This window comes from Thermothelomyces heterothallicus (genome assembly GCF_042370625.1).
Source record: "Thermothelomyces heterothallicus CBS 202.75 unplaced genomic scaffold P884_scaffold_20, whole genome shotgun sequence".
Lineage (NCBI taxonomy): Eukaryota > Fungi > Ascomycota > Sordariomycetes > Sordariales > Chaetomiaceae > Thermothelomyces > Thermothelomyces heterothallicus.
In genome coordinates this window covers 54,094-190,165 of record NW_027192581.1, presented here as the reverse complement: position 1 = coordinate 190,165, position 136,072 = coordinate 54,094, and the positions used below count along the sequence as shown (strand labels likewise).

The following is a 136,072-nucleotide window of genomic DNA, read 5'->3' as shown; positions in this document are numbered from 1 at the left end:
CTTTATCACGAGGACGAAAAGAAATCGCGAATTCGGGAGCTTTAGATGAAGTTATAGCGCGTATGATAGAAAGTAGAACGGACCTAATAGTAGGAAGCTATAAGCACTTAATGGCTCGTGGAAATAAGTACGATTGACGAAGCTACCATTAGCCGAACAATCGAAGAGGTTAGTACTAACCTAGGAAACAGGTTAGGGCCCTTTAAGAGGCCCGAAAACCATTAACGCCTATATAGCGGCAAGTAGTAGTGTAGTATAGGAGGAACTAGCGTAAGAGACTACTATATCGAGACCTCCTAGTAGAAATATAGGAAATCGTTACAATCTTTAGATGACGACGGCAAGATAAGTAACTATAGATAACGGTATAATGGAAGCAATACAAAATACTCGTACTAATAGATAGTAGAGTAGAGATAAACCTAATTTTGCCGACACTTATAAATTAGCTATAGATACCCTAAAGAATGAAATAGAAGTATAGTATAGTCAAAGGGCTATTCCTAATACAATAGGTATATAGGGAGACCAAACCGATTAATATCACTATAGTAGGGAAGACTATAGTAGTCATATTTAGCATTATAGACATAGGCGACGACAAAGATATAATACTAGGACTACTATAGCATGAAGACTACGACCTAGACATTAGCTAGAAGAATAGTAGCTACCTATAACCCTAAACGGAGTCGTATTTAACTAGTAAGATAGGGAGCACACAAGGATCACGAAAGGACAATATCTAGGGAAAGATATATCCTACAGATCTACCATAAGAGATAGGCAATAGCAGATAGACTACTATAGACTCTAGAAGAAGCAGTATAATGACATCGACATTACGATAGGAGGAACGAGCTAAACCGCCGATCGCTGTTTTCTCTATTGACAAATGCAGAGCATTGTAATTAGAGTAGTAGGTTAAGACAGGAGAAATCGCTAGCATCGCTATAGACAGAACCAAGTTCGTATACTATTAGAAAACCGAGAAACGAGATAGGACTAGGGAAGTCCCGAAGGAGTACAAGGGATACTTAGCATTCGAACCGAAACATCTAGAAGGATTACTAGAACACAGCCTATAGGATCACGAGATCAAGCTCAAGGAAGGAGTATAACTAAAGTTCTTTAAAATTTACTATATAAGCTAGACGTAGAACGAAGAACTTAAGCGATATCTAGAGGAGAACCTTCGAAGAGGATATATCCGCCTGTTAACATCGCTAATAGGCTACCTAATCCTGTTTATACCTAAGAAAGACAGAAAGCTACGGTTATATGTTAACTATTGGTAACTTAACGAACAGACCGTAAAGAATCGATACATATTACTACTAATCTTATGGCTCCGAGATCAGTTAATAGGAGCCTAATATTTTATACGTCTTGACTTACCATCGGCCTATAACTATATATAGATTAAAGAAGGTAACAAGTAGAAAATAGCCTTTAGGATACCCTATAGCTATTATAAATACCTCGTTATGTTATTTAGACTTACAAACGCGCTAGTAACATTCTAAGCCCTAATTAATCAAGCTATCCGACCCTTTCTTGACAAAATTACGGTATATTATCTCGACAATATACTTATCTTCTCTAAGATGATAGACAAACACCGGAAGTATATAAGAGTAGTGCTAGATACGTTACATATATATAAGCTATTAGTTAACAAGGAAAAGAGCAAATTCCACGTTAGGAAGATAGTATTTCTAGGATATAAGATATCCCTAGGACAAATTTGGATAGAACCCTCAAAGGTTAAAGCTATCAAGAATTGGCCACGACCGATATTAGTCATAGAAGTACGAAGTTTTATTAGGTTTACAAACTTCTACTAGATATTTATTAGGAACTTTAGAGCGATCGCGCGACTATTATACGAACTTACCAAGAAGGGCGCTAAGTTCTAATAGGAAGAGCAATATAAGTAAGTATTTACGTAGATTTGCGACGCCATTACCAAGGATCTAATACTGGTATTACTAGACCCTAAGAAGCCATTCGAGGTAGAAATAGACGCTTTAGACTACGCTATCGGAGGATAGTTAGGATAATAGGACGAACAAGGGAAGCTATATCCTATAGCCTTCTTTTTAAAAAAGCTCGATAGACCATATCTTAACTATCTAATCTATAATAAGGAACTACTTATAATTATTAAAGCTTTTAAGAAATAGTAACTATACCTTAGTGGTATAATCAAACTAGTATAAGTATATATAGATTATAAGAATTTATAGTACTTTATAACGACGAAAGAGCTTAATAGATAACAAATATAATAGGTAGAATTCCTTATAGAATTTAACTTCGAGATCCGCTATAAGAAAGGCAAAGAAAATATACAAGCAGACGCTTTAAGCCGACGAACGGATCATATAGAAGGACAAATAGAAACAACACCACTATTGTTTAAGGAACGAATAGACAGAACGCTATATCACGAAATACAGACACCTATAGAAGATAATCTACTCGACTCGTTCCTAGAATGTTATATAATCTTTCGAGAAGAAAGGATCAACGAGGCATAGTATCAAGCAGCACCTAGACTAGTGGTACCTAGCAGAGTAGAAGAAAAAGATAGAAAACTCTAGTACCAAGGTAAAGTATATATCTATGACGAGGATCAGTAGCTACGAATGATTCGAGAGCTTTACGAGTCGAAACTCGGAGGATACAAAGGGGTTATAAAGACTATCATACAAGTCAAGAAATACTACGACTTTCTACAGTTAACAGCACGAGTCAAGGAAGTCGTACGGAGCTATAATATCTACAATCGAAGTAAGATAGTACGATATAAGCTATATAGGCTACTTTAGCCATTGCCAACAGCTGACAAACTATAGAGTTTAGTTATAATAGACTTTATTATAAAGCTACTAGAATCCAAGGACACGGCTATAGGAGTAATCTACGATAATATTCTTACTATAGTAGATCGCCTAACTAAATAGGTATACTTCTTTCCCTATAAGGAGTCCTAGATAGCTAAATAGCTAGCAGACGTAATCTATTAGCAAGTTACATTAGTATACGCTTAGCTATAAGAATAGATCACCGATAGAGACACTAAGTTCGTATCAAAGTTCTAGTAAGCGTTAATGTAACGATTAGGCGTTAATAGCAAACTGTCAACGACATATTACCTATAGACTAATAGACAAACGGAGTAATTAAACCAAGTTATTAAGTAGTACCTCCGTTCTTACATTAACTACTAGCAAGACAACTAGGTCATGCTATTACTAATAGTATAACTCGCTTATAATATAACGCCAATAGAAACGACCAAAGCTATACCGTTCTTTACGAACTATAGATACGAAGCGGACCTTAGGCAAGGACCAGAGGTCATAGTACTAAGAGTAGTAGTCAAAGCGGAACAAATATACGTATTATACGAAAAGCTTAAAAAGGAACTCGAGTTTGTTAGAACTAGAATAAAGAATTACTACGACAAACACAGGCTCAAGGGACCTCGCCTAGAGAGGGGAGACAAAGTCTACCTAATCATACGAAACTTATAAACTAAACGACTAAGCACAAAGCTAGACTTTAAGAAGGTCAGACCCTTTATTATCAAAGAACGAATCTCGATATCTAACTATTAACTATTATTACCATCATCTATATAACTATAGATAGACATTTTTTATATTTTACTTCTCAAACTAGCACCGAAAAACGCTAAGATCGCTATAAACATTGAAGCAGAGGACGAAGAGGAAGAATAGAACGTCAAAGAAATCCTAGATTCATGTATTATCAATAGGGAACTATAGTACCTAGTTAAATAGCTTAATTTTAGACTAGAAGATAACTTATAGGAGCTGGTCAAGAACCTAAACTGCCCTAAGAAGCTAGAATAGTTCTACCAGAGGAACCCTAACCGACTATAGGGGCTGACTTAGGAACCTAACCAGTGTCTAAGAAGGAAGAAGTACCAATAGGAGCCGACCCTAGGGACAAGCCAACTACTTCCTAGTCAATCACGCCGAAGGCGCCTAACGCCTACGCCTAACCTATCAAATCCTATTCTCTTGATATCAGAGCCACTACCCCGTCCTCCTCATCTAAACCTTATATACCTTGATAAACGAACTTATCACTCTAGTCATGTAACATTTGTTTTTAACGATACAAACGTATAAGGCAACTTAAAGTTTGCTAAAACAGATCCTCTGCCGCCAAAATTTCCTCCTCTAGCCTGTCTTGCTTATACTAGTTATATAATACTACGATAAGTTAGAACGGAAGCAAGAAGATAAATAGAAGCTACTTATAGGAATCCGCTACGTTTGGCCTGTCGTAAGATTTTCCCTTACACGTATAATTCAAACACCTCTTAGAATTTCCCAACATAATATAACGCTTCTTAGGCGTTACGTGCCAATAGTTAGAACACGGCATAGTTTCAGAACCATCTTGCTTAATTATAGCGACTAAGACACGACGTTTACACGTTATATTACGACGGCGTTTCTTTATACGGTTAGCCATGGTAAACGGCAGAAGGGAGCAAGAGGGGGGGAACTCATAGGAGCAAGTTATAAGAGGGTATTAGCGTTATTTAAAACGGCCTAAGAGGGCTTTCGGGTCGAAAGCCTCGGAGGGGGGGCATCGTGTCATAGAAATATATATATAGATACTACCTAGGCTACTAGCACAGATAGGCCAATCAAGCTAAAAGGACGGAAGGAACTAATCATAACGTAGGAAGCACTATAAGCCCTACTACACGCTAGCTTACGATCACCAAGATCAGTGTAAAGTTACTAATCGCGATAAGCAGCTTACTAGGATCACTGACCAAGGACTAATCAAGGTAATCCGGGAAGGTTATATATATATATAGATAGTCACTCGTTACGGTAGACTCTGGAGTTCACTAGTGATAGTAACTTATAATCATAGTACTCCTAATAGTATCGCACTACTGTAAGAGACAACTCTATTGTTGTGAACCCTTTGGCTTTACCGAATCCCTTAGACGACCTATATACCTGTCCTACGCCACTTACCTTTGTCTGAACCCTTTTAGAAGAAGTCTGAGTTAGGTTTGTCATACTAACTTAGTTATATCTAGAGAAGAGGTCTAAGAGAGAGATAATCTTATAACCCGTAAAGTCTTTACTAAATTCCTCTATAGCCGGTGGTATAAATATGTCCTATATAGTTATAGCATTAGCTTTCTAGGTATCATTAATTAACCTAAGACTACTGTCCTTCTTAAGCACTAGGAACTAGTTATTCTAGTAGCTCCTATAGCTAGGCTTAATAATCCTATACTAAATTCTCTACTTTAGGAGGTTAATAACCTTTAGTATTAATAACTTTAGAATAGGGATACTCTTTAATTACTATATTATATGGGGAATAGTCTAGATAACCTAAAGAGGAATAATGTCAAGGTAAATCTATCTATATTTAGTAAAATCCTATACTAGAGCTGCTTCCTAGTTCTATAGGATATATACGAAGAGTTTCTTCTCCTAGTTAGAGAGAAAACTATCCGTAGCTATAAGAATTTTCTCGAGACGCTTGTCCGTTAGCCTAGTTCTAGGCTTTAGGTCCGAAAACCGTAGCATAATAAGGCTATCTTACTCTAATTCGAATTTTATTTTCTTAGTAGCTTCTTCTAGGTATCGCTCCCTCTAATTAGGGTTACTATTAGGCACTAAGCTATTGCTAATAGCTATATCTATAGGATAAACTTTCCTAGCTATAGATTTTTATATAGTAAATGTCTATATTTCTTATAGGCCTTTCTTAACGTCTAATATAAGTTTCCTAAGCCCTTTCTATCTATCTAGATAGCTAGTGTCCTCTATTTCTATCTCTATCTTCTAATATACTTATATTAAGGTATCCTGTCTAGTAAGATAAAACGTTAAAATTTTAGTAAGTATATTAATAAGAGGTAAGTAAGAAATCCTTAGTACTATATTAAAAATAGCTTCTCTAGCCTAATTATCAAGAAATCTAAGTAGAATTTTACTATCCTAAATGTTAATAAAGGCTAGGGCAGTGGTAATAATTATTACTAGGCCCTAAAACTCCTCCCTTAAGAGTTAATATTTTCTTTTAAATATTATATAGGCTATAGCGTCTAAGATAACCGATACCCTAATTAATTTATCCCTAATAATAATATTCGCTATAACTAGATAGCTAGTATTATAGCTAAACATTAGACTTATATTATAGATAAATAGTATACCTAGTAAGATTTAATAGCTACTAGTATCCCTATCTAGGACAAAGAAATACTCCTAGATTAAAATCGCTCCTAGAATAATTATACTAACAGTTTCCCTAGTAAACGGCCTACCATTATAAAGGCCTCTCGAAATCATTACTATTAACTAGATAGAGAGATAGTATTTCTAGGCTAAGCTAAGGGTAATTATATTATATTTAGATCTAATATCAATAAGGGTAAGCACCTTCTTACCCCTAGGGTCCTTAAAGTTATAGTATAGTATTAGTAGGGCATATATCTATATAAGTATACCTATCTAGATCTTCTAGCTAGCCGAAAGTATATAAATCGGCGCCTTAAAGCTGGTTTCGATCTCCTCTAAGTCTAGCTAGTCTCGCTATCTAGTAAGGTATTTACTCTAGAATCTATCGGTAGCTACCGCTTACTAGCTATTACTAGTAACCCCTAGAAATGCTAGAACTATAATTATAGACTCTTCCCCCTTATCATTACTCTATCTATCTAGATAGCTAAGATTAGTCTTAACCTCCTAAAGATACTCGTTCCTTACTAGCTTTGTTACTATCGGATTATCTAAGTAAGGGATAGCCGAGCCCTTATACTTAATAACCTCCTATAGATTCTTATAGTCTTATTTTAGAAAAGCGATCAAGGCGTTTCTAAACACTAGAGAGATTCCTAATACCTTATCGATAGTAAGGGTCTTAGCTTATAAAGCTTTATTAACTAATATTATTATATCATTAGCTATATTCTCCTAGTTTAATTTCGCTTTCTCCTTAAATCAGATAGCTTATTTCTATCTAACTAAAGGGATAGTATCCCTATTTATAGGTTAATTTACCCCCTTAGTAGCTAGTATACCTCCTTAGCTAATAGGGTTAGACTTTAGTAGCCCTTCTAATGGTAACGTTCCTAGATTCCTCTTTATCGTCAGGATAGTCTTATACTCACTCCCTTCCTTTAGTCGGATAGCATCCTATATAGGTTTGTCCTCTGTTTCTACGAAAAGCCGCTTCGCGGGCGGTACTCCCTAGACTATCATTATAGCCTCCCCTTTACCGTCAGACACGTCTTTACTATCTATTTCTAACTTGATAGTACTAAATGCTTCTATTACCGTCTAGCTAGAAGGAGATATACTTGCCGATGACTCTTTATAGTCTGTAGAGAAGCTAGGGGTATCCTTCTAAGATGCTATCTACTTTACTTACTAGATAAGTATCTATCCTCCCTACTTACGATCTATCTAGAAATTGATTTCTCTAACCTTAGTATAGTTATAAATAGACTCTAAAGAGGACCGTTTAGAGTTAGTAAGGCGGTTAAGAGAGGTTCTAACCACTTCTAGTAGCTATAGGCCCTTTGCTTATTAGAGGAAGGTAATATCTATAATAAGGTTTAAATCTAGATAGTACTCCTAACTACATTCCTTCTAATAAGCCTCTATAAACCTCTAGTATAGCTCCTAGCTAGGAAGGTCTAGCCGAAGAGATATATAGGTATAGATAATATACTACTAAGTTCCTTGATTAGCTATAGTAGCTATATCTTCCCTAAGGATTTTAACTTTCTAGCTCTTAAGGAGACTTAGATCTCTCCTCCCTAATATCTACTTAAAACTAAGCTAGTAGATAAGCCTATTATAGATATCCTCTATAAGGATAGGATAACTATAGGTAAAGTACGTCCGGTTACTATAGTAATAGTACCTTTAAGGACTTATAAAGGTCGGACCTAGCTAGTATCTACTCTTCTTTCTTTACTAAGACTCTTATATAATAGATAGGAAGGTCTAAATTTCCTTAACCTTATCGTCGCTTAGGTTGCCTATCTAGTTATAGGTATACCTAGCTCTATTAGAGCCCCTTTAGCTAACTTTCCCCCTATTAATCTAAAGCTTATATAGCACGTCTATAAGCCTATTAACAATCTCATCAAATACGTTATCCCTCTAGATAGATAGTATTAAAGAACTTTCCTAAGTCTAGGGAGTAATCAAGCCCTTCTCGACAGGTAAGCTTACCTATAGCTTTACCTCTCTACCCTTTAGATCTAGTTTATAATAGACTAACCTAGTGTTAATACCCTTATATAGGCACTCCTATATAAAGTTATAGAACTCCTCCCATTCTATATCATTAATCTATATATCTCCTCTCTTATAAACCCGAAGACTAGTCTAGAGAGTAGGTAGGAATCGGTCCTATACTTTCTAGACTATAGATAACTAATAGACTACTTTCTTCTTCTTAGGCACTCTAGTAAGTAAGATGTCGACGTACTCTAGGTAGTTATAGATAGACTTAGCTAAATCCGTATACTAGGAATCTAAAAGATACTCTAACTCCTAAGTAGAAGTCTCCTATTAGGAATTATTCTACTTCTAGCACTCCTTAATAGTAGCCTTAAATGTAGCCTAGTCCTTCTTCTTTGCCTCTAGCCACTAATCTAGAATCTCTTAAAGGTTATCTATATACTACTACTTAAAGTAGGAGATCTTATCTATATTATCTCCTCTAAAGATCTTATATACCTTTATAAAGTACTCTAGGTACTTAGTAGCATTATAATTAGAGAAGAGTCTAGGTAATCCCTTATCTATAAATAAAGGGAATATAACCCAAATAACCTTAGTAAGTCTATCTACTATAATATCTACCTAGCTATAATACTAGACTTCTATATTAAAAGTAAGGTTTCTAAACTTAGCTAACTATAGCGATTCTAATAGCGTTCTCCCTAAGGAGTTCTTAATATATCTAGATATAAGAGGTATAAGAAGTAGTATTTCAGGTTATAAAGTCTATTAAACTAATAAGAAGAGAGGTTATAATAGTTACTATCCTTAATTACGCCTTCCTATTTAGGTTACCTCCTTAAAGGTAATTTCGCTCTCTAAATAGCTAATCTAGGAAGTCCTCCTTCCTTCCTTTAAGTCTTCTTACTATAGTCGTAACTAAAGCCTAAGTTAATCTACTATCTTTAACCCTTCTAAGTATACTTAGCGAAGCTATTCTTAACCTTTCTAGTAAGGAACACTCTATAGTGCCCTAGCCCCTATAGCTAGAGATCCTAAAGTAATAAGACAAATCTATACTAACCTACTAAAGAGTAGCGGTATATAGGTAGAGATAGACCTACTAATAAGGGCTAGTACCAAGGTAACTAGGGTTAAGATAGCTATAAGACTCTCCTCTAATATCCTCGTAACTCTAGAAGCTTATTCCTTAACTCTAAGTAGCTCTAACTATACCGATCGATCTTCCAAAATCTCTGTCCCTCTAGACAGATAGCAAAGTCGCCTAGTCTTAACATTTTGTCACTTCTCCTACTACCGCTAGCGGTATTACTATATTAGGGCAAGAGTAGCCTCCTAGCCTACTACCAGATATACCGATCTCTTGGTACCTATATTTGCCTTTCTTAGTTTCCTAATAGATTTACTATACGCGCCTCTATACGTATATCCTTACTCCTCTATCGTAAACGTTACTATCTACTATTCTCGAGGTCTAGTAGTCCAATTTAGACCTAGAGCTAAGCTCCTTCCCAATTAAGCCCCTAAAAATATATAAACTAGTGCTAGCCTCTCCTAGTAGTAGTTATATACCCCTCAGACTAAACCTCTATCTAGTTAGATAAAGAGGAGTATTAGCTTAAAGCATCTAGTACATTTAAGTACTTATAGTTATAATAGATAAGTCTAGTCTTCTAGATAGCGGTTATAATAGATACAGGGATAGCAATAACAATGCCCCTCCAGGCAGATATAAAAGAGCCTACCTATATAGGAAAAGATAACCAAACTTATAAGTGAAAGAATGTAATATACTAGCCTTATAGCAACTATAGATAAGCGTATAATGTTTTATTTAACTACCTTAAGGGAAGAAAGAGGAGAAAGTAAGTACAGGTACCAGAAGGGGTTCCGTTTCCTAATATAGGGGGTACGTATATACTCCGGTTAGGGTCCGGTTAGGCATCAGGTTAGAGCCTAACCAGGTACTAAGCGTATACCCTACGAACGCCCTACGAACGTATATAGGTCTGGTCCGAAACCGGGTATAGCCCGTTATCGATTAGCCTAGGTAGAGCCCGGGCCTATAATATACCCCCCCTCTTTTTCTAGTCAGATACTTGGGTAGGTCTGCCTGGTGTCACCGTGGTGACGGGTCCTACATGTACTAGCAGTCTATATATACAGTCTGGCTTTATTTAGGTCCTATATAGGTCCTGGTCTTTATTTTAATGCTATATAGGTCCTAGCCTTTATTTAAGTTCGAAGTAGGGCCCGGTCTTTGTTCGGGTCCTATATATACTCCCCTAGCCTTACTCCCCGAATGTATATAAATTCCTCCTCTCCCTCCCTCTAACTCCTACTTCTTCTCTTTTCGTAACCTACAAATCCCTTCCCGCCTACGCTTAACTATATACTATCCTACTACCTATACCCGTATCGCGCCCCTAAATTTTTTTTCTTTTTTTTTATTTAGAATGTCTACCGCCGTTGGCTTGCTTGGTAGTAGTAGTGGTAGCTGCCGTCCTAGTAGCGATAAGAACGAAGATTATAGCGTAAGTTTTCCCTTTTATTTTCCTGACTATAGCTACTATACGCGTGTACTAGGTCCCTACTAACCGCCTAAATTTTAGTATAAGAACTAGAACATTTCCCTTAGCGGGTTCGCTATCGAGGGCGACTCCTCTAATAAGGAGTTTAAACTCCTACCTAAGAAGATATAGTATTATCTTAATTATATTCGCTATATTCTAAGTAGTAATAATGTTATATATGTCCCTGGTTATAGTATATCCTATATAACGTGCCGTTCTGCCTATAATCCTTATATTTAGGACCTGTAATTATAGGCAAATAATCTATATTTATATATAGGTATCTATAAGATTATATACTATTATAACGAGGGTATAGCCTTAGAGACCCCCCCCTAGCTGAAGACCGTGACCTATGGTACGTATAAGGCAGTCCTTATACCTATGTTTGCCACCTTGGTATATTCCTTTACTATGATTATAGAGGCTATATAGGCTAACTATTCCCCTGCCTAGCTCGCTTTCTCCCCTACCTAGGCTACCTCCCCCTACTGCTATAGTAACGATTAGGCCTTAGTCGCCTACCCCCGTACTCCCTCCTACTATAGTAACGCCCTCCCTGCCGCCTCCGACCCCGCCCCTACCTTATAAGCTACCAAGTAGCTTATATACCGCGCTATAGCGTAAAATAATACTATACTACGCTAGATATAGTATACGAATAAGAATATATCGACTTTAGTTAATACTAACGCTACCCTCGTTACTTATATTTTAGGCATGCCTTTACCTGCCTCCTAGGCCTGCTATACTACCACCGTACGCCTCGTACCTATTCCTATCGACTTCGGCCGGGCCTATGCCTAACGTTCTAGCTCCCCGGCCAAGTATACGCCACGCCTGGTCCGCGACCGTAAAGAGCCTACCCCTATAGCTCCTAAAGATATAATAGAAGAAGAGGAGGAGGTAGAGTACTTAGAGGAGGAAGAGGAGTAAGTATATAGCGTGTTATCATTATATATATTTGTTTTGTAATTAGTTAGGTTAGTACGTCTATAACGCGGCCGCCGCCTGTTTGCCCTAGGTTTGCCTATATATATAGAAATTTCAGACCGTTTACTTATATATTCCCTTACGTTTCCTCTTCGTAACCGGCCTATTATTTAGATATATGTCCCCCTATTCCTATTCGAAGGCGTTAAGCGCTTTAGTATTCTCTAAGTTTTCTAGTAGTTCCTAGGTTAGGGTGTTATATCCCTTCTATTTTACTAGTATATCGCGGCAATTCCCTCTCCCCCTTATGTTCCTAGCTACGAGGATCGCTTCTACCTTATATTCTTCTTATAGTAGTCTTGTGACGAACCCGACTCAGACTTCTTCTAAAAGGGTTCAGACGAAGGTGAACGATACGGGACAAGTGTGCAAGTCGTCTGAGGGATTCGGTAAAGCCAAAAGGTTCACAACAATAGAGTTGTCTCTTCACAGTAGTGCGATGCTGTTAGGAGTACTGTGATGTGAGGAATACGTGTTGCGTTGCTATCACTGGTGAACTCCAGAGTCCACCAGAACGAGTGACTATCTACATGTATATATAACCTTGGTGATCACTCCCGATTACGGTGATCGTGAGTGATCGTATAGTGGTGATCACCCTGATCACTGGTGAGCACAGTGATCATAGCGCTTCTCTTGTTGTGATTGGCCCTTCCGTTCCTTCGGCTTGATTGGTCTGTCTGTGCCGGTGGCCTAGGCGGTATCTGTATGCATATTTCCGTGACACGATGCCCCTCCTTCAAGGCTTTCGACCCGAAAGCCCTCTTTTGGCCGTTTCAAATAGCGCTAACATCCCTCGCGGTCCTTGTACGTGTTTTTCTCCTTAGTTCCTTGTTGTCCTTTGCGCTGTTAACCATGCCGTCTAATGTGCGCAGGTCCCAAGCATCTATTCGTCGTGAGCGTCTAGCTCAGTTTATTTCCGATCACGGGTTCGTAGTGATGGCGTATTCCTATTGCGTAGAGCACAACCGAGTGTGCAAAATGATTGAAAAATCTCGTCGCTACGAGGCTTGCGTGCGTCGGGGTCGTGCTTACGATGGTTCCGGCGTTCCAGTTTCTTCTTGTAGGTTCTCGTTCCCTCACGGAGGTACGTTGCTGATCGTAGCGCAGTAGATCGTATTATGCGTGAGCAACGTCGTTTGAAGGCTGAAGAAAAAGAGGCCGAAGCCTTGCTGCGAGAATACCAACGTAAAGCTTCTGAGGCGTTGGCCCGTTTGACTCGGGTTCGTAAGCAACGAGAGTTTTTGGTAGAGAAGGGGGCAGATATGGTTGCGCGGGGTTTGTCGAATCTAGACGAATTAGAGGCGGTAGAGCAACAGGAATCGGAGGCCGTTCTAGACGTGTAGCTTAACGGTGGCGTCGACGTTGTTGACTGGGGTGCTATCTTCGATTTTGCCCTAGGTTTGTCTTTGGCCGATCCGGGTTCTGCCGATGGAACCGCTCGAGTTTCTTAGGGTAGTTCAGGTTCTTAACTAGTTCCTATGAGTTATCTTCTAGTCTAAAATCAAGCCATTTGACTAAGTACTATAGTTCCCTGTTGATAATATGTGAATCTAGAATTTCTTCGACGTCCTATTCTTCCTCTTCGTCTTCCGCTTCGATGTTCGTAGCGATTTTGGCGTTCTTCGGCGCTGGTTCGAGAAGTGAAATATGAAAAACGTTCGTCCGTAGTCGTATAGATGACGGTAACGATAGTCGGTAGTTAGATGTCGAAATTCGTTCTTTGATAACGAAGGGTCCGACCTTCTTGAAGTCTAGCTTCGTACTTGGTCGTTTGGTTCGCAGGTTTTGTGTGATCAGATAGACTTTGTCTCCCCTCTCTAGGCGAGGTCCCTCAAGCCTGTGCTTGTCGTAGTGGTTCTTCATTCTGGTTCTGACAAACTCGAGTTCCTTTTTGAGTTTCTCATATAGTGCGTGTATCTGCTCTACTTTGACTGCCGCTCTTGGCACTGTGACCTCTGGTCCTTGCCTAAGGTCTGCTTTGTATCTGTAGTTCGTAAAGAACGGTATAACTTTGGTCGTTTCTATCGGCGTTATGTTATAAGCGAGTTGTGTTGTTAGTAATAGTATGACCTAGTCGTCTTGTTGGTAGTTGACGTAGGAACGGAGGTATTGCTCGACAACTTGGTTTAGTCGTTCCGTTTATCCGTCGGTCTGCGGGTGATATGCCGTTGATAGCTTGCTGTTAACGCCTAATCGTTGCATTAACGCTTGCCAGAACTTCGATACGAACTTGGTGTCTCTATCGGTGATCTATTCTTATAGCCAAGCGTGCACTGATGTAACTTGCCGATAGATCACGTCTGCTAGCTGTTTAGCTATCTAGGACTCCTTGTAAGGAAAGAAGTATGCCCATTTAGTTAGGCGATCTACTATAGTGAGGATACTGTCGTAGATTACTCCTGTGGCCGTGTCCTTGGATTCCGGCAGTTTCGTGATGAAGTCTATCGTAACTGAACTCTATGGTTTATCAGCTGTTAGCAGTGGCTGAAGTAGCCCGTACGGCTTATGTCGTACTGTCTTGCTTCGATTGTAGATATTGTAGCTCCGTACGACTTCCTTGACTCGTACCGTTAACTATAGAAAGCCGTAATGTTTCTTGACTTGTACGATAGTCTTCGTGACTCCTTTGTATCCTCCGAGTTTCGACTCATGGAGTTCTCGAATCATTCGTAGCTATTGGTCTTTGTCATGGATATACGCTTTGCCTCGGTACCAGAGTTTCCCATCTTTTTCTTCCACTTCGCTAGGTACCACTGGTCCAGGTGCTACTTAATATTATGCCTCGTTGATCCTTTCTTCTCGCAAGATTGCGTAACATTCTAGGAACGAGTCGAGTGGATCATCTTCCACAGGTGTCTGCGTTTCGTGATGCAGCGTTCCGTCTATTCGTTCCTTGAACAACGGTGGCGTTGTTTCCGTTTGTCCTTCTATATGATCCGTTCGTCGACTTAAAGCGTCCGCTTGTACGTTTTCTTTGCCTTTCTTATAGCGGATCTCGAAGTTGAATTCCGCGAGGAATTCTGCCTATCGTATTTGTTGTCCGTTGAGCTCCTTCGTCGTCGTGAAGTACCGTAGATTCTTATGATCCGTGTATACTTGTACTGGTTCGATCGTGCCGCTAAGATATAGTCGCCATTCCTTGAAAGCTTCGACAATCGCAAGTAGTTCCTTATCGTGGATTGGATAGTTAAGACGTGGTCCGTCGAGCTTCTTTGAAAAGAAGGCTATAGGGTATAGCTTCCCTTGCTCGTCTCGTTGTCCTAACTGTCCTCCGATAGCGTAGTCTGAAGCGTCCGTTTCCACCTCGAATAGCTTCTTAGGGTCTGGCAGTACTAGCACTAGATCCTTGGTAATAGCGTCGCGAATCTGCGTAAATGCTTGCTCGTGTCGCTCTTCCCATTGAAACTTAGCGTTCTTCTTAGTAAGCTCGTATAATAGTTGTACGATCGCTCCAAAATTCCTGATGAACATCCGGTAGAAGTTTGTAAACCCGATGAAACTTCGTACTTCTGTGACTAATGTCGGTCATAGCTAATCTTTGATAGCTTTAACCTTCGAGGGTTCTATCCGAATTTGTCCTGGGGATATCTTGTATCCCAAAAACACCGTCTTCCTGACGTGGAATTCGCTCTTTTCCTTATTGACTAATAGCTTGTACGCGTGTAATGCATCTAGCACTGCTCTTACGTGCTTCCGGTGTTCGTCTATCGTCTTAGAGAAGATAAGTATGTCGTCGAGATAATATACCGCAAATTTGTCAAGAAAGGGTCAGATAGCTTGATTAATCAGGGCTTGGAACGTTGCCAGCGCGTTCGTAAGTCTAAATGGCATGACGAGGTACTTGTAGTGGCCATAGGGTGTCCTAAAGGCCGTTTTCCACTTGTCGCCTTCTTTGATCTGTATATGGTTATAGGCCGATGGCAAGTCAAGACGCGTGAAATATTAGGCTCCTGCCAACTAATCTCGGAGCCGTGAGATCAGCGGTAACGGGTATCGATTCTTTACGGTCTGTTCGTTAAGTTACCGATAGTCGACGTATAACCGTAGCTTTCCGTCTTTCTTAGGTATAAACAGGATTAGGTAGCCTGCTAGCGATGTCGACAGGCGGATATGTCCTCTTCGAAGGTTCTCCTCTAGATATCGCTTGAGTTCTTCGTTCTACGTCTGGCTTATATGGTAAATCTTGAAGAACTTTAGTCGTGCTCCTTCCTTGAGCTTGATCTCGTGATCCTATGGGCCGTGTTCCGGTAATCCTTCCAGATGCTTCGGTTCGAATGCTAGGTGTCCTTCGTACTCCCTCGGTACTTCCCTAGTCTTGTCTCGTTTCTCGGTTTTCTGATAGTATACGAATTTGGTTCCGTCTATGGCGATACTAGCGATTTCTCCTGTCTCAACCTATTGTTCTAATTGCAGTGCTCCGCATTTGTCAATGGAGAGAATAGCTATCGGCGGTTCAGCTCGTTCCTCCTGTCGTAACGTCGGTGTCGTTATGCCGCTTCTTCTAGAGTCCGTAGTGGTCTGTCTACCACTGCCCGTCTCTTGCGATGGATCTGTAGGACATGCCTCCCCTTAAGTATCGTCCATTCGCGATCCTTGCGCGCTCCCTATCTTGCTAGTCGAATACGACTCTATTCGGGGTCGTAGGTGGCCACCATTCTTCTAGCTGATGTCCGGGTTATAGTCTTTATGCCATGGTAGTCCTAGTATCATGTCCTTGTCGTCGCCTATGTCTATAATGCTAAATACGACTGCTATAGTCTTTCTTACTATAGTGATGTCGATTGGTTCGGTCTCCCTATATACCTATTGTATTAGGAATGGCCCTTTGACTATGCTATACTTCCGTTTCATCCTCTAGGGTATCTGTAGCTGATTTACAAGTGTCGGCGAAATCAGGTTTATCTCTGCTCTACTATCTACTAGTATGAGCATTTCATGCTACTTCCATTGTACCATTATCTATAGTCGCTTGTCTTGCCGTCGTCGTCCAAAGATTGCGGCGATTTCCTATGTTTCTGCCGGGAGGTCTCGATATAGTGGTCTCTTACGCTAGTTCCTCCTATACTACGCTACCACTCGCCATTATATAGGCGTTAATGGTTTTCGGGCCCCTCGAAGGGCCCTGACCCGTTTCCCAGGTCAGTGCTAACCTCTTCGATTATTTGGCTAATAGCGGCTTCGTCGATCGTTCTTATTTCTGTAAGCCATTGAGTGCTTGCAGCTTCCTACTATTAGGTCCGTTCTGCTTTTCGTCGTGTAGTCCATAGCTTTATCTGAAGCTCCCGAATTCGCGATTTCTTTTCGTCCGCGTGATAGAGATAATCGTTGCTCCAGTATAAGTCCTATATGTCTCGTCCTGTTCTACAGTGCCTAGGCCAGGCTCGTCTTGGAACTACCGTAATGCCTTCTAGACTCCGGGTTTCGATCTTCTAGAGTAATTCGGCCGCTCTGTTTCCCGCGTCGTAGACCTATTCTATAGGGCGTAAACTTCCGTCCCCGTTTTCCTGTCGGGTCGGCCAGTGATTGTTTTCGAATTTGTCGCGGAAGTGGTATCGGCATTTGTGTGCTATATACTAGAACCAGGGCACTTGTATGTGTACCTTATATCGAGGGTATAGTCGCGTGGTGTTGCCTGGAAGATATTAGAATTCTTTTCCGAATCCTTCCCACTGTACATAGATCGTAGGTGCCCCAATGCTGAGGTAGGAATGTTTCTTCCAGTAGCTTTCCCACGTACGTTCGTCTTTTCCGCGGTTCGCGCGTATAAACTGGTACTCCGGGTTCCATACGTCATGGCTAAGTTGCTGATCGTCAAAGTGCATGGTGTAACTATCGGGTCCATCGTACGTCACGGGCTGTTCCCCTTTGATAGTTTCCACGATACGTCGGAGTTCCCTTATTTCGTCCCTTATCTCGTCGCTCTGCTAGGCGAGTCGAGTCAGGCGTCTATCTCGTTCGCGTAACTCTATATTAAGCCGGAAGACTTCGTTATGGTACCATTCGATCCGTTTCTGAAGGAACAAGATGTTCGGTCCGGGTCGGTCGACTCCTTGGGTGTCGGTCGTCTACGATCCATCCTGTCTCTGCGTGACCGTAAAACCCTACTGCCTCAAGGCTAGGAGAATCGAAATCGGTGGCGTATACTCCCCTGCCGTATCCTATTTGGTAATGCCTGTCTCGGGGTCTATAGTGACTAGTTCGGAGTACGGCGTCTATTCGTCTTTGCCGTTATTATTGTATTCGAGACTATCCGTGTCACTGTCCCTGTCTTCGTAGCTCGTAGCTACTACTTCGACGACGTCCTTAGTTTTGTCGATGACCGTAGTCTCCTTTCCCGGGACTGGTTTCTAATCTTTCTTCGGGCTTCGACATTCCTGCTTATAGTGTCCTTTCTTTCCGTAGTTATAGTAGGTGACATTGGACTTATCTTTGGCTGTCTTCTTCTTGTCCTGCTTTTATACTACGTCTATATCTATAGCTCCGGGATGTATCCCGTACGAGGTACTGACGTACGCTCGCTTTTTCTTGTCGTTAGCCTTAACCGTGGTTCCGTTCATTCGACCTCGTTTCTACTGTTCTCGTATATAGAGCCGATTGTCGATTCTAATAGCCTATATAATATATTCGTCTAGCGTTTTAGGCCGGTCGTACTTATATAGCTCGTCTTTGACCTTTTCCTTTAAGCCGTTGTAAAATAGTTATATTAACGCCTCGTCGTTAAGCTGAGACTTGAGTATGTCCTGTCTGAACTATACGGCGTAGGAGGCTGCTAACTTGGTCTATCGGAGATTGGCGAGCCTTTCTTACGCGTGAATCTTCTCGTCTTTGTCGCTAAAGACCTTCCGAAGCTCTTCTTCGAAACGGTCATAGGATCGAAAGACTGCCTGTGTAAAGGCGTCTCGGTCGTCCTCGTCTTCCTTAGTGAGGTAGTCGTTCTATATAGGTTCGAACCATCTGAGCGCCTTGCCCTCTAGTCTCGTAGCTACATAGAGGACTTTGGCTTTGTTATCCGGAAACTTGTCGTCATTAAGCCGGAAGTAGGATCAGAGGTTTGTCAAAAACCTTGTAAGATCCTCCTTGGTTCCTCCGTATTTGCCAGGTGGTTCGATCTTGATACGGCTTGCTTTGGCAGTCTCGAGCGCCTTGATTTTGGCATAGGCCTCGTTGACCAGTTTCTGCGAGTGCTTTTCGCCGTTCTCGAGTTCCTTAATTCGAGCTTAAGCAGCCTTGTCTCTCTGGTCTAACTCCTGGATTCGCTACTGGAGTTGACCAAGCTAGGCGAGCAGCTGTTCGGCCGTAACGTTGGTAGCCATATCGATGTCGAGGTCGAAGTCACCTCCGTTCTGAACCATGACAGAACAAAGGGAGTGATAGCAACATGTAACGAACCCGACTCAGACTTCTTCTGAAAGGGTTCAGACGAAGGTGAACGATGCGGGACAAGTGTGCAAGTCGTCTGAGGGATTCGGTGAAGCCAAAAGGTTCACAACAATAGAGTTGTCTCTTCACAGTAGTGCGATGCTGTTAGGAGTACTATGATGTGAGGAATGCGTGTTACGTTGCTATTACTGGTGAACTCTAGAGTCTACCAGAACGAGTGACTATCTATATATATATATAACCTTGGTGATCACTCCCGATTACGGTGATCGTGAGTGATTGTATAGTGGTGATCACCCTGATCACTGGTAAGCGCAGTGATCATAGCGCTTCTCTTGTTGTGATTGGCCCTTCTGTTCCTTCGGCTTGATTGGTCTGTCTGTGCCGGTGGCCTAGGCGGCATCTGTATGTATATTTCCGTGACAAGTCTATCCTACGAGAATTCTAATACTAGGCTAGGGTAAGTCTCTAATATACGTTATAAGGGGAGTAGGTCGGATATAATACGCTTAACTAGATCAATATAGAAGGTAGGGTATAGGCCTTAGGGAATATCTAAAGTGATAGTTAGTGGTGTTAGTACTACTACTACCTTATATTTGGTGTTAACCTAGTCAAGTTTCTAGCTTAGGCGGTTAATTTTAATATTATATAAGGATAGCTATACTTTATCCCCTACCTTAAACCTTTTAGCTAGATATCGAGATCGATTAGTATTCTCTTGCTAGCGCTACTATATATATACGATAGTAGCCTGGGTCTACTCTATACCTTCTTTTAGGTGGTATAGGAAGTTAATAGCCCTCCCCTATGGGGTCAAAGTAGGAGTGTCTAGGAGGTTAGCAAACTAGATAGGACTTATATTGTAGCTATAGAGGAGGTAACTTACACTCGTTCTAGTTACCGTTAAGTTACGGTTATTAATTATAAGCTAGTATATCGGAAGATATTCGGGCTAGTCGTACTAGGTAAAGGAAATAATAGTCTATAGGATAGTCTATACCTCCTAGTTTATATATTCCGTGCCTCTATCTATTTAGGGGTAATAGGCTATTAATAGCAACTGTTCGATCCCGACGATCTTATAGAGAGAAGTCTAAAATTGGCTAAGCTAGTCTAAGCCATGGTTAGTAATAATCTATATTAGAAACCTATAAAACCGCTACTATATATCCTAGAACTAGAGCGTATACGCTTCGGCCCCTATCGAAGATATAGCCTCAAGTTAGACGTATTTCGATAGCCAATCGGTAATCACTATAAGGTAACGGGGTAAGTTCTTCTCTCGCGCTAGGAGGTTAACTATAAAGTCGATAGAAATCTATTTCTAGAAGTGATTGGTAATAGGTAGGGGTTAGAGGAGTCCTTATCGTAGTTACCGTGATACCTTGGCCCTTCGGTATATATAATAGTTCCTCGCGAACCGCTTTGTATCGGAGGATATAAGATCTTAATAATAGTCCTATTAGAGTATCTTAAATAACCTATTTCTCTCCGGGTGACCTGATATAGGGGAGTTATAAACTTGTTAGAGGATAGTAGTAGTAAGGGGTTCCTACGTAAGGAGCTAAAGTCTCCCCTGAAACTAAAGAGTACCTTATATACTTGAAGAATAGTCTATAATCTAGGTTTATACTATATTTGCCTCTTTAGGGAACTTCCGGGCCCTATCTTAGATAGCCTAGAGTTGGTATATATAGTATTTGTCCTTAAGAACTCCCTTATCCTAGAGGGACGTAAGCAAGCTATCTATAAAAATGTTACTCCCCTTAGGTAGGTAAGATATTTCTAGTAACTCTAAGGTAGCGGAGGTATCTAATTAGATGGTAGGAAGAAGTTATATAGTACGCTATATATCTTTAGGGAAGTCTTATTTATAATAGGATAGGGCGTTAGGATAAGATGCCTATAATCTAGGATAGTATCAGAGTTTAAAGTTAAAGTAAGAGAGTATCTTAGCCTATTAAGCTTGTCATTCGCTAATCGGACAGGGCTAGGTAAAATATTCGAGGTTCTTATAGTTAGTTAGGATTTAGAAAGAGGCTATAATACTACAAAGCTTTACTAACCAAGCCTTTAAGTAGGAGATAATTATAAGTAATTCCTTATTATAGATTATATAATTCCTTTTAGCTAGAGTTAACTTTATAAAATGATAGGCTATAGGATATAGAACCTTATCTTCTCCCTATTAAGAAAGGCATCCGCTAAGGGCTATCCCGAAATAGTCTACCTCGAGAACTATCTCCCTCTTAGGGTCCTATTATACTAGGATTAGCTCCGAGATAAAGGCCGTCTTAAGGGCTTCGAAGGCCTCTTGCTCCTCCTTTCCCTACCGAAATAGGGTATTTTTACAGGTTAACCATATTAAGGACGCGGTTATCTCAGAGAAGTTAGGGATAAAGTTATAGTAGAAGTTAGCGAACCCTAAGAAACTCTATACTCCTCGAACTTTCTATAGCGCCTCCTAATCACGGATAGTAGCGAGCTTCTTAGGGTTAGGACAGACTCGGGCACCGGCCTTAATAATATAGCTAAGGTATTTAACTTCTTTTATAGTAAATATATACTTCTTAAGGTTAAGAGTTAACCCTATTACTTATAGTCTCTAGAGAACTTCCTTAACTTATTTTATATAATCCTTTCTACTACCTACTATATATATTAAGATATTATTAAGATATACTATTATAAAGTCTCTAAGTATTAGACTAAGGGTATTATTAATATATTACTAGAAAGTTATAAGTATACCTACTAATCTAAAAGGGTAGACTAGCTACTTAAAGAGTCTAAACTAGGTTCGAAATACTATTAAATACTTATCTCCCTCTATAATCTAGATATAATAAAAGGCCGCCCTAATATTAAGCTTCATAAACTACCAAGTCTTAGCTAAGGAGTAGAGAGTCTCCTTAATTAGTAGAAGTAGGTATCGATCCTACTTTATAATCTTATTTAAGGCCTAATTATAACGAACCCAACTTAGACTTCTTCTGAAAGGGTTCAGACAAAGGTAAGTAGCATAGAACGAGTATACAGGTCGTCTAAGGGATTCGGTAAAGCCAAAGGGTTTACAATAACAGAGTTATCTCTTATAGTAATACGATACTATTAGGAGTACTATAATTATAAGTTACTATCACTAGTAAACTCTAGAGTCCACTAGAACGAGTGACTATCTACATATATATATAACCTTCCCAGATCACCTTGATCAGTCCTTGGTCAGTGATCCTAGTAAGCCGCTCATCGCGATCAGTGACTTTATACTAATCTTGGTGATCGTAAGCCAGCGTACAGTAGGGCTCGTAGTGCTTCCTACGTTATAATTGGTTCTTCCCGTCCTTTCGGCTTGATTAGCCTATCCGTGCCGGTAGCCTAGGCGGCATCTATATACATATTTCTATGACACGATGCCCTCCCTCCGAGGCTTTCGACCTAAAAGCCCTCTTAGGCCGTTTCAAATAGCGCTAACACCCTCTCGTAACTTGCTCCTATAAGTTCTCCCCCCTTGCTCCCTTCCGCCGTTTACCATGGCTAACCGTATAAAGAAATGCCATCGTGATATAACATATAAACGTTATATCTTAGTCGCTATAATTAAGTAAGATGGTTCCGAAACTATACTATATTCTAACTATTAGCGTGTAACATCTAAGAAGTGTTATATTATATCGGGAAATTCTAAGAGGTATTTAAATTATATATATAAGGGAAAGTCTTATAACAGGCCGAATATAGTAGATTCCTATAAGTAGCTTCTATTTGTCCTCTTGTTTCCGTTCTAACTTATTATAGTATTATATAACTAATATAAGTAAGATAGGCTAGAGGAGGAAATTTTAGCGGTAAGGGATCTACTTTAGCAAACTTTAAGCTGCCTTACGTGTTTACGTCATTAAAAACGAATATTATATAACTAGAGTGATAAATTCATTCGTTAAGGTATATAGGGTTTAGATAAGGAGGATAGGGTAGTGGCTCTAATGTCAGACAAATAGGATTTGACAGGTTAGGCGTAGGCGTTAGGCGCCTTTAGTATAATTAACTAGGAAGTAGTTAGCTTGTCCCTAGGGTCGGCTCCTACCGGTACTTCTTCCTTCTTAGACGCTAGTTAGGTTCCTAAGTCGGCCCCTATAGTTAGTTAGGGTTCCTCTAATAGAATTGTTCCAGTTTCTTAGGGCAGTTTAGGTTCTTAATCGGCTCTTATAAGTTGTCTTCTATTTTAAAATCAAGCTATTTAACTAGATACTACAGTTCCCCATTAATAATATATAAATCTAGGATTTCTTCGACGTCCTATTCTTCCTCTTCGTCCTCTACTTCGATGTTTATAGCAATTTTGGCGTTTTTCGGTGCTAATTCGAGAAGTGAAATATAAAAAATATCTATCTGTAGTCGTATAGATGACGGTAACGATAGTTAGTAGTTAGATGTCGAAATTCGTTCTTTGATAATAAAGGGTCCGACCTTCTTAAAGTCTAGCTTTATACTTAGTCGTTTAGTTTGTAGATTTCATACGATCAGATAGACTTTGTCTCCCCTCTCTAGGCAAGGTCCCTCGAGCCTATATTTGTTGTAGTAGTTCTTTATTCTAGTTCTAATAAACTCAAGTTCCTTTTTAAGCTTCTTATATAGTATGTATATCTGTTTTGCTTTGACTGTTGCTCTTGGCACTATAACCTCTAGTCCTTGCCTAAGGTCTACTTTATATCTGTAATTTGTAAAGAACGGTATGACTTTAGTCGTTTCTATTGGCGTTATATTATAAGCAAGTTATACTATTAGCAATAGTATGACCTAGTCGTCTTACTAGTAGTTAACGTAAGAACGGAGGTACTACTTAATAACTTAGTTTAGTTGCTCCGTTTGTCTGTCAGTCTATAGGTAATATACCGTTAATAGTTTACTATTAATACCTAATCGTTACATTAACGCTTACTAGAACTTTGATGCAAACTTGGTATCTCTGTCGGTAATCTATTCTTGTAGCTAAGTATATACTAATATAACTTGCCGATAGATCACGTCTACCAGCTATTTAGCTATCTAGGACTCCTTATAGGGAAAGAAGTATACCTATTTAGTTAGGCAATCTACTATAGTAAGAATACTATTATAGATTACTCCTATAGCCGTATCCTTAGATTCTAGCAGTTTCGTAATAAAGTCCATCGTAACTAAACTCTATAGTTTGTTAGCTATTAGTAGTAGCTAAAGTAGCCTGTACAGCTTATATCGTACCGTCTTGCTTCGATTATAGATGTCATAGCTCCATATAACTTCCTTAACTCGTACTGTTAACTATAGAAAGTCGTAGTGTTTCTTGACTTGTATGACAGTCTTCGTAACTCCTTTATATCCTCCAAGTTTCGACTCGTAAAGCTCTCGAATCATTCGTAACTGCTAATCCTTGTTATAGATATATGCTTTACCTTAGTACTAGAGTTTTCCATCTTTTTCTTCTATTCTACTAGGTACTACTAGTCTAGGTACTACTTGATACTATGCCTCGTTAATCCTTTCTTCTCGAAAGATTGTATAACATTCCAGGAACGAGTCGAGTAGATTATCTTCTATAGGTGTTTGTATTTCGTAATGTAGCATTCTATCTATTTATTCTTTAAACAACAGTAGCGTTGTTTCCGTTCGTCCTTCTGTATGCTCCGTTCGTCGGCTTAAAGCGTCTGCTTATACGTTCTCTTTACCTTTCTTATAGCGGATCTCAAAGTTAAATTCTATAAGGAATTCTACCTACTATATTTGTCGTCCGTTAAACTCCTTTATTATCGTAAAGTACCGTAAATTCTTATAATCTATATACACTTATACTAGTTTAATTATACTACTAAGGTATAGTCGCTATTCCTTAAAAGCTTTAACAATTATAAGTAGTTCCTTATCGTAGATTAGATAGTTAAGACGTAGTCCGTCGAGCTTCTTTAAAAAGAAAGCTATAGGATATAGCTTCTCTTGTTCGTCTCGTTATCCTAACTATCCTCTAATGGTATAGTCTAAAGCGTCCGTTTCTACCTCGAATAGCTTCTTAGGGTCTAGTAATACTAGTACTAGATCCTCGGTAATAGCGTCGCGAATCTACGTAAGTGCTTGCTTATGTCGCTCTTCCTATTAGAATTTAGTGTTCTTCTTGGTAAGTTCGTATAATAGTCGTGCGATCACTCTAAAGTTCCTAATGAACATCCGGTAGAAGTTCGTAAATCTGATAAAACTTCGTACTTCCGTGACTAATGTTAGTCGTAGCTAATTCTTGATAGCTTTAACCTTTAAGGGTTCTATCCAAATTTGTCCTAGGGATATCTCGTATCCTAAAAACACCGTCTTCCTAATATAGAATTTACTCTTTTCCTTATTAACTAATAGCTTGTATACGTATAATATATCTAGTACTACTCTTATATACTTCCGGTGTTCGTCTATCGTCTTAGAGAAGATAAGTATGTCGTCAAGATAACATACCGTAAATTTGTCGAGAAAGGGGTAGATAGCTTGATTAATTAGGGCTTAGAACATTACTAGCGCGTTTATAAGTCCGAATAGTATAACGAGGTACTTATAGTAGCTATAGGGTATCCTAAAGGCCGTTTTCTACTTATCGCCTTCTTTGATCTATATATAGTTATAGGCCGATAGCAAGTCAAGATATATAAAATATTAGGCTCCTACTAACTAATCTTAGAGCTATAAGATTAGCGGTAATAGGTATCGATTTTTCACAGTCTATTCGTTAAGTTACTAATAGTCAACGTATAACCATAGCTTTCCATCTTTCTTAGGCATAAATAGGATTAGGTAACCTACTAGTAATGTCGACAGGCGGATATATCCTCTTCGAAGGTTCTCCTCTAAATATCACTTAAGTTCTTCGTTCTACGTCTAGCTCGTATAGTAAATTTTAAAGAACTTTAGTCACGCTCTTTCCTTAAGCTTAATCTCGTGATCCTATAGGCTGTGTTCTAGCAATCCTTCTAGATACTTCGGTTCGAATGCTAGGTATCCCTTATACTCCTTTGGTACTTCCCTAGTCTTGTCTCGTTTCTCGGTTTTCTGATAGTATACGAACTTGGTTCTGTCTATGGCGATACTAGCGATTTCTCCTATCTCGATCTACTATTTTAGTTATAGTGTTCCGTATACGTTAATGGAGAGAATAGCTATTAGCGGTTCGGCTCGTTCCTCCTGTTGTAGTGTTAATGTCATTATACCGCTTCTTCTAGAGTCTATAGTAGTCTGTCTGCCATTGCCTATCTCTTACGGTAGATCCGTAGAATGTGCCTCTCCTTAGGTACCTGTCTGTCGTGATCCTTATATACTTCTTATTATACTAGTCAAATACGACTCTATTCGGGGTTATAGGTGGCTACTATTCTTCTAGCTAATGTCCGGGTTATAGTCTTTATGCTATGGTAGTCCTAGTATTATGTCTTTGTTATCGCCTATGTCTATAATACTAAATACGACTGTTATAGTCTTCCTTACTATAGTAATGTCGATTGGTTCGGTCTCTCTATATACCTATTGCGTTAGGAATAGCCCTTTGACTATACTATGCTTCCGTTTTATTCTCTAGGGTATCTATAGCTAATTTATAAGTATTGGTGAGATTAGGTTTATCTCTACTCTATTGTCTACTAGTATAAGCATTTCGTACTATTTCTATTATACTGTTATCTATAGTTGCTTGTCTTGTCGCTGTCGTCCTAAAATTATAGCGATTTCCTATATTTCTACTAGGAGGTCTCGATATAGTGGTTTCTTATACTAGTCCCTCCTATACTATACTACCACTTGCTGCTATACTGGCGTCAATGGTTTTCGGGCCCCTCGAAGGGCCTTAACCTGTTTCCTAGGTTAGTATTAACCTCTTTAATTATTCGGCTAATAGCGGCTTTGTTAATCATGCTTATTTCCGTAAGCTATTAAGTACTTGTAACTTCCTACTATTAGGTCCGTTCTACTTTCCGTCGTACGTGCTATAGCTTTATCTAAAGCTCCCAAATTCGCGATTTCTTTTTGTCCTTGTAATAAAGATAATCGTTACTCTAGTATAAGTCCTATATATCTTGTCCTATTCCGTAGTACCTAGGCTAGGCTTGTCTTAGAACTACTGTAATGCCTTCTAGACTCCGGGTTTCGATCTTCCAGAGTAATTCGGCCGCTCTATTTCCTATGTTATAGACCTATTCCATAGGGCGTAAACTTCCGTCCCTATTTTCCTATTAGGTCGGCTAGTAATTGTTTTCGAATTTGTTATAGAAGTAGTATCAGCATTTATATACTATATACTAGAACCAGGGCACTTATATATATACCTTATATCGAGGGTGTAGTCGCGTAGCGTTACCTAGAAGATATTAGAATTCTCTTCTAAATCCTTCCTACTATATATAGACTATAGGTACCTTAATGCTAAGGTAGGAATGTTTCTTCTAGTAACTTTCCTACGTATATTTGTCTTTTCCGCGGTTCGTGTGTATAAACTAGTACTCTAGGTTCTATACGTTATAGCTAAGTTGCTAATCGTCAAAGTACTTAGTATAACTATTAGGTCTATTGTACGTTATAGGCTATTCCCCTTTAATGGTTTCTACGATATATTAGAGTTCTCTCATTTCGTCCCTTATCTCATCGCTCTACTAGGCAAGTCGAGTTAGGCGTCTATCTTGTTTATATAACTCTATATTAAGCCGGAAAACTTCGTTATAGTACCATTCGATCCGTTCCTAAAGGAACAAGATATTCGGTCTAGGTCTTTCAATTCCTTAGGTGTCAGTTATCTACGATCTATCCTGTCTCTATATAACTATAAAGCCTTACTAGCTTAGGGCTAGGATGATCGAGATCGGTAGTATATACTCTCCTACTATATCCTATTTGGCAATACCTGTTTCTAGGTCTATAGTGACTAGTTCGGAGTACGGTGTTTATTTGTCTTCACCGTCGCTATCACGTCCGAGACTATCTATATTACTATCCCTATCTTCGTAGCTCGTGGCTACTACTTCGATAACGTCCTTAGTTTCGTCGATAACCATAGTTTCCTTTCCTAGGACTAGTTTCTAGTCTTTCTTTAGGCTTTGACATTCTCGCTTATAGTATCCTTTCTTTCTATAGTTATAGCAGATAGCGTTAGACTTGTCTTTAGCCGTCTTCTTCTTATCCTACTTCTATATTACGTCTATATCTATAGCTCTAGGATACGTCCTATACAAGATACTAACGTATACTCGCTTTTTCTTGTCATTAGCCTTAACTATAGTTCTATTCATTCGACCTCGTTTCTACTATTCCTATATATAGAGCCGATCATCGATTCTAATAGCCTATACGATATATTCGTCTAGGGTTTTAGGCCAGTTATACTTATATAGCTTATCTTTAACCTTTTCCTTTAGGCTATAATAAAATAGTTATATTAACGCCTTATCGTTAAGCTAAGACTTAAGTATATCCTATCTAAACTATATAATATAGGAGGCTACTAACTTAGTCTATCGGAGATTAATAAGCCTTTCTTAGGCGTAAATCTTCTTATCTTTATTACTAAAGACCTTCTAAAGCTCTTCTTCGAAACGGTCATAGGACCGAAAGACTACCTATATAAATATATCTTGGTCGTCTTTATCCTCTTTAGTAAGATAGTCGTTCTATATAGGCTCGAACTATCTAAGTGCCTTGCCCTCTAGTCTTATAGCTACGTAGAGGACTTTAGCTTTATTATCCGGAAACTTATTATCATTAAGCTAGAAGTAGGATCGGAGGTTAGTCAAAAACCCTATAAGGTCCTCCTTAGTTCCTCTATACTTACCAGGTAGTTCGATCTTAATACGGCTTACTTTGGCAGTCTCGAGCGCCTTGATTTTGGCGTAGGCCTCGTTAACTAGTCTCTACGAGTGCTTTTCGCCATTCTCGAGTTCCTTGATTTAAGCTTAAGTAGCCTTGTCTCTCTAATCTAACTCCTAGATTCGCTACTAGAGTTAACTAAGCTAGGCAAGTAACTATTCGGCTGTAACGCTAGTAGCTATATCGATATCGAGGTCGAAGTTACCTCCGTTCTGAACCATAATAGAACAAAGGGAGTGATAGCAACGTATAACGAACCTAACTCAGACTTCTTCTAAAAGGGTTTAGACGAAGGTAAGTGGCGTAGGACGAGTATATAGGTCGTCTAAGGGATTCGGTGAAGCCAAAGGGTTTATAATAATAGAGTTGTCTCTTATAGTAGTATGATGCTGTTAGGAGTATTGTAATTGTAAGTTACTATCACTAGTAAACTCTAGAGTCTACTAGAACGAGTGACTATCTATATATATATATAACCTTCCTGGATTACCTTGATTAGTCCTTGGTTAATGATCCTGGTAAGCCGCTTATCGCGATCAGTGACTTTACACTGATCTTGGTGATCGTAAGCCAGCGTACGGTGGGGCTTGCAATGCTTCCTATGTTATGATTGGTTCTTCCCGTCCTTTCGGCTTAATTGGCCTATTCGTGCCGGTGGCCTAGGCGGCATCTGTATGTATATTTCCGTAATACTAATAGTCTATATAGAATCTCTATCCCCTATCTACCTTCTTTACTAAAAGGATAAGAGTAGTAGCCGAAGAGGAACTCGCTTAAATCTATCCCTTATCTAATAGATTAATAACCTATTTCTAGACCTCTAATAGGTAATCTTATAGTATATTATAGAGGGGTCCCTAAGGGAGTTCGGGAATCTTCCTATTAGGACCCTCTTTTAACTTAATATAGTAGTTAGTAGCGCTATAGTAAGGAGGTAAACCGCTAGCCTTCTCCTTGTTAAAGAGGTTAGCAAAGTTACAAAGCTCCTCTAGTAGAGTTACCTCTAGTTCTAAGTAGTTACTCCCCTTTTCTCTTATACCCCTATTAAGTTTATACCTCGATTCTAAGATGGTTATTATTTCCTAGATATTTATAACTAGGAAGGTATTGGAAGTCTTCCTTTTCTATACTCTCCAAACCAAGCCTATAAAAACTATACCTATAATTTAGGAGATTTCTATCTTTTTAGTCTATAAGGAGACTTCCTAGATAAATAGTCCTAGCTATACCCCGATCTTTAGGATACCGGTACTTACGTCTAGTTTGACCTTCTAATGTTCTATCTATAGAAGGCCTAATATAACGTCCTATATTAGTCTAGGGACTATATAGAACGTAGCCTAACTCTCCTATCTATTAATATCTATTATAATATAGACTATTCGAGTAATCTTCTAGTCAGGATATATCCCTATTATAATACTAAGAGTATAAGGGATTAGTAAACTAATTTACTTAAGTCTAAGCTTCTAGTATATCCTTTTACTAATGACGCTATAGTTAGAATATCTACTATCTACTTAAGCATTCATAAAGCTAGTAGAGTTAAAGAAAACTAGAATAAGAAAAGGGGGTCTATCTATCCTCTTACTAATCTCTATAAACTTGCTTTCCTAGTAGTTATAGTCTTCTAGCCCCCTTATAAGACTTTACTTAGGGGCTATTCTTTTCCCTATTCCCTATCTTCCTTATTAGACTAGTTACTATCCTCTCTCTCTTCCTTAGCCTCTAGGGTATAAATGTTAGCCCTTAGCTAGTTCTACTATACTAATCTTCTAGTAAGAGTGTATTTACACTTGGTAATAAAGTAACCCTTCTATCTATACCAGATATACGCTCTAGCTGCCTATTGTACTATATATACCTCCTAACTAACCTATTTCGCCCTTAGGGCGTCTCCTCTATATCCCCTTAGCTAGTCCTTATTAAGACCTTTCTTCTATAGGTTAGTTTATACCGAGTTAATACCTATTATTAGCGTATCCCTATTGATATCCTTCTCTCTCTATGGTTCGGAGGTTACCTATTGTCTTTATATCTACTAGTATCTATTACCTAGGTAGAGAGCCTTAAGGTCTATCGCAATTTTATAGTATCTCTCTACTACTGTTATATAGTTATCCTAGGGAATTCCCTATCTAATAGCTATATACTTAAGTCTTAGAGAGAGGCATTATTATAGTTTAATTAGATGTATCTCGTTATTCTAAAGGAGACCGCCTACCTTCGAGAGTTTCGCCTTAAACTAGATAATAAAGGTAGAGAACAGCTTATTATCTCTCTATTATAAGAACTCGAGCTCCGATAAGGCTACTATCTTCTTATAAGGGTTAGAAAAGACGCTCTTAAGGTATTAGAGAAACTAAGCTAGGTTATATCTAATCTTTAGGCCTATAGATTCGTAGTATACTATAACCTAGGTCTAAACCTATCACGTTAGGTTTCCCTAGATAAAAACCTACTAGTCGTGGTTAGAGCTAATAAAGTCTCTATCTACTATAAGGATATGTTCTATCGTGCTTTTCTATACTATAAAAAGTTCCTTCTTACCATCGAAAGGTTCCCTGGTTAGGAGGCATTTCCTTTAAGGCCGCTATCTCTCTAGGGGTATCCTAACTAAGTTAAGGGTTAGTATAGGTTAAGTCCGGGACGCCTAGAGGGAGTCGATTATAGCATTTTACTATACTACCGCTACTTGGAGGGAGTAGACGAGTTCTTGTAACTCCGCTAGGCTCGAGGGTATATATATCCTAGATTCTACTATAACTAAGTCGCTAGTTGTTCGCTTAGGAAGGTTACTATCAAAAAGAAGGTAGTTAAAATGTAATATACTAGCCTTATAGCAACTATAGATAAGCGTATAATGTTTTATTTAACTACCTTAAGGGAAGAAAGAGGAGAAAGTAAGTATAGGTACTAGAAGGGGTTCCGTTTCCTAATATAGGGGGTATATATATACTCTGGTTAGGGTCTGGTTAGGCGTCGGGTTAGAGCCTAACCGGGTACTAAGCGCGTGCCCTACAAACGCCCTACGAACGTATGTAGGTCCGGTCCGAAACCGGGTATAGCCTGTTATCGATTAGCCCGGGTGGAGCCCGGGCCTGTGACAAAGAAGAACCTTATTATCGTATAAATAATGCTATAATAGTAGTCTGTTGCTATTATAGTTGGTCTATTCTATAGAAAACTGTCTATTGTCCTTGTTATCCCCTGGTACCTCCTAGATAGGTACCCCCTATTTATATCTAGTGTATATATAACTTGTTTGGAACCGGAAAAACGAATCTGTAACCTGTGCCCCTCTGGTCATACCGAGAGGTTCCTACCCTAGTCTAATATGACTTGTTTAGAACCGGAAAAACAAATCTGTAACCTATGCCCCTCTAGTTATACTAAGAGGTTTCTACCCTAGTTTACTATCTACTAGGTTAACTATTATATAAACTATCTTAATAGTATATAGGCCTATTTAAGATCATTAAATGTATTAGCTATCTAGTATATTACTTATAATTACTACCTAATATAGATATATACCTAGTAATATCTATAGCCTATTTATCGCCTATACCTCCTAGAACTGACCTATATAATTATATTATACCCCCTATTAGCCCTATTAAAGATAGCTATACCGATAGTAGGCTAGAATCTAGTAATAAATATAAAGTCAAGTATATTTAGGACTATAAGCTTATATATAGCAAATATAAATATCTTATTAAATAGAAAGGACTCGGCTACAAATATAATATCTAGAAAACTAACTTCTAACTATACTATACACGTAAGATAGTAAACAAATACTAGGCTTATCAAGGAAGGCAACTAACCGCCTTAAAGACTCGCCTAGAGGCAGGTATAGCTAGAAAAGCCGCGTCAAAGACTCGCCCGGAGGCAGGCACGGCTAGAAAACGCCTATATAGAACGAGTATAGACCAGAACGATATATAAGATACCATAGTAGTAGTATAATACCACTACTTTCAATTAGATATTTGATGAGGAAAGAGAGCTTAAATTAGGAGCTATTTAGAGCCTATAGTATAGGTACTGCTTTTTCTTTTCTAGGCAGGGCACTTGATGTAGTACATGTCAACGGACGCGTCCATCATGTAAGGTTAGATAAGATAACTGCCCTGTGGAGTCTGTAAACGATGGGTTCTTTGTGCCCATCTTCTTCTTATATAGAACCACAGGGCCAGTAAACGTTGATAGAGAATATCGATCTTTTGAACTATTTTGACTACTACAACCAGACCTCTATCAATGGTATTTTGCCCGGCTGCGAACTTGCCATCTGTGCCTGAGCCTTCTTGCCTGTGTAAATAGGTGCCATCACGACATCTCAATTTCAGTACCGCGAACGTTAAATTACGTGCAGGTATTGCACTGGGCCTAGTGTAGACTGAGTGGGACCAGATGTCACTCCGCTAGGTGCCCGAGACGTAAATATGAGCATCTTTGCGCGCTTGTACTGGTGGACCAAACATGTATATCTCTGTATTCACGTATATCGCGACGTATACCTTACTCATGCTCTGTCAGTATCTGGACACGAACTCCTTGAGTCTCGAGAGCTCTTGTTTCAATCTCCAGGCCGCACACTAGGTAAAATGAGACGCGGCGGATTACGACATCTGTTTCTTCTAGATAATTAGGGATAAAAAGTGATCGAAAGAGGGCAAAGGATGGGAGAGTAAGAATGCAGTCGGTATGCTGTAGCGTAGGTGGTTGTGTTGCTCCCATATCTCGAGCGTGCTCTGCAGGTGAGCTTGCCCCGAGATTATTAAAAACATATTGGGGCATTTTTTTCCCCGCTGTATGATGGAATCGTACATGGCCCATCAAGCCATTTTGATTTGGGGCAAGGAAATAGCTCGGCGGGGGGGTTTGTGCAGAGCGCTCGTGTCCGACGTTGTGGCGGCGAAAGAGCTCCGCGACTTGATGGGGCCGGGGAAATGATCAGATGGATGGTTCAAACCAGACTCCCGCCAGCCTACAAGTGGTCGCAGCCCAAGGGCGTAGCCCTCCCAGATCTGGCAGTGGCATGACCAAATCCAGGATGGCCACTATTCGAGCAACATTAATAATAGCCGACTAACTAGTGGCGCTACCCTTTTCTTGGGCTTGGTGGTCTTTACGCCTTAGATCGACGTCGCAGGCTGAGGGCTCAACTTGGGAGACGCAGGTGGGGGAACAGGAGAAAACAGACGAAAGTTCCCTTGCTGTCGTCGCCGCTCCGTGTGGGGAGCAACAACGGGGGTTGCCTGCTCTCATTTCCGAAGCATCGTCAATATCCGCTATTCCCCAATTCGTGACACAGGTCAGATGAACTGGGTGGGGACCGACTTGCTGTCACGGCGAGAAGCGATCTGGTTGGAACTTCTCTCTGAGTGGGTGGAACTGTGATGGCCAGGGACAAGCTTGTCTCTTGGCCAACCAGTGCTCGGCGTGGGCCAGTGCAGGGGTTCGCTGCCGAGTTGCCGAAAACGGCGTGATTGGATGCCGCGCTCTCCGCCAAACGGCACAATGCGAAAGATCAGGTATCCTAAGCGCGCCTGACCACCAAAGCATGAAACCCGGATCTGGGAATCAATCTTAAAGGGTGCATCGGCGTAATGTAGGTTTACAGCCCGTGCACAACTGGTGACTTGTAGTAGCATACACTAGCTACTTCTAGTGTACGGTGCAGTGAAGTAGCACACGGCATAAACACCGACAGCGAGCCGGAGCGCGGATCTTTTCGGCCGTCAAAATGGTCTAGGTAGGAGGAGGAAGGAGCCTGCAGTATTAACTATACGGTGAGGTACGCGGTACTACGCAATTCCTCCCACAAGACAAGGTCGCAAGACGGCTAATGGTGTTCAGTCGCAAATTACCGTCAGCACAAGGTTCTACCACGCGAGAATTTCGATGGAAGCCGGTTGTACCGAGTGAGCACCCTCGGCAGCGCCGAACAAGCCCGAAATACTACTACTGCGTACTGCTACGAAATAATGCAAATACGGAATGCTACAGGCAGCTTGAGCTCGGTGTAGGGTCTCGCTAGTCGACGCTGGTTTCGGAGCGCATGCTGGACTTAGCGATCCAGCTAAGTTCCACTAGATGCTGACTCTGAGTTCGTTATCCTGGGCGAAGAAAGTACTACTAGCTTAGATCAGCAAGGTACCACTATTTGCGCGGTGCAAGTGTACAGTACCTTCTAACTTCCTTGCGGCGGTAAGCCCTCGGATGGTGGAGGCACTCCATTCTTTTCCCGAACAACGCAATAGTCAGAAACTAATTCTCAGGAGCATCCTCGCTTTTCGATTCCTACCTTGGGTACCACGGCTAGTCAATATAACAGATCAATTATTAGCACACGTACGAGAGGAGCACGGTATGTAGGGAACACAGAACCTGGCCTTTGTGACGGAGGGGCCTACTCTGTAGGTGTGGAGCGGCCACGAACCGTCCGGCGGCTGATGGGCTCGAATCCCGGCTCGGAAACACGCAGATCCCCGCCCACTGTCACTGTCCGATTGTCTATATACTGTAGTGCGCTAAACACAAATGTACGGCCTACCTGAATCGGTCAAACGCATGCGACAATCGCCGTCACGTCCTCGCCGCATTTCGACTGGCCGACTGCCGAATGTAGAATGCTGCGACATTGTACGAAACGGATCTCGTCATAACGATCTGTGCGATTGCTAACGCGATTGCGATCGCCCTAGCCCGTTACTTTGCGTGGGTTTCCCATTGCGCACTAAGTCGGATGGCGACAGAATCTCTCCAGATCTTTGAGCAGGCCGGCCACCGGATCCGGGAATCTGGGGACCGAGGATTCCTGGTGTGGCGGACGAGGAACTTCGCCCGTGATCGTGAAAACAGTGAGGGCCGTAAGGCCTCGCAACCATAGATATACCCGATACAAAGGCCAAGAGTCTCGAGCAATGCCAATGATACTTGTAATGCCGTAGTTGGCTACAGGTACGAGAAGCGGTGTGGTCGCTCTCAACTAGCAGCCACAGGGCCTTTAGTTCCCTGCTTATATACATACATGGTATACTCTGTATATACTTATGTACATAAATGAGGAGGTACACTACATACGTACTCTGGAACTATACATACCACATCTCATTATACTCGATAGGCGGGCTGGTCTCAGGTGTCCAACATTCCCATCGACATCAGCAGTCGCGGCCGGCCCAGCCGATCACGGCCAGTAAAGGCACGATGCTGACCGAACGGTTTGATTTAAGTAGTGAACAGCAGCAGGTGCTTTACAGAGCATTCCAACGCTACTCGGTAACTTGTTAGCTCCATGCCTCGCGCCCTCCTATCTAAGGCACCGTACTATTGGCCTATATTACGGTCATTATGGACAGGCAATGGCACTTGGGGCACTCCGTAAACAGCAGCAGCATCTCAAGCGGCCGTCTCCACACAAATACACCTATCAAGGGGCCCCAAGGTGTTATGCTCGTCAAACGAGGACGTAATCGCTGTGTAGCCGACGGAGCGGGAGAACACCAGCGTACTCCGTCGTGTACGCACATGCCTGAATTAAACTACACGGCCCTAAACAAAGCACGCCATAGTATATTCTCGATATATGTACAGTACATACATATATATATACATATATACGGCAAGTGCCTTAGTATGTATACGGAGTACATATAGTACACTAGTGCGTACACTTGCATTGCTAACGGCTGCGAGTGCGCCGGACCGTTCTCCGTACGCCCACCTGCCAACCTGGAGCTGAGGAGGGCGAGCCAGGGTGACACCGTCCCCGCTGTACCGGGGTTTCGAGTCGGGAGGGGTCCTGAATGATCCGCCGCCCGTGTGGGGAATCCTGCTTCAAACTTGGACGTGCCGATCGTCCCGTCGTTTTGGGAAATCCGGACCTCGCACGGAGCGCTTCCGACAATGTCAAGAACAAACTGCAGACACACACGTTTGGTCCAGTACCTGCACACGATGGGGCATGGACTGCATGAAAACATGGTGACAGTCCCGCCTTTCGCGCCCTGTGCTTGGACCTCTAGCCGTATTTTCGCTGCCAATATCGGAGCTAAGGCGTGGGAGCGCCGAGCCTAATCGACCGGAGGCGGAGGATGAGGCAGAATTAACGAATTGGCGCACGATTATCAATCCAAGTTTGGGGGTTGTGTACACTACCTTGGTACTAATTGTAACGGGGTAGGGGGGGGGGGGGGTATATATGCTGTCACGGCTTGGGGCGCGTAAGCCACAGGCGACCCGTCGATCGAAGAAGCCGTGTTCCACAACAGGTCCGTGCCGTTGCCAGTGACAGAGCTGACACTACCTGAGACCTGGTTATAATATACATATATGTATATATAGGTATGTATGCACATGATAGCAATACGTATACTATATACACTTGTTGTGCTGCTCGACTGTACCAATTGAGCACCTCTCAATAGAACCAAGCAGTGAAGGTCATTTGGAATGTAGCGTTGAGCATGTCAAAGTACCGGCCAATTTATCTGTAAATGGCAGCATTGGCTTGCCCGCTCTTAGTGTCCGCAGTAAGCAAGGGTCCTCAGATGTATGCAAGTAGCCTATTCGCGCAGCGCGCAAGCGCACGCCATTGAAACGGCGCCCTGGGTTCGACGGCCCCACTGAGAAAACTGTCAGCTGGCAATCCCACCACTATAAAACGTTCTGCGTGTAGTAAGTATGGACCTCAAGGACAGACCACACCCCTCTAGATTCGGCAGATTTCTTTTGATATTGCCAGTGACCAACAAGAGTGTCTCGATCAGGCAGAACCAAGATAGGCCCGGCTCATGATGGGATGCGAGTGATACCACTAACAACAGGTTGGTCCCTTGCGGTGGCACTTCAAAGGGCTAATGTTAAAGATTGGGTGGAGAACTACGGAGTAACTACCTGTAGGTACCTCCATTTTTTGTCTCCTGCCATGCCTCCGTTGCATCGAGTGCGATCCGTAGTAGGAAGTACCCAGGCTGCCAGGTACCCAGTGTACTTCTCCGTACTTACCCGGACAGGGTCAGGGCGGGCTCTTGGCGGGTTGTGTTGGAACAATCGGGGAAGGGGAAGGCCAAACTCATACTTTCACTGCCCCTGGCTCCTTTGGGCTTTCCTCGCCCGGCTTAGAAGGAACGACTCCCCCTCTGCGGCTTGCATTTCCGGGCAGGAACAAAAAAAAAGATAAATGCCGTGCCAGGGATAGAGCGCCTGGATCAGCTCGATCATGGTCCTGAGCGGCGTCCATCGATTGCATTTTTGACAAGGGGGCCATTTGTCCATTCCGGGACCACTAACTACGATTCAACCTGAGCATTGCTCTCCCCTCCTCTCGTGCGACTTCTGCGCACGTTTTTCCACCCCTAGGGGCGTCACCCCACCACTCACCTTCCCACCCCACTCTCTGCCCCCCGCCCCCCTTCCGCAGGTCCTGGCGGAGGAACCGTTGGGCACCCCCGATGCGAGGTTGTACCGAAGAGGCGAGACGCGGATTTACCTCGCAGCATACGTTACACACGTTGCTCGGAAAAGAGGTGCATGCGGCGAGGAGAGGGTTGGGTGTGCGTGGCAGAATCTTGAGCCGTCAAGGTTGGCTGGCCCTCCCGTGCGTGGGAATGGCTTGCTAAAGTCTCTCTTTGCACCCCTCTCCGGCCTCGTGGGTCCTGTCTTCTCCGGGACCTGCGTTCGTGGGGCCTTCACCACACCGCGCGCACTTTGTCGAATGGTGATCGCGTCAGATCTTCCCCCCGGGCTACCCCTTCGCTGGAGTGAACTGCAAAAGAGAAAAAGAAATTCTTCTTCTCTTGGTGTCTCATTCATTGACCGATCAACAGAGCAAACAGACAGGCACATGTACGGATTAAACATTACACGCGCGCGAGAACACACACATATATAGACACCCACACACCTACACACCCACACATCCACACACACATACATCCGTACACCTCCAAACGTTCGCCGAAGGCTGTTCACGCACAGAGCTCTCAGCCGAGAGAAGTGCTTTTCTCCGTGCCCCACATGTGGTCCCATCCGAAGATCCTGGATCAAGGCCAGTGCGGCATGCCCTGGTTCCGGTGTCTACGAACGACCACGGCTTCTTTGGCACTCGGGCTTTCTCCTTGTCCTTGGCCGAGGTGGTGTGCCCACAGCTCCTACCCATCATGGCTACATTTGTGTAATCCTCAGACATAGAGCGTCTCCTGTTTTCCTTACCCTTAGGACAAGCCCCGGTCGGTCGGAAGAGGGGGGAGGGGCGTGCGTGTTATATCATGTCCCTTGCTCAATTCATGGCCATATGCTTTCCCAAGCCCACACGCACACATACACACGTACATACACGCACCCCCCCTTCCTCTCTGTTACTTTCCCACTCCCCCAATCCCTTTCTTTCCTGTTCAAGTCTATTATTACTCATTTTGGGTTCCTCTGTGGATAACCCGGGTCTCGTACGTTTTCCTGCCCACCGTCGACGATAACGCACGTCGCTCACCTTCCTAAAGATGACGGTCACTGATGGGCCCGATTCAAGCGCCTAAATGACGACGACACCCTCCGCCCCGCCACCATAAACTCGCTGACAGCCGGGGTCTTGGTCCACGGCTCACTGCGTATCTCGTGAGCAGCTCGGCGGTTTGTGCTCTCTTGCAGCTTGGACCATCTACCGGCTCGGGATATTGATCCTGGGCTTCTTGTTTCTTGTTTCCGGTCCGACCTCCACAGAGCAAACTAGAACCTATTCTTCGTTGGCAGAGTCACAATATATCGCACGCTTTGGGGGTCCCTTATAGCCCATCCTTGATTCGCGCCTCATCGCCCTGCTTCTGCTCGACTTACTCCTCCTGGGTGGGCCCATATCTCGCGGCCCCGTTTTCTGATATACCCCCTCCCCTCTGATTCTGTTGTTTATATAACTAGAAGCCGATTGCCGGGTTCTTCCTTGCCCGCCTGGCAGCATCGACCATCTCATCGCCAACATCTAGCACCCTGCCTCCTCCTCCACCCCCGGGGCATTCCGCCGTTGCATCCCAGAAGGGTCCCGCCTCGCCAAGCGGCCCGCCAGCGCTCTGATTCGCAACACCTTGATATATATATATGATATATATATATCTACCTGTAGGCCCCCCATCTGAACTCACCCAACGCCAGGGATCTGTCTTCTTGTTCACCATTGAGTACTGATTCACAAGTCACAAGTCCAGACTCCACACAGCCTGTCACGCTCAGCCTTGTTCTACATATATGCTACTCTCCTATCATTAGCCCTGAAGCAACGCCATCTCCGGACTGCCAAACTTGCAGCTGCTCGCCATGTGCGACTTCATCAAGAATTACTACATCTACACCTCCTGCGTCGACCCAGGAGCTCACTTTGTCCGCACCTCCCTGGACGGCAATCGTAAGCAGTCGTGCCCCAAGGGCCCGCATGAGCGCTACATCATGCTGCCGGGAGAGTGCCCAATGTGCCACGGCGGCTGAGGAACCCGATATCCACCCACAAGGGCCGCTTTGGGTCACTCTTCTTTCCATCATTCTTGTTTCTTTCTTCTTTATTTGCGAGTGAGCATGGGTGGGCTGGAACCACGTCGTCCGGTTGTCTGCCCATCCTCTCGACGGACCGACTGGATGGACTTCTCTTAACCTGATGTCGCCATCATATGTTTTTGCATTGGAACATGGCCCCGCTACGGCCAAAGGGATGTGGTGGCGGAATTGATCGGCTTTGGAAACGGACAATGGCCACGAAAACACTGGAGCACACGCCTCCTCCCTCCCTCTGACTTGATCTTCGGCCTTCCTCAAACAAAACACCCCTCCAACCTCCACCCACAAAGCGCGAGAAACCCATCCATCTGTTCCCGCTCGCCACTATACCTATGGTAATGAAAGTCACGAAACGGAAACCAAAGCGAGCTGTAGTTGTTTCTCCTTCCTTCGGCTTTTCTGTTAGGCTTTTTCTCTTACCCTTTTGATCCGCATATGTCTTCCTTTCTTTTCCCCTGTTTTTTCCTGTCTTGGCACGCATTTGCACATAACTCAGCAACATCGGGCGGCGTTAATCTTCTGAACCAAACATGGCCAGAGCAGTCGTTACAGCAAGCAAAATGAGGAGCATGAGGTCAATTGAAGATGAGGTGCAGCATCTGTTCGTTTATTCATCTGTCTGTTAGTCAGCCTGTCTCTACTGGTACTTGGTTTTTTTTTGTTCCGCCTTCCTGTTTCTCTCTCTCTCTCTCTCTCTCTCTTCTTCCTTCTCTCTATCGGGCCAGAGCAGGCGTGCAATGGACGACGAAAGGGCCGCTAATGTGGGAGCTTCCTACGGCTTGTGCCGCGCCCTTGTTGGGTGGATGACATACAGTTTGGGGGACTGGTAATAGGGAGAATGCAACGAGGAGGATGTTTGTTCTGCCTTGTTCTGCCATGTCTGCCCCATGATCCGAGCAAGGAGCACAAGTAGACCTCACGCAGTGGTCTGGTAGCCAGGCAGTAATGGGAACGGTACGTGTCTCTTTGGTTGCGAGAGAAGAAACAAGCCGTATCCATTTCTTTCCCCTATCTCTGTGTGGGTTTGCCTTTTTCGACATTGACGGATGGCCGCTGATGCCATCACGGTTACGTGATCTTACGTATCGAATTTCCAGACCCGGAATCACCTGGCGTATTCCCATAGAGGCAGACCACCTTCTCAACCTTTCTCGTATACCCTATCTTCACTCCGCGGCAAATCAGCGTAGAGGGCCAGCAAAACGTGGCCGGCATGACAGCCTCGTACAATCCTTTAGAGGCGCCTCCGCTGATAGGGCGCGCTACACACCCAAGCCTCACGGTGAGGTGTGATGTGGCCCGTGGGTTAGGGGTCTTGTCACCGTGATCACTTTCCGCTCTCGGTACGAACCTCCCCTGATTCGAGGTGTCTTCTCTGTTCAGCCACCGGACTTCCGGACAGCGAGCATGCTTTGATGCCCCGAGCGGCCAATATCACGGTCATGTCAGCGGATGGGCCATCCTCGGCGTGACCAGCAGGTGGAACGACCCGAACTTCAGGGTGAACGTGACAATCCCAAGTGCCACACCAGCTATGCACGTCTCTCCTTTTGTCAGTTTGGGCCCCGCAGACCGGGCCCCATATTGCATGTTCTAAGCCTGGAATCCGGGCCAGAAGGCCGAGCGCCCTCAGTTGATCGTCCGGAACCAGGACGCTCTTCGCTTCCGGGATGTAATTGATTGGTGGTTGCGTAGGTGACATTTGGTCTAAGTAGCCGCCCTCCGAGACCGAAGTTGGTAGGCACCATAGTATCTAGCCACGGACCTCCGGATGGGTCTGGACGACGGATACTGTTAGCTGGCGGAGTTCAATATTGCCACAGATCGTCTCTTGCCGCTCCATGGGCCGACAGCTTCTACCATGGGCCTGGTCAGAGACCACCAACTCAAACGCAACCACGGTTGTTTCCGGTCACACCAGAAGACTAAACTGATCTATTGATCTGTAGACTATGCGCAAGCAACCGCAGGTGCGGGTGGCGTGGCTTACTTGCTGCCACGGCAGGCTAAGCGGAGGGGAGGCATGCAGGAGCAGGGTGAGAAATGACGAGTAAAGGATCCTTCTCCTCAACTCCCCTCCCACCCCTCCCCCCCCTTCTTCCTTTTCTGCCGGCGCTGGCCCGAAGATGGGCGGCTAGCCCAGGGATGAGACCCGGGAGGAATGGAACCGTGTGAGTTTGGCAGCACCGTCCAGCCCCCACACGAGGACCAGTGTTTATGCCAGTGAACGTCCAATCTGTGAAAGACTGGGAGAAACGGAAAAAGGAAGGAGGATAGCAGCGTTGGGCTATTGCCTAGCAAGAAGCGCCCATTCCCCCCTCACGTTCCACGGATCTTCCGTCATTGATCCCTCCTTGAAGCAGGGGGCAAATTTAAGAACGGCAGGGAAACAGATCAGCTGTTCTCAGGTGTTGGTCGACTGCGGATGACAATTCTGTATCGTTAGTTGGGAGAGGGTTTAGATCAACTCAACGAATGTAAGAAACACAGAAGGTATACCTGGGTGAACTCCCTGTCATTCATGATGTTTAGTTTCGCGAACTTGATTCTCATGGTGTGCATGAAGAACATCGGCACATCATCTAGAGACTGTGAGGGGGCGTGGGTGTCTTTGCCAGGGGTAACGACTAGCTCCGATTCGGCACCCGGAGAACAGCTTGTGTAATCATGGCGATCCCCGCTAAGAATGACAGCAGATTGTCCCATCGGGCAGGCGGGAGGCCAGCCATGAAGTCCCAAGAACCAAGGGCCTCCGGTCTCTTTTTCCGTGTTGGGCGACCGGCAGGAGAGAGGCAAGTTCCCAGCACATGGTCAGCAGTACCACGCTCTCCGCGCCAAGCTATGATTGAGGAGCGCCATTGCAGAAAGCTGTCAAGGTACCGGCAGAAAAGAGGCTCTTTTGGTAGCATTGCTTTTGTTGGCAGTTTCTCCACGCTAGGCGTGATTCGTGAATCGGTCTCCTCCCGGGAGATCGATGACACGAATACTGACCCAGCTTCGCTCCCCAACTCTGTCTGTCTCCCCGACTGCGCAAGCAAACACTATCCTCAGTCGGGCCTCCGAATGGTGAGATACTTGACGAGCATGTTATGACAAGCGCAGATCCCGTAGTTGCCGCATGGGGCAGCAAGCATAAACCGGCATCGGGCTGCTTAAGGTGTGCGGGTTCACCCGCGATTCGACCGCTGGGTTAGGGGGCCGTGGGTCTGCTGAACGACTTGCAGTAGGATTGGGACCGGCTGCAGGGAGAGCAGTAGCGTTTGGAAGATCAGGGCTCAAGCACAGATGCGGCCCAGAGAACGAGTGAAGCTGGCAGAGAGAGATTAGCGAGCAGGCGCTTGGTCTTCCGTCAGCAACGTATCATTGGGCGAATTGGCGATCTGGGGTGGGCCGGACGGACAGCGTGCATCATCGCACGCGCGAGGACAGCGGATTAAAGTGATGCAGCAATTGACCTGGCCAAAACAAAATCCTGCGGAAAACGACCTCCATCTTGAGACCATGGGCTGTGAGAAAACTGCGTCAGCGGACCGCTGCTGGCCATGCCTTGTAGAAAATCATCCGGTTCGCTCAAGGGATTGAGGTGAGGCAAGGAAGAGAGCTCGTCGACGCAAGAGACCGAAAGGAGCCATGCTTTGGTCAATGCCCTCAATGCGCAAAGGCCGGTCGCCAATGGAAAGCAACCCCGTTTTCCGCCCCGCTGGTCAAGACGGTAGCAGTCGCAGAACTACTATGTAGGGAGGGGTCGAGTCGGAACGCATTGACCCTCTGCGTCTGAGAGAACAGGCTGATCAACGAGGCAAAAGAAGACTGCTGTTTGAACCGGGGCAGACACGGCCCCGCGCTGTCGGTCCGGGCTCTCGGGCGGACTTGGCATGCGGGAGTGTGGGGGATCCTTGAGGTTTCGGCCGAAGCAAAGTACTAACACAATCCGGGTATATCCGCTCAACCAGGGGGCCGCGTGTTTTGCGTTTGGAAGACCACGCAGACCGGCACTGTTCCAGCGCATAGATTAGTTCCAAGTTCTATTGTGCTGTCAGGCACGTACTGTACCTGCTGTGCAGAAAACAAGTGCGGTTACATACAGGTACCTAGAATGTAGGCACTGTACTGTATGGAAATATGTACAGTACTGTACGTATATACACCGGCGTCGTGGCTGGGGGTGTTGTTGCGGTGGACTCGGGCCGCTCCCCTGTTGTGCACGCATTCAGGACGGTCTGCCTGAAGACGAGAGGCCTGCGCTTTGAGACGGGATGGGATCAGACCGGGACTTGCTGCCGTGTGGCACAGGTACACGCTAGGGGGGGCGTGCATAAATCCCGCTTTCCGGGTCTCGATGTCGTGCTGATACAGAAAAACCCCGTCTCGGGCGGCGGTCGGTGCGAAGGGCTAGTTAATTCCACGTTTGCGCGATGACGTGTCTCGACTGAACTGGGTCTTGTCGACTTAACATGACAAGCACGTCTTACTCAGGCTGAGCTGTTGGAGAATATGTGTTCTCATCGCGTCAGAGCCTGTTGGCTTTCCGGTTTGCTTGTCTTCTTTTGTATCTTGCTTCTGCGTTCGCTTTTTTGGTCAGATCGAGTCTCGTGTTTGATAAGAACCGTGTGTGGAAAAAGTATGTACGATACGGAGTACATCTGTACATACATACATACGTACATACATAGCAATTTCTTCGGGAAGGGGTCGCCCGCAGGGAAGTGGGTTGCGAACACACTAGCAACCGACACTGCGCGTCTGCACGTACCTATTGAACCTGGAGATGAAACATGATATCGAGGTAGAGAATACCTAGGTAAGCTTAAGAATTGGAACATGGCCAGGTTCGAAGCACTGCTTAGCCAAGGGAGAGAGACTGGCGTCAGCAGAAAGTTAGTTACCGGTTACTGATTCGAGTTCTCGTTCGGCTTACCGTGTACACTGTCTGTGGTAAGCGTCGAGCTTTACCATGGTTGGTTGACAGGCCACTCATCAGTGCTTTCAACCGCGTAATCCGTAGAGACTGAAGGAGGTAATGAAGTACGCAACTACGTAGGTACCGCAACTCGAGTACGTACTGTACAATACAATACTGTACGGAGTACAGATTAACTGCAGTAATCCGTACGGAAGAGTATACGGAGAATCCGCACAGGGGGGCTCCCCATTCCCCACACTTCCCGTCCCTGCCTGCTGGAGCCCATATGCGAGTCAGCCTTATCGCTTGGCAATGGCTTATTTCGCAACTTCAGGCAACACCCAGCACAGAAAGGCTTCGTAAACACCATTCGATTCGATACTGCTATGGCGCCAGAGCTGATGAGTCGAGACTTGTTTCTCTTTCATGACCGGCAATAATGTCGCCGACGAGCCATTGGCGCTATATCGCCGCCGGTTGCCTGGTTCTTGACAAGTCCGACTCGCTCCTTCCCGAAGGATTGTGGTCGCTCTTGGAACCAGCAGAATGGCGTCATTTCCGCCCACAGCGGCACTCGGCCACAGCGTATGCGGCTCAGGTCGAGAATGGCGACTGTTCTCCAATCCGGAAAGGCTCATCCCGCTGCCAGTGTCTGGACCAAAATATCCAGGAACATCTCGTGTCCTCCTCTGGTTGCCTCGCAGCCTACTCTTCGCTGTTGCGGCATGGCTGGATTCACATCAGTCTCAGCAAGGATGTTGACCGAGCCGAGAAACTTATCGTGCGGGTCTATCTTCTCCCAGACGATGTTGAGAACCGCACCGTACCCCGCCAGGATCCGTCATTGCGAAAGGCGAGGCTAAACCTCCTTACGCGGCTGGATTTTTCCAACAGCACCTGGCGAGGATCGGCAGGCAGTGGTTTTCTTCCCAGTCCACCCCTTGTTGTCAATTCGGAAACAGTGAGCAGCACGCGAGACGGCCGGGCCGAGTCTCTGTTACACATGTTCAACAGCATACCGTCACCGGATCCGAATCCCGACGACATCCATGACTACGATGCCCGTGAGGCAGCTTACAGACTGATGAGCAGCGACGTGTTTGGTCTCTCCACCACGCTCTACAGTTATCAGCGCCGGTCTGCAGCGCTCATGCTCCAAAGAGAGTCGCAACCCCAGCATTTGCTGGACCCACGTCTCATGGAGGTCGCCGATCAGTTGGGGAAGCCATGGTACTACGACCCAACTACCGGCACTGCTTTGAGGGAACCGAGACACTACAATGGGCCCTGTGGTGGCATTCTCGCCGAAGAGATGGGCGCCGGCAAGACTCTCATCTGCCTAGCGCTCATTCTAGCGACGCGGCATATTCCTTCCTCCACTCCCGACCTCTTTCGGACGACCGAGCCTGTTGTCCGAAAGACTGTCGGTAGCCTTGCCGACATGGCTGCAGCTTGCATCACTCGCCACTCGGTGCCCTGGAAAACAGTGTTTGGTGCCCTCGAACCAGATGGTATAGAGTATCCCAGCTGTGTTGATGCCATCCAACAGAACCCCGAGGTATATTACATCCCTCGCCCAGTCCCACATCGCCAGAGCCGGAAGTCGTCTGCCTTGTCTCCTCCGATCAAAGTGCGTCAGAGCCACTGCTCGCTTGTCATTGTTCCACCAAACCTAGTGCAGCAGTGGAAACAGGAGATTGCAAAACACACTGTCGGCCTGCGGGTCTTGGTAGTCGACAGGAATCTCGCACTTCCAACCGTCCAGGAGCTTCTCGAACATGAGATAATATTGTTCTCGTCGACTCGATTTGAGAAGCTGGCCGAAGACCTTGGAGCCGACGGAAATGGTGCCCGGGTCCTCAGAAATTCCCTCGCAGCCATCCACTTCAAGCGCTGCATCGTTGACGAAGGTCATAAGCTTGGTAACTCCACGCTGGGTCGAAAGAGCAATATGCTCCTGATTATCGACCAGCTACAGGTTTCAGCAAAGTGGGTTGTCACTGGCACGCCGTCCAAGGGCCTCTTTGGAGTTGACGACTCGCCCAGCCCCGGCTCCGACGCCGGGCAACGCCACTTCGCCAGACGACAGGCCGAAACATCCCCGGATCTGGAAAAGGAGGATCTGAGACGCATAGGGTCCATTGCAACCCTTTATTTACGCCTGCGCCCGTGGGCGAATCAGTGGTTTGAGGCCGGAGATTCTCCGGCGGACTGGGCCGTCTACGTCATGCAACCGAGGCACTCGGCTCGGAGCATCGGCCGTACTGACTGTCTCAGAGCGACTTTGCGGTCACTTATTATCCGGCATCGGTTGTCCGAGGTTGGGGAGCTCCTGCCACCGGTTAACGAAAAGATCGTCTATCTCGACGGCTGCTATCAAGATCGGCTCGCTCTGAACCTATTCTCCATGATGATCATCTTCAACGCCGTTCAGTCGCAACGAACGGACCAAGACTACTTCTTCCATCCGCGGCAGAGGAAGGCGCTGCTCGAGCTTGTACATAATCTGAGACAGGCGAGCTTTTTTGGCGGCTCTTTCTTCTCGCCCGACCAGATCCGGAAGGCTATTGACACGGCCGAAGAGTTTCTGAGGGAGGGCAAAGTTCAGGTCAGCGCCGAGGACGAGGCTCTGCTACGCGACGCAATTGCACTCGGCCGGGTAGCCGAGAGAAACAACATGAAGCGATGTGCTAATCTGTTTCGCGAGATCCCGCTCTACGTCCGAAACTTCCCCTGGAACGCAGGCCGAGAATGGTCGCTCGACCTCAGAAACGGTGACCCTGTGTGTACGGACTCACGCATGATCTCTGCTCTACAGAGGTTTCTCTCTCCCTTGGTTGATGCCCCAACATCGTTACAGGTCATATTCGACACCGGCCGATTTGCAGCGCACGGCTGGGAAGAGCGAGCAAAGGGCATTGAGGAACAGGGCGGTCACGAAAGCAATTCTGAACCGAAATCGCTCGCCGGAAATACCCAGATGGGTCAGGATAGCAGCACCCCGAGCAAACGGCGCTCGGCCATCCTGACCAACGTGCTGCCCAAGGCTGAAGTCACGCCCGAACCTGCTGAGCGTCTTGGGTCCGGGATTGCCGCGCCGCTTGCACAAACCCAACTCGTCTCGACGGCCTCGGCAAAGCTCTCGTACTTGATTGACCAGATCGTCAAATACAAAGACTCGGAGCAGATACTCGTCTTCTACGACAACGAAAATGTGGCATACTATCTCGCTGGCCTTCTAGACATCGTGAGTGTTCCGTCCCGTTTCCACCCGGCCATACTCACGCAGGAAATACAGCTTCAAATCCACCACCTCATCTACGCCAAGGGCTTGACCTCTGAGCGTAGGGCGCAATATGTGGCGACCTTCAATCACAATCCTAAATTCCGGTAAGCCACGCGCACACCCTATCCCCTTCTCGCTTTCGCCTACCTTACCCCGTTTCCCCGGTCAACAAAGCTGACCCGATTGACTCCTCTCCCGCCGGGGGCTCACAGCGTTCTGCTTATGGACATCAGCCAGGCTGCCTTCGGCCTCGACATGCAGTCGGCGTCGCGCATCTACTTCCTGGGGCCGGTGCTCAACCCGCAGGTCGAGGCGCAGGCGATAGGGCGGAGCCGGCGCATCAGCCAGCGCAAGCCCGTGTCGGTCGAGACGCTGGTGCTGCGGGGCAGCGTCGAAGAGGTGATTGTACGCCGCCGAGGGGAGATGACGCAGGCCGAGATGTGGAAGTGCCGCTCGATCCTGGACGACCGACCGATCTACGACTGGATCCTGAACGCGAAGATCTTGCCCCTCTCTCCAGGCCGCGAGGGAGAGGGAGAATGGGAGGGTGAAGATGACGGCGGGGAGGGTCAGATGGCCAGGCTAGAAGTGCCGCAGTACCTTTTTGGGAGGGGCTTTGGGAGGGCGCTGAGTCACCCGGATCAAGATCTGGTTACTGTGAACGGATCGCCCCCGGAAGCAAAGAAGAATGGGGTTGTTGTCGTGCCCGGAAGGGGGTTGAAGAGGAGATCTCCGGGCGGGAATACGCCGCGAGTGGGGACTCCGACGCCGGATGGTGGCGCCACGCCGAAGAAGGCCCGTGTGCGATTTGCTGGCTCGGACGGTGAGGCTGGGTGATGATCATGTTTCGTGCAGAACGAGACAACACAGAGATCGAATCGCGAATGAAGCGCTCCGGCCATTCGACGTCAATCGTGGTACAAAGTTCTCGAGCTGCTCAGATTACTACAGTTTACCCGCGAGATGTAAGTGGACAAGCTATACGATGACTCGAGGAGGGGGTTGCTACAACCTATGCGCAGCACGGCGCGGACACTGGCAAGCAACTAAGGCCGTTTTCAGCGAGGGTTGACGGTTTTCGTTGTGAAGGGAGGCATATTGGGGTGGCACGGGATATGGTCTGTGGTGTTGCCAGAACATGGTAGTGGTGGTTTGTGGTTCTGGTTTGTGCCAGGTATACGCTGAAGATCTTGATATATTGGTGGAAAGCGAAAATGAAGTTAACAGACAGCCACGGAGACGTGGGAATTCGTACTCGCAAGAGAGCGTGTGACCTCGCCGTCAGACACTCCTTGTTCCTTTCCATTTCCTTTCTTGCGGCATGCCGCGAGGGAAAGTACGCCGATAGCTGAGTGCCTGGGGTGTATATACCTAGGTGTATGTACACGGGGGGGTTTCACCCCACTTCCATCATACAAACGTATGTATGTACTGTACATCCCGGCGGCCATTTTAAAGAGCCCATGCCGCTATTAAAACATCGAGTATAAGAAATAATCGCGCCTGACAAGGTGAGTCCACCCCCCAATGTCCTCCCGCCTCTCGAATGTTGGCCGGCAGATTCGTTGGATCAGATTACTCTGCGTGACGTCGCCCAAGAGCCCCAGGTTCTTGCAGTGGTGTAGGTCCGGAGCCAAGAGCTCCGATTCATGCAAGTCGGCCCGGCCCGCGAAGGGGGTCCCGCAGGAAATGTTGGCTGCCCGTGTAATGTACCAGTGTACTGTAAACTTACTTACAGTGCTTGTTGTGCTTGAACCCTGACACAACAAACGATCAGCCCTACAAGGCTTGCGGGGGCCCGATTTCTCATTGGTCAGACACTCCTCTCCTTCACATTGATGGTTCTCGGCTGGGCGAGGGACGATTTGTTAACACGAGTTTGCCCCCGACTGCTAGTGTAGTGGCATCGGGCCCCGGCATGCGTGCAATATCCATATTGCCCTCGCCCCTCTCCCATCAGGCTTCGGTACGCCCCGCAATGGCCTGCAGCGCTCAGGCAGTACTGGGTGGTAAGTGCGACGGAAAGATAGGAAACCTACCGGCACCCGCCTGCGATCGCCGATCGAGCGGTCGAGGTCCCCGCATGGAGGATCCACTATCCGCTTGTGTGGTGGACCGGGCCCACTAGGGTTCCCGGACCCACCAGGGTTACACTACACTACACTACAGCCACCCACATCTTCCTACAGGGAGCCCTGGTCAGCTTCTTCTACCATCACCACCACCATCATCAACCATCTTAGCAGAGATACGAAGACCACTGATTTCATCCATCTACCACAGCTTGCTTTTCTCCACATGCGACCCTTACACTAGGGTATGGTCCGCGGAGGTTCTAAATACTGTAGTAGGCCGAGCAAGGAGGCAACGCTTTGATTGTAATCTAACAGTGTTTTTCTGCGCCTGTCAACCCAACGCTCCGATACTGTGCAGGATATGACGTTACTCCCTACCTGAACCTGAACCTACCTGGGCTGTTGTATACTTCATCCCCCGTCCGAGTATGGGAACTACGGAAAAGCTCGAAATACTAGTTCTACGTTAATATCGGGCACTGCCGGTACCTGTGTTGACGAGAGGGAGGTTCGATAAGATTAAGTGTTACCGTGTTCCCTCATCGCCTACATTCCATAATCGGGTAGGTTGGTCGGGTACCCAAGGCCGTACCTGACCTTACATAGTAAGTACCCTACCTTGCAAGGTTGGGGTTGTGCAACCTTCAGTGGGGTCCATGACGGATGATGCCGTTCTCCTGTCACTTCTCACCTTGGCTCCTCGAAGCCCGCGCGATGCAATCCGCGCCTGGCCGTCCGAGTCTGCATTTCGGACAGAGACCGATGGGATTCCCTCCATGCCTGACCTATGTGGAATGCACCGCCGTATCATGGCTAGCACTTCGCGATCATGGTGGACTTTGTCCTTGGTAGTGTATTCCGTAGTGTAGTTAGTTATACTCCGTATGCCGTCCAGAATGAACCTTGCAGCTACGATGCCAAGGATTTCAACGCTACGTACCATTTTGGCAATGATCGTCGCCAGGGTGCCACTCTACAGTACGGAGTACATACGGACGACCACTTCTACCGCATGGACCATGTAACTCTGTACGGATTACACTATGATACCGGCACTTTCCAAGCTCGCAACGTAGCTCCGTTCACTTGGGCGAACAGGGCCTGGGCCGTAACGTGCTGCTCGGATACTTCCCGGGCGTGGCCGATTGCCAATGGCCATGTCGGGGCGGGCTACTGTCCAGTTGCTCATCTTGACCCGATATATTAGGTACCTAGGGTAGGTAATCTCGATGTTCGGACAGGGATTGCGAGGGGAACAGGAACTCCCCCAGTGCGGCGAGATCTTGCTAGACTGGCTCCACGTTGCCTGTGACGCGCTTGGCGTGTCGCCTGCCTCCACCCGCGCTGCTTGATGACGTAGGTGCCTGCCACTTCCCCAGACCCAAGGCCCCGCAAAACGCGCCCTGCAGAGAGTAAGCCGCTCTAGGTTCCTGCCTCATGTGGCGCCCAGTACTGGCCCCATTCGGGCGAGTCTGCCCTAGCCAGCCGGTGAACGATGCACTTCCCTTTTTCGGTGTACTCGAGCACTTTCCAAGTTTCTCCCATAGTCAAGTCCTTCGCGATCGCTTCATATTTTGAGATTGGAGGGCACAGGGCTCCTCCTTCCTTTTCCAGTGATGCCCGTCCACCTTGAGCTACTAGTACCGAGCACATCCACATCTCGGGCTTCTCGAGGCACTACCCTGTCGTTGCGCGGGTATGTGTTCTGACATTGAAGTTCGATTCCACACCCATCTCGAATCGGTCCCCGCGGCCTCGCTCCCTGCCTCCTCGTACCGACCGACTCCAGTCCCAGTTGTTTACTAGCACCATACCCTGAACCCATCGAGTCCTAGCTTCCGTTCTCGCCCCCGCTTCCCTCCGCGACTTCCACTGTGATCCCAGCCCTCTCTTCTCTGCTGGCCGGGGACGCCTCCACGCCGAGCTTTCCCTTCCATTATTGGATAGACGAGGGGTTCTGCGTGATGGTGGATGCACATTGCCTTTCTTGACCTGTTATGTCGTGGTCGGATCCGGCATACGGTCTCGAGCAGACAAGATATCCCTTGGCGCCGCATGCTTGCGTGCCCTCGTGCCCTGCTACCTCTGTACGTACCCGCGTGACAGGGAGCAGCAGACTTGGGCGCACCCTGGTCGACGTACCTTGTGGGCTGACCGACGACTCCTAAACGCCGCGCGTCGGCTGCACCTCAGGATGGAGAGCACTCCCGTCACGCCGACTATCCGACCCTCCGAGGCCTTCTCGAAGGTCATCACGCCTGTCAGCCTCTCGACCGCTGGTTCTCTGGAGATGAGCCAAAGGAAGGAGAGAGGTGCGATAGCGGCACAGGTCAGTCCAGAACCGGCCGCCTCCCATATATATCGATATATAAGTCTAACCCGGCCTCAGGCCTGCGATACCTGCCGCAGTCGTAAACAAAGGTGCGACGAGCAACGGCCCAAGTGCGGCACATGTCAAAAGTTCCGGCTGGAGTGCAACTACCGGGAACCCCAACCGACCAAGTACGGTGCTCCCTTCCCCGGAACCGTGGCCGGGGTGCCAACTTATGCCGCTGCAGGAAAGACAAGACTCTGGTCGAGATACTCGATCGGATCAAGGGCCTCGAAGGCAAGCTTGACAACCTGGGCCAGGGCACCGCGATCGGCCTGTCGGCCCCGGTATGCTCTGTACCCGGCTCCCTCACATCCCCACCCCCACGAGCTCAGGCAGTACTGGGCCAGCCGGTCCCTGCAAGCTCGTCCTATGCGTTTTCCGGAGAGGCCTCGACCGCGGAGGTGGTGGAAGAAGACCACTATCGATACGTGTCCTCCGTTCATCAGATGCTTAGGTGGCCCGCCATCCAACAGCTCCTTGCATCCATACAGCACAGAATCCCCGATGTCGACCTGTCTATTCTGGATATGGAAGGCCCGCTAAGCGCGATCGCTGCCCGCCGGTCTGGGCTCCGGCGTTTGTCAACCATCACCGGCAAGCCCGTCCGACGGGGCTCCGCCGTTTCCATGACCGACCGGGGAGCGGGGCAGGGTCCCTTAACGATCACGGACTTGACCTGGGACACCATGCAGAGGCTGAGCAAGGCTTACTTTGACAGCTTCAATCTCCTCTGCCCCATCCTCGACCGACAGTCCTTCATGTCCGAGACCTTGCCTGCCCTCTTCAACCACGGGTTCGGCGATGACATGCCATCGACCATTGCCTTCCTTGTCTTCGCCTTGGGGGGGGTTGCCATCGCCGGTTCCGAAGGTCCACCGGTGCATGTGTATAACGGCCGAGCGAGTGGCGTAAAAGGAGGCACCAGAGACCGCCCGCCGGGCTTAGAGCTGTTCAACGAGGCCCGGCGGCGGATGGGCTTCAACTCGACCGAATGCAGTCTCGAAAACGTTCAAATGTTTGAACTTGCGAGGTAAGACTAGGGCTCTAGATACGGAGGGCGTCTCGCACGTTGGCTGAATCCATGTAGCATCTACTACGGGACTTGTTTCTCCCCGTTGGTATGTCGTCCGTTCGCGGCACCCAAACCCCGCTTGGAAATTTTCTGACTAGTTTAGGATTTCTGGAGGATGAATGGTTCCGCGTCCGCCGCTTGCCAGGCTCTCATTACGAGGTATCTCCAATCTCAAGCCGCTTCCTCCTCGCCAACCCCCAACCCCCAATGCCATTGTTCGCCCAGCCCGGGGCACACTTCATCGCTTGGGCTAACGTTGCTAGCCATCCGAGCGTCCTGTCTTCTGCGCAGGCAGATCTGACGCGCCGAGCCTTTTGGCACTGCGCGATCATGGAGACGTATGGACCCCGTTCACCGAACCATCACTGATCTATCTAACCCATCGCTCCTAGTGGACTCAAACTCGAGTTCTGCTGCCCCCTCACAGGTTTGGCAAAGATGGAATTGCTAGTCGGACTGCCCGATTTCAGCGGTCCGTTTGCAGAGGATGACTACATAAGTAATCAGGAGTCTCACTTCCAAGAGCATTTCGCCTCCCAAATCGTCCTTCGGCGGCTTTTGGTTGATTTCCATGCCGTCTTGAACCAAGGTGTGTTTCCCTCCGAGTTCCGGATGATTCCCTAAATGGTCTTAACATTGTCGCCCTCCAGGCAAATCGGAGACGTCACTCTTCAGCCACATGTCGGCGCACTACAGTCCCGCGCCAACCTCCGCGGGCGTCGACCGCGCCACGATTCACCAATTCGCCCTCCAGCTTAAAAAATGGCGCGGCATGCTCCCGGTCCACCTGCGCTGGCATGATGATGCCCCAGACATCTACCTCAACGGCAATGACAACCCTAGCGTCGGCCTCTACAGGACAAACGCATCCCTTTACACTCCCGCCACAACCCCGATCACTACGGCAGGACCCAACACAATCCAACAACAATTACATCAATATCAACAACAAGAACAAGAACAACAACAACGGCGGCGGCGGCGGCAGCAGCAACAACAATCAGAACAGGTCCAACCCCAACCGCCGGTCCCAGGCCCTACAGACACTGCCCTGCACATGTTCACGACCGACCTTGATGCAGTCCCGTCCCGTTATGCCTACATCCTAGACGTCCAGGTGGCACTCCTCCGCTCGCGCTACTACTACACCAAATACCTGATCCACCGTCCCTTCATCTACAAAGCGCTGCATCATCCGGACGCCATGAGCCATGACGACGCGGTCGGCGCTGCCGAGTGCCTCAAGGCGGCTCTCAAGTGGCCCGTTGCCATGTCGCCTCCTTGTCGCCAGAAGCGACTCATCCCCTGCAGCTTTTTCTTCACACAAAATTTCTTCGGCATCCTCGTGCTGCTTCATATGAGCTCAACGGTGCCGGTCCTGAGGAGGATACGGAGTACGCTGTGTGGGGAACGATTCGAGCTCGATGCCGCCGAGACGGTCGGGCTCTATTTAGATTGGTTAAGGGATCTGAAGGAGGTAGATGATGGAACTGTGTGGTTTTGGGGAGTGGCAAGGGCTACGTATGGATTGGAGGATGATTGACTGGGCAGGAGAGGAAAAGTTCGTCCTGATATACTTCCCCTTTGGTTCTGGCTCTGTGGTCTTTTTGGTTGCTCTTGCATGCTCATGACATATAGGAGGGGAGCAGTGTGGGAAGCGATTTTTCTTCCGGTACTGAATCTTGGTCCAGATACCAGCAAGATGAGGAAGTTTGGATTCGTAATATAGCTTGTGAGACGCGGGTGAGGTTCAGAGAAGTCAATGTCTTGTTGTTTGTCACGCACTGCGTGGGAGCGGCGGAAGCAGAAGAATATTCATCACTCACGGGGTCAGCGAGTCTGCATAGCGCCACGGGTGACTGGGTTCGTGTCAGACAACGGGGGTCCGAAGATAACGGTTCTACTATTACTTCTGTGGGAGTTACAACTCTGTGCCATCTTCTCGTTATCACTCGGCTGGAGCACTGGATGAAGCAGTGACTACTTACTGGAAACGCGACAAACTGCTCAAGCCCTGCCGCGACATGGATCCAGCATGTCTCTTTCCATGTTTCTCAGCGTAGCATAGCCCCGTCACAGTTTAATAGCAAATTCGAGAGCAGATCCGCAGAGATGCATGGTGGATGAACTTGTGGTGATGTTCTGTGATGAAAAAGGACAATCCGTGGCTGAAGAGTGTTCTACGTCCAAGTCCATAGTCACTAGTTGGGCTGGCATCGGACATGGGCCAAACAAACCGCTCTCTCTAAACATAGAAAAGAAGCCAGGAGAGCATTTCACTGGCCCTCGAAGCACAGGAGAGTAATGAGCACAGTGCAACAATGCGATGTATTGTGCCAGCAGATGCCACAAGGGTCGTCGTACAGACCCGGTTATTAGGGTATGTGCAGAACATGAGACTCCTGAATGCCTATAAATTGCTCTCTCTCTCTCTCTCTCCTCTCCTCTCTCTCCTTTTTTTTTTGCTTTCCCATTACTCCAAATGCTCGAGAGCCAAGAAAAGAAAAAAAAAACATGAAGCGCAACCAGAACTCAACCGACTGTCCACCTCTCTCAAATCAATGCGACGATCACGCCGACTCCGACCCCGACTTTTCGCTCACCTGCAGCTCACGCGCCGGACCTTTTCCTTTCTCGCTGCTCTCTCCCGTCACGAGCCCTTCGTCAGTAGTCTGGCGGAAGTACTCGTTCACCTGTTCGGTCCAATCCTCGTCGTCGAGCTCCTCGGGGCCTGCGGGCTCGCCACCGGCCTCTCTTTGACGGCGGAGACGCTCCTTCCCGGCCCACTCCTCGCGCATGTCCTCGATCTTCTGCTTCACATCGAGCTCGGGGTTGTAGTTCTTGCCAACACCCCTCAGGCGCTCCCAGAGGGATAGGTGCTTGGGGTGGATGGCGATGCCGTGATACTCGGAGTCGCGGCCAGAGCGGATGTAGGCCCACCTGCGCTCCTGCTCCTTGAGATCGAGGCCGGTTGTATCAGGGAGGAACAGCCAGGTCAGGACCATGCCGGCGAGACCGAACCAAGGAACAACGTAGAACTTGGTCTGGGTATCGATGTAGTTGTACAGGACAGAGGCAAGCAGGGCGCCAGACTTGCCGATGCAGGCGGCGAAACCGTGGGCGGAGGCGCGGATAGGGGTCGGGAACACCTCGCCGGCGACGAGGAAGGTGACGCTATTGGGACCGAACTGGTTGAAGAAGCTGGACAGGAAGTACATGGCCTGGAAGCTCTTGATGCCGGCGGGTGAGGTGTAGTATTCGTAGTTGAAGGCGGGGATGATGAACATGATGAAGCACATGAGAAAGCCGACCTGCTGCATCATCTTGCGGCCGTAGAACTTGTTGTCGATCAGGATGGAGGCGAAGTAGTAGCCGGCGAGCGAGACGATGACGTTGTACAAGTTCCAAATCCAGCCGGTCATGACGGACGACGGGTTGTTGCTGATGACGGCGATGAATTGGGCCTGGAACAGCTTGTTGCCGTAGAAGAAGACGTCGTTGCAAAACCAGGTGCCGGCCGTGGCCAGCAGGCGACCTCCGAAAAACTTGCCTGCCAGCCGGAGCGACTCGACGTCGTAGCCGGTCACGTTGTTCTTCTTCTTGGCCGCGGCGAGCTGACGGCTGGCGTGGGGCATCTTGTAGGCGCGGTAGTACACAAGCCAGAGAGTTCCGACCGCGGGGATGGCAAACGACAGACGCCAGATCCATTGCACAGTCGTGGTGCCATACGGAGGGTTGCCATCGCCGTGGTGGAGGATCAGCAGAAGGAGGATCAAGACGGCCTGGTTGATGAGCTGACCCCAACCCTGCATCAGGAAAGCCATGGTGACCTTGCGGCCGCGGTGCAGGCGGTCCTCGCGCGTCGAGAGCTTCCCGGCAGAAACGGCATTCTCCATTGACGATGTTGCGGTAATCGGATATTCGCCACCGACGCCGAAGCCTGGAAATGGGAGGTTAGAACGAAGAGGGTGGCCGAGGCTCCAGAGGGCGAAGCAGACGACACGACATACCGTAGAAGAACAGAGACCAAGCGTAGCAGATGACCCAGCCGTTCAGGTTCAGGCCCCAGCTGGCAGTGATCATGAGCAAGCCGACAAACATGATGGCGGCGTCCTGGATGAGACCCCAGCGGCGGCCGATCCAATCTCCGATGATGCCGACGGCCGTCTGACCAACCATGATGCCGACGACCTCGAGGTAGGTGACCGAGGCGATCCAATTGGCGTCGCATTCGGTGCGGTTCTTCCCCCAGCACGTCGGCCAGGCGGCCTTGAAGAGCGGGTCGAGGTTGCCGATGCTGAAGAGCACGTAGCCCTCGAGGCCGAGGCCGGCGCCGGGCAGGACGGCGTTGCGGAAGTACCAGGACAGGGGGCTGAGGGGGTCGGCCTTCATCATGCGGCCGATGGCGGCCAGCTCCTTCTTGGCCTCCTCATTCTGAACCTTGTTGACAAAGGCGACGCGCTTCCAGAACGGGAGATCGGCCCAGTAGACGCCGTCGGCCGTGTAGCAGTCGTCGGGGTGGGTCAGATGCGCAAAGATGGTGCGCTCCTGTCCGGTGGCGACGCCGGCTGGGTAGTGGCCGTGCTCATTGCCTACTTCCGGGCCATGGGGCACGGGGATCTCGCCAGCTGGGGGGTCGTGACGGTGGTGGTGCAGGACGGTGTCGGTCATTGCCGGGACTTGCCGGGCCTTGTCGGCGGATTGTCGGAGGTGCCTCGGGATGCCGGCGGTTTGAAAGAAGGTTGCTGTGGTCCCTCGTCGGTCACGGAGACGGAGGAAGGGAGGACGGAGGAGGGGAGGACGGAGGTGCCCCCGGTGGATGGGCAGTGAGCCTGAGGGTGATGGACGCGAGAGTGGCGCGTAGTTGTAGTCGAATGACGTTGGGGGAGGGGAAGGAGCAAGAGTGCGGGCGGTTCAGGGTTTTTAAGCTTTACAGAGGGGCGTGCTGGGAGCGGGCGGGAAGAAAGGAAGGAAAGGGGGCTTGATGGGCCCCGGATGGTCCGCGTTCGAGTGGGTTATCCCGCGGAGGGAACACCGGAGCTCGTCGAGAGACATGGTGGGTGGTGGTGTGGTGGGGGAGGAGCGAGTGGATGATGGTTGTACTCTGTAAACTGGCATGCTATAATGCACATGCAAGTACCTATGTACCGTAGCGGCTCCAGATTGACCAATGACGGGACTCGGAAGGAAAAAAACTGTTGGCATGGGAAGGCGAATCCTGGGCAGAGCCACCTCTCCACCAACTCACCGCGCCAAGCAATTCTAACCACTCGTTCTCCCACGGGCTCGGCATGGCACGATACTCCTCAGAGTACGGACGTACTCGTGTCCGTACGCAACATTGCTAGTGCGCTCCAATCAGCAGCAGTATGGAGGGCTCAGTGCGGTCCAGCTCTCGCAGCAGTCTCGACTGTCCCGTGCCGCTCCTGACGGCGCAATTGGTTCCTGCCGCCAAGCACTTGGCAAAGCACGGTTCGGGCAAGTGGCCGCGTGCTCGGTGCTTACTGTGGTAGGGAGCCAAAGTTTCACCCCCTGCCCAGGTACCGACCAGGGCTCTCTCGGAAAAACCTCTTGTGCCTCTACCACCAGTTTTTCCTGCCTGCGCCTGCCTGTCAGGGCCCCTGTTGATACCCAGACAGGGGGTCAAACTTACCCATCATACGTAGTAGGCGCCCATGTTCCAGCATGTCTCGAACGAAACGTAAAGTTGAGGCCAAACAAAGCTCTGCTGCGATGCAGAGCATTCGTCAGCAAACGCGTCGCCATCATCAACCATAGAGTCACTCTCGCCGTCCTGACGCCGCTCTGGTCAAAGCATGTTTCCCTTTTTTTTTTTTCATTTCCGGCCCCACGCAGTTTTAGAAAGCTTCTCCACCGTGTTCCGACTTTGGTGAGTCCTTGTATGTATGTACATACAGATATACACTAGGTCTGGGGTCCGCAGCCTGCCCTTAATCACCTCGACCATGACTGGAGAAGGAAACCTCGAGAGTGGAGAATCCCAAGCCCTCTGCAACCCCAGGCACGAGTATCTCACCGCCTGCCTACTTTACTAGTAGTACGGAGTAGTACTATGTAGTTACTACTTAGTTATCGCAAACCGCCGCCGGCTCGTGTGAGAACGTCAACGGGGCCCGGGATCTGCACCGATTCCTTCTTGGCGATGATTCCGCTGTTAGTTTCCGATTTCCGTGGACGCCATAGTCCTCCCAAGATGAGGAGACAGAAACAAGCAATCTTGGCAATTGCTTCAACTACACTACGCCAGCTCAGCCATGCTAGCGTCTCTTCGCAAGCCCCCACACTCGTTAGCCGACGGACAGCACGAGCAAGACACTAACTTCATTAGTGTACCGAATAACTATCCCGTACGTCACACTCGCTCTTCGAACCACGGCCCTGCTTCCGAGCGCATGCCAAGTCCCCCACCTGCCCAAATCCGACGCATCCAGACGGTAACAAGGTAACCTCCGCAGATCTCGATTCCTTGTCCCGTGTCGGTCCAACCAGAGCGTGCGACCCACCCACGTGGTGCCCTGATAGGATCTGGAAAGATCTTCTAAACAAAGCCAAACCTCGAGCTAACTAGTTTGGCAAGTGGGGAGCAGAGGAGGGGGCCTTAACATTTCTGGCCGGTGGGCCCCACGTCCCGGACCCCCCAAAACGAAGGCGACTCGTGCCGAAATGCTCGAATTCCCGACGTCACCGGGCGATTAACCTTGGGAGACAGAGACCCCGCCAGAAAAGTCCCAGGATGGGCGAAAAAGGTGGCTTGGGGCGGAAAGATGTGACATTTCGATCCCGCGAAGGCCATCTGCTTACGCAAACCACTTGGGTCATCATTTTCAACGTGTTCTTCGAGGGCGCGTAGTGTACTGCAGCACAACTCACAGCTCCGCGCACCACCGCTGATTGGCCAGACACACCAAGAGCGGCGCCGGTCCTGCGGGAGGGTCGTTGAGTCGCCTCTCTTGGCTTTCCTTAGCTCCCTTGGCACTGCAACACCAGCCCAATGTCGCCGGAGAACGGATCTTGGCGTATGCACGGTGGTGAACACCGACGACGCCGAGAGAGAGGGTGTCGCGTGCCCTCTCTCCTCGTTCGATGGGCTTGTACGGCGGACGTGTGATAGCAACGAAGGGTGATCCGAGGCCGGCGCGCCTCAGCATGGTTTCATCGAGTCACCGAGAGAGCATCACCTGTATTTCTTCATGCCCTAATCTCGACTCGGGCAAGTATATCGGTAAAGCGTGGGGTTTGAGCACGAACGGGTTTTTTTTTTCGAAATCCGCACTCCGTATCCCAAGCATAATTAACTTTGAGGAAGGCCGGCGAGGGGAGGCCAGCATCCCGGTTGCGAGAACCTCGACGTATGTCCTACTCCGTACTGGTGATGTTTGCCGTGCGGATTGGGGTACCGGTCTTGGATTTTAACATCTCATGCTACTTCCCGAAGCTCTACCGCAGAAACCACAAGAGTCACAGAAGAGACTACGGCAGAGGTAAAACCGGTTCAACCGAATACGTATGCGGGAACTATCTCAGCGAAGTGAAGCTCAGGGATGACCGAGGTTAGGTCGCTGCCAAAGTAACCCATTCTTATGGTGCCACGCTATGCTTGCCCAAACCTGTCTTGTTGAATTTAACCTTGGTGGGTGTGCAACTTCCACCGACTTCGAATTTTCCGTTTATCGCAACCTAGTATATTTCTTCTTTTATTCCCAGTTTTCGTCCGCCCTTACCGTCCTTTTCTCCCTCCCTCGAGTTGTTCCTTATGTTCCAGTGGACAGAAGCCTGTAACCTCAGCCCACTCAACATCGCCTGGCAGGATTATGTATGTACATAAAAAAAGAACACACAACCTGCAACCGTGAACAACAGATTAAAAGGAAAGCAGGGAAGGAAGGCAAGGAAGCAGAGTGACGTGAAGGTGTTGGGTTAGGTGCGCTTAATCAAACCTCCAGCTCCCATCCTTTTTACCCTGGTGCGCCCCGATCAAACCTCCTAAGCGTACCCCAAAGGGAAAGAATAGCAGGAGACACTGCGACGCAGTGCAACAGGGTCTACTGGCGAAGGACCCAAGCAAATAAAGCAGAGCAATTGGGCTAGCCAAGCCAACAGGCGCAACGCTGTCAACCTCTCCCCGCCCACGCTCGACGCTATCGCTTTGGCTGATGCCGTGCCCTGCCAATATGCCTGTGTCCTCGCCTCGCCCTCTCTGCTGCGTCTGTCCGGTGGAGTCCCATTTCCCCTTGTCACACCGCTTCGGCCACAGGAAAGACAAAAGAAAAAGGAAATGCAAAGTTGTGCTGTCGCCGCTGCCGCTGCTCAACCAGTTGATGATGCAACTTCGTGGTCTGTCTTTCTGTAACTACTCCTTTCTTCCGCCATTAACCCTGGCTCCGGGAACGCCGCGCTATGTGAGAGACAAAAACAAACCAAAAAAAAAAAAAAAAAAAAAAAAAAAAAAAAAAAAAAAAAAAAAAGAGGGAAAGGAAATGTGAACATGTCGGGTTGAATGGGTGCAAAAGAAGCATGGCATGGATGTGATGGATTAGTAAACAGTTTGGGTTGAAATTCTTCTTGGTAAACTCAAGCCAGGCCGCTCAAATTACCATAGTCTGGTCGGTCCTGGGTGTTGAGAAGAGCGAAGTATCATATCGCCCCAGGGAATGGCGACACCGACTCTTCGCGGTCAGTTACCTTCACCGGTGGCCGCCGCGGCGTCGGGTCCTCGTCCTCGAACGGAGCCTTTCCCAACGACGACGTCGGGCGCGGCGTTTCCTCCACGTCAACGACCGCCTTATCGTCAAGCTCGCCTTCGCCTTCACCAACACTGGGAGGGGTGCGGACAGCGTCGGCACGCGTCTCCTTGGGGGGAGTATATGCCGGTGTTTCGGAGCCAGGAGAAGAAGCTTCGATCTTGGGGAATTCCGGCTGCTGCACCTCTTGATTTGGTGTGACCACCTGAGTTGCCGGCTCAGCGGTGCTCGCGCTCTCAGACCCGGCGTTCATGCTATCGTGGCTGTTTGCGCGCATCATTTCGATTCCCAGCTTGGACGATGGCAGCACCGACTTACTGCGATACTGCTGGCCGCTCGAGGGCGAACCGGGATTACTGCCACTCACGCTACCACTGCCGCTTCTGCCTCCGCTCGTGGTTCCGCTGCTCCTCTGGATGCCTGGTGCTCCTGCTCCTGCAGCGGTGGCGCCAAGGCCGAGCTCGTCGTCTTCATCATCCGCTGAGTCGACGCTGCCTTCGTACCGGCGCTTCTCGATCGACTCGCGTTTAGCCTTGAGCTTCTCTAGTGACCGCTTGGGCACAGGACCTTTGGGCGGCACTGCCAAGTGCTCAATCTGAGCGGGTGCGGACTGTTGGGTGAGGAAGCGTGGCTGAAGAGGAGATGGGGGTGGGTTGTTAGGGCCTGCGAACATCGCGTCTGCACCCGAGATGCCCAGGCCGCCCTCGTCCCAATCGCCTGTGGCTTTCCGGCTGATGAGAACCGGGATGTCATCCGTTGCCACCGACTCCGAGTCCCCATAGACACTGCTGATGGAGTCCTCGCGGAAACTGCTGCCAGACCGAGCCATGTACCCGGACGAGGCCGAAGTTGGGCTGTCCTCGAGCCGCAGGCTCTCTTGCCGCAGGCTAGACGGGACAGGATGTGGCAGCGTCAAAGAGAGGGAATTGGTTTGACCGGGCGATGGAGGCTTCCAATGGCAAAGCGTACTCAAGACCTCGGTCAACTTTGACGAGCTGATCGGCTTCTCGACAAGGGAGTCAAAGTACTGGGGAGCCGGTAGCTCTTTGAGGTACGATGTGATGGCGACCATCGGAGTATGGGTATTGGCGTGCTTTGTGTCGCGGATCATACGGGCGACGTCAGACCCCGAGAGTTGCGGGAGCCGGAATTCAAGGAACATAATGTCAAACTTGATGTCGCTCATGGCGTACCGGATGGCTTCACTGCCCGTAGCTGCGGAGATGGTCCGGCATCGCAATTTCTCTAGCAACTTCTCCATCACCATCCGAGATACGGGGTGGTCGTCGCAAATCAGCACGTCCAAGGGGCGAAAGACGGGACCGTCGGTGGCAGCAATATAGGACAGGCGCCTTGAGCTCAGACGACGCCGCTGAACTCGGAGAAGAGCGTTCGCCTTGTCGCCTTCGTTGTCTGACGACGACGGAGACATGTCGAGGACCTGGCTGCGACGGTTCCTGTGATGGGCTGCTAGGATATCGGTGGTCACCGGACTGCCATCCTGTGAGCCGACGGTGAGCGAGCGAGAACGCCCGCCGGATGAGCTGCTGCTGTGTCGTGGGGTTGACAGCACATGGTTCGGGACCGACTTTTGCTGCGAATTCGGCAGTTGGGCCGGTGCCCCGACGCGGCCTTTTCCAGGGGATGAGGTGGTCGAGATTGAAGTGGCCGCTTTCTGCAAACTAGGAGGCACGCGGGGCACCTCAAAGAAACTGCCTGGTTGCAACGAGCTCCCGGAAGGTTGGGACAGACTGGAAGAATTGCTTGAGGTCTTCCTCCGACCGTCGGTTCCGCCAGCAACGAACGATACCAGCAAGGGGGACGACGGCTGCGAAAGACGGTTAGGAGACGAGTTGGCGTGGCTGCCGCCCGAAGGAGATTGCGGTCTATGGGACGCCTTAGCATTGGAGAGCGGTTTTTGAACCGAGTTCGACACGGTTTGACTGCCTTCGAGAGACGCCCCTGGAGACGTGAGGCTTCCCAGGCCACCGGGGCTAATTGGCTTGCTTTGGGCTGCCAGCGCTTCAGCTCGCAACTTCTGGATCACGTCCTTGTTTGCCTTCTCGAGGACGGGCAAATTCTTGAATGAGAAGTTTCCGAAATCATCAGCCACGACTGGCTCGCTCAACCGCCTGCTCTTCAGGTCCCGGACGTGCGGCGGAATATGGAGCGGCATGAGGCCGCGCTTCATTGAAATAACCTGAGACCTGACGCGAGAGAGGGCGTCATGCGGACGATCCGGATAATCGGCAGCGGGACCGGTGGAAGGAGGTGAATGCTGGTCCTCCATTTCCTCGGCAAAGGTCTGCAGGGTAGCACCGCGGGCGTCGAAATACTCAGTATCTTCGGGATTCTCGGGCTGCGGAACAAACTGGGCCTCGTCTTGGAGGAGCGTGTCCCAGTTGATATCGCTGAACCACGAATGGTTGCGGATTTCCTCGCCGCCGCTTTGGAACTTGTCCTCACGGTTGGACCCCAGCCGCTGTCGAGGATCCATGCAGAGGAGCTTATTAATGAGATCCTTGGCTTCTGGCGAGACCTCATCCTCGCTCTCATCTGGCCAATGGATCCTGCGGGCCAGGATGTTCTCAAAGACCTGGTCGGGCTCGCTGGCATGGAACGGAGGAATGCCGTAGAGGAACTCGTACATGATGCAGCCGACAGACCACCAATCGCTCGTCTCGTCTTGCGGCTCGCCCTTTATAGTCTCTGGGGCCAGGTAATCGGGTGTGCCGACGAACCGGCGATTCGTGTCTTCCGGATCAAACAGCGCCCAGTTGGGGGGGGCCATAGCGGGCTGCGGAGGAGTACCCTTGCCGGACTCGGTGCTATTCTGGGTGCTCGAGTGAGAAAACATGACAAGGTCTGGGGAGCCAGAAGCCTCAGCCTCGCTGCCCTCGGCGGGCGACAGCATGGCTTGCGAGTTATTCACAAGAGGGTCGTTCAAAGACAAGCCCCCAAGCATTTGCGTCAAGGTTTCGCTGCTGCTGCTGTCGCTACGCTGGTTCGAGACGCGACGCGGTTCTTGAGAGAATGAACCGAGACTGAAGTACGAGGGCTGCGCCATGCTCGAACCATAGTCGCTCGGTGTCATCTGCGGGGTGGACCCCGGGGACTGGCTGCGGCCGTGGAGGTCCATCGAAGTCGATCGGGACGACGCCATCGAGGTAGACCGAGCGAACGGACCCTGCTTGAGGAGGTCGGGAGCTGCATCAGTGCCGCTGTTGAGCGCCCGCTTCTGTCGTCCGATCAGCCCCATGCGTGAAAGACCAAAGTCGGTGAGCTTGAGATGGCCCTTCTGGTCGATAAGGAGGTTGTCGGGCTTGAGGTCTCGATGCACGATTCCGCGACTGTGCAGATGCTCGACGCCCAGGACGACCTCTCCGAGGTACTTCTTTACCCAGTCCTCGGGAAGCCCCCCCAACACCTTGATCAGCGATGCACAATCACCCCCGTTAAGATACTCCATCACCAGATAAAGGTAATCTTTGCTCGAGAAGGTCCAGTACAGCTTCGCGACGAAGTCGCTCTCGCCCTGCCACATCATGATGGCGCGCTCAGCTTTGACATTGGTGACCTGGTTCTTTGCTACCATGTCCGCTTTCTTCAAGACCTTGATTGCAAAGTACTCGCCCGTGGATTTCTTCTTTGACAGATACACACTGCCGAAAGCACCTTTGCTGATGGGCTTGATGATTTCAAAGTCCTTGATCGAAGGCGGAACGGCTTTGGCCTGCGGACCGCCAACGACAGCGCTGAGCCGTGGCGACGGCGGTGGCTTCACTCCTACTACCTCTCCCGGGACCGAAGAAACTGCAGCCGACGACTGTCTCCGGTGATGGTGGTAAGAGTGCGAGATGCTGGGCGATGTGAACTCGCTGCTCGGAAGCATCGGCGACGCTTCGGGAGATACCAGGACATCCGAAGGGAACGGCAGACTCCGAGGCTTGTGAATCCGGAGCGGCGAAGAAGGCGGTCCACTTCTTGAGGGAGACTCTTGTCTTCGCGGTGATACGGCTCCTGGGAGAATCAGGCTTCTTCGCTGGTGCTGTCGGGAACTCGCCTGCCGGCGAAGATCGCCAAATTCGGACATTGGGGAGTCTGTCCGCTGCGGGGCTCTCGATGCGACAGAAGACCTCAGACTCCCGTCGCTGTCCCCGGCATCACTTTCGAGAATCATGGACCCCCGCCGGGACTGACTGGCGCCAGTTAGGGTTCCAAGATGGCCGCGATAGGACCTGGGCGTTGGACACTCCTTGGGGCTCCTTGACCTCGGGGAGCGCAGCGCGGACAACCGACGCTTGTCGGGATCATCGCTAATGTCAGCATTTTCCAGAGCCAATGCGAGGGTAGAAGGAGCATCGAAGGATCCAGCGAAGATGCCTTCTTCAATGGCAGGAGATGCTCCAACGTCAGGTTCCTCCTCGTCGGCCGAGTCGCTGAGACGGCCAGCGGCGATCTTGGCAGCCTTGCGCATGGCGGCATCTATGCAGTCTTGGACCATGTAGGCAAACTCGATCCGGATTCGCTCCGAATACTCCAGGATCCTGCGGTGACGGAAGACGGCCTCAACCTTGTCCTTGGCGAACTTCTCGGTGTCAGCACAGAGCAGCGCGAGACCTTGCTCCTGCTCCAGGGTATTCGTGCCTGGCGTTTCCCACTGCAGCACCTGCGTGATTCGGCTTTCAGACTGCGGTGACTGGGTTCGGAAGTCACCCGGAGTCTGGGACGACTCCTTGATAGCGGGTGTGCTGATTTCAATCGCCGTATCGCAGAGATCCAGAAGCAGCTCAACAATCCGGGCCTGGGGCCTGCGGATGGCAAAGGACCGAGCTCTCGCGTGGCCGAAGCCCGACGAACGTTCGCGTGACCGGCCTGGGACAGCGCCCGGTGCTGGAGAGGAGTTGCCAGAGGACGAGTTGGAGGAGGTCGGGGGCCCAATCGCCAAGCCCTTGTACTCGGCGACCGGCAGGTTGCTCTGATCTCCCGCCAACGAACGACTGTGTCTCGCCTCCAGCGCGTCGAGTACCTTGACGATTGCGTGGCGGTGTTCGGTGAGACCTTCCTGAGCCATCTGCACGTCCATTTCGGCGCGATGTTCCTGCAGACACAACTCGGTGTGCTTCTCAAACCACCATGGCGAGATCTGACGCTCGCATATCCGGCACAGAACCGGCGGAGGAGGAGGGTGCGTTTCTGGGTCGTCCACCCCCGACTCGGCGAGTTGGGTAAGATAGCTTGCAAGCACCTCTGCGCCGGATCCCAGCGAGTCAACAATGACGGGAGGGAGATCAATCTTGATCTCGCGCGGCGCCGCCCACTGCCGGATCATCCACATCGTCTGGGAAGTGATGTCAGTACCCTCTTCTCCCGAGATGGAAGCCTTGGTGATGGCAAAAACCTACATGGCTCTCCCCGCCCGAGGGTCCGCTGTAAACCATTATGCCTTGGGCTTCTAGGTCGACGATTACGGGCTGGGCGGGCTCCTCGGGCCCCTTCAGCATGTCCAGAGGGATCAGCTTAGACAGCGGGCCAAGCTTGACAGCGAATCGGATGAACTGGCTCCTTCGGTCATCCTGGGCCATGCTCTGCACGACTTCCGAAAAGATGTTTGAGTTGTCGCTGACAATGAGGTCGGAAATAGGAGTGCCCACGACCGACTCCGGCTGGGTTCCAATCACATCGACCCAGGACGGGCTCACCCAGCGGATCGTCCCGTCAATGTTTAGATCCATGATGACGTTAAGAGTCTGCTCAGCAGCTTCGCGGAGCTCTTCCCTCTCCTCCCGGATGCCCTCGCTGAGGGATCGCTCCATTGGGCCTTCCCTCAGCGAGGCCACGGCCGGCGGAGCAAGCATGTTCGGCGCGGCAGCAGCTTCCCCCTCCATTTGTCATGTATTGATCGTTCCGAGACCGATTATTGCTCCAAGCCCATCGGTAGCGACGCTGGAAACGCAAATGCCTCTATCGCGGCTCTCTCGGCACGTTCGATGTCCGCGGTCGTTTAGGGGACTTGTAGTTTCGAGGTCGGGGACAGGCGGTGGTCTGGAGGTCCGGATGGAACCAGCCAGGGGAGTCTCTGGCTGAGCTGCCAGAAGCTAGAGCCTAGCGCAAGCCCGAGACATAATGGGGGTGCGGTTGACGCGATGTGTCCCGCAGCAATTACCGGAGAGGAGCGCGGTGCCGTTCGGTCACAATACGTGCTTCAATGGCAGCGAAAGGCCTCGCACGCCCGGAGAGGGTGCCGTCACTGTAAGAGAATCAGTGTTCGCGAGCGGGGTGCGGGAAGCGCTGTTCGGCCGCAATCGATCCCTGGTGGTTGATGGTTATTGCCGTTCGGGGCGTCGGCGCCGTGGCCCAGGGCACTTGAAACGCGGTGCGATGCGGCTGCAAGGCGGCGGCAGCTCGTCCTCGACACGACGAATTCCGGGATACAACCGAGGTGGGCCAACACGGGAGGGTGTCGCCGGCACCAGGGCAGCAATATGCCTTGCGATGGCTAGTCTTCGTCGACTCTGTCGAGCGGGCTTTTGTTGTCGCTTAGCTGGAAGCCAAAGTTTAAGTGGGGTTCCTTTGTTCGGCTCTGGGCTTCCTCTCGGAGACAGAAGCGGGAAAGCGGGAGATGCCCAACACTGGCAGAACAAGAGCCAGGCATCCAACGGCTTTGGCGAAACCGGGCGAAGGATTGGCAATCAGGTCCAGTTTGATCCGTCGAGACCTCGTCTTGTTGGATGATTTTTGTCAAAACACGGCCCACGGCGACAACAGCCGGCCCAGGAGTTCCGTCTCAATGCAGCGAGGGAAACGGGAACCGACACTGGAACACCCAGCGTAAATTGATCGAAAGAGACAGAGCACAGAGCCGAATCGCACTGTGGCCCACCCGCTCCGAGCTACTTTTCGAACCGTGCTCGCACTGCTCCGTGCTCGCGTCGTGTTGGTATCGTTGAAAGCGGGGAAGTCCAGAATCTGACCAATCAGCGATGCGAAATCTGCGGGCTGGGCAACGTGCCTGGTCGTGCCACACTATTGCTGTGTACCTTCCCAGACACTCACATTCCAATTCCCTCTGACTTGTTAATTTTCCAAGCGAGTAAACAGCCACACATTGTCAGGTGGGTTTATGTCCAGTTGTCCAGTCAATATTCCGGAACGTTCGGACCACATGACGGGGCGTCCCCGGAATGGAACGGCGGAATGCCAAGCCGAAGGAGATACAAGATCCAACCCCGTCGTCTTCCTGTGGATACTTGCAGTCCCTTTGGTCGTTTCTACACTAAGCAGCCGAACCGACTGTGTGCAGAGACTGAGACGAGTGTTCTGAGGAAACGGTGTTTTCCGCTTGCTTCCCATTTGTCTACACATTTGCTTTTGTTTTTTGTCCCGTCTCTTTCCTTCTTGGGTACACGGAATACAATACGGATTATATCCATCCTGCTATGACGAGCTTTGACTTTTCTTTTGTCTCGTCATACCCAGGAGCTCTGGTATCCGAGCTACATACGTACAGTGCTCCCCAGGTGCACTGTCATTAGTCGCACGACTTCCCTGATGACACAGCCCGAACTTGCGCTTGCCTAGCGCCACCGCCTAGGCCACATCCGGGACGTCAATTGGTCTGGTTCAGGGCTTTTCTCCTTACCCAATTTTAGTTTCAGCGATTGAAGTCGTCCAGGGACGGCGGCGGTGGCAGTAGCAGAGCAGCAGCGGTAGCGCAACCGAGTAACAGCTGATCTCCCCCATCTTCGCGTTGCCCCGCGCCCATCCTACTACACCCACTGACTCGCGTCCGGTTCAAGCCATTTGGTGACCTCATCGCCCCGGGATCATAAGTCGATGGCGCTCCAGCGGCTGTGCCTGCAAGTTGCATAGGACCAGTCCAGATTTCCTAGGTCACGTACGCAGCGAGCAATTAGTGCAGTGTAACGCAGCAGACTACTACACTAATTACTGTATCCCCTCATTCTCCCTTTCGGTATGCCGCTGCACGTCAAATCCATCAGACGAGAGAGAAGGCAGCCATCGAGCCAGACCTGGCACCTGATGTTCCTCCAAGGATTGTCCATGCCATGCTTGACAAGGGTTGGTTCTCCCAACGCCGAGTGAGCACGCCAGTGCTGAACGGCTCGTGGTTGAGGGGAGGGGCATTTGGCGGAGAACTTGCCAAGTCGGTCAGAAACGTTCCAAAGTAGGGTGATAGTGTGGGCAGTGGTCAGTTCCCAAGCTCACACTCCCAGGCTACGAACGGCGGTATGCCGGTCCCCAAATAAAAAGCACCTGCGCTATATCTGCAGGATTTTAGGACCCTTGGCACACACAGGTGGTGTTACTCTGACAAACGCGCTCGTTCCCAATCTGGGCTGGGTTGGTTTCCTGTGCTTGTGGGCGCAAGAACTTCCCCACTTCCCCAAAAAACAACCAAGCAAAGTCAGAAAGACATCTGGTCGAGTAGTTGAGCCAGCCCTGCTACTACATTCCGAGCGAGCCACTTGGACGGACAAGTAGCGTATGTAGTATTGTTCCGGCTTATACCCCCACATCGCCGACCTTGCCACCGGTGAGAACCGGTGCACGCGACGAAGGTTGCAGGCACATCCGGCGGGGAAAAGACCAGTAACTATTCTGACCCCCTTCTTCGGGCTGCTTTAACACCACGCCTCTCTACATTAGCTCTCGATGATAGTGCCAACCCCCCCCCCCCCCCCCCCCCAAAAAAAAAAAAAAAAAAAAAAAAAAAAAAAAAAAAAAAAAAAACCGAACTACGTTTTAAGAAGTCCTTCTGACCCCCACGGTCACTTATCCCTGGCTTCAAATACTTAGTTGTTAATAAGTAAGTAGATATGGGAAGGAGAAGCTCCAACCGCGATTTAACACACAGTACAAACCTCGAACAGCATCATCTCCATGGGCCTATTCCTGCTCAAGCGTCTGTAAAAGCATTCGCAGCGGAGCATAAGGATCACGAGCCGATATTGGCTAGTAATGGGATCTCGCGTTGTTGATCTAGCTCAAAACGATGACCACTCGATTGTAAATCACGACTGTTACTTGTGGGCGATGTTTTCGCTATTCTCTGTCTCTTCGGCAAGTGCACCTACGAGAGAGTAACTGCCACTCGAGATCTGGGCATCGCCAATCCTCATGCAGCCACACTACACAATACACTCTCTATAAGTACAGGATGTAGGTACACAACTTACGCACATCACAATACAAAGTAGTGTGCCACTACAGAGTAGTTACTCGAGCATCCAGCGGGATTGCTAGCTTTCGTACTCTTGTAACTAGTGTAATCCGTATTGTCCCTACAAGACGGCCCCACTCATTCCGGGGGATCGGCGACGGCGTGCCGTTCCGATTCGACAAATTGGAATCCGCTATGTGGGTCAGCATCGCAGCGTGCTACTTTTTACGTGACCGCTCGTCACGTGCCCTTGTGGAATCTTGACGACTGACTTGGTCTCGCTGTCCTGTGAAATTGCCTTCAGACCCCATGAAACCGCCACTTTCACCCCGGGGGGGGGGGGGGGGGGGTTACTCGAGTGCAAGAAACGGCCTTATCCTCTTCTCTTTCCTGCGAAGGAACAATCTCCATCGTGTAGGGCCTACGTCGTAGAGCGGTGGGTGTGAAACACTGTTCCCGTGACACGACCAACGAGACCCCCCCCACCTTTTTTCTCTTCTCCCAATGTTTCGGTAGTAACCTAGGCTTGTTTGTTATTCTACTCCCCTCCTTGCATCCCCCCCAAAATTTCCCGCCCGAATCAGGGCGGTCTTGTTTCATTGTTCTCTTCTTTCCTCTCTCTTCTCTTCTCTTCTCTTCTTTCTTCTCTCTTCTCTTCTTTCTTCTCGAGAATCGAAGCGAAGTAACGGGTCAGGCTAGAACTAGAAGAGACGCGGGCGAGGTCCTTCTGTTGTGTCACCCACGGGCAGGCGTGCATACAGATTAGGCGATGGTGAGGGGAGATGATGCTTGCTTCTTGGATAGTCCCGAAGCACACCCTTCAACGAGCGCCCTTCTCGAGTCAGCCATTGACGAATAAAATGGTCTGCCTCATTGTATGTAAGGTATGTGCATATCGTGCCCGCGTTGTAAGTGGGTGGAGCCGAGCGCGGCCGAGTTAGCTCATCGCCCTTGCACTATTACTGTGTATCGCGGCAGGTGTGTTGGGAAACGGTAGCGACCGGTAGCGACCGGTAGCGACCCGGTCAAACGGGTGGGGTTGGTAGAGTGGATGCTGTCACGTATTGTCCCGTTCCCGAAGGTAGCGGCAGGTAACGAAGGCCCGCCATGCCTGTGTGTGTGTACGGAGAACGTTCATCGATGCTCCTCCGGTGGGGATCCAATATCAGCCTCACGCTCCACAGCGCTTGAGTAGTCGCCATTCTCTCTGACGTCTTTACTTGATAGAATCACAGAGCAGGGCCGTCGCCACCTTTCACTGAAGGGCTGCCGGCAGCGATCATAGTGCGCATGGCGCTTCGTCGCCTATCTCGTCGAACGCAGGTCTGGCTCTTGGCTATACCCAGCTCTCCAGTGTGAGCCCGCTTGATACCTCACACTTACCCACCGGTCAAGTCTTTCTGGTTTCCGTTGAAACGGTCCCATATACGGATCCGTACATACCACGGCCCGCAGATGATGAGTCGATACACCCCAGTACGACGCCGAGTTGGGTTGTCAACACAGGCTGAAGCCTCCACAAGAAGCACTTTATCCAGGCCCCCCATATTTCCATTGCCAAAGTCTTCCATCACGTGCAGCGACATGGCACAATCAGGGGGAGGGAATCGCGAATAGATGCTTCCTCTCGCGGTCAAATGACTTGAGGTCTCGCTCGCATTGAGCAGGATTGATCTGAACGGCAGAAAGAGCGGCCTGCAGGCAGTTGTATTAGGAGCCGAATTTTGTACTCGTGGAGGGAAGAAGACGGGAAAAGCGCATTGAAAAAAAAAATGCTGGCAGATTTGCGCACAGGTCCAGCTGTGCGAATTATCAATCAGGGTCGGCTTTTTGCGCTTACAAGAGGTAAACTTTGTCCACTCTTTTAACATTGGCTGTAGCCTACTCACAAACCGCAACTTTCAAAAATCGAACATTGTGTCTGGTATGTACAAGTCGTGAGTGAACCTTGAAACTTTGACACATGCCCTCGACAAGCTTTGTGAGTTTAACTCTAGCATTCGGTAGGAGTGTTGCATTCACTGCGCACCTCGGCGACCCGGCAGCTCCGCCCGCGCTATTCAGCATAAGGCTCAGCCCCTGCATCCCGTCAGGTCGCCGAACCCAACCTTTTTAAGGTTTCTCGGTCTACTAAAAGAGATTGCGGTCCTGGGCGTTTCTTCCATCTCGTCCAGGACACTTCCGCTACTCCAAGGTTGAACTACATCGTCCTTGTTTTGTCCTTGTCTAACACGTCTCGAGAACGTGGTGTCTCGCAGCTCGACGAACTCACATGTAGTTATCGTACTCCGTACTTTCATACGTCACTAAGCGAATCAGGCCGAGCGAGCCGCTCCATCCGGAACTAGCTGCCCTCCCCGGAACCCACACTAACCCACCAATCTGGTCTCTGCAACATTCACCTCCAGTCGCGAAGCGGATCTCTCACCTGGCTGGAATATCTCCCAAGGGAAAAAAAAGTCTCGAAGACGCGGCTCAATCCCATGCCTGCACCTGTCTCATAGCACCAAACCGTCGTCCCGCGATTCCATGTTTGAGCCACGCCCTGCACGGCGCCAAGACCTTTACCCCCCACAGCCAGTCTCAATCCACTCCAACCTGAAAGCGCCGAGCTCTCTCACTGCATTACCCCGTCCATCAATATCTGTTCGCCTTTAACCTTGCTGTCGCCTTGGTTTTGAGGGAGCTTTCAGCGAGCGTCCATAGATCCAGGTATGCAATGTGTCTGTCACAGCAGTTCATTCGCTCTTCTGTGTTTGGACCATGTTCTCAGATTTCAAGGAGCGGCTGTGGAAGCGCGCTCTCATTTTGCTCACCTCAGCTTCTGTGGTATGCCCAGGGAAGGGAGCTGAAATTGTGATGCCGACATGTTCAATGTACATACCTATTCAAACCTATGAGAGTGGAGTCTGAAAGCACGGGTTTCCCTTCGTCAGATTAGCTGCTGACTTCGGGTTTGTAGCCACATAGGCTCATCTCCCGCCACCTAGTTCCTCGTCGACTCCGTATGGAAAGCGCTGTGTTCTCTGCATCACATCGAAACAGTCATGGCTTCTGTCTCACTTAACCCAGCCACCCCCCAGCAAGGGTTTGGTGGCGAGCCCACTAGACAGGGCAAGACTTCACTGGCAAGCCTGAACCTAGATTTCCTGAGGTCCGTGAGCGAGAGACGGACAACAAAAGGTGGCTTCAGCGTCTTCTCAACGATGTGGCGTGTATCAGGCCATCAGGCTGACTCAGGCTGGCCGCCGTGACAGACGGACAACCACAGAAGCGAAGGGGCCCCAAACCAGATAGCAAGCCAGCCCTCACAAGGAGGCAGGAGCTCAACCGACAGGCTCAAAGGTGAGCTGATCAGCTCGGCGGAACGCCGCCCTTCTGCTCCTCAGCTAACGAGTTGCAGAACCCATCGTGAGCGCAAGGAGCTCTACATCAGAGCCCTCGAGGACGAGGTGCTCCGGCTCAAAGAAATATTCAGTAACATCTCCCAAGACAAGGAACGTCTTGCGGAGGAGAACCGGCAGCTCAAGGCACTGCTTGCTCAACATGGCCTGGGTGTCTCGTTACCAGGCGGCGGCGTGCTGGACGACTCAGCGAGCAACCCGAGCATAGGCTATTCGCCCGGCGCCAGCATGGCGGGGAGTCATGCCCCGACATCCAGCAACACGACAGCCTTCACGCCCCCGCCGCTGCACTCAGAAAGTAGTGGCGGCCGTGGCGACGGCATGTCACCTAACAGCGTCACTTACCCGCACGGCAACCACCAACACCAATTGCTTGGGCAGGGAGGTGTCGTCGCAGAAAACGGCGACGAGGCCCAGCCAACCGCGAACTCGAATATAGACTATGAGCAGGCCGGCATCGACTTCGTGTTGACGTAGGTGCCTCTGTCAAGTTCGTCTCATCAAACCCTGCTCTCTGCGGCAGCTAACCTCCAGTCCAGGCTCGAGAGGCCCTGCATGGACCACCTCCCCTGGATGCTCGAGCGCGGCGCTGCAACAGGCGTCCGCGAGCCCTGCGGCCACGCTCTCATGGCATCATGCCCACCGGAGCCCTTTTCTCAGCTCTCTCCCAACGTTCCATTCAGCAACCCTAACGATACCCATGTTCACAACGGTAATGGCATCGCTGAGGCAGAAGAAGTAGTCACCAGCCAAGCGACCACAGCAGTAACAGCAACAGACGCAGACATAGGAGGGGGGGAGGGCCCAGGCACATGGACCCTCAACAAAGGCGACTTAACCACCCTGTTGGACCTCAGCAAGCGGCTGAACCTCGACGGCGAGATCACACCTGTCATGGCTTGGGGTATGGTGCTCGCCCACCCGCGGCTGGCCGAGCTGTCGCCCGCGGACTTCGGAAGACTGGCCGAGGAGCTAAGGAGCAAGGTTCGGTGTTATGGGTGAGTTTACCCCCAATCTTTTCTCCATTGCATACCAGCTACCTTCCCAACAAACTCCCTCTCCGATCCCTTCTTCGCTCTCTGGACTTTTTTTTCTTCTTCGGATAGTCTATGGCGGTATACTGGTCTTGAGGAGGGTGACAAGTCGATGGATGTGATGAGGTTGAGAGGACAAATGTGCTGACTAAACGTGAAACAGCTTCGGGGCGGTCATGGAACAGTTTGAGGTGAGGGACGCGTTGGAAAATGTGTTCTCGATGAAGGCAGATTCTAGTACGGGGGTTTATTAAATCGACGGGTCTGATATGTGCTCTTTGAAGGTGGTTTGATGGGTGTTAACTTTGCTGTGTCCGTTGATTTTGCCTTGGCTCCAACCAATGCGTTGGCGGTAGGGGCCTAAAAAAATTTCTTCTCTCTTTTTGTACATGAGGGAGTATTTTACATTTGCGACACAAATTGACCCTTATCATGTTCAACATCAGTTAAACATTTTAAGAGTTCCGTTTGACGTTGAAACGACGAGAGGTGGTGAGGGGGGCCGGGGGGGAAAAAAGGAAGGGAAAGAAAGGTTCTATTGTGGTTGCTTGGTCAGGTGTCCGCACTGTGCCCGCGCTAGTTATCTGGAACCCGTACTCTTGTTAGTTACAGCGCTTCACATGGAGTAGGCTTGCCCCACTCCACAACACCCCACCAAAAGAGAATTTCGACCTCGAAATAAAAGAAGCTTTATCCGGTCCGCCACACCCACCGGAACCGACACCCTGGTCGAGTTACGGTGATAGTCAACTGGCATCACCATCCTCTGCCGTCGCGCAAATCCCACTAGGTCTTATTTGCTCTAAATAGACCCGAGTCGCCATGGCGGAACCCCTCCCGGGCACTTCTGCCCTCGTCGACCTGATCAATTCGCTGCCTGATCCCGACAGCACATGGGGCCCTCCTATCACCAACGAGACCACTCTCAATGGCGTCCCTTACGCTCCGTACTCCAAGAGCGATAAGCTAGGCCGCATGGCCGACTGGACCGACGCCAAGGACGGCAGGGACGGCCGTAGCAGGCAACAATACAGCAGAAATTATCGCGGTATGTTGCGGAGCCCCGTGGGTTGCGGTGGCGCCGTTGGGTTGGCGGTGTGCCGTGCAAGTACTGACGCGCTCGTTGTTCTACAGACCAGCAAGTCTACGGTGCCGGTTCCGCATCTCTCTTTGCCGCGCCGGCGGCCGAGGATGAGGCCTCGTTCTCCGTCGTTTCCAACGTGCGCGACAGCGGCAAGACCCGCTTCGGGCGGGGCGCCGTCTTCACCCGCGGGCGTGCCCAGCGCGGACGCGGCGGTCAGGATGCCAGAGGCGGCGGGCGCCAGCAATTCCAGCGCGCCGGTCGGGCCGGCCAGCAGTACGGCGGCTATGATAGCCGCAGCGGGGCACGGGGCGGTGGAGCTCGCGGGCGCCGTTTCGGCTGGAAGGACTACGACAAGCCGCAGCGCAACCGTGACGCTTCGATCAACATCCGGCCCGACTGGAAGCTCCTTGAAGAGATCGACTTCAACCGCCTCAGCAAGCTCAACCTGGAGGCTGACGAGGGCGAAGACATCGACAGCTACGGCTTCCTATACTATTATGACAAGTCGTATGATAAGCCGGCTGTCAAGAGCGCCGAGCGCAAGCTGGCGGTCGTGGATCGTGCCGTGTACAACGTGACGACGACGTCGGATCCCATCATTCAAGAGCTCGCCGAGAAGGATGAGGCTACCATCTTCGCCACGGATAGCATCCTGTCGATGCTCATGTGCGCCCCGCGGTCCGTCTACCCCTGGGATATCATCATTGTGCGGCAAGGCAACAAGGTGTTCCTGGACAAGCGCGATAACGCGGCGCTCGACATGGTCACCGTCAACGAGAACGCTGCCGACGCCCCGCTCGAGGCCTCGGAGGGCTCCAAGGATGCCATCAACCAACCCAGTGCGCTTGCGGAGGAGGCCACTTACATCAACCACAACTTTGCCAACCAGGTTGTGATTGAGAACGAAAACCAAAAGGTCGAAATGGCGCACGAGAATCCCTTCTACAGCGCGTCGGAAGAGACGGAGCCGCCCGCGTCCAAGGCTTACAAGTACCGGCGGTTTGACCTCTCGACCAGCGAAGAGGACCCGACGTACCTCATCGTGCGCACGGAGCTGGACGCCGTCCAGAAGAACGCCACCAATGGCGAGGACCAGTTCATCACTGTCCACGCCCTGAACGAGTTCGACAATAAGGCGCAGGGAAGCGGTGGCGCTCTCGACTGGCGCTCCAAGCTCGTGTCGCAGCGCGGCGCCGTCGTTGCGACCGAGATGAAGAACAACAGCTGCAAGCTGGCTCGGTGGACCGTGCAGAGCATTCTGGCCAAGGCGGACGTCATGAAGCTTGGGTAAGTTGCCGCGTAATGCATTGGTTGGCTTGGGACCATTGGTGTCATGGTCAGCTAACGCGAAAATCTAGTTTTGTCTCCCGCGCGACCCCCAAGGCGAACGACAAGCACGTCGTCCTTGGCGTCATAGGATGGAAGCCCAAGGACTTTGCCAACCAGATGAACCTGCAGCTGTCCAACGGCTGGGGTATTGTGCGCACTATTGCCGACATGTGCCTGCAGCGCGAGGAGGGCAAGTACGCCCTCGTCAAGGATCCCAACAAGAGCATACTGCGCCTGTATGAAGTTCCTGCCGGCGGGTTGGACGATGAAGAAGAGGATTCCGAGGCCGGTTCGGCAAGTGCTGAAGAGGAATGAGGCTCTAGTACGGATGCCTGGTTAGCCGATTTGGCAAATTATCGCCAAGCCGGTCGTAAAACGGATGATTAACATGAGATTGGAGTGTTCGCAAGTCCGTAGATCCGGACGTGCCCAGGGGAACATCGAATTTATATAAAAAGAGGAAGCTTTGCACGTCTTTCAATCAGACTCGAGCCTGTCGAATCGTCCTCACTTTCCGTATCGCCTTGTTCCTTCTGTAAATTGCATGCACGTGACAGCGCGCCGGACAGTGGCGTCCGACACCCCACCCTTTTTTCTACGCACCGCGTTCGCTCTCACTTCCCGAAAGGTTGAATTGAACGAACCGTTTCACTTTCCACAACACCAACGTCGGTGGTGGTTCCCTGTTCTTGACCATAGCCCTGCTTCCACCACCAATTACTATAACGATGGCTCCGCAAGCAAAGCCAAAGTTATCCCAGACACGATTGACGACACCCCAAAAACCTGCGCCGAAAATCTCGTTCTCCACGACGAAGACGGCGGGGTCAAGATCAAAAACGAAAGTGAAGCCGAATCACAGCATCTTGAGTTTCTTTAAAAAGGCGCCGGCACCGGATGAGGGCTTATTCATCGGTGAAGGTGGGCCAGGCCCTGTCTGTCGTGGCCCGGACGAGATCGAAGATGAGGGCTCTGGGGTTGATGGCGACGCAGATGGGCGCGAAGGTGATCAGAAGGAGGATCTTAACGGAACGAATCTCTCTTCCGCCACTTGCGACGTCAACGAGGCGACTAGGTATAACGAGTTAGGTGGGGCGGTTAAGAAGAGAAGGTTAAGTCCCCCTCTAAGGGTGGTCAAGACGGAAGCGGAGGGAGGTGACTCGGTGTCAGCCGCTGGATCGACAGAGAGTCTCGGGGCGACGACGGCGGTGTCGAGACCCGATTTGAACACGCCAGCAGCGCCGAAAAGAAAGGTCGGGAATCCGTTTCTGGACGATTCTTCGGATGACGACGACGACGACGACGACGACGACGACAAGGAGAATAGTCCAATGGTGAGACCGCCACCGCCTGTGTCTGCTGAATCAAATCATGAAGAATATGAAGGTCCTGAGCCGGCGAAGCTTACCAAAGAAGAGGAGGTTTCCAGGAGAGCGCCGCTTCTGAGGCAGAAGACGTCGGGAGAGGACCTAAAAAGTGACGACAAGATGTGCGGCGAACCGGACGATAGCGATCCAAACAAGGCCGAGGCTACTTTAATAGAGGATGATGGCTTTACCTGCGAGGAACTCGAGGCGATGATATACATGGAAGAGCAGGCGCGGCGTGAAGCGGAGGAAGAAGGGGAAGGACAAGAGCAGAGCGAATACACCAGCGACGAGACGATGACGGAGTGCTGTCCCGTCTGCAATGGTAGTTTGGCGGGTACAACATCGGACGAGGCCACAGCCCACGTCAATTCCTGTCTGGATGGCAAGCCCACGCCCTTACCAAAACCTGCAGTCCAGGTTTGTGAAACCACTCATGAGACCGAGGGGCCCGCCGCAGGCAAACGATTTGCCAAAGCCGCTGTTGCGCGGCCAGGGCAAGCCAATCCAATCACCTTCTCAAACAATGCCGAAGACCCGAAGTCGAACTCTGCATTCACTAAGCTCATGTCCGGGCACGCCGAGGACGCAGCCTGGGCGGCGGCGGCGGCGGCAGAGACCGCGTCGAGAGGCATGCCCGCCTACAAGCGAACTTGCCCCTTCTACAAGATCATGCCCGGGTTCTTTATCTGTGTCGATGCCTTCCGTTATGGCGCCGTTGAGGGCTGCAAAGCGTACTTCCTGAGCCACTTCCACAGCGACCACTACATGGGCCTCACCGCGAACTGGACTCACGGCCCCATCTATTGCAGCAAGGTGACGGGGTCACTGGTCAAATCACAGCTGAAGACAGCGGCAAGGTACGTCGTGGAGTTGGAATTCGAAGAGACGGTGCTAGTTCCGGACACCGGCGGGGTCACAGTCACCATGATCCCCGCGAACCATTGCCCCGGGAGTTCCCTTTTTCTCTTCGAGAAGAGCGCTGCCGGGAGAACGCAGCGAATCCTCCACTGCGGCGACTTTCGGGCCTGCCCTGCACATGTTGAGCACCCAAAGCTGCGACCCGAGACGGTCGATGCCGTTTCCGGCCGGACGAAGCAGCAGAAGATAGACGTGTGTTATCTCGACACCACCTACCTAAACCCGCGCTACTCGTTCCCTCCGCAGGACGACGTGATCACAGCCTGCGCCGAGCTCTGCGCACTCCTCAACAAGGCCCTCCTCGCCAACGATGACCGTGAGTGGGAAGCCTTACTTCGCCGACAGCGCGCGGGAAGCTCCTCCGATGCCAAGGACGTCAGCAAGTTCTTCACTACTGCTGCTGCTGATGCTGCCGCCGCCGCCGCCTCCTCCTCCGCCACATCGACCAGCTCGGCCACTCCCAGACCCGATCAGAACGCCTTCACGGCCCTCGACGGCCGCCTTCGCCACCCCAACCGCCTCCTCGTAGTCTGCGGCACCTACAGCATTGGCAAGGAGCGCATCTGCGTCGCCATCGCTCGGGCCCTACGAACCAAAATCTACGCCTCCCCGGCCAAGATCCTCATGTGCAAACAGCTCGGCGACCCCGAGCTCTCCTCCCTCCTCACCTCCGACCCAGTCGAAGCTCAAGTCCACATGCAGATGCTCATGGAGATCCGCGCCGAGACCCTCGCCGAGTATCTCGAGGGGTACAAAGTCCGCGGCGAGTTCGGACGCATCATCGGGTTTCGCCCGTCCGGGTGGAACTACCGGCCCTCGACCGGCAAACCTGGCAACGGCGGCAGTGCTACCATCGGAGCGAACCTTCCCCCGACCTCCCTCCCCACCACAGAGCTGCTCCACGGCCCCGGCTGGAAGACGCGCTTCGCTCTCAAGGACCTCGTCCCCCAGCGGGGCAGCTCCCGGGAGGTGCTGTGCTTTGGGGTACCATACAGCGAGCATAGCAGCTTCCGGGAGCTGGCCATGTTCGTGATGGCGCTGCGCATCGAGCGGATTGTGCCGACCGTCAACGTCGGGAGCGAGGCCAGCCGACGGAGGATGAGGGGTTGGCTGGACCGGTGGCTGTCCGAGAGGAGGAGAGGCGGGTTGGTGAGGGTTCTGCCGTCAGGGGAGGAAGAAGGGGGAAAGGGAAGAGGGAATGCAGCAGAGTTGTGGGAGGGGAAGGATGGGCGAGGTGGCGGGGTGTATTGGTAAGGATTCTGGACCTGGATTTTTTCTATTCTTTTTCCTCACTGCCCAAGGGCGTGAGGATGTGACGAGCCTGTGGATACATCGAACGAATGCAGAGTAGACCTTGGGGATTTTGGAAACACGTTGATATCTCGCACATGACTCTCTCGGTAGAACGGCCACGATCCCCTCATCAACTTATCGCGCCTGCTGGCTGCGAGCACGAGTAGGATATACCAATATACAAAGGACAAGTATGAGGACGAACTACTCTACCCATGAGTGATCGTGAAGGAGGCCCCAATATCATCTGAAGATTGAAAGAAGAGAAGGAAGAAGCAGATGCGGGAATAAAAAGAAGACAAAAACAGAAAGAACAAACATGAAAAGGAGCCCGGGGGGCGGGGGGGGAAGGGGAGGGAAAAATAAACAACCCTACAAGCACATGTGTTGGGAACTGTGAGGCTCGAACTCACGACCTCAGGATATCCCCGATCTACGACCGGATCATCAGCTATTCGCTATGAGACCTGCGCTCTTCCAACTGAGCCAAGCTCCCTGTGGAGTTTGCGTGCTGTGTGTCGAAGGCCTCGTTGGAACCGACCATTCTTGGCGCTGAGAACTACCGGCCGAGGGGAACAAACAAACGAAAAAAAAAAAAAAAAAGGGGGGGGGGGGGGTTGGGTTGTAGAGGGTTCCATAGCTGATCCCGCGCCGAGGGAAAAGCTCGTCGGGACTTCGGACTTCGACCTACTAGTGTAATCGCCATTCAGCTACTGCGTCCTTTGCAAAGTTGGAAAATGTTGTGGAGCCCATCCTGGAGCATTGAAGATGTGGAGACTAGACGGCGGCCGAGAGACGCAGAGCGTGTTTACTTAGCATGTATGATATGGTCATAGCATAGCATGGCCGGTACCGGTTCCGTGTTTTGGGATGCATTGAGTCGGTACCGAAAGGGAAAGTGTCAGAAGAACAATGGGGCCGCAAAGTTGAGCGGAAAAAAAAAGGAAAAGAAAAGAAGAAATATGTTTGAATCCATAATGAGAGGGTCGTCTACAGGCCAAGAGATGACTCGAGAGAAGCGCGCGGACCTGGGGGAGTGAAGATGAAGGCAAACGGCTCACATGAAATGGGTGATAGCACCTCCGGGTACGGGTGCCGATTGAAACCCGACGGGACGCCTTGAATCCTCTCATCTCATACAGTGCCCCCAGCTGCAGACGCCATGCGCTCTTCTTGCCTCCTTTCAGCTCGGCGTAAAAACCGCCAAATGTTCCTTTTTTTATCGCCCCCGAACGCGACCCGACATAAATTCAGCCTGTTGAACGTAATGTTCCCCTCCCGACAAGCTCCCTGCAGGCATAAATAAGGCAAGGCGTGTGCGGTCCCGTTGCAGTGCAGGCTTCCTCTTGCGTTCCCCCTCACTTCCCCCCGCGGGTAGAACCGATCCAACGCGCTGACCTACTACCCGCCCGCTCATCCATCATCAAGCCTCTCTCGCCGTCTCATTTCCCCTTCCCAGCCTGGTTTGCGGCCTCTGCAATGGAGATTTGTCAGCGCCATGAGTGCAGGCGGCCGAGGGCCGAACCTTGGTTTGGGTGGGGGGAGGAGGATTGAGGGGGCCGGACATACCTCTCCTCGTCGCGTCCTCTAGCAGCGGCACGTCCACCGCGCTCGCGGGTAGGTGCACGTACCGGACCACGGAACCGCGAATGAAGACGTTCTTGACGGCGCTCTGTCGCGTGAGTGCGGGTGAATGGTGCGCTGGTTAGTAAATCCGTCCGGTAACTTTGTGTTTCTTTGGTTTCTGAGCACCATCTTCTAGGGAAGAAGGGCTCCCGGAGAAGGCTAAAGCAGTGATAATATGTGGTGTGGTGTGATGAGGTGTCTTGTCTGCTAAGCAAGCAGCACGGCGAAGAGCAGGCATAAACAGCGAGGAGTGTGATGGCAGGCTCACCATGTGCGGGTACTTGATCTCCTCGAGCACCTGGATGTTGTCGAGCTTAATGTTGAGATACTGGTCGACGCTCTTGAGAACGCCGCGGATCTGGATATCGTTCTTGAGCTCGACCGTGACCTCGTGGTCGATGAGGGTTTTGAAGAAGCTGCAGCTCACGGTTAGATGTGCGCACACTTATTTACAAGCCGTGACGAGGAGCGGCGGCCTGTGCAGCAAAGATGCGATGCGTGTGCCCTGTGTCCGTCTCGCCGTCACTTGCCCTTCCCCCAAAACGTTGCTCTAGGCTGCCTGGCTCAAGTCACGACCTGGAACTCGCGGGACGTGGGGTTCCTGGTTCCTGGTTCCTTCCAAACGATCGAGGGAAACACCATCAAAGGCACAGCATAACACGCATTGTGTCGGTGGTTCAAGTGAATTAGGCGTACCTGAAGAATAACATTTTGACACTTGCGCTGCCTTGGGTAGGTACGCGGCAGAAGCAGTGCCGTGTTGGCTTCAACCTGGCGACCAGACGTGACTTAATTTGAGAGTGGATGATGGGTCGCTGCGAAGCGGAAGGAGCCGCGAATCAGTTTGACCCATGGTTGCTGGGTTTGGTTTGCAAGTTAGAGTGCGCTTTTAGGGTTAGGGTTTACTGTGTGTTGACGAAGGTACTCGGCTCCAACAAAGAACAACTGGTTGAGATTCCGCTCTGCACATCTCCGGTCCCGTCCCTCATTGTCAATCGCTGCATCTTACTTATGTAAGTGCCTATGTATGTCATCACTCCTTCCAGGATCGGAGCCATCCAACGCGCTACGGAGCCGGCCAAGTCAAGCAAATCGGGCACAGCAAGGTACCGATTATTCTTAAGCACACGATCTAAGAGCGCAAATATCGTCTGCTACATTTCAATATATCCGGCGACGGATTGGCCATTCGAAATCTAACCTCGGGAGAAGCCTTTCCTGATCACCAGGGGTGTTGGTCAAAACAAAGGCCGTGGAAACAAGAGAAGGAAAACTAAACACAAAGGCGGCTCCAAACGCATCGACGACCCGCCACAGCATTGTTAAACCACCAAATCTGCGCACGGCGTCCGAAATGCTGCTGTTTTCTCACCTCTTTTTTTGGGCCTTTCCCATCGTTGACTGCCCCTTCTCTTCTCCTCTTCATCTTCTCCGTGCTCCACAAACCCGTGTTTCCAGTCTGCTTCTTGGTGACCAGACGACTCATCATCCACCTCCGCATATAAGAGCAGGGGTATCCCTCGCGGAAAAAATCGAGAAAATGACGCCCGGACAAGAATCAAATGGCATCAAAAAGGAAAGGGACAGACAATAAGAATATACACAATTGGGGGGTATGTTGGGGGTATCCGTCGTAACCACGTCAAGAACAATCTTCCCCTTCCAGAACAGCCGAAAAAGGAGTGCCCCTTCCCACCCTGACCACCATCCCATTCCAGGAACCCCGCCAATAGACCCAGCCTGCCAAACGGGAGACCACCAATGCTATGCTTCGTGTCGCTGATATGCTGTGAGGCCAAGTGTATCGTGGTATCCGGGAGAGGGAAAATACCAAATGAGCCGCTTCGCCAACCAGAACAGAAACCAAACCACACGCAACCCGAGAAACGAGTGATCGCTCCCGACACGAGGGCTACCAGGAGGAGGATGCACAAAAAAAACCCAAGTAGCGTTGCCCAATCTCAAGGATAAAAAAAAGGGGGGGGGGGGGGGGAACAACTGGAAAACACACTCATCTCGCCCGCTCCCCATACTCCTCGCCCGACATATTTCGCTCCTCGCGCGCGTTTTTCCAATAGTGGTTAGAAAAAGAGTAGAGTGGGTTGTCGTAACTTCATGACGTGTCTTATATGAAAACGGGTATGGGGCACAGCCGCATATTATCCATCGTACTCGGCCATCTGTCTTTATTCGTCCCCTTCCTCTTCGCCCTCGGGCGTTGAAGACTCTTGCTTGTTCTTCTTGGACGGCGAGTCCGACGCATCGCTCTCTGACTTGCGCTTTGTCGCCCCCGTCGCAGTCTTCGCGCTGGCAGGCTGCTCCGATCCCTCGGTCTTCTCTGCCGAATTGTTGGCCGCCGCCGCCGCCGCCGCCTTCTCTCTTTCCATCTGCGCAACCTCCTCGGCCGTTAAGAAGCGCCCGCCGGGCCCGCGAGGTCGGCGCATGGCATGGTTGTGCCTCGACTCGTGCAGGTATGGCTTACGACCCTTGCTAGTCAGCCGAAGCGCCTCCTCCAACCTTTGCCGAGCAACCCTGCGCTTCAGGATCCGGTGAAACTGCTTGGCATTCACGTAGAGAGGCGACTCTTCTACCGCTCCGGAGGCCATCTCGGGAGACTGCGGTGGTGGCATTTGCTGTGCCGCTGTCATCTGAGGGGGAACTGCCGAGCGGGGCCCGCCGTGGTTCAACATGGTCGACCCGTTCGGGACACCGGGGCTGGCGACTTGGCTGAGCCGCCGCTGCTGGGGAATGTTGTTCATTTGCTGCGGCGATCGCGGCCCGGTCCTGTTGTCCTTCTTTGCGCCGACTCCCGACATCCTCGGGGATTGCTGCAGGCTGGGGTCAGACGGCATGTAAGGATACGAAGACCCGGAGGCGGCAGCAGTGGCGGCCATGGCGGCAGCCTGGATCCCCGGCATGCCATAATGCATGGGTTGCTGTGCCACTGTGTACTGTGGCTGGTACATATTGTGCGGTTGTGTCGGTGAAGGCTGATGCTGCTGCGAAGGAAGTATGGGTGAAGTCTGGGACAAGTGTTGAGTGGATGGTGATGTAATGTTGTTGCCGGGTGCTGAGGTAGGGTATCCCGTCTGAATGTGCGGTTGAGAATGTGCGTTTTGCGGTTGTTGCTGGTATTGCGCGTATTCCATCATCCTCGGGATGGATTCGACCAAACGCCGAATAAGATGGCGGTGATCGCGCTGCTGTGAATGCGATAGGGGTAACTGGTCGACTTTTGCGGAGCCGACTGCAGGGAGATCTGATAAGGATTCCACGATGGGGACGCGAAACTGGGAGTACCACTCGGGTTGATCCAAAGTCTTTCACGACGGCTGATAAAGCTTCAGGCCTTGGTCTACGTCAAGCCAAGGCGCGAGCCAGGTTAAAGTCACTTTGTACCGTGGATTGGGCTGGATGTGCACCCAATCTATTCAAGTGATGCGTTGGCACTTGATGGGATGGTAGCAGAGCTGCGCAATTGGTCGCACCGCAGCATATGCAGGTTGATGTCGCTGCGAGGCAAAACTTGGGTGGCTCAGTCCAAGGCCGCTCGAGAGATGGCGTGGGCAGGTGCAGCCACGTGAGGGCTGGCCGAACTGTGCGAAAGCACCTGGCTCTGTCGTGGACGAGCCTGCAAACCCCGAACCGTGCAGACGCTGGCCTCAGTAGAGGCACCGGTTACACAGGTGAGGTGTTTGCTTAAGAAAAAGACGGCACAACGGGGTACCACTCGGCAATTTGATCTAAGCCAAACAGTCAGTAATCCATAGTTAGCATCGAATGATCGGATTTGTGAGCGAACTGAAGGAGCCTCGAGGGGTGGATCGCCTCTGTTTTGGCGCCTTGGGCTGGGTCTGATGTGCTGGCATGCATGACGGAATATGCATGAGCCAGGCCCACCATGCCAACCAGCTCATCAACCCATGCCTAGTTGGGGAGACCACACCAAAAAAATGATCGTTGACAGTCAGAGGGAGCCTTGGATTTGAGGGGAAGCGTGTTCAGCGCACTCGAATTCTGTATCTCGACTTGAGGAGGACAGGCGATGTTTTCCCGGACTCCGCGAGAATCGCACATGTCCTCGGCGCTGCAGACCCCTCTGCACGCAGCATCGTGCCGCCGTCTCCAAGAACCGCAGCGAGAATGCAATACAGTTCGAGGAAAGAAAGAGTGCAATAGGTTGCATTGATGCATAGGGGAGAAGGGAATCCATGTCGTACGGTGTGGGAGAGTTGTGTTGTCTGGGACGTGAACTAGGGATTGACTGTCTGAGACAGAGAAAATCCCAAGGCTAATCTGAAACAGAAGCGAGAGGATGCCAGAGCAAAAGAAAAGGTGAACGAACCGTGACAATCCTTGGGTCGTTCGCGAGGAGTAACCGCTACAGAATCAACTGCCGCGTGCTAAGGCTGGTTGTTAGCAACCTTTCACGAAACTTCCGAGGGACGACGGGTTCCGTCAAAACCCGCGCCGGTGACTCGGGTACATGCGATAATAAGAGGCTCGCACAAACGCGCCACAGGCTGCCTGAGCGAAAGGCATGCAGCTGGGGAAAACCGACTCTCCTTCGGCAGGCAGTCCATGCAAGGTAAAAGGCATAAAACGTGCGAAAACATGGGATGGCATGAGGTCAAAAAGGCACTTACAGAAACAAACCGGTGTTAAACAGGGGAGCCGCGCGTCAATGTCAACGCGGTCGCAATTGGTAACTGGAGACCGCGGTAACTGCGGGAATGGCGTCGTTGATTGAACGACGCGGAGATAGCGTTAATTGCTATCCGCAGGCGGGAAGTATCACGGGACCGGGCCGGGGCCAATGGTGAAACTAATGGAGAGGCTGAGGGTGATGATAGGCCTCTATTGTGATGGTGTTTCCCTAGCCCTTAGGTCGCTTGGGACGGGTGCTGATTTGCTGTCTTGATCTCGAGACTTGGGTGCCTCGGGCGCTCGACCGTTTGACTGGCTGAAAATGAACCTAAAGCTGTTTCGGCCGCTCGGGGGTGGATACTCGAAAAGAATCCTGCCGAACAAATGGACGGTGCCTGTGGCCAAGTGTGAGTGGGCTTGTCTCTGCTTTAGGTCTAAACTCAGGACCGCAACGATTGACCGCCTCGCCAGGCTGTTGAGCAGGCTGGTCAACGGGGCTGGTCTGCTCATTGCATCAGGCCTGTCTGAGACGGCGATGCAAAGCGTGGGGCCAAAGGCCTCATGGGAGTCAAAAAGAACCCGGCTGGCTCTGCGCGGCCATGTCGATGACAAAGGCTTGGAAAACCAGTTCGGATATGAATACGCGCGGCTAGGCTAATAGAACCGTGCAAAGCACGCGTAGGTCGCTTCGCGACACAAAACGTACCTGTCTGCGCTTTCGGCGTTGGCGAATGCGCCAAGGATAGCTGCCGAATTGCGGGAATATCGACCCCTCGTCAATCGTGGTCTGGGCGCTGGCTGCGCAGAACCCCAGACCCGACCCGGCGTTGCTCGACTTCGGCGTCGGAGAAAGTGAACAAGCGAAACGCACAAGCGTCGCGAGTGACGTCGCGCAGAGGGTTGGGGGGGGGTTATTTGGCAGTTGGTCCTAATTGGACTGCAAACCTGTCGCTGTTGCGATTGGAGGCTGCCGTTGATTTGATGAAAAATTTGGGTTTATGGGATGGCTGCTGCCCTCGCTGTGCAGCACCTTTGGTGGAGAGGGCGATTGGGTGCTTGATTGGTTGTGCGAGGGAAAGGAGGAGAGACGAGGGAAAGTCGAACGTGATTTGAGGGCGCGGACAGACTGCTTTAACAGGCGGATTTGGTTGGATGAATCAGCCTGTCAGTGGGGCTCTTTCCGTTCTGATTTTGCAGCTTGCCAAGCGGTTAACTACTTGTCGAAGAGGGGTAAGATCCGATGTCCTGGGGTGTCGTTGCAGGAAAGTGCCCGCTGCGGGGATGTGCCTCGACAGTCAGGTAACATAGCGGTCAGCTTTTGGCAGGTGCCACAAAATGCTCACCTCGCCATCTCGCGCTTTCGTGTTTGACAGCTGTCAGCACCAGTCAAAGGTGCCAGTGTCCATCAAAGGATCAAAGGACCCCAAGCGTTTCCGAAGTGTTGATGTTGACAACCGCGATTGCCACACGGCCACGAAGGTACCGGACCGACTGGCAATTTCGCCGCGTCCTCGTACCGGCTTTTTCTATTTCTGTCCTTTAAAGATAATACGTTCCCTGATGTTGTTAAAGACGCGAAACCCCCCACAAGGATCACCGGATTTTTAAACAAAAGCAAATTCACCGGTTTCGTAGACGACACGGACTTTGACGGCAGACGGGACAATTTCGTATAATGTTCTTAATAGAGGAAAAGCACGCTCATTTGTAGCATACTGCGTTCTCGACATGATCAAGGGTACCCCCCAACCTCCAGATGGCAGCAACCGTAACCCTCCTTTGTCATGACCCGGGGCAAGTGAGGACGGGAGAAAGGCTCGCCGGCTTCGTTGTGTCTAGGACAAGCAGAATGTCGGCTGTCACCGACGATCGGCAGAGTAGTCTCTCGCAACTCACGTTCAGCCGATACTGAGAATTCCTAACCCCTGTTGGTCTGTCAGGTAGATGCGCAACAGGTTGTCCATCCACTAGACCACTCCGTCGTACTAAGCTTTCCTGGGGAAGCCTGCTTTTATCACCAGCCCAGCTTCCGGCGAGCTCCTCGGTTGCAGACCCCTCAAACCCTTTCAGGGCTGGGCATGACGAGTTCCAGCCCTACAAGATCAGTGTTTGAACGAAGCGCTCTGCGCTCGGGACTGCACTGCTTGGGATAACACCCAACCCCTGTTCCGAGCACCTGGAGAACTGTCCTTGTCCCGGCAACTGTCCTAATAAACTGATTACTCCGTACCATACGATCGAACACAGTCCGAGTTGGGACGAGTCTCATCTGCATCCGATCGTTGTTTGGCTTCCAGCACTCAACTCAGGGCCTATTTCGAGAAAGTACGAACATACACATCGCCACACATGGTATCGGCAAACACCCGGGTGCTAGGAGACTGGTCGCGCAGCAAGTCGCACCAAGGCTGGGAAAAGTGGGTCTCCCGCCAACACACCTCATCAGAGTGAAGAAGACAGCTCCTCCAGCCACCATGTACGAAAAGTCGGTGTGGTCCCCGCATCCGACCCAGCCATCGGGTCATCGGGATCGCATGGGCCCAATTAGCTCGCAAACCGATCAGTCGACGTTGTCGTAGTTCGTCAAGCTTCCAGGACAACCAAGTAGGAGTCGGAGTTCGAAACAACCTCAGCCCGACCAAATATTTCTTGTTTAAAAAATGAAAATGAAAATAATCTGGTGTGGCACGGTGTCCGCACGCGGTTGAAGGTACAGAGCACGGATCCGTACGGAATATATACACAAGCCGAAAACGCCGACCGAGAGCGACTGGTGACTGGACCAAGCACGAGGGAATGTGCACTACTCAATTTGGCCCACTTTTAATAAGTGGCCAATCTAAAGCACGGAAGCTAACCGGGTGTGAGCTGCAAGGAGCCTTCCGTGCATGAGATTCCCAGCGCCATCAGGTGACGACATGATGTATCATCCAAGCAGACGCAGGATGAGTTGTCAGATCGGCAGGTCGGCATGGTGTATCTAGTCGTGCCCGCTTTTAACAGGTTTCCAGGCCTGCTACGGAGGTACTGTCCTCCGTTCACGAGTGTGCAGGAGAGAGGTACTGCGTAGTTTCCCCGCAGGAGTCCGGCTGCTGGGCGGGCGGGAGATTTTGTGTGGCGGGAGAAAGCGGCGGTGCAGCAACCTAGGTACTAGTACTCGGTTGGTCGCGAGCGGTCGAAGCTTCCAGTCTCCGTCGGCTTTGAATGGCTCAAAATTACGACCAAAACATGGTTTTTATTGCAGTTACACGTAAGCTCACTGGCCAACTTTTTTGGCGAATCACCGGTCATCTCATGGTTAACCCTAACCCGTTTTCGAATGCACCGTTTGCTTCTCGTTCCTCCCTGCGCGCGGGACTGCGAACTATCAGGTTCAACTAAGCGCAGGATACGGAGGTACCTCTATACTTGTTTCCGTACTTCTCCTACATACTACGCGTTCGGGACCTCACGGAGAGCCCGAGTCCAACAGCGTGTCGCGAACCCTGGTCAGCTAGGCGCGCACTCGGCGCAACATGTGCCGCCGCAGCATCCATTGAGCAGCCTAAGATTGCTTCGAGTGCTGCCATCGCCACGCCGAGCTGACCGATCATCGGTTCTCAATCTCGCTCCCCTTTCCTGTTCTTCTGGTGGCGAAACCGCTCGGCTCAACGAGAGCATGCCGGCAGCCTCGAGCGGTACTTTCAACTGACTTGGAACAAAAACGCAGATCTGCTGGCCCCGCGCGGGATCGGCCGACCGTCGCAAAGCGCGGGAGATGGGCTCCTGTCTGGCTTGAATCTCGTCAAGGGCGCCACGCCGATGAACATGACGGTCACAACCGTGTCACGGCCTAAGCTCCCAGCGCTCGACGCGGACTCACGCGCGAGGCTCTTCCCGTCAAAAGTCCGGGAATAGTCCGAACACTACACCATATGGTTACGTCGGTAACTCCGTCCAGATGTACTCCGTAATTGGCCTCGATTTAGTGTACCCTTGCTCTCATGGCTCTCCCCCGATCTCGTTTCCGACGCAGCCTTGGAAGTTGCTAGATACATGTAAGTTAGCTCTGGCTCCGCATCAACCTCAGAGCTCTTTCATGGCGACCGGAACACCGGTAAAGCGGACTGGGCCGAATACGACGTTTTCACTCAGTGAATGCTCGGCCAACGCAGGTCCTGCCATGCGTTCCATACGTATCGACGTGTGATGTAGCCGTCGCGGAAAGGCACAGACAATCTCTGCCCTCCCAACGCAGTCCAAAGCTTCCCGAGTCTGATGCCAAGCGGCCCTCGCCCGTACATACCGTGTCTCGCGGGCTCTACCAAGCACGCGCCGTGTGCGTCCGTACTTCGTACATACAAAGCGCTCTTTTAGGCATCGCCAGTTCAGGAAACGAGCTGATCCCCTGTCCCTGCCGTTGTCAACCCCCTTAAATCTAGTCTTATACATAAACCTCCGAGCCAATGAGATATTTGACTTCAGCTTCTACTTCGTCCGCTGGGCATTGGTATGGCCTAGCGCACGGTATCTATACACTACCTATACAGTGAAGCCTAGCCCTCTTCGGCGACAGCTTCCACCTTGAGCACGTATCTTGGCGCCGGGAGGGCGCTAATTTAGGCACCATATACTGGTCTGATGGCCGGCCGGCGCTTGCCGTTGTCAAAGTTGGGTCTCGGGGCGAGCGGTTTGTTCCGTATGTGATCTCCGTGGCTTTCTGGTCAAGTCTCGGGGTTAGTGTTGGCGGTGGCGGAGTTCAGATATTGCCTTTTTGGGGAAGTGCTTCATTGTCCGCGGATACACCAAACTGGAACACACCCCGTGTGTATTGGAGTGCGAGGGAGTCCTTATGATATAGGCTTGCCATGCCCGTTGCGGCGGCGGCATGGCATCATCACCTTCCCACTAAGGGGGGTTGTTAGTCGATCCATCTTCGAGGTCGGCTTTGGTTGATGCCGAGGACATCCACGGGGTTCGACGCCTCACCCTATGTTGTTCGGTGGGGGCAGAGGGGGCCATCCATATTGAATTGATCATTGATGGTGATGAACCAGGCGTCTTTCCAACTACTGACGGGAGATTTCTGGTCAGGTATATCTTGAGTGGCTTGAATCTCGTTACTAGAGGGGCTGCCGCATGCAACCCAGAGTTGATCCCTTCGTAGGGTTGGACGCGAAAGTTGGTGCTAACGAAGGTTATTCCCTTCGAATCTTGGGGTTTCGCTATTTTAGCTTTGTCAATGAAGTGGTAGTCTGCAGCGCCATTGATACCGGTGTCAGGTGTAGCTGAAGGCTTAACAGTTCCAACAAGTTCCAGAAACAACACCTTACTTAGTCCTCAGATACCAGGGGTAGAGTCTATCGTCTGTCAAGGTATTAGTTTATCTAGCCTGGAACTCGATTCCTATGGTGTGAGGTCACTCGGTTGCACTATAGCGGTGCAGTGTGGCCCACCACATCGGCCCCTGGGCGAAGAGTCCGGCAAATAAATATGCTTCCTCCATGCCACGATATTTACACCTTCACACAACCATGACCTATTCTTGCAGTATGGTGTGGCTAACTTGGCGGTTTGAGTGTTCTACATGCTGTTGCCAAGGAGGGAGAGAAGTTTGGGAGGAGAGGGGGGTTACAGCATGGGATGCGCCGGCGAATTCCAGATACCCGCAAGGAACAGTGACGGCCCGCGCGTTGAAGGAACGCGGTAGCGACCAAAAAACGGACCAGTCAAGTCTCTGTGAAAAATACGCAAAGAATTCTGCGCGTTGATTGAGAAGTGTGTCTTGTGCCTGTGCCACAGTAGAGCGACGAGAACAACTCACATCCCGTACAGTCAGAGCGAAGAGAACAAACGACGGGCATTAGCATTGTAACAGAAATCTTAGATTAGGTACCTAAGCTATTTTGTCTGAAAATGTACCTTATTGATAATGTGCTCGCGGAACCCGTGCTTCAGGTCCGCAAGCGCTCCTCGCTCCTTCCCCTGTGAACTTAGATGCACTCAAGCCCTCTGGTGGCCAGCGCCTTCCCGGCTCTATGCCTCTAGAGCAATGAGGCAGGAATTCAAATGTCCCATACAATGCTGTGATTCTGGCAAGTGCAGCGTAGGCGGCCAAAAGACATACCTGGGTTGTAGAACTCTTCTCATGATGCCCACCGATATGATCTTGAGTTCCGAAGCTCTCGTCCCCGCCGGGCTGCGCTTCCTTTGTTCGAAGAGGCCCTCCGTTTTAGGCTTTGAACACCTCGATCTGTTTATCACTCTTCAAGGATACGATCTGATATTGTTCAATGCGCGCCTAGGAAGAGCGAGTGGGCCGAGACAAAACGTCCACCAAACTCATACGGAGACATGCCCAAATCCCTCGCCATCTTCCTTGCCCGTTTCTTGACTAGAGCTCGGACTCCTGACCTCTGAATAGAATGACGTGCATGCGACTAATTGCATGAAAATGGACACCAGCTTCTCCCCAAGCCCTTGTGAGTCGTTGGAGTTGCTCGAAGGATCGAGCAGGGTCCGGACGTCGGTGGAATAACACGAGCACTTCAAAGAAATGGCTCTCATGGGAACCAAGAAGGAATGAACACGCAATTACCCAAGTGGAGCAGGACCGGCTACCCAGACCATGATCACGCGGTATGACGATGGTCCTCGCCGTCGAGTGTCTCGATCTATCTGAATATCTGACTGCAGAGTAGCTACCCGCCAATCGGTTATCGGCCGACCGCCGCCGACATTCGCTCACCAAGAACCACGGAAATGCAGGCTCATTCCTGAAGGGATTTTGGTCACTACAGAACACAGTGTTCCCCGAGCGCACCATCCTCTGCACTGGCGTCGAATCTTGATTGGGTTGCTGGAGCCAAGGGAGCCAACACCGGAGAAGCAATTGAAGGATGCGACGTGCATCCTTCATGCAGAAGGGCAGTCGTCGGTGTTCCGCTTGAACATACGCCGGATCTTTCTAGCGCCAGTTGCTACGTCCTGGCGGTCTCGAGCCTTCGAGGAAGGTTCGCGATGGGAATTGAGTGGCACTTACCAACGACGTACAATGGGCCGGAATAGGGTACGCGTGGATAATAGCCACTGAAAGCTATCGACTCTACTTCTTCGAACTCAGATGCCAGGCGGCGAACGAAGGCGTACTGGCAATCTCGCTGTCTCATGGCCAAGCACCCCAATGCAGACTGGTCTGGAGAGATTGCAGAAGGACTGGTTTCTGCGGCCAAACAAGCAAACTTCAATGCTTTGCGAACATACAAGCGCTTAGGTTTTTCTGTGTGGCCCCCATAGAAGGCAAACCATCGTCCAGGCTGTCGAAACGGCGGCGTTTTGCTCAAGCACGGCGAACTGTGCTGGAAAAGCCAATGTGAGCCGAAACGCCATCGCGTGCTTGCTACAGAACAACGACCTTCGAGGACAGGGTCTAGTAAAATTCCCGCCATGCGGACAAGATGCATATGTTTGTATGGCTAGCGTATGGGCGACAATAGGAAACATGCGCGGCAAAAGGACCTCATTTCCCACGCGGCTAACCACGTTGCTGGTGCAGGAGGAACAATGCCATCTTGACTCCCAGGGCGGTTACCACGGCACCTAGCCAGCCAACCATGGATTCGCAAAGGCCTTCGTCAAAAATTCCCCAAGCGCGGCACGCATATTCTTACGGGACGGCAAGGTTCTTCGCTCTCGCCCAACTCATGTGCTATCTCAATACGAAGGAGGGATGCAAAAGGATCGATCTATTTGACAGCCACAATCCCTCTCGCACCAGTCCCCGAAGACAGAAGCCGCATGGTTGCTGTGCAACGTCATTAAGAAATAGCACCATGGGCAAAGAGTCAATGGCGGTTATGCTGGGTTTCCAGGGACTAAACTTCGGCAGGGTCGCAGAATAGGCCAGCAGGTTCGATCCGATGAACGGAAGCAGTGTTACCGGAGGAACAGGCGCGCGCTCTATCGATGTTATTGTCCAGGGACCGAGATGGTTTGGAGGGTGATCAGCGGTGAGCCAATGGTTGATTCCTCGATGGCGGCAAAAGTACGTACCGAGCCCGACAACGTGGGAGCGCCAGCCAACCGAAGCTGTTGGGGCTATCCTGGCTCCTTCAAGCGCATCAAGAGCCGCGCGCCGTGTTGGTTGCAGCTTGCTTAATGTTTTGGGGACTGCGTCCGGAGGATTAAGCGCGCCTGCTTGCTTTGGATTCACGGACGGAGAGCCACCAGGTCCCGTCGGATGGAAAAGATGGAGACACCCTGGGCCGGAGGAGCCACGGATGCAAGTCGGTGGCGCGCGCTCTATCGAAGCATCTGGCATGGGAGCTCTCCAGATTGGTCTGGCCAGTGGGCATGGCCGAAGTTTGGAAGTCGTGCAGAAGGCTACCCTCCCGGCGGCAGATGAGCCGCAGGCTGAAGAGGCGGTTAGAGCATGCGCGCAGAAGGATGGCATACATATATACATCGAGGCCCCGCCATATGAGCGATCTCAGAAGCCCGCAGTTCCCAAGCACGAGGTTGACTCCAGCTTCAGAACTCGTCCTTTTGTGTCGGAGTGAGCTCATCTATACGGCGTTTACCCGGACAGACCATCTTCCTTCCACAGGCTGGTCCCGTGAATCTTCTCTCTTCACCCTAATTCCAAGAGTCTCGGGCAGATTCCTCCCCTTGTTTCCATTTCCTCGGACTTGCTCGAAAACAAATCAGAGACCCCGCAGTGGCCGCTAGTTACAAGAGACTGTCGCCGGAAATCTTTGACCGCATCACCCTTTTGTTATTTCTATTTTCGACCACGCTATCACGGTTCCAACACCTGAGGTTCGACGTCAACACGTCTGTCGTTGCCGTCAGCGTTCGCTGTGGTACCTGGTGAGCGGTAACCCCTGGCCAATCAATGGACCTGATGCTAATTTTAAGAATCTTAGCGCCCGTCTCTGCTGAACGCCCGGCGGACACTACCAATCAGACACAAGATTGCCGCTTTTGGCGGGTTGAGGTATTGACGCCATCACGATCCGCGCCCTTGGTGGCTCGTGGTAAAGCACCAAAGCACCACCCACAGTGCTGGGGCCGGAGCCTCTTTTTGTGATCTGCAGATCGCAGTGCACCCTCTCCTCCCGGCGAGCACGGGAGCATCCTGAAGGTTTGCCCGCTGGACTAGCCCTTCCCAAGCCCTCTAGCCCGCAATCCGGAGTCGATGAGCCCGCGGAGCGGCTGCTGACCGTCTAGCGCTGTTTACACTAGATCTTGAGAGGCAATTTCGATTCCGGATCATCACAACTTGTCTGCCTTGGCGGCTTTCCATAAAACAGCCCTGCTAAGCGCTCCGTGTGACAGGCAGTAAGTGCATGCCTCTTTAGTATCTCCCATCTGCCATCTCTGTCCCTGGTCAAAAACCCATTATTTCCTCTATACTCGCTCTCGACCAGATCTTTTCCTTCCCAAGAGGAACAGCGGAGGAACAAGTGAAACCCAGCACGGGCAAGGACACGGGCAGCAAGCTGCAAGCCGGGTCACATCTCAAGCACGTCCTCGCCCTCTCACTGCCGCCGGAGACCCCCCTTGTCAAGCGGTCGATGCTCGCTTGTCAAGCCTGCCCCACCCCGGCCGCACCCCTGATTTGCCGCTGCTCTAAGCACTCGCACCCCCCCCCCCCCCCCTTGCTTTGTCAAGGTGCCCTGTTGCCCAACCCCTGCCAGCGGCTTGGTTGCTTCTTCAGGCTGTTTTTGTTCACTCAGTCCTCGTGGCTTCTTGAGCGTCAAGCTGGCCATTGGCCGCAGAGACACATTTGAGGCATACTGACTGATGCCCTCTCTTTTTGTTCAGTTCAACTCTCACGGACCGTTTGTATTTGGCCTTCCCCCTCCCTCCTTCTGAGTCTCCACGCGGGCCGATTTAGACAAACCAACAGCGCCAAGTGCTGTTGAGCTATCCAAGCCACGCAGCAGGCCCTGACACGCCAACCCAGTTCTTTGGGATTCAGGGAGACAGGGATCCTGCGCCAGGAACCTGTCCGAAACCAGCCCACGCGTGGAACCAATCCAGTGCAAGCTCCTTCTTTAGAGAGCCTGAACCGTTGTTTGCTGTCGACCCGTTTCATTCATATAGTTATTGGCTGCCCACCCCATCTGTACCTTATACCTCTCCTTCCCACCGAACTACCAGATCTCTCCTCACTCTCCGCCGAGGTGAGCCGACCCGCCAGTTCAACGACTCACACCATTCCCGGAAACACTACGCCGGCCGTCGTCTCCGCCATTCAACCCACCAACATGTCGACGAGGCCGACCCTGAGGGTGTCGACACCTCTCACTGCAAACTTTCCTAATCTTCCACCGTCCGCCTCAGAGCTTCGATCTGCCGTGTCACTGCCCTCTGCTGCCTCGGCAAACACACCCCTGTCTGCCATCTCACGAACGTCTGCCTTCCGGGACCCCATCCCTTCCTCTGGACTGCCTTCAGCCGGCCTTCCTTCCGCCGGACCCTTCAGCGCAACCATCAAGATGGAACATGACCTCCAAAAGACACCCATCACACCTCCTGTTGCTTACCTGGACTTTCTCAAGGGCATGTCACTAGTGTCGCCGTGCCTCGCCTCGCCGCCGCAAACCGGAAAGTCCCTTCTCAACCGGACAAGCACGGCGAGCACCACCAGTACCACTAGTAGCCGCTCGACTGAAGCAGAGGACTCGGAGAAGGAGAAGGGCGATCAGGTTGAGAGCGCACCATCAACTGCGCGGTCCGAGCTTAGCTGCGAGTGTGATGGGAAGGAGAAGGAGAAGGAGAAGGAGAAAGAGAAAGACGAAGAAAAAGAGAAGGACGAGGAGAAGGCTAAGGGCTCGAAACCGGCGCCAATAGACACGAAGAAGCAGCCAGATCCCCCACGCGGCGGGCCCGACTGCCCACTGTCTGCACCGCCCGCCGGACCAACGGTGTTCCCCAGCATGAAACTGCCCGCCTCCCCCGCCGTCTCCACATCCGGCCTCTACTCACCACGGTCACCGCTCAGCGCCGCCTCAATACGCTCACCTTTCGACTGGGAAGCGGCGCTCAGGTCCAGGAGATATGCCGAAACGCCTGGCTCCAAACGTCCCGCCGCCCCGGAGACCCCCTCTATCCCTGCTGGTGCTCCTGGCACACCCGGAACGCCGGGACACACCAAGCGGGAGTCGCGGACTAGCGTACGACATATCCGGGAAGTCGTCACCCGGACGGTTACCTACACGCCCCGAATGGCGCCAGCGCCCAAAGGCAAGAGGAGAAAGCTCGATCCAGACACGGCGGTCAAGTCTTGAGAGTGAATGAGCAAGGAGAGTCGGGCGACGGAACGAATAATGGAGTTGGAGAGAGCACTTTGCAGAGTTGAATGGAGACCCCACCGGAGATTAATATTCCACTGCTGCGAACGGTGCTGGCTACCGCAACCATTCCACAGCGAGCCGGCTGGCTGTGACGCGGTTGGTGGTTACTTGCTGCTGCTGCTGCTGCGACATCCTTTATGGTTTTCCTTTGTTCCTTGGCAGAGACAACATAGCCTCTACAACGGCAGCATACTATCGCTATCACATACATCCTGTTTGGCAATTTCTGGGAGGAGGCATGAATTTTTTCTTCTTTGCATTGTTTTCATCTTGTTCGTTCATACGGGGATCAAGGAGGGCAACGGAACGGACAGGGATCGGCGAGGAAAAAAAGGGGGGAGGGGAGGGGAGGGGGAGGGGTCGACCCTTGGAAAGCAACCCCCCTGCGCCCGGACAACTCCATGGGTGATATGATATGCAAGAGACGTCAACTGGCGTTGCTGGGCGGCGTCGAAACACCATTTTTGTCTTTGTGCCTTCATTTTTCCAGGAATAGGAGCATGACTTTTGTGGGAATCAAGGGCGAAGGAAATGATTACAGGAAAGGAAGGAGGGCTATCTCGATACCAGGACATTAAGGTCTCTGTTTGTTTGTTGGAGAGGGTGGATTGGGTGGACGGATAAGAGTTGACAGGCTGACCAAGCAGTTGGGCATGTGTTTCTCTGTCCCTTTCAACAGGCTTGTCTGAACGCATGTGGACAACTGGTTGATCGCTGAGCTATGGTGTACATACAGATATAGGCATTAACTACTTGCTAGGAGAGTGAGCGAGGGAATCATGTCAACGTCAAGCCCTGCCGTGCTTTCGCATTGACTGTCCAGTGAGCAGGATCGTTTATTGGTACGGTGGCCTCTTCTGATGCGACCGCCTGATGTTTCGATTTGTTTACTCCGAGGAATGTCTGTTTGCTTTTTATCGGGATAGGCCGGTCTGAGCGGTCTAGAATCGCATATCCCATCTCTCCATGCTCTGTCTGTTTGCAAGGCGGTCAGATGATCTTGTGTGTCGTTGGGGTCGACTATTGACCTGGCGGCAACGGTTGTCACAGTGCGGTTGAAGTGCCGCCTCTTGTAAACGGCAAACTTGAGGTCTGCTTCATCCTGCATAAGTTCTCGTTCTTTGACCGCCACGGAGGTACAGCTCTTAGGAAATTATGCGAACTTGGCTGTCCTGGCTCAGAAAGCTGCAAAGGACCTCGCTCGAAGACTGCCCAGATTGGACGAGTTGACAAATGCAGCAATATGGGCCCCGCCCCCCGGGACTCGCCCCATCCCCGTTCCAACCTAGCGTAATCCCGCCCGCATGGTCAAGCTCGGGACGGCCCCACCAACCCGACTCTAACTGGTTGCTTGGCGGCGCTGCTAAGCGCCCGCATCACCCTGGATGTGGGGCACGTGAAGCCGCTCGCTCGCCCAATGGCGCGTGTCGAACCCCGAGGGACGTTGTGTTTGCTGCTGCTGGTCGTGTTGTCACTTGCAGTTTGCAGGAGGGGTGCTGCCCCGGATGGAGATGGGAGGAGGTGGTTGGTCCAGACCCCGGAATGATGAGGCAGTTAAGCGCCCACCTACTTTGACGGCGGGAGGGACGTGAAAGAGAGGAAATCTGGCCAACTCGGAAGAGAACCGTGTCAAGCGCAGATTCAGAGAGAGTGGACGTCTTCTTGACTGAGCCATCAACTTGAATGAATCGGAAGTTGTGGCAAGCCGCGATACGAAATCGAAGATGGCCTTGCTGAGGGGTCAGGCGCTCACTCATCATCCATGTGCGATCCGTTGTTGCTGCTACTATAAAGGAACGGAGAAACAGTGTGACTGGTAGCCTACATCCGTCACGCTCCTGCTGAACCTGCCTGTGAGCGCATCCATCCTGACTACTGCATCGCGCAGGTGCTGTGCCCGGCAGGCAAGGGTCAATGAGGCTGGTCGTAAGACATCAGGTTCAAGTGAGCAGGAGCGTGGATGTCGGTATGACAAGTTGCATGCAGAAGCGGCGATGTTCCGCTCGGTCCACCAAGTCGTATGCCGAGCAACACGACGCTCTATGGGCATCCCGAATTGGCGCTGGGTAGCAGGTGGGCGCGCGGAAGGCAATCGTAATACGTAAATGGCTTCGAAACCGTGCTGCTGCTTGATTGGCGAGGCTGAATTGGAGTTCTTCTCGTCTCCATCTCCTGAGCTGGCCCGTGTAGACTCTTCCCTGACAAGAAGCAGGAGCAAGACGGTTGGGTTGAAACGGGATACAACTGAAACGAAACCTGTGCCTGTGTGCTCCCCCCACCCAGGTCATATGGCGGACGTTTCGGATGGCGGCGGTCGCGTTTCAAAAGGCTTGCCGAAGATTTCGAATGAAGTTCTTCTGGGGTTGTCTATTTTGGGGGTTGTTTAATCTCCCGTTTCACCACGTGCGATTGCTCGTCTTCCATTCCGGATTGAATCACCCCTGCAACTCGACAGCGGGACGGAACTCTGGACCGCCGTCGAGTCTGCCCCCTATGAACTTGCAATCCGCCTCCATCACACTGATCAAGGTTCAGAGATGAGGATGCTATTTTCAGCCTGCAAGCCGATGGGAATATCTGAATTCGATCGGTGACACTGAATGTCAAAGAGGCTCACGGTCAGCTTGGCCGCACCTCTCGCGCCACTGCATGACACAAGGCAACTCGGACTCCCGCCCCGGCTAGTACGTTGATCCATAGGCGTTGAGTGTCGCTGAGCCGATCATTTGCGCTCTTGACCTCGGCAAACATAACCTCTCCTTTTCGGTGATCGCTGTCGTTACCGTCTGCTGGCGGCCCATCTTTGCCTGTTCGCCAGAGAATCAGGTCTGGCACGCCTCCCGACCGAGCCTTGTACTCCTGTGCCATAACCTTGCATATGGCAGCAAGCGCGCCACCATCGAAGCAGGCCACCAACTCGGCCAAGTTCTCAATGTCGAAATCCCAGTTCAACCCCACAACGCAGGTCCGACGCTCGTGTTCCCGCTCATGGACCTCGCGGAGTATCCGTTCTGCGTTTCCGTTGGCAATTTCCACGAGCCGATGGTTGATCTGGCTTGCACGAGCCGAGTAGAAAGTGTCGGTATGTAGATCGAGCGGGCAAGTCTGGAACGGCGTCTGGAAGACATTTGGGACATAAAGGAAGAGGACGTCGAAGAACAGGTACGCAAAGATCGTTCGTAAGATGCCGCCCTCGCTGTGATAACCCTTCCAACCTTGACTGCGGTAGTACGAGAGGCACATCTCCTCGACGCTGACATGTAGAAGTTGGCCATCCTCGCCGCAGTCGCCTAGCTCGTCAAGCCATATCGTTTTTGTGTTTAGACTGCGCCCTGTATTTCCCTTGGCATCAGGCTCCTCCCGTACGATCTGAATACCTTGCACGGTGTGCTCTTCTGGTTCGCGCAACTTGACATGCCCGAAGTCATGCTGCAGGCGGCGAGGAACGCGCAGTTTCTTTTCGAGCTTGATCAGACGCTTCTGTAAGTCGTAGTGGTAAATGAGATGGCAATCGCGGTCTTCAAGAGCCGTCTCGCAGGTAATCACAGCGATGCGCTGCCAGTGTTTCTTGCGAGTCTCGGGGTCGGCCGAAACAGGATCAACATCCGCTACCCACATGTAACGTTCTTCGAGCAGCGCCTTGCGTTGGTACCAAGCCCCGCGGCGAGCGGGGTGAAACAATCGCTGGTTGAGAAGCTCGGTGAGCAACTCGTGTTCTTCCCTGTACCTGTGCAGACGGCCGAGGGCGTGGGCCGCCTTGTGCGCAATCCGAGTAAAGGCGTGGCCAGCGCTGAACCGGCGCAAGTAGCCTCCTTCACCGAACTCATACACGTCGTTTTCTCGGTCGTTCTCTTCCCGAATCAGCTCTCTCCAGCGAGGCGCAATACTCTGGAACACCTCGAGCACCTTGCGGAAGCCTTCCTCTCCAGGGGGTCCGTTGAACTCGAGAATCTGATCAACCTCATGTTCCTTCCTCATGGAGAGCTCAAACTCCACAAGATGTTGCCGGGATGGGAAGATGTTCGCCGATCGACACACAATGTATTCTGGGTAGTTTCTCCTCGCCATCTTGGCCAGTATAATGGTTGTTAGTGACTTCTCAGTCCACTCGGTTGACCGGTAAAACACCAAATGGACCCGCTCAAACAACCTGAAGACTGGTTCTGACAGCCTGATCATCGGCCCCGTTATGGCCAGGATCTTCTTTAAGAAGTGACTATTTCGGTTCGGGTCTTGGTCTCCCAAACCACCCCCAGAATCTGCCGAACCGTTCGTGCTAGATCGGCGGACACCGACAGCCACAAGGCCAATTTGTCGGGCACTCATGCGGCAAAAGGCCTTTGTAAGCTCGGCCTTGTTCTTGCCCTGGACTTTGGCCTCCTTGGCGAGCCCTCTGAGCTCGTCAAGGGTCAAGAGCGAGACCGCTTCCTCAATGGTGTTGATGCATGATTCGGAGTCATCCGCAAAGCGGTAGGTGTCGTACAACTGGGAACCTCGCGAGACTTCGTCGTCGCCGTCCGATTGAGCCTTGACATCACGAGGCAATGACCGAAACTCGAGGAGACGGCCAATGGCTGAAGACATGTCTGAGATGTCACTGTGATAATCCAGGCGTTCGACGCGATGCCATAAGGCAGTCTTCCGCAGGAACAAGCGTACATACCTGAGCGTGTCAGATAGCGCCCTCACAAGAATGGGCGGGCTGTCTCACAGGTACTGAGCTTCGTAGCCCAAGCTCCGCCAGTGCTCAAAAACAGATTTTTCTTTTGCGTCAAAGAGGTGAGACTCGTCTTCTAAAACGGTGTCCAGGGCTAGATGGAACGCGTCGACATAGATGGAGCTCCTTCCTCGAACCCACTGCTTGGTGCCTATCCAAGCCGAAGCGGCCTCTGCGTCGTTCTGGGAGATCTGGGACGCGCACAAAACCTCATACTCTTCGACCGCTTTCTCGCCGGTTGCTACCGCGGGAAGGGAACTCTCGAAGGCTGTCTGATGCCTCGGCTCGGAGGCATGGTGATCGCTCAGCTCCGGATCTAACGTTGACTCATCCGAACCAGACTCCTTGAGGAGCAACAGGTCCCCGTCAATCTCGGCGATTGAGTCCGGGGTTGGCTCTGTGTCTTCGGCATCGCTGTCCTTGACCTCGCCAATGCGAGCCTTCTTCTTCAGCGGCTCGCAGGCTTGCCGCCCGTTGGAATCGATTATTGCAGTGTTTGCCGGAGAAAGATTTTGAGCGCGTTTGGATCTTTGGATGAAGCGATCCATTTCCAGGACAAGGAAAGACTGGTTCGGCCGACCATGATGGTGCGCCCAAACGCGTCGAGGGAAATTGGGCCCCTGTTTCTCCAGGCAGAAACCGAGAGAAGAAGGAAGCGTGACGACGTTCCTCCTCCCGGCATATTCAACGCGAAATCCCGTGATTTGGCGTCCCTAAAGTGGGGCCCAGCGGGAGACTCCGACTTCGAGTTGAACTTGCATTTGTGTTGAATTCAATCCATGCTCTGAATACGGATCGCACACCGTTGAACATGTCAGAACCGCCAGCTCCGCAGACAATTCCGGCAATGGACAACTCAGCTGCTCAGCCGGGAGCAGTTAATGGCACGCCCGCCGAAGCCAACGACATCTCTATGACCGATGCCCCTTCGCAAGCAACTGTACGTCTCCCTTTGAGCTAGCTTGCTCACCCGATCTTGCAGGATTACTCTCCGTGCAAAGAATTTCTTCCTCCTCCTCGACATCTTAGAAAGTGTCTCTCTGACAATCAGCTTGAACTCGTATCACCCGTGGCCGTCGCAGACAACACAACCATCTCAACCACAACCGCAACAACCACCGCTCTCGGCAACACCAACGCCGACGACAACGACAACGACAACAACAGCGCGCGTTCCGACACCGGTTCCCGCACCAGCTCAGCAGCAGCAGCAGCAGCAGTCGCAACAACAACAACAATCCACATCCCGCGCCGCCTCGCAGCATCCGGACCCCGCCACAACAGGCCCCGCTACAGGGACGGGCACGGCGGGCTTCACCATGCCGGCCGAAGCCGCGCCTCATGGCGCGCCCGTGCGTCAGTACATCAACAGCAAGATCACAGGGGTGCTGCTGGAGGGGATGAAGATTGTCGCGCGGGAACAGTAAGTTTCATACATGCGCACACGGAACTCGAGAATTCCGCCGACCTCACCCGGTGCATCTTGAGCGTCTGCTTTCAGTCTACCGGGATGATGAGATGGAGAGAGATACGGCCGGAACGAGTGCTAATATTTGTGTGATACAACACAGGCCAAAAGATCCGTTGCGAGTGTTGGGGGAGTATTTGCTACAGCGGAGCAGAGAGCTGGAGGGGAAGGACGGGAGCACATAGGGTACGAGATACCAAGCTAAAGAAATGGGGGAAGGGCCTCGGGATGGACGGGGAATAAGGGCATCATGAGCTCTAGGTGTTCACATGGAAAACTGATGGGGAAGTGTTCCGTGACATGGAAAGAGGGTGGGAGGTCTTGCGAAAAGTTCAGTGAGGATAATGAGATACCATTATCACGCATGAGCCAATGGCGAATGGAGGAGTAATGCATTGCATTTGTATCCTCTATCGTCGTCGCCGATCGGGCCTCGTGCTTCTGATGCAGGAGGACAGCAAAAATACCCTGCGTCTGTTGCAGTGGTACAGAAATGCCATTTCTCTTGTCATTCCCCAACGCTAATGGCCCGGGCCATATTTGCGGGCGACAGCACAGCGGCCGGCCAAAAGCTGCGGACAGTGAGGTCGCCCGTTTGCTCCGATTCACCACGAACCCTCCTCTCGACTCGACATGGGGGAGTATCCCGTTTAGGCGACCAGGGTGCTGGCCGTCGACGACTCGTACTTCCAGGTGGGGGGGAGGACACCGACGGTCTTGTAGTAGCGGGCCAGACGGTGGATACGAGACTCGATGAGAATGAGGCGGAACTTGGAGTCCTTGTCCTTGCGGTTGCGCTCAAGGTGCTTGCGGACAGCGACAGCCTGAATCAAGTCAGCGAAAGAACTTTTAGTACCGGTCAAAGGCGCGAGACCCACACCGCACTCCCCGGTAGGAGGGGCGGGTGGTCGGTGACAGCTCGTACCTTCTTGATGAGCATGTACAGGTCCTCCGGGATATCGGGAGCAAGGCCTGTTCACACAATCTCTCTGTCAGCCTGATGACCAAACAGAGGCATAATCCATCTCTTGAGTCTCATGCTTCCTCGTGTCCGCAACCGCAGTCCCGCTCGAGCACTCCGCAGCGTACGTCTGTTCTGCTCTCGAGCCGGGGTATCGTCGCACATGACGTTGGTGGACCACGTTTTTTTTGCTCTTTCTCTCTCTCTTTTTCCCCGGGGTTGAAAACAGGCCGCTCAGTCCATACCGTTGCTCTTCAGGATCCGCAGAATCTTGTTACCTATTGTCGCACCGTCAGCACCAACCGTCCGTTTCCAATTTCCGCATGCGGCCTAAAGACTCAATGCAAAACGTACCGGTCACGACCTTGACCTGGGCAATACCGTGCGAGTCACGGAGAATGACACCGATCTGGGAGGGAGTCGCGCCCTTCTTGGCCAGCTTGCAGATCTGGTCGACAACCTGCTCAGGGGTGGTCTTGAGCCACGACGGCGGGTTGCGCGAGTAGGGGATGGCGGAGCCAGAGATACCCTTGCCCTTGCTGTGAAGACGACCCATGGTGACTGGTTGTTGTTGTGGTGTCGGAGACGGCGCTTAGTTTGTCGAGTGAGTCGCTGGCTGGTCAGAGAGATGCGAACAAAATTTCCCCCAAATCTGCTTCGAAGCTGGAGATTCTGTGGGCGGAGAAATTGGCTAGGGCCGATCTGTGATTGGATTACTGCAACGAAAATTCACGTGACTATGGGCGTGACTTATCACCCACTTGCCAAGATTTCGCTGTGGTGGGGCTTTGTTGCTGGGTTAAAGGTGGGAAATTTTTCAAGCAGAACCTCGCGCTTCCCGGGACCTCACGAACTTGAACAGCACCGAGCTTTGTTGCACGCTGGCTCGAGTTTTCCCGAGACAGGCAGGCTGTTTGCATAAAGCCAGTATCTGATCATCGCGGTTCAATGTACAAGACACTGTTCAAGGTCTAGCAGGTAAGCAATCAGCACCTGACTTTCTTCTCCGCAAGCCACTTCCCTGATGATCAACAACCTTTCACTTTTATTCTGGTACCTCTTATGTTAGAGCCCTTCCGGGTTCAATGAATGAACTGGACTTCTGATTCGGCATCAACCTCTCGTGTTTTCTTTGACTCAGACGTGTTGGCACATCTAACGCGGTTATAGGTCGATTAGCCTCGCAAGTCTCCGTAGGTTACCGATGCAGCACCCAGTAGCTACAGATCTTCATCGTTAGATGGCAAAAAACAATAAACAGTATCAGCTCAGCTCCAACGATTCCCGGTGGACTGTCTCTCCGCGAAGTGCTTAGTTCTGATGACCTCCAGTGTCCTCCTGTGTTGCAGCTCAAGCCGACTCCGGCTGCTCGTCATTGATAATTGTACACGTTGCCTTGCTCCATACCACGACGCCTCCAGATATTGATTTGATAGCTTTCCGCACCCATGGAACCAAGCCAAGGGGATGTAGCATGGCTCGGTCCAACACTTCACCATCCAGCCAGAGATGGCTCACATCATAATCTCCTCGAGACTTTCACATCCCTTCGCTCACTCACTCACAACTACCAAGCATTCACATCAAAATTCTCCTGCTCAAAGTCAGCCACTTGAGAATCAGTCAAAGCAGACATGAGGGGCATCGTGTTACCTCTGGAAAGTATGTTGTGACGACGGTGCGATCCGCAAACTTCCTGCCCGCCAATGCCCGCAGCGCCTTGGTCGCGGATTCAGCAGTCTCGTACTTGATGTAGATCTTCCCCACGCCTGCAGACTGCCTGCTGCCGCCGACTGGCCGAGGGATCTTGAGGGAAAGGATCTTGCCAAACTTCTGGCACTCCTCCTGGACGTCTTCACGGATTTCTGTCACGAACACGCAGGTCAGCAAGAGCAAGAACGGACGTGTCTGGTAACTTTGGTGTGGTGAACCTTCGTAATCATCGTTATCCATCAGCTCCTCCGGCGTCACCATGTTCAGCAACTGCAGCACCCGGCTGCCGCCCGCATCCGCCGACGTGGTGCCGGCAAGCATGGACATGGCGTTAACGCCCATCTCGCCGGAGACCTGGGTGATACCGATGCTGGCCTTCTGGACCTTGAGCGCGCGCTCGCCGAGCATCATGTTGTTGAGGCCCTGGACGGCAACGTTGGTGACACTGGGGTCGGCGTACTCGAGGAACGCGATACCCTGAAGCTGTTAGTCCGATGAAAGGCGAGAGGAGTACGCAGAAAAGAAGCCTACCCGTGACTCCTGCGTGCCATTGTCCTTGACCAGGACGAACGACTTGAGCTTGCCAAAGCTCACCAACAACTCCATGACCTGGTCATCCGTCAGATAGAGCGGCAGGTTGGTCACGCTGATCTTGTTGGGACTGTCGAGCACCACGCTCGAGGGCGTGTCGGAGTCAGGGTCGTAGTGGGGGTCCTCGACAACCGCGGGCACGATGTAGTCCTTGGGCCGGCGGAGATGCAGACCCTGGGTGGCCGCGCCGTTTCCGTTGGCCGCATCGGCGTCTTCTGCCTCCATCGTGATGCCATCCAGGGCCAGCGCCACCGTTGCATCCGTGTTATGCCTGAACTCGAGCATGGCGAAGGAGCGATCGGGCGCGATGTGCGCTTGCAGGCATGGGTCTGCCGTCTCGATGACGTTCAGGCCGTTAAGCTGAAGGTTGAAGAAATTGACGAGGCTCTCCTCGGTGGCTGACGGGGGAAGGTTCGAAACAATCAGACGTTTGCTCTGGCGGGAATTGGTCGGCTTGAGGGCAGCGCTATTGACGGCACCGCCGGGGTGGTTCATGAAGGCCTGCAGCTTGGTTGGGTCCATCGCCTGCTGCCGCGGCGCGCCCGGGAGGGGGAACATGCCGGAGAGCTTGGCTTGCTCGGCGGTGACATTGTCATATCCCGGCGGCTTGATATCCCACTGAGTCAAACGCCGCTTCCGTTCGAGGATGGGAACCACGTCGGTGAGGTCCGGGGTCGGCTCGCGCTGCTTGGGGGGGGGCGACACGCTACGCCGCCGGTCACGGTCCCTCACGTAGTCCCGATCACGCCTACTACTACCTCCTCCTCGCCGGTCATCGTACAGATCCCGATCCGCGCGACGGTCGCGCCTATCGTCGTCATCGCGCCGGCTCCTGGCCCCGCGGTCGCCCCTGTCACGATCCCACTCCCTGTCACTCCGGTCGGCTCCCCGGCGGTCTCGTCCAGAATATCGATCCTCGCGCTCCCGGTCGCGGTGGCTTCGGCTGGAGGAGTAGGCGTCGATATCGCCGTCGTCGCGGCGCGACCGACCGCTGCGGTAGTCGGGGGAACGTGACCTTCTACGTCCGCCGCCGCGGTCTCGGGTATCGCCTCGGTCGCGCCTGTCGTCGCGGTCTCTCCTGGAAGACTAACCCACGCCTCCGTCAGCTTCAACGCATGGTGCAATGGGATAGGATATGAGGGCCGACTGACTGGATAGTCGCGAGATGAGCTGTGGCGGCCGCTATCTGTATCGCGTCGGTTAGCATCAATTCGGGTATGCCGTTAGGTTTGTATGCGCACCCCTAGAGGAGTAAGAGTCTCCGTTCATTGTGGCTGCTGTTCTGTGGCCGCTCAAATTTGATGCGATACTTTGAGTGGCAGATAGAGTCTGGTCCCAGGAACGTGACCAGAGAGGGCATTGGCGAGCAACTGGCGTTCGAGTTGATCGCGAGGCTGGAACTTTTTTTGGGGCGAGAATGCGGGTTGCTTGGCTGCGCCAGTCCGGTTTGGGTTAGCGCCTAGGCTGTTCATACCTGGAATTGGAAGTCACTCTCTGTAATCTGTATTCCTGCCGCTACTCTCAATTCTCAGGTATCCTCGAGCTCTGAGAAGTCGCCTTTGGCAGTAATTGTCTCTCGTTATATTGAACATGGTTCCCCCCCCTTTCCACCTTCACACTCGTTCATGACTTCACTTGACCGCTCTCTCTGCGCACTTTTCCGTATCTCTCATGGGAATGGGAGCCATAGTAACGGATTGGCGGAAGCTGCCTCTCAGTCTCGCCGAGCTGTGCATCGAGACGACACTCCGCTGCGGACGTATGTAGTAGACCTTTTTTTCTTTTTTTTCTTTTTTTTTACCGAGTGTTTATATCCTGCTCTAGCCCCTTCCTTAGAATCTTCCTGGCGAATCCGGTAATGGGAAAGCCAAATCGCATTGACATGCTCTTGGTATCGCAGAGTCGTTCCGATGGCGCAAAATAAATGAACAGTGGTAAGAACGAGGTCCCATTGCCCCCTACTTTGAGCCCTAGCGCTGAATTACCACACCAGGCACTGCGTCCTGCAAGGCCGCTTGATCTCGCTCAAGCAGGATTCGGAACATCTGCACTATCGAGTAATATGGCCGAAGCCAGCCAACCGCCTTCTCACGCCCCCGGCCTCTGTTCCTTCGGCATCGCCATCGTCCACTATGGGGACGGCAGGCGAAGATCCCAAAGAGGATGACACGGCGTCACTCTTGCACAACTACTTTGCTCTCTCGCTTTCGTTATCTTCACTCTACCAGCAATGGGCTGCCTCAGACGCCAACTTTGCTCGTCGGGCACCCGCCTTCACCGGCATTCGCATTCTCAATCAAGACGCCTGGGAGGCCCTGGTGGCTTTCATCTGCAGCAGCAACAACAACATCTCGCGCATCAGCCAGATGGTGCAAAAGCTCTGTATTCACTACGGCCCCTACATCGGAACGGTCGAAGGCGAACCCTTCCATGACTTCCCGGCCCCGGAAGCCCTATCGGGGAGCCAAGTGGAAGCCCATCTTCGCCAGCTCGGCTTTGGCTACCGTGCGAAGTATATTGCTGAAACAGCCCGCATCATTGCCTCCGAGAAACCCAGAGACTGGCTGCAGCAGCTTCGGAACCCCGCCTGCCCGGCCCTTGGCACGGCGATCAACCCTACGACGGCGGCGGTCGGCGAGACCAAGGACTCAGACCTAGGCGGCAGCGCCCCGGCACCACAAGGGCCGTCGTCATCGCCGTCTCAGCTGCCCACCTACCGCGCCGCCCACGAAGCCCTCCTCACCCTGCCGGGCGTTGGTCCCAAAGTGGCAGACTGCGTCTGCCTGATGGGCCTGGGCTGGGGCGAGGCCGTACCGATCGACACGCATGTGTGGCAGATTGCACAGCGCGATTACGGCTTCGGCAAGAAGCTGGGCAAGAGCAAGACGTTCAGCAAGGCCATGTACGACGCCGTCGGCGATCACTTCCGCGCCGTCTGGGGGCCGCACGCCGGCTGGGCACAGAGCGTGCTGTTCACGGCGAACCTGAGATCTTTTGCCGGCCAGGCTGCTGCCGGGGCCACTGGCGGTTTTGAGATTAAGAAGGAAGAGGTGGCGGTCGCTGGAGGGGAGGGAGGAGGAGGAGGAGAGGACCTGGCAGACATGACCGTAGACGCGGTGGCGGTTGTCAAGGTTGAGGAGGGGCGTGAGAAAACGGGTGCAGTGGTGGACGGGCACGCAATCGGTCGAAGAAGCAGGAAGAGAAAAGTCACCACCGTGGTACAAGTTTCCGAGGTTGACAGAGGTCATGTACAGGCTGTAGAGGTGAGCATCTCAACGCGGAGGAGAACGAGTAAGAGGATCAAACCTGCAGGCAGGTAATGGCACCGCATCGATCGAAGGCAAACGACAGGCTGCTCAGTTTGTCTCCGTCCATGTCGAGTGAAACAGAGGATCCGGCAACAGCGCGCCGACAACATGTCCTTGGAGGAAGGAGAAGAAACCAGAGCAATAGCCATCACTAACCTTGGCCAGGCACGAGTCCCTTGGCTCACCATGCGCGCGAAAAAGGGTTGTAACGTCATGTACATTCGAATGCCGGGAGAGCGGTCAGGTGCCGTTTTCTTCTCCGGATTTACTCCACACTACAATATGAAACAGCCGGCAGACGTCTTCTGAGGCCATAAGCTCCCTCTCCTGCTCGATCCCGAGTCTACTCGACAGCTCACAGCGATGACATGGCGTCCTGGCCGTCGCATTATTCGTGCATCTCCAGAGAGATTTCACACGAACGACAAGGGCAGAGACTCAGCAAGCGCTCCCAATGCGTTTTTGGACAATGATTATTAGGGCTCCGGATCGAGGTGCTACAGGCGAGGACGGTCCCTGCCCCTGCTTGACTGGGGCGCAGAGCGCAGGCAGTAAGATGCCGGCGGTGCTCATGAGAAATCGTCTTGATTCATAGTCTCGTGCTGCTGCTGTCTCCGGCGTAAGGATGACGGTGCCGCGCAAATCGTTGACTGGTGCTGATCTAGTCGTCCCAACGCCCCCGGTACCGGATAGATCAGTGGTCCGTCTTTTTCGCTTAGGCGGCTGTGACCCCGAACACCGAGAAACGAGCCATGGCATTTGTTCTTCAGTCTACGGTTGTGAGTCGAATACTGTGACACGGGGCAGCCCCGTGGAAAGGAAGATTTTTTTTTTTTTTTTGGGGGGGGGGGAATTGGTGTGGAGTATATCCCGAATTATGAATAAGATAAAAAAAGGGGTGAGACAGGAAGGCTTGGTGCCCCCCACCTCCCCCTCCCCAGGCCCAAAATTAAACAGGGAATCGTCAACTTGAAGCGGTGGTGAACTGGAGACACAATATCCGGGTGCTCCAGCAACCAGGGGATCGCCGAGCGAAAGTTTGCCGAACCAAATTATGGTATGTGATTCACACCCATCGGCTTACCACACTTTCTGCTCCCATCTCGTCAACAATCCTACATTCCACTCCTTAAACTTCCGCTCCTTGGACGGCAAGAGCCCGCTGCTGTGTTCCAGATGCCGGATAACGCCACCGATAGCCTGGGCTGGAATGTTTATTTCTTGAGAGTCGCAGGTGACGGCTTCCAGCATCTTGTTGGCTTCCTCCAGAGACAAAATCCGGTAGAGCAGTTTGATGGCTGGTATGCGCCGCGGGGTCTCACTTGAAGAGTACACAATGCTGCTGTTGAGCACCCAGATGTGGAGAGCGCTAACTGGGCCTGTCTTTCCATCTGCCTCGCGGGAGGGTTCGTCTAATGGCGTTATCAGAGACTTGGACGACCCGGACCTGGCGATCGTGGAAACGAGAGTCGCTGCAAGGCACTCGGGGATGCTGGGTGCGGTACCCGAGGCAGACTTGCAGGAGACCTGCCACTTGAGCAACGTAACTGCAGAGGTCCGGAAGTTGAAAAACCCTAGCTGCGCATTGCAGGACGTGCAAAAGATGTTTAGGCTGCGTATTTTATTCGCTGAAAGGGTGCTCAACGAGAGACCCAGTCTATCCGTTGTACCTTGGTCATAGGTTGACAAGGAGAACTAAACACAAGACAACACGATCAGCCACTGACTGACCGGGATTGCATATACTAGAGCTCGCGTGCGCATATGTCCCTCCAATAATCCCCGAGCATTCTGGACTGCTGAATGGTCCGGCGAAGGCGCGGAGGGCCGACATCCTACCGGAGGAATCGACCCGTCTCCATAAGAGAGGGTCGAAACCAACCAGCAGCCTGCATTGACAGGAAGATGTGCCTTATTTGTCAATCTGGGGCATCTGTATCGGTATCCACGCCATGGAGGCGAAGTACGCCGGCTTGGCTACCTTCTTGATGCCCAAACATGAAGACAAGCTCGGGTAGCGTGGAACGGAAGGGCGCCATGACATATCCGACAACAGCAACTTACCGTCAAGGGCTGGCAGTCCGTCTCATCAAAGAGGAGTGTCGTCAGGTCGACGAACCCGACACCCTTCTGAGCTGAGATGGAGGAGGAAGCGCCGTAGCCCCTCGCGGCGAGACCCTCATCGCCAGCCTTTCCGGTTTTCCCATCATGGTTTTGGTGGTGGTGATGGTGATCGGGTTTGTGGCAGTGCCAAAACTCCATCATCTCGGCCCAGTTCTCGCTGGGAAGGTCCTTCCAAACCTTGACGGACCCAGGGCGGACAAGATTGGTCGCGCATTGTCTGCAATCAACCCCGGATCCGGTGTCCAGGTCTGTCGCCGACCAAGGCGTGTAGTCCGCTTGGTTGGCTGGCGGAAGCGACGGCGCATCGAGAGGCAGCCGCCATTCAAGCGATGTGCTGCCGCACTGTTTGTTCTGTATAGGGAGGACCACGCCCCCAAGAGAAGCCTTTCCGGGGAGCCTTAGAGTACAGGTGCTGCTGCGATGTCTGAGCTCGACCGTTTGGCAGTCGGCCGAGACAGCGACCCGGGTCGACGAGTCACAAGGTGAAGGAAGCGTTACTGCTAATGAGATTTGGCGGATGTTGGCGAGCAGCTCAGCATAAAGAGCACAATCGGCGGACGGCATTGTTCATTGTTCCGTTGATCTCCGGAGCTTGGTCAAACTGAAGGCATGCTTCCTGAAGGGTGCGGTCCAGCGAAAGGGAAAAAAAAAAAAAAGAAATCTCAGTTGGCTCCTGTAACAAATCTGCCGGACTCCTTGAATTCAAGTTTAGGTTCAGTTCAGGCAGGAGCCACGCGTGCTTTGACCGACCTCGAGCTTTTGAATGAGAGGTCGGAACCGGCTTACATAACCCCTAGGTCGGAACCTGCTTACATAACCCCTCAATTGCCCACCTCGCGCCAAGTCTCTTGGCATGGCCGCCTTGTCGACTCGCCGCCAAAAATCTCGACCGCCAAAACTACGGCGCGGCTCCACCGCGCACGCCCCTTCGCTTCAAGCTTCATTCAGCTTCGGCATCTGCATTCCATCCGCTTCGTCTAGCCATCGTCCATCACTCACGTTGCCATCGACTCCCAACCGCCAAGGCCTGCGACTCTCTGGTCTCGATACGCTCTCTTTGGCCACCGCATCCGCTAATCCGAATCTGCAACAGCGACACGGGACGATCGAATTAGTTTCTGGCGAATGGGATGACCGCAACACCGAGCGGGCAGCAGCACCATGTCGGACGCGGAATTTGAGCAGATCCGGAAGCTGCAGGCCGAGCGCAACGCCGCCGCCGCCGCCGCCGCAAAGAAGGGTTCTCGGACCTTTGACCCGGCCAACCAGCGTGCCGATAGCTCCACCAAAGCCAAGCTGAACGAAGCTTGGGATACGGATCTGTACGATCGCGAAAATGGGGGTGATAAGTTCGCCGGCTACCACCGCACCCTCCCCGTTGCGGGCGAGGACGGCGACGAGGAGATGCCCGATGCCGACAACTCGCGTCGCCTAGTCGGCCAGTACACGGCCACGCGCGCCCAGATCGACGAGTTCGCTCGTGGCAACGGCGTCGAGGAGGAAGACCCGCTGGCTGGCCGCGGCGAGCGCAGCAACCGCATCACCGACCGTGAGACCGACTATCAGAAACGCCGCTTCGACCGAGCCCTGACGCCGACGCGCGCGGATCCTTTTGCTGTCGCCCAGGACGGCGCGGCCGAGGGTGAGACCTACCGCGCTATCATGGAGCGCCGCGAGCTCGAACGAGAGGAGGAGCGTGTGCGTCGCGCCATCGAGCAGAAGATGAAGGAAGGGCCGGTCGAGGAGCACAAGCCGATGCTGAAGGATTCGGCGGATAAGGAAAACGGGGATGCGGCATCCACCGAGGCCGCGGCCGGGCGGAAGCGCAAGAAGAGGTGGGACGTCTCCTCCACCGAACCAACCGGGGAGGCTGCTCCAGCACCGGCCGAGCCCAAGAAGAAGTCGCGGTGGGATCAGGCGCCTTCGGTCCCCGTCATTGGCGCTGCGCCGGGGGCGGAGCCCAAGAAGAAGTCGAGGTGGGATCAGGCTCCGTCCGCGACGCCCATTGGCAACGTGGGCCTGGCTACTCCGATGCACCCGTCCCAGGTGCCCGTGCTTCCCGCCGCATTCGGCTCTGACGCGTCGAGCCGGTACATGCCCCTCAGCGACGAGGAGCTCGATGCGATGCTTCCCGGTCCTGAAGAGGGCTACAAGATCCTCGAACCCCCGCCGGGCTATGCGCCGGTACGGGCTCCTGCGCACAAGCTGGTGACGGCACCGACGCCGGCGACGGGGTTCATGATGCAAGATCCTAGCAGCGGGCGCATCACCAGCCAACAGATACCCAAGGAGATCCCTGGCGTCGGTGACCTGCAGTTTTTCAAACCCGAAGACATGGCGTACTTTGGAAAGCTCACCGACGGGGCCAACGAGGACGAGCTCAGCGTCGAAGAGCTCAAGGAGCGGAAGATCATGCGTCTCCTGCTCAAGGTCAAGAACGGCACGCCCCCGATGAGGAAGACGGCCCTCCGGCAGCTCACGGATAACGCGCGCAACTTCGGTGCCGGTCCCCTCTTCAACCAGATCCTCCCGCTTCTGATGGAGAAGACGCTCGAGGACCAGGAGCGCCACCTGCTCGTCAAGGTCATCGACCGGATCTTGTACAAGCTGGACGACATGGTCCGGCCCTACGTGCACAAGATCCTGGTGGTCATCGAACCGCTGCTCATCGACCAGGATTACTACGCCCGGGTCGAGGGTCGCGAGATCATCTCCAACCTTGCCAAAGCCGCGGGCCTTGCCACCATGATCAGCGTCATGCGGCCCGATATCGACCACGTGGACGAATACGTCCGGAACACCACCGCTCGGGCATTCGCCGTCGTCGCCTCTGCTCTGGGCATTCCCGCCCTCCTCCCCTTCCTCCGGGCTGTCTGCCGTAGCAAGAAGTCATGGCAGGCGCGCCATACCGGCGTCAAGATCGTGCAGCAGATCCCCATCCTGATGGGCTGCGCCGTCTTGCCCCATCTGAAGCAGCTCGTGGACTGCATCGGGCCCAACCTCAACGACGAACAGACAAAGGTGCGGACGGTGACCAGCCTGGCCATCGCCGCGCTGGCCGAGGCTTCGAACCCCTACGGCATCGAGAGTTTCGACGACATCCTCAACCCGTTATGGACCGGCGCCCGGAAGCAGCGGGGCAAGGGCCTGGCCGGCTTCCTGAAGGCGGTGGGCTACATCATCCCCCTGATGGACGAGGATTACGCAAACTACTACACCAGCCAGATCATGGAGATCCTCCTCCGAGAGTTTTCTTCGCCCGACGAGGAGATGAAGAAGGTCGTCCTGAAGGTCATCTCGCAGTGTGCGGCGACCGACGGCGTCACGGCCGGCTATCTGAAGGAACACGTCCTGGACGAGTTCTTCAAGAGCTTCTGGGTGCGGCGGATGGCCCTCGACAAGCGCAACTACAGGCAAGTAGTCGAGACGACGGTGGACATTGGCCAGAAGGTCGGCGTCAGCGAGATCCTCGAGAGGATCGTGGGCAACCTCAAGGACGAGAGCGAGGCCTACCGCAAGATGACGGTCGAGACGGTCGAGAAGCTGGTGGCCTCGCTCGGCGCGGCCGACATTGGCGAGCGGCTAGAGGAGCGGCTGATCGACGGCATCCTGCATGCCTTCCAGGAGCAGAGCGTCGAAGACATCGTCATGCTCAACGGGTTCGGCTCCGTCGTCAACGCGCTCGGCACCCGCTGCAAGCCGTACCTCCCCCAGATCGTCAGCACGATCCTCTGGCGCCTCAACAACAAGTCGCCCACGGTCCGGCAGCAGGCGGCCGACCTCGTCTCGCGGATCGCCATGGTCATGAAGCAGTGCGGCGAGGACGCGCTCATGGGCAAGCTGGGCGTCGTGCTGTACGAGTACCTCGGCGAGGAGTACCCCGAGGTGCTCGGCTCCATCCTCGGCGCCCTCCGCTCCATCGTCACCGTCGTCGGCATCAGCCAGATGCAGCCGCCCATCAAGGATCTCCTCCCGCGCCTGACCCCGATCCTCCGGAACCGGCACGAGAAGGTGCAGGAGAACACGATCGACCTCGTCGGGCGCATCGCCGACCGCGGCCCGGAGAGCGTCAACGCGCGCGAGTGGATGCGCATCTGCTTCGAGCTGCTCGACATGCTCAAGGCGCACAAGAAGGGCATCCGGCGCGCGGCCAACAACACGTTCGGCTTCATCGCCAAGGCCATCGGCCCGCAGGACGTGCTCGCGACGCTGCTCAACAACCTGCGCGTGCAGGAGCGCCAGTCGCGCGTCAACACGGCCGTGGCGATCGGCATCGTGGCGGAGACGTGCGCGCCCTTCACGGTGCTGCCGGCGCTGATGAACGAGTACCGCGTGCCGGAGCTGAACGTGCAGAACGGGGTGCTCAAGTCGCTCTCCTTCCTCTTCGAGTACATCGGCGAGATGGCCAAGGACTACGTCTACGCCGTCACCCCGCTGCTCGAGGACGCCCTGATCGACCGCGACCAGGTCCACCGCCAGACGGCCGCCAGCGTCGTCAAGCACATCGCCCTCGGCGTCGTCGGCCTCGGCTGCGAAGACGCCATGGTGCACCTGCTCAACCTGCTCTACCCCAACCTGTTCGAGACCAGCCCCCACGTCATCGACCGCATCGTCGAGGCCATCGAGGCCATCCGGATGGCCGTCGGCCCGGGCCTGGTGCTCAACTACGTCTGGGCCGGCCTCTTCCACCCGGCCAGGAAGGTGCGCACGCCCTACTGGCGGCTGTATAACGACGCGTACGTCTGGGGCGCCGATGCCATGGTGCCCTATTACCCGAACCTGACGGAGGAAGGTATCGATCGGACGGAGCTGGCTGTCGTGCTCTAGAACGTTCGAGGGTTGGGGGGTTCGCGCGCAGTGTTAGGGGGGGGCGGAGCGGAATGGTCGGGATCGGGGTCGGGATGGGATGCGTCTAAAACAGAGCAAACAGGCAGGCAGGCAGGAAATATCAGTTTTATCTTTTTTTTTTTTCCTTTTCCTTTCTTTGTGTGTTTGGGTGCGTGTTGCTACGTCCTGAAGTATTAATAGTGCGGGCTGTGTGTGTTTGGGTTCGGATTGCAAAAGGCTCAAGACGTGTGTGTATATTCCTCCCTCCTCATTATCAAGAGAGCTGTACATGATGATGTCTTGGATAATTAAGGAGTTGGGTTTCTTGTTTACACTCTGACGCTGTTTCGGTTGTCTTCCTGAGCTTCCAACCTCTCCGCCGCCAGGGGCAAACCACTCGCGTTCGTGAAAAAAAAAACAGGATTGACAGGGAGACCTGTGGTTTCTTGTTGAAACCCGAAAGCTGTTCGGCCGGTGTATTACCCCTAGTCTACACCACTCCTTCACCACCTGTTTTCACTCTGGAGGTATCAAGATCCACTCGAAAGCCCAGACGTGAGTGTGGTCTCGAAGTGTAGCAAGACCGGCCTTGTGGTGGCTCTACTCAGAGGCACCCACCACCCACTCCCACGGTGAGGTGAGCATGCAGGAACCAGGCATGGCCAGTCTCGCAAGCGGCCCACTGTTTATTCTACCGGAGTTGCTGCTCTTTCCGCCCGCAAGTGTATTATTTCAGAGTACATGCTCTCTCCATGAGTCGTACGTTCCATCATCTTGCCTCCCCTTCTCCCCCCCCCCCCCTTTTTAACCCTCTGACCTTCAGACACGTCAGCATCGACAAGACCACAGGCGCCACAAACTTATGAGGACACAGAACTTCCGAGAGTACATTCCCATTCGGATTGCCCTGCCCTGCATAGTGGCCGCGTCACCGAGGTTATCGAGAACCACAGATCCACCGCCCCGGGTTGCACAAAGCGCGCCGGAAGAGGAGGGGTGCGGTGTTGAATCGCACACGGGCGAATACTAACTCCTTCGCGCCTACTATACCGCACCCAGCGTACCATCAACCCCATCGGGCGATGACTGGTCGGCGTGGGCAACAAGGATTTGCAAATGGCCGAGGAATCACACACAACATGTCACTGTTCTCCTCGACCCTATCGCTGGGCAAGAGGAGGGAGGGGGGCTTCCTACACTTACACTACCTTAAGTTACCGCATGTGCAAGCACCCCCCCCCCCCCCCCCCCCCCCCCCACGGGGGGGGGGTGGGGGTGTTGGGGGGTTTTGGGGGGGGGGGGAGTGTTAGAGCACTGTGGGGGGGCCACAGAAGCACAGGGGGGGAGGGGGGGGGGAGGGGGGGGGGGGGGTTTCCCCCCCTTCCCCCCCCTTAAATTTCCCCCTTGGGACCCCCCCCCCCCCCCCCCCCCGCGCCTCCAAAGGTGGCGTGGTTTAGGATTTAGGGCTTGTTCAGGGGTGAGTAAGTAGTTAAGCCAGCTGTTGAGGCCACAACAGGACAAGGCGAGAAGAGGTTGCGAGGCGAGACGGGATGTCGGCGAGACAGTCCGTTGGAGGTCCCAAGGAGGGAAGATCGGTGCCCTTCAGGGTATCTATCTATCTTTCCAAGGTACGGAGCAGTTGTGTATGCAGAGCACGCGGTCATGAGTTGCATCACTGCATCCATGCCTTCCTTCTTTGTTTCTTGCCTTTCCGATCGAGATCCAAAATGTCTCGGTACTTGTGCCCCCGGACCTCGAACCCCTGATCGCGAAACGTTTCCCGAGAGCATACCGGGGCGCATGCAACACTGACACCCTCCCCCTCCTCTCCCCTTCGCCCAAAGCACGCCGCCCGTTGTATTCTCGACGCACAAGCTTGTGGTATGGAGTAGTGGTCAGTGGTGTCTGCACAGACGAGAAACCAAGCAGGGGACTCGCCGTTGCCCAGCTGAAGCTGAGCAAGTGGCCGTCACACCGCGACTTCAGCCTCGGGGTTAGCGAATACGGCGGCGGCGGCATGCCTAAAGAGATTATTATTATTATTTTTTTTTTTTTTTCATTTGAGCGCCGCCGCCGCTTTTTCACTGTCACGACAAGCGACGAGTTTGTATGAATGTACATACATACATAATCACTCACTCACTGTTTAGGGCCTCTTCGCACCTACTCTTCCTCTCTCTCTCTCTCGCAATCTGACGAAATATGCGTTCCCAATCCCCGGTCAACCCAACTCTCCCCGCCCCCCCCCCTTATAGTAGTGGCGGAACCTTGACGATTTAGCTCCCCAGTCATCCCTCGCGGTAGTTAACTACTTGGTGCTGCACACGGCTGCACGCCATTACGTAGTATTGAACCGATATATCCCCGTCGCAACCGGGGACAGGATAAACGCTTTCCGGCCCGTGCTGGCTTTATTTTCCTCTTTCAGTAGGCGCCCAGCACCTCTTGGTCCCGAAGCTGATGCCAAGGCAGCGCTTCGATGGTACGCTGCCTTCCCGATCGCGACCCCCTTTTCCTCTCCACCGTTGTACGAAAGTACGGAAATACCGATCCACGTGTGGTGGGATGGGGTTGTTGTCGGTTGACAGGTAGCGTTTTGTGACTTTGCTGCGTAAGAAGATACAGGAGCTACGCAGCCCTGGACATCACTGCGTATGTACACGCCGGCGCACCCGCCGTCAAATGTTGCACTCCGCACATGAGGGAGAAGAAAGGGGGGGGGGGGTTTTGAACTCGTCGAGGGAGCGAAGTTCTCCCCGCCCCACCCTTGATCGGGCCTGGTCGGCCCATGACGAAATGAAAGAACGAAGAGAAAATAAATAACTTAACCGAAAAAAATAAAAAATTAAAAATTTCAAATATCCTGCTGTGGAGCCGAAGCAGCCACTGACTTGCCCAACTCCATCTACACTAGGCTGCGTCAGTCGCTTGGCTGTTGGCTTGCTTGGGTAAACAGCCGCCCTTCCACACCCGCACCCCCCCAAATACACCGCTCTCAACAACGCTCCGCAAGTAGCGTCGAATTGTGTATTGTATGTGCGTATGTATGTACATACATACGTTACTTTACTGCATACACTACGTATTCTCACCATGAGCGGCCTCTCCCCCCGCCCCCCAGGGCCGGCCCAAGAACAGGCGGTGTAACTAATGGTAGCGATTCTTGGGTACAATGCTACCGTGTAAGTAGGATGGAGACGGCACAGTACCAATCCATCAAATCAACTTCGATGTTGAATGGTTTTTTTTTGGGGGGGAGGAGCCTCAATGTCCGCCGTGTTACAGAGTCGGCTAGGCAATTTGGCCTCCCTCCGGAGCGAAAACATACTGCAGTACGCTCCAACGGGGTTTGGTGTGTGTTTCCGGACTCTCCAGCAGCAGAGTACTCTGTACGGATTACAAGGAGAACTTACAAGCATATCCATTGTGTACACTCCTTGCTACACTAGTTTGAACTGGGGGGACCTTCCCCGTTTTGGTTAGGTATGCGATGTGCCGCGGGGGGGGGCGTGGATGGTTCGATGAGGGACTGAACTAACCAAGACGATTTGGGCTTCGGTGAAGCTGCTGTGTCCATAATAGCGCGCGGAAAGACTGGAGCCCTCGAATAGGGGAATTGGAGTAGATGTGGAACTCGAAGACCAAAGGGTCACCTACTGGAGTACACAGTAGTTCAGTCCGGGGAGATGGCTGCTAAACACCGTCCAAGGCCGAAGAGACCGGGAGACGCACAGTCTCCGGCCGAGTCTCGCGTGAAACTTGATTGGAGACCTAAGCCGAAATCTTGCAGAAATACAGTTGTGTTGATGGAAAACGATGGTGTTAACAACAGGCATAGGGGGGTAAGGGTGTATCATGCACCGAGGGTGCAAGAGGCTATTTGGCAACCAGACCGGCATGGACATTTTGCCATTTGCCTTCAACTTCGTCGAGGCACTCACTCCGTACTCCGGACCTACTACGGATGTATACTGTACAATACAATACACACTCGGTCTACCGTGGGTCAGCGTACACAGTGTGCTGGTCCCGAGCACGGCCGTGGTGGGGACTGAGCGGAGCCGGGGAACGGCAAAAGGCAGATTGATGAGAGATCCGATTGTTTGGCAGTGCATTACCAACACGCTGAAGAGGATTCGAGGAAAACTCACCCAATCAAGCACCGCCCAAAGCCAGTGCCAAGCAGATGCCACAACCATCCACCACCCTCGCCAGCCGCGCCAGTGCTCGCTCAGCGTGCACACGGCCACCGTTGCCCGAGTGTGCCAGAAACGGAACGAAGAACAAACCCCGGAAAGCTGAGAGAGCACAAATTGAGCCCATCAAGTTCCCGCCCTCCCCTATCCCTGTATCCCGCAACCGGCTCGCAGATTGGAAGAACCCTTCCATTCTTCCTTCCTTCACCATGGACCCTGCCCGATGAGATCATGGCTTGTTTCAGATTCTGCATCCCGGTTGCTGCGCCTCGGTGGAATGGCGGTTTGCTTGTGGGGTTCAGAGTAACGGTGCCCTCGATGAAACCCTCTCTCAATCCACCTACAAATCTCTTCTCGTCTTTCTGCAGATGGTTACCCACTCACACACGAGTTCTTTTTTGTTGGCCCATTCGGGCTCCCCGTTTTGTTGTCATGTGGAAACTCCCAACAAGTCTTCTCCTGGAGCGACCGATAAATTGGGAATTTCGTTCATAATCGGCCATGATTCAACTCGTCCCGAAGGGATCACCCCATCGAATGCGACCGCGGCTGGCGGGCTTTCCTCGGTCCTTCTGCCGTCTCTCCTTCGCTCTCCCTCTCTCCCTTCCATGACGGAGTTATCTCAGGGAGAAACAGAGCCAAGAAGAGCGATCCGTAGCGAGACTTAACAATCTTCCCGATGCCTTCCCCCCCCAGAGGGAGTTGCCAATATGTGGGCCGCGCAAGTGTCACGCCGAGGCCGCACTTACAGATACTGCTCTTGAAAGCGCAGCGCACAGTAGTGGTGTATGCAAGACGAGGACCTTTAGAAACCGAAACAAAAGACGACGGAGGCGATGCTGCTCCTTGCGTACCCGGCGCAGAGTTTCTTGAGCTGGGATTCTGCACACCGTGGCCTCGCCACAGCCACGCCCTCCATGACGCCCTGGGGATATTGTTTCGTTATTCTGGCTGTCTTGATCGCCACAGAGCCGTAGGACACTTGGCGCTGTTACCGTGGTACCGACAACGACGTGTCCGGTTGGGTCGCGAAAGGCACGGGGCCTTGGCAGGATTGGGGGGGGTTCGGACGGCCATAGGGCAGGCCCCAAAGCCGCCTCATGACGTCACGGCATTTAGTGCCAGAGTGGAGGGTATCTCGACAACGTGCCACATCGTGAACCGTCGAGGGCGGATCCATGGGCAATGCTGAGCCGAACATCACCCACCTCTAGTCCATCCGCGCAATTGTAGCGGGCCGGATGGGACTCGTCTGACCCATGGCGCCCATCTCAGTCAAATATATGGCGCCTTTCGCGGCCTGCCGCCGCCTTCCTGGTTGTCACACTACACGGTACCCAGAAGCACAATTACGGGCTTTTCGGGTCGGCGAACATTTCTTCAGCTCCAGCTGTACAAGGTATGCCATGTCTGGTAACCCCGCGGACAGCTCTGAAAAGGAACCAAGAGGCCGCAGAGGGCAGGCCGGGCAACCAAATGAGATATATCGAGAAAGAAAGTGTGCAATGTTAAACAGACCCACTTAGTAGGTAGCGTATTTCCCGACGAGTGGAACGGCCACTCGCTCGCCCAGCCAACTTTGCTCTAAACTTTGCTCCAATCAAACATGTTCCGTATCCGCGGGAAATACGCTAGACAGTCTCGTCGCCGACTGTGCTTGAGCACACGAGTCAAGCGTTTAATCGTAGAGCTGCTGCATCAACTCTCCGACGGCGGCTTGGTGCGATTGCTGTTGAACTTTCCCCACGGATACCCCAGTTGTGGATCGCTCAAAGGACCCTGACGATCCTGCTCGCCTGCGTCCCAGGCCTTTCGCGGGCCCTGATTGGACCTTCGGATTTGTGGAGCGCACTGGCCATTCCGAATGCAGGACACCCTTCCCGACCTTGGAAAGTCTGCGAAACATGCCCAGCGTGACGGATTACGCAGTACTCCGCCGAGAACCGCACCACGAACCTCTCTCAGTTAAGTTCAGGCTCTGTCAGAAGGTGCTTCCTCGAATCAGCAGAGTGCCCGCCGACGTCATAAGGCGGAACCTTGACAACAAACGACCAACCTCAGCTTTGAGCTAAAGTGCCGTGACGTCTGAATACACCCACAAACTTGGCAACACCGCGTTGCTGTGGACGTTGAAGACCCTTGTTTCCGCTGGTTTTTTCACAAACCCTTGGCCTCGACTTGACACTCTGTCAACTTGGAGAACCGTTCCCCTCAAGCACAATCACTGAACTGCGCCGAGAATATCCGGCTGGCTTTTCCTGAGATGAATTCCACTCCATGATGAAATGAATACGCGCTGTTTGCTGATTGAAGTGTGTGCTGGCTTTCTGAAGAGCAAGTTTCGCCATGTCCCAGCCTGGTGCGTGCATCCAAAGGCGTCATCGACGTCGAAGGGCAAGGTCTTGTATGCGGCGGCTTCCTCTCTCCGTCACACCGCAAGGGCAACCCTTGTGTCTTTTGCGTTCCATGGTTAGGCCGTCTAAACCAGCGGAACCTGGCTTCGATGCTGCCTCGCAATATGTCACTTTGTGTTCTTGCCTCGTTCTGCCACAATCCCCTCGCAGAACAGATGGGGAAGCAGGGTGCTCTGGCGCCAATATCGTTCAATATCTGTGGCTGTCTTCCCGAGGTCGCCACTTGACCGGCCATGCGGATCTTTCACCGGTTAGTTATAGATGAGCTTGACGAGACGAGCGGTGGCCGCGTGGACGAGTCGTGCATCTCGGCTCCGTGTCGACTCACATGTGAGGCTCCACCGTTTTACCACGGCAAGACGCCGACTCCACGACGTTCCCCGGGGCGCCAGGGCACCGGCGCCGAGATTCTGTGGACGATCAAACGTGTTCCAGAATCCGGCAGTGCTTGTTCATCGGCCGATGCCCCTACGAGTAATGATCGGAGCCGTAGCGGCAGGCCAGCCTCGTGCCAAATGCACTGATGTGCATTCTTGAAACAACCGACAGCCAAGGTCTTGGGAACGGTACGTTACACACTCCGTCGTTTCTTGGTGGGACAAGCGGCCCTCCACAAGCAACGTACATACGGTTAGCCAAAGAGCGCCGATGCCTGCTTCGGGTCAGTTCCTGTTCCGTCACGCCACTTTTCCTTTCCCATCCACGTGGTTGAGATACAATCGTTTCTGCTTTGTGTTTGGTGCCGCCACATGGGGGGAAAGCAAAGAGGGGGCCGAGAGGAAGGGGGGGGGGGGTGTTGGTTTAAACAACCCTAACGAGGAAGCCGTGGCCAGGGAAGACAGCGATGGGAGAGCAGATCCCCTTCCCCTTCTGGTCGTTCTGCCATCCGTTACACCCTCCGAAGAAGCCCCACCCGCATGAGGTCGGGGTCTCCTTGACCAGGTGTTCCGGTCGGTTGAGCCCCTTTTGGCGGGGCGGGTAACTACTTCGGGACGATTGTGAGCCGAGCGAACGAGCCGTCGCCAAATGTTGCTGCCTCCTCCGCACATCGAGGGCGTTCAGCGTGTCCTCGTTGGTACTCTTTGGGGCAGTCTCCGCCTCGAGCAGTGCTGGCGAGCTAGTTGGGATGCAACGCACAGTAAGGCGGCCCCAGCGCGCCGGTCCAGTTGATCAAGGCTGGGAAGGAACTTGTGCATGCCCTGTCGACTCATGCTGCTATGAGTAGTTCGCCCTGATGTTATCTCGCCGACAGGACTCCATCAGCCGGCCGCCTTTGCTTTTCTGAGGCGGTCGGTCGGCAGGGCCGAATCGGCAGATGAAGCAAAAGTGCCGCGGCTAGAGCAGATGGGCCCCCCTGTTCTCGTGACATCGCAACTGGGGCTCACAGGCAGTTAGTGTCCACTCTGACAAGGAGGGCGGGCGACTTTGGGTCGGAGTTGAAGGTCGACAGGTACCATGAAGGTACGGAGTCCTCCGTAGTGTAGCGTACTTTACCATACTTGCGGAATGAGGCAGTTGTTGCCGATCAGCGCACGCATCGAGTGGCCAACCAGAGCAGCTCCAGCGAGGGATCAGTCATATGAGCGCATCTATCGCCCTCTCTCAGCCTTGCATTGCAGTTCAGAACGGCCCATGATTGCATGGCTTATCCGCCGACATACGATATGGTATGCGGGGTGCTGCAGCCATGCCCGGTTTGGCATGGTCCTGCATTGCCCGCTCGGGCACTCGTGTCTGTGGTTGGGGAGCTAATTGACTTGAAACGCTGCGAGATTGGGTGTGGGTTTGGTACAGTACTTGTAAGATCCGACATGGAAAAAGAAGTGTCATGTGTAGGATCTGGGACGGTGATGTGCAGACAACGGGTTGGAAGAATTCAGCAAACTAGAAGCTATCGCTTCGAAGGACCGCACGAGTCAAGGAGTTGCCAGATAATTGAGATGCTCTAGGAAGGACCCGGTCGCTTTTGAATCATGTTGTGGATGGAAGGAACAACGGACTCCAGGAAGCCATACTATCTGACAGCCAGCAATACCCGCAGAAAGAAACCGACCTAAGTCAGTTATTCAACCGATGACCGATAATCCTCAACATTGGAAAGTACGACGAAGAGCGCGCGCCAGTGCACCAAGAGCTTTTTTTTTTAAAAAAAAAAAGAAACTATACAATGATTAGGTTACCTAGTAGGTGCAAGTAGATACACATACGTAGGGTTTCGAGGTAGATATATCTGGGCCTGTACATTCGTGTACATTGCACCCCCCCCCCCGCCCCTCCCCGGCCCAATCCAACCCGTCGTTGTCGTCGCCGGTTCCCCCCGCCGAATACCCGTATCTACCAAAATCCGCTTAGACAATCCGTTCAGGGCAACACTTCGTGTACGTTGCGGCCTGCCATGAGAAACGAACCACCCGCCCCAACCAATCAATCAATCCGTTGCCTGAACCCCGAAACTCCCCCGGTGCCGTTTTGGTGGCCGACATAGAACGAGATCGTGCGACATGCAGCGAGAGTACAGGATAGAAAAAGCACCCCCTTTATCGACCCAAGCCAGGATATATCTTTGGGTTGTCCGCAGACAACAACAGAGCACAGAAAGGTAAATGAATCCCCCGGAACGCCGACCCAAACGAGTATCCACACACCCCGAGGCAACCCCTGTGCTATTATCTCCTCCCTCCTCCCCTTGGTAGATGCCTCCCGGCTCCGGTTATGTGAGACTCCCATGTGAACATGATTAAAAGGTAATATTATCAATCGACGGTGAAAGAATGGCCGCGGCCGCCCATCGCCCATCGGAATGGCTCTCAAATTCGCGGGTCGTCGTGTTGAGCGCACGCAACGATCGAATCGGAATTAACAAAGTTGTAAAATAAGTCTATCGCGGATGTCGTGCGAAGGTGAAAGGCGGTTCGCGCTGCGAGACTGTGTCTGGGGAACCAGACAAAATCTTTTGGTTTCCTCATGGAGATTCGTGCGTGTCCGAGCCGGTGTCTGAGGGCGTCTCGCCCCCTCTCTTGTGGACTTTCTTGTGACGGCGAAGGTTTGATACGACCGAGAACCGGCGACCACAACCCTCTACTTCACATCCGAATGCTGTTTTTACCAAGAAAAGCCGAGTAGTTAGTAACCCGAGCCAGGAGGAAAGTGACCTTTGAGTTGTTGGATTTTAAAAGCAAATAGGGTTCTCGCTTACGCTTCTCGCCCGTGTGGCTGTACATGTGCGTCTGCAACGAGCTGGGCCTCGTGAAACGCTTGTCGCAGACCTTGCACTTGTGCTTCTTCTGCGCGCTCGAAGACACCCTGGAGCTGAAGGACCCCATCATAGATTGAGGTGCTGGCGGCTGGCTCGACATGAGGCCCTGCGGCCTGGGAAGCGTTCGCCCGGACAAGGACTCGATGTCGGAACCCGCCGCGGAATAGTCGCTGACCGATCCGTCAACGGAGCCTCCGTAGTACCCGCTGAACCCGGCCGATGACATGCTGGAAGTTGACGAGTGTGTCGAAGGGAAACCATACGAGTCGTCCGAACCCCGCCCCCGGTTGCGCACGTCGTAGATGTTGCGAGGGGTCTCCTGGCTCATCGAGAGCATCCCGTGACTCGCCTCCAGCGCATCCTGGAAGCTCCTCCGGTCATCTGGCTGCAAGCCTCTGTTCATCATGGTCAGATACTGAGCATCTCGGCTGGCCTGCTCCGGGGGTCCGCGGAGCGGAGAGTTACTGACTGTTGCGAGTACCTCCTCGAGCTGTCTTCGTGCCCGAGGGCAAACGTTCCCCTCATCTGCGCGGGGGGGTAGCCGAGCTGATCGTAAGGCGACGCCGACGTCGGTGCGTAGGACGCGCTTACGGGAGAGGCGGCGCTGGTGTACGCCGAACCATCGTACGCTGCCGATGTCGTCGGCTGTTGTAGCCGATTCATGGTGAAGGGATCCGACGGCATCGGCATCATGTCATGCTGTCGGTAGACGCCCGAGAGGGTGGCGCTGGCCGAGGCGGCCGTGACCGGGAGGGATGCGTAGGGTGCCATCGATGTGCTGTTCCCCGTCGCGACCGAGTGCTGCCCGTGCTGCGGATGTTGCGGATGTTGCGACGTCGGTGGTTGCCTCGGAAGGGTGCCGAGGTTCAAGTGAGGCAGGCCCGCGCTGTCTTGATTTCCGGGGTAGAGTTGGCTCCCGCCCTGGGGGTTCGGTCCTGTCGGTGACGAGGAGGCCCAGGGGTCTGAGAAGTGAGGTTGACTCGAGTATGATGGCATGTGGTGGAAGCTCAAGGGACCGAAGCGGCGCCGGCTGTGGTCATCGGCCATGGTCATGGTCATGGTGAGAGATCCCAGAAGAGTTGAGGTCGGTCAGGTCTGTCTCTCTTCCGGGCCCAACTTGGAAGTGAGATCACCCAGAATAACGATGTTGATCAAGGTGTGGGCAGCCGAGAGTCGAGAAGGACGGATCAGCGGCCTTAAGTGTCTTTGAGGGTGCGACAGGAATGAGACACAGGCATGGAGCAGTCTGCGCTAAAGCCCGATTCGGTTCGCCAACCAAAGTCAATGTCGTCTGAACCTTATTGCCCTCTTCGGCCTGCGGGCGGGACTGGATGTGGGGATGCAAGTGGTTTCAAGCAACCTCTGACGACTTGTCCTGCAGAGGGATCGACAGTTGAAATATCCCTTTCCCAAGGGGGTGCTGCCAGGGCGGGCTTGCCAATTGGGATGAGTGGGACTCGTCTGAACGACGCGGAGCAGGGCTATCAGCCGGGCGGGAAGGTGTGAGCGCAGTGGGTGGCACGCACGCCTCCCTCTCAGGATCAGCGAATGCCGGGTGGGAGATTGTGGGACTCGCTCAAGATCCGGTGATGCTTGTTGACGCCGGCAAGCTCAGCCCAGGGTCGCGGGGTCCTGAATGTAGTGTACCTGGCGAGGTGTTTTTGCTGAGAGAGAGATCAAACCGCACCTGGCTAGCCCAAATAGGAGAAGGCCAGGGTTCGCGACTCAGGTCCGAGACAGGCTTGCCCAGGACGATCCGGGGGAATTGACGGTCAAATTTGGGGAGTGTGTCCAACACGACGTATTGAGTACACCAAGTACATGGATACGTATTCAAGCGCCAGCACTTGAATATACCTATGTACTCTTATTATACAAGTTAGTTAGTCAACACTACCCTTTCGAGCTAGTTCTCCCCCTGTCTTCTTCCCGGGGCAACACGGGGAGGGAGAGCGGGAGCGGAGGGACGAACACAGAAGAGAGAGCCGAGGACCAAGCCCATCAGGGAATACCATGAAGTCAGCGGTCAGTGGTCAGCCAAACAAAGATGCCGGTGTGCGTGTGGGTGCGTGTGGGTGCCTGTAGTGCAGCACCACGCAAGCCGACCAGCGAACGTTGAGCGAGCAAGACCCTGGCAGGGATCCAGAGGCAAAAAATTGGGGGGCGTCCCCGCCGTGGCCGGGTGAGAGGGGTGGACGATAAAAGCCGGAGCAGGGGTCCCTGCCGGTTGCAGTGGCTACGGCGCGGTTTGGCGGGGCCACAAGATATTGCGCTGTCTCGCTCAATGCCGAGAAAGAGATTTGTTGTTGCCCAAGTCAGGGCATGGGATGGCAGGGAACGCATCAACTGCGAGAATGCTACCAAGTCAATCGGGAGATATTTTGACTTTGACTAGCGTTTCCCGAGGAAGCGGATGAACAGACGGGCGACGGATGTCTAGTAGTAGAGACAGCCTCTTCCTCGATCTCGTGGAGATTGTCCAACAATGGCAGTCGTTCATGGCCCTTGCCAGCGGCTCGCTGTCATGCAGGGTCCTGACATGGCTCGCTCCGGTCGCAGATTGCCGTGACGCCCCAGGATGTGCAGTGCGTAATGGAGGCGGCTGGAGAAAAAGTTTGGTACGACTCACTAGGTTGTGTATAGTTACTCCGCACATACCAAAAGGTGCTCATTCTGTGCCTCTGTGTTGTGGCGTCGGGCAGCCGGGTCGGGTAAGCAAAACGGGGGTTGTCGTTTTGTTGGCCGCTTTCACTGCTTGCTTCATTACGCTAAGTGGACTGCGTAGTGTATGGAGTACTTTAGGCACGGGAAAGGTGTACACTACGTTGTGGGGATCGAATTCTGTCGGAATTGCATGCTGACACTTCCCAGTTCGCCTGGGCCTGAATTGGCAGGAGCCAAGAGCGCAGGCAAATTACATCAGCGAGGTAACCTCGAGGTGGCCAAGGCAAAGCTCTGCCGAAAGTGGCTAGCCTGATGAGGCATAGCTAGTGCGCAGTACGAAGTACTCCGTACAGTGTCCGGGTTATGATGCACGCGACTAAGTGACTGTGTACATAGTAGTGTATACAGCCTGTACGACAAGGACGGCAGAAATTGATGACGCTGTCCAAAAAGCCGGGACGAGACCCGTAGTGTAGGTTGTTCAGGTCTGGAAAGATAACGGTTCTAAGTCTCGTTTTATTCTTTCTGAGATTCCCGAGTATCTTCATCTCCGTCAGTCAATTTTTTCAGCCGATGCCTTTGGAAGGAATACCATGTTGCGGGAAGGAACAGACCAGAAAAGAATTTGGCCGCCTCTTCAGGCTTCAACTTGAATTCACAATCCACCAAATGAGCGGGGTCGCGGAAATTTTGCTGGGAGCAAGTGACGTCTTTCGGTGTTCTTGTCCAACTCAATCAGCCCTCGCGACTCGAAATGACCTTGGTCGTCGCCCCCACCGGCAAACATGACGTAACATGGAGCACAACGAAGCCGATACTTGGACTGCAAGTAAACACACGGCACATCGCCTCTCAGTGTCGGTTGCTACCCTCCTTCACTGAGAATCGTGGACTTGTACTGTATACACGCATTATCATTTGTTACGATCGAGCTTGTCCCCCATACGCGAGGTAGTCGAGATGAAACGGAATTGAATGCGTATAGGAAGATTTCGTCTCACCTATATCTAGGTACCTTCGTCGGCGCCGAACGGAGGTTCTCCTACGCATGATTGTCGGTGGTTAGTTGTCGCCAAGCTCCGTTCACAACGGCTGCCCGAGCCAAAACGAATCCGGCAAATGTGGGTCGAGAATGCTGCCCGGCATCGAGGACCGGGAACCAAGCCGCAAACCAAAGCCGTTCTTGCTCTACGCAGTAAATCATGTGCGCATCGTACATACCTGAGTTTCTGTAGTGTACTCATGCGCCGTACTGTGGGGAAACAGGGCGTTCCCAGGTCTGCCAGTTCTTGGGCGCGGAATGACTGCGATCGAAGATGCTTTTGCTTGTGGCTCGCAGCAGTCGCTTCAAGCCCCACAAACGAATTATTCGGTACATTCTACTCCGTTAACGCAGTAGGCTCCGCTGCGGTTTGCGCTTCACGCTTCACAGCTGCTCCCACGGCTAGTTCCTTTCTCCCGGGCTTGCAGCCGGCAGGGCCACTCACGACTCGGCTTCTCAAGATTTGCCTTTGGGCGATCTCAACATTCGGTAACGGTAAACGTTTCGCTCCTAGCACGACCCATGGCGTTGCTGCCCGGCATCGTTCGGGCCCTTCGTAACCGGCAGCCAAGGCCATCTCAGGAAAACATACCTCATTACGGATGTATATACTTGTATGTACACATGCAGCAAGAAGAAAAAAACGCAATGTGGATGAACCCACCCCGAATCCTAACAGTACGGAGTAATCGAACCCCTGCCAGCCGACGGCATCTGACCATCGCCAATGGCGGCATACTGAGCGGGATTGTCCTCGGTAGACTCCGCTAATCCCGCAAAGTTACATTCAAAGGATAGGGAATATGTGAATGAATGCCATGGTTTGGTTTGCATTTACAATGATTGCAGCGTACTAAGTGTGGAATACGTGCAGAAACTTTTTTTTTTCACACAGTTTCATAACCCGGTTGCATGGTTTCCGCCGTTTCATTCACCACATCAAACCACATCAATTTCTTTTCCTCGACGCGGTGCTGTCCCGAATATACCGAGCGCTTGGCCGCAAAGCTAACGAGGGCTTTCATGATCTACGCGTCGTGCTTGTCTCATAGATTATCAGGCCTTTGTAGTAAGAAGGCACGGGGTAATCATTTTCTTCAAAGCCAACAGTACGAGATGTTGCAATCATTTTTTTTCTCTAACAACTATCCTCTGCTCGGCTTGGAGTCTTAGTAGTAGACACTCTTGACTTGCGATGGTGTTGGTGAACGATGTTCGGATAAGCTGCTGTCCACCAACAATGGGGTTTGAAATGTTCCGCCCATCCCGCAAAACGATCGCTTGAGCTAAACCAGAATGGGCCGTAGGAACCGGGAAATGGTGACAGGGGCCCCCCTGAAGGTCGGCGATGTCGTCGAGGGCATGCCCGACATTGGCTCTCTCTCTCTCCCGCAGTGAGGCTTGGCATACTGTAAAGCAGCTAAGCCAGTCAACTAACACAATCTCTCAATGTAGTCTTGCTATTTGTCATTTGTCTTCTCAACTTCTGGCCGAACCGGATCTCGCAGGTGAAGGGAGGACGACTTGTCTCGGAACTTCCCTTCGAACCAGGTCGGGCGGCGATGTCGGGGTTGAGGGGGAAGAAGGGGGCGGGGGGAGAGGGCCATCTTGATTGACCACTTGCAGTCGCTGCCGGAAGCACCCTGATGGCCGAGTTCTCTGGCTCCTGCTCGCGGGTTCACATGACGAGTGATTGTCAGGTACCAGGCGCGGATCAGGAACGGCTGCGATCGCCAACCGAGCTCTGTCAAGAACGTACGATCCCGGCCGCTCTCCCTCACGTGGGTGGCATAATTTTTTTTTCTTTTTATTTCCCACTCTTAAGCTCGTTTTGCAACTCCAGTTTGTTATCGAGATCTGAGGAAGGCAAACCTTTAGGCCGGAAAGCAAGTAATAGTACACTAACTCGGTACCATGTAACTACAAGTCAAACTAAGCTCATCTCTCGACATGTTAGTGGGGGCAGAGGGAAATTAGCAGGACCAAGAGTGGAGCCCCCTTCAACTCTTTACACGCTGGAAGAATGCACGGGACAAGATCAACCTGCAAGGGTGCGTTACAGAATCGACAAGGGGTAGGGACAGCGCGGGATGGGTCGCCTCCCCCAAAAGTCGACTTGGAGGTTGAGGTATCTACGGATTACACAGTACGCTAACTTGTTAAGTCGACCATGCTCTTGTCTATATGAACAAGCACTAGATGCTGCTTTTCACTGCTGATTTGGAGCATCTCTGCTATGGCACAGGTCATTATTACCGGGTTTGCCCTTCTCGGTCCTTTTTGCCTCCTGTTCTTGTTGGTCGAGTCGACTCTTACCGCCCGACTTGGCGAAAAGGGGGTGCAGCGTGGCACAGTACGTTTACTCGTTTTTGTTTTTTTTTTTTTTTCACGAGCCCTCCCTAATGGGTACGGCTGGCTAGTCCTGTGCACAAGTAATTAG

The 136,072-nt window shown here is 51.9% G+C and overlaps 27 protein-coding genes and 1 non-coding gene across 28 annotated transcripts; 13 read left to right on the top strand and 15 right to left on the bottom strand.

Moving 5' to 3' along the window:
* Positions 1-33,797: 33,797 nt before the first annotated feature.
* P884DRAFT_279239 (uncharacterized protein) lies at positions 33,798-36,309 on the top strand (the record flags this gene model as incomplete). Its single annotated transcript, XM_069443283.1, has 7 exons — positions 33,798-33,802; positions 33,945-34,137; positions 34,257-34,418; positions 35,634-35,696; positions 35,736-35,976; positions 36,078-36,079; positions 36,175-36,309. 7 exons carry the CDS (start codon positions 33,798-33,800, stop codon positions 36,307-36,309), a joined length of 801 nt encoding a protein of 266 aa, XP_069295625.1.
* A 4,108-nt stretch (positions 36,310-40,417) lies between these two features.
* Positions 40,418-40,585, top strand: P884DRAFT_206087 (uncharacterized protein; the record flags this gene model as incomplete). The annotated part of the gene is made up of 1 exon (XM_069438695.1): positions 40,418-40,585. The coding sequence occupies one exon, from the start codon at positions 40,418-40,420 to the stop codon at positions 40,583-40,585; it is 168 nt and encodes a 55-aa protein (XP_069295624.1).
* An 801-nt stretch (positions 40,586-41,386) lies between these two features.
* On the bottom strand, positions 41,387-42,447 carry P884DRAFT_312236 (uncharacterized protein). Its single transcript, XM_069445208.1, has 2 exons — positions 42,003-42,447; positions 41,387-41,522 (listed from the first exon to the last, which is right to left on the bottom strand). Exons 1-2 carry the CDS (start codon positions 42,351-42,353, stop codon positions 41,424-41,426), a joined length of 450 nt encoding a protein of 149 aa, XP_069295623.1. The 5' UTR covers positions 42,354-42,447; the 3' UTR covers positions 41,387-41,423.
* Positions 42,448-45,993: 3,546 nt separating this feature from the next.
* On the top strand, positions 45,994-49,677 carry P884DRAFT_205871 (P-loop containing nucleoside triphosphate hydrolase protein; the record flags this gene model as incomplete). The annotated part of the gene is made up of 2 exons (XM_069438681.1): positions 45,994-48,944; positions 49,053-49,677. 2 exons carry the CDS (start codon positions 45,994-45,996, stop codon positions 49,675-49,677), a joined length of 3,576 nt encoding a protein of 1,191 aa, XP_069295622.1.
* A 3,432-nt stretch (positions 49,678-53,109) lies between these two features.
* P884DRAFT_205969 (uncharacterized protein) lies at positions 53,110-55,904 on the top strand (the record flags this gene model as incomplete). Its single annotated transcript, XM_069438689.1, has 8 exons — positions 53,110-53,244; positions 53,305-53,417; positions 53,474-54,319; positions 54,377-54,407; positions 54,465-54,520; positions 54,625-54,699; positions 54,754-54,950; positions 55,012-55,904. The coding sequence occupies 8 exons, from the start codon at positions 53,110-53,112 to the stop codon at positions 55,902-55,904; spliced, it is 2,346 nt and encodes a 781-aa protein (XP_069295621.1).
* Positions 55,905-56,931: 1,027 nt separating this feature from the next.
* P884DRAFT_205803 (major facilitator superfamily domain-containing protein) lies at positions 56,932-59,032 on the bottom strand (the record flags this gene model as incomplete). The annotated part of the gene is made up of 2 exons (XM_069438674.1): positions 56,932-58,301; positions 58,372-59,032. The coding sequence occupies 2 exons, from the start codon at positions 59,030-59,032 to the stop codon at positions 56,932-56,934; spliced, it is 2,031 nt and encodes a 676-aa protein (XP_069295620.1).
* Positions 59,033-63,016: 3,984 nt separating this feature from the next.
* On the bottom strand, positions 63,017-68,981 carry P884DRAFT_301515 (uncharacterized protein; the record flags this gene model as incomplete). The annotated part of the gene is made up of 2 exons (XM_069444861.1): positions 63,017-68,464; positions 68,529-68,981. The coding sequence occupies 2 exons, from the start codon at positions 68,979-68,981 to the stop codon at positions 63,017-63,019; spliced, it is 5,901 nt and encodes a 1,966-aa protein (XP_069295619.1).
* Positions 68,982-69,130: 149 nt separating this feature from the next.
* On the top strand, positions 69,131-70,028 carry P884DRAFT_55216 (uncharacterized protein). Its single transcript, XM_069445959.1, has one exon. The coding sequence runs from the start codon at positions 69,250-69,252 to the stop codon at positions 69,856-69,858; it is 609 nt and encodes a 202-aa protein (XP_069295618.1). The 5' UTR covers positions 69,131-69,249; the 3' UTR covers positions 69,859-70,028.
* Positions 70,029-75,354: 5,326 nt separating this feature from the next.
* P884DRAFT_206048 (uncharacterized protein) lies at positions 75,355-76,999 on the top strand (the record flags this gene model as incomplete). The annotated part of the gene is made up of 5 exons (XM_069438693.1): positions 75,355-75,490; positions 75,565-75,652; positions 75,711-76,184; positions 76,251-76,709; positions 76,909-76,999. 5 exons carry the CDS (start codon positions 75,355-75,357, stop codon positions 76,997-76,999), a joined length of 1,248 nt encoding a protein of 415 aa, XP_069295617.1.
* Positions 77,000-77,567: 568 nt separating this feature from the next.
* P884DRAFT_247493 (eukaryotic translation initiation factor 3 subunit D) lies at positions 77,568-79,473 on the top strand (the record flags this gene model as incomplete). The annotated part of the gene is made up of 3 exons (XM_069440508.1): positions 77,568-77,793; positions 77,880-79,116; positions 79,188-79,473. 3 exons carry the CDS (start codon positions 77,568-77,570, stop codon positions 79,471-79,473), a joined length of 1,749 nt encoding a protein of 582 aa, XP_069295616.1.
* Positions 79,474-79,886: 413 nt separating this feature from the next.
* P884DRAFT_271416 (DNA repair metallo-beta-lactamase-domain-containing protein) lies at positions 79,887-82,958 on the top strand (the record flags this gene model as incomplete). The annotated part of the gene is made up of 2 exons (XM_069442437.1): positions 79,887-82,595; positions 82,851-82,958. 2 exons carry the CDS (start codon positions 79,887-79,889, stop codon positions 82,956-82,958), a joined length of 2,817 nt encoding a protein of 938 aa, XP_069295615.1.
* A 169-nt stretch (positions 82,959-83,127) lies between these two features.
* P884DRAFT_t128 lies at positions 83,128-83,235 on the bottom strand. The gene has a single exon. It is a non-coding gene; the product is annotated as a tRNA-Met (tRNA).
* Positions 83,236-83,684: 449 nt separating this feature from the next.
* On the bottom strand, positions 83,685-85,169 carry P884DRAFT_331214 (uncharacterized protein). Its single transcript, XM_069445719.1, has 4 exons — positions 85,062-85,169; positions 84,634-84,781; positions 84,309-84,411; positions 83,685-84,213 (listed from the first exon to the last, which is right to left on the bottom strand). Exons 1-4 carry the CDS (start codon positions 85,073-85,075, stop codon positions 84,182-84,184), a joined length of 297 nt encoding a protein of 98 aa, XP_069295614.1. The 5' UTR covers positions 85,076-85,169; the 3' UTR covers positions 83,685-84,181.
* A 79-nt stretch (positions 85,170-85,248) lies between these two features.
* P884DRAFT_262189 (uncharacterized protein) lies at positions 85,249-86,360 on the top strand. The gene has a single exon (XM_069441639.1). The coding sequence runs from the start codon at positions 85,720-85,722 to the stop codon at positions 85,957-85,959; it is 240 nt and encodes a 79-aa protein (XP_069295613.1). The 5' UTR covers positions 85,249-85,719; the 3' UTR covers positions 85,960-86,360.
* A 191-nt stretch (positions 86,361-86,551) lies between these two features.
* On the bottom strand, positions 86,552-87,331 carry P884DRAFT_205794 (CCAAT-binding transcription factor (CBF-B/NF-YA) subunit B-domain-containing protein; the record flags this gene model as incomplete). Its single annotated transcript, XM_069438673.1, has 1 exon — positions 86,552-87,331. The coding sequence occupies one exon, from the start codon at positions 87,329-87,331 to the stop codon at positions 86,552-86,554; it is 780 nt and encodes a 259-aa protein (XP_069295612.1).
* A 469-nt stretch (positions 87,332-87,800) lies between these two features.
* P884DRAFT_164128 (uncharacterized protein) lies at positions 87,801-87,983 on the bottom strand (the record flags this gene model as incomplete). Its single annotated transcript, XM_069437271.1, has 1 exon — positions 87,801-87,983. A coding segment is annotated over one exon (183 nt), but the record flags the coding sequence as incomplete, so codon positions are not given.
* A 7,001-nt stretch (positions 87,984-94,984) lies between these two features.
* On the bottom strand, positions 94,985-96,606 carry P884DRAFT_279228 (uncharacterized protein; the record flags this gene model as incomplete). Its single annotated transcript, XM_069443282.1, has 7 exons — positions 94,985-95,035; positions 95,119-95,199; positions 95,740-95,767; positions 95,815-95,904; positions 95,944-95,971; positions 96,034-96,206; positions 96,554-96,606. 7 exons carry the CDS (start codon positions 96,604-96,606, stop codon positions 94,985-94,987), a joined length of 504 nt encoding a protein of 167 aa, XP_069295610.1.
* Positions 96,442-97,356, bottom strand: P884DRAFT_262182 (uncharacterized protein). Its single transcript, XM_069441638.1, has 2 exons — positions 97,044-97,356; positions 96,442-96,950 (listed from the first exon to the last, which is right to left on the bottom strand). The coding sequence occupies exons 1-2, from the start codon at positions 97,309-97,311 to the stop codon at positions 96,700-96,702; spliced, it is 519 nt and encodes a 172-aa protein (XP_069295609.1). The 5' UTR covers positions 97,312-97,356; the 3' UTR covers positions 96,442-96,699.
* Positions 97,357-99,112: 1,756 nt separating this feature from the next.
* Positions 99,113-100,688, top strand: P884DRAFT_262179 (uncharacterized protein). The gene has a single exon (XM_069441637.1). It carries the CDS (start codon positions 99,263-99,265, stop codon positions 100,283-100,285), a length of 1,023 nt encoding a protein of 340 aa, XP_069295608.1. The 5' UTR covers positions 99,113-99,262; the 3' UTR covers positions 100,286-100,688.
* A 2,282-nt stretch (positions 100,689-102,970) lies between these two features.
* Positions 102,971-104,935, bottom strand: P884DRAFT_279226 (VRR-NUC domain-containing protein; the record flags this gene model as incomplete). Its single annotated transcript, XM_069443281.1, has 1 exon — positions 102,971-104,935. One exon carries the CDS (start codon positions 104,933-104,935, stop codon positions 102,971-102,973), a length of 1,965 nt encoding a protein of 654 aa, XP_069295607.1.
* Positions 104,936-105,058: 123 nt separating this feature from the next.
* P884DRAFT_205825 (uncharacterized protein) lies at positions 105,059-105,616 on the bottom strand (the record flags this gene model as incomplete). Its single annotated transcript, XM_069438677.1, has 1 exon — positions 105,059-105,616. One exon carries the CDS (start codon positions 105,614-105,616, stop codon positions 105,059-105,061), a length of 558 nt encoding a protein of 185 aa, XP_069295606.1.
* Positions 105,617-105,854: 238 nt separating this feature from the next.
* P884DRAFT_286491 (uncharacterized protein) lies at positions 105,855-106,887 on the top strand. Its single transcript, XM_069443835.1, has 3 exons — positions 105,855-106,008; positions 106,151-106,491; positions 106,640-106,887. The coding sequence occupies exons 1-3, from the start codon at positions 105,880-105,882 to the stop codon at positions 106,719-106,721; spliced, it is 552 nt and encodes a 183-aa protein (XP_069295605.1). The 5' UTR covers positions 105,855-105,879; the 3' UTR covers positions 106,722-106,887.
* A 299-nt stretch (positions 106,888-107,186) lies between these two features.
* Positions 107,187-108,157, bottom strand: P884DRAFT_247473 (40S ribosomal protein uS15; the record flags this gene model as incomplete). The annotated part of the gene is made up of 4 exons (XM_069440507.1): positions 107,852-108,157; positions 107,743-107,775; positions 107,462-107,508; positions 107,187-107,360 (listed from the first exon to the last, which is right to left on the bottom strand). The coding sequence occupies exons 1-4, from the start codon at positions 108,051-108,053 to the stop codon at positions 107,187-107,189; spliced, it is 456 nt and encodes a 151-aa protein (XP_069295604.1). The 5' UTR covers positions 108,054-108,157.
* Positions 108,158-108,646: 489 nt separating this feature from the next.
* P884DRAFT_331208 (uncharacterized protein) lies at positions 108,647-111,095 on the bottom strand. Its single transcript, XM_069445718.1, has 6 exons — positions 111,043-111,095; positions 110,953-110,987; positions 109,742-110,887; positions 109,429-109,687; positions 109,151-109,362; positions 108,647-109,091 (listed from the first exon to the last, which is right to left on the bottom strand). Exons 1-6 carry the CDS (start codon positions 111,068-111,070, stop codon positions 109,065-109,067), a joined length of 1,707 nt encoding a protein of 568 aa, XP_069295603.1. The 5' UTR covers positions 111,071-111,095; the 3' UTR covers positions 108,647-109,064.
* Positions 111,096-111,336: 241 nt separating this feature from the next.
* Positions 111,337-113,341, top strand: P884DRAFT_247465 (DNA glycosylase). Its single transcript, XM_069440506.1, has 3 exons — positions 111,337-111,560; positions 111,702-111,735; positions 111,795-113,341. Exons 1-3 carry the CDS (start codon positions 111,473-111,475, stop codon positions 113,119-113,121), a joined length of 1,449 nt encoding a protein of 482 aa, XP_069295602.1. The 5' UTR covers positions 111,337-111,472; the 3' UTR covers positions 113,122-113,341.
* Positions 113,342-114,065: 724 nt separating this feature from the next.
* Positions 114,066-115,893, bottom strand: P884DRAFT_262171 (ubiquitin-conjugating enzyme E2-binding protein). The gene is made up of 2 exons (XM_069441636.1): positions 115,174-115,893; positions 114,066-114,804 (listed from the first exon to the last, which is right to left on the bottom strand). Exons 1-2 carry the CDS (start codon positions 115,795-115,797, stop codon positions 114,190-114,192), a joined length of 1,239 nt encoding a protein of 412 aa, XP_069295601.1. The 5' UTR covers positions 115,798-115,893; the 3' UTR covers positions 114,066-114,189.
* A 1,398-nt stretch (positions 115,894-117,291) lies between these two features.
* On the top strand, positions 117,292-120,091 carry P884DRAFT_262169 (U2 snRNP component prp10, variant). Its single transcript, XM_069441635.1, has one exon. The coding sequence runs from the start codon at positions 117,328-117,330 to the stop codon at positions 120,058-120,060; it is 2,733 nt and encodes a 910-aa protein (XP_069295600.1). The 5' UTR covers positions 117,292-117,327; the 3' UTR covers positions 120,061-120,091.
* Positions 120,092-129,632: 9,541 nt separating this feature from the next.
* Positions 129,633-130,985, bottom strand: P884DRAFT_271407 (uncharacterized protein; the record flags this gene model as incomplete). The annotated part of the gene is made up of 3 exons (XM_069442436.1): positions 129,633-129,766; positions 129,867-130,321; positions 130,396-130,985. The coding sequence occupies 3 exons, from the start codon at positions 130,983-130,985 to the stop codon at positions 129,633-129,635; spliced, it is 1,179 nt and encodes a 392-aa protein (XP_069295599.1).
* Between the last annotated feature and the right edge of the window lie 5,087 nt (positions 130,986-136,072).

Coding starts and splice junctions, on each gene's coding strand:
- P884DRAFT_312236 (XM_069445208.1), bottom strand. CDS start 42,353: ATGTCACCTACGCAACCACCAATCAATTACATCCCGGAAGCGAAGAGC. Junction 41,523..42,002: donor GACACCTCGAATCAGGGGAG/GTTCGTACCGAG, acceptor CAGACATGGCAG/AACAAGGCAGAACAAACATC.
- P884DRAFT_55216 (XM_069445959.1), top strand. CDS start 69,250: ATGGGGGTGCGGTTGACGCGATGTGTCCCGCAGCAATTACCGGAGAGG.
- P884DRAFT_331214 (XM_069445719.1), bottom strand. Junction 84,412..84,633: donor AGATCAAGTACCCGCACATG/GTGAGCCTGCCA, acceptor CTCACGCGACAG/AGCGCCGTCAAGAACGTCTT. Junction 84,214..84,308: donor AGAGGACGCGACGAGGAGAG/GTATGTCCGGCC, acceptor TCTCCATTGCAG/AGGCCGCAAACCAGGCTGGG.
- P884DRAFT_262189 (XM_069441639.1), top strand. CDS start 85,720: ATGCTGCTGTTTTCTCACCTCTTTTTTTGGGCCTTTCCCATCGTTGAC.
- P884DRAFT_262182 (XM_069441638.1), bottom strand. CDS start 97,311: ATGCCAGATGCTTCGATAGAGCGCGCGCCACCGACTTGCATCCGTGGC. Junction 96,951..97,043: donor CTCCCACGTTGTCGGGCTCG/GTACGTACTTTT, acceptor TAACATCGATAG/AGCGCGCGCCTGTTCCTCCG.
- P884DRAFT_262179 (XM_069441637.1), top strand. CDS start 99,263: ATGTCGACGAGGCCGACCCTGAGGGTGTCGACACCTCTCACTGCAAAC.
- P884DRAFT_286491 (XM_069443835.1), top strand. CDS start 105,880: ATGTCAGAACCGCCAGCTCCGCAGACAATTCCGGCAATGGACAACTCA. Junction 106,009..106,150: donor ATGCCCCTTCGCAAGCAACT/GTACGTCTCCCT, acceptor TGGCCGTCGCAG/ACAACACAACCATCTCAACC. Junction 106,492..106,639: donor AAGATTGTCGCGCGGGAACA/GTAAGTTTCATA, acceptor GATACAACACAG/GCCAAAAGATCCGTTGCGAG.
- P884DRAFT_331208 (XM_069445718.1), bottom strand. CDS start 111,070: ATGAACGGAGACTCTTACTCCTCTAGGG. Junction 109,688..109,741: donor ATGGCACGCAGGAGTCACGG/GTAGGCTTCTTT, acceptor TAACAGCTTCAG/GGTATCGCGTTCCTCGAGTA. Junction 109,092..109,150: donor TCACAACATACTTTCCAGAG/GTAACACGATGC, acceptor GACTTTGAGCAG/GAGAATTTTGATGTGAATGC.
- P884DRAFT_247465 (XM_069440506.1), top strand. CDS start 111,473: ATGGGAATGGGAGCCATAGTAACGGATTGGCGGAAGCTGCCTCTCAGT. Junction 111,561..111,701: donor GACGACACTCCGCTGCGGAC/GTATGTAGTAGA, acceptor TTGGTATCGCAG/AGTCGTTCCGATGGCGCAAA. Junction 111,736..111,794: donor CGCAAAATAAATGAACAGTG/GTAAGAACGAGG, acceptor TTACCACACCAG/GCACTGCGTCCTGCAAGGCC.
- P884DRAFT_262171 (XM_069441636.1), bottom strand. CDS start 115,797: ATGCCGTCCGCCGATTGTGCTCTTTATGCTGAGCTGCTCGCCAACATC. Junction 114,805..115,173: donor CGGACTGCCAGCCCTTGACG/GTAAGTTGCTGT, acceptor TCTTGTGTTTAG/TTCTCCTTGTCAACCTATGA.
- P884DRAFT_262169 (XM_069441635.1), top strand. CDS start 117,328: ATGCCCCTCAGCGACGAGGAGCTCGATGCGATGCTTCCCGGTCCTGAA.